Source organism: Oncorhynchus nerka, linkage group LG3 (genome assembly GCF_034236695.1).
Source record: "Oncorhynchus nerka isolate Pitt River linkage group LG3, Oner_Uvic_2.0, whole genome shotgun sequence".
Taxonomy (NCBI): domain Eukaryota; kingdom Metazoa; phylum Chordata; class Actinopteri; order Salmoniformes; family Salmonidae; genus Oncorhynchus; species Oncorhynchus nerka.
In genome coordinates this window covers 17,819,974-17,933,719 of record NC_088398.1, presented here as the reverse complement: position 1 = coordinate 17,933,719, position 113,746 = coordinate 17,819,974, and the positions used below count along the sequence as shown (strand labels likewise).

The following is a 113,746-nucleotide window of genomic DNA, read 5'->3' as shown; positions in this document are numbered from 1 at the left end:
AAGCTATACTATAAAATGTGTATATCAAGGGAGCAATTTTTTGCTAGGGAACGATTTTTCCACAGGCAAACACGTTTATAATAGTGCTGAAGGAATAACATTATAGAAGATAAACATTACATAATTTGTTTACCAGTATACATTTTATGTCAATATAAACATAAACAATGGAGTAGTATGTCCTATTATGATAAGACTACTGTACTTAAGACTACTGTATCAAATTATGAATAATAAGTAATATTCTTCCAAATTAAGGGGTAGGCTATATTGCCTTAGTTGAAATAACTGGAAATCTGGCTGTGGCTTTAAAATAAGTAGTCAGTGTTGTTAACTGCCAATGCTGATGCTCCTCCATTATTTGCGACAGTTTTGAGGAAGTTGGGGGCCAATGTAGCAAGGCAACATTTAGTCCCAACGTATCATGCGGTTGCTCAAGACTTGTCCATCAGGATTGGCATACCTGTTTGAAAGTAACAGCACTAGTCTACGCCTACACCTCAACACCTCCTGTCAAGTACTTTAGTTGCACTTGCTGTCAAGAGCTGGGTGCCCAGGTTGTGTGCATGTCAGCAGTGTAAAAAAGGCTTCCTGCATGCTTCCTGCTCTCCTTCAGCTGGACTGATCTGACAATAATTTGAAGTACAATCGTTTAAGCTAACTTCTGAAAATTGCTTTCACCAGTCCAGTTATTTCACATCAGTGCAGATGAAGGAAATTAGATAAGGAGAAGAAATCACTTCAGAGTATTGATACTTGTCTTTTAAAATGTTCCTTTTGGCAGATGTTACAGCCACATCTTCGGCTGGTGGTGGGGTGTGTTGGGGAGACTTCAGTAAGCACCCCATTTCTGCATCCAAAACCGGACCTATCAGCACCATCTATGTAGAGCCCCTCCCTCCCTCCTATCAGTCTATTTACCGTCCCCACCAATCACAGGACCCCATTGGTAAGACCATTAAATCACTTGTATGGCCATCTTTCCAAATGTCTTGTTGAATGGTCTCCAAAGGCTAATATTTAACTGACCTCCTTTATCAGGAGCCTTGATATGGTAGTTACTGGTTATTATTAGAAGTTACCTCTCTCAATCTCTCTGATAATCCTATTATAAATGGGAGCACTATTTTGGGAACATTGCTCTCACCTCTGCAGCTTGTCAGATCAGTGATTGTTTTGTTGAAGTAAGGAAGAATGTATGCTATTGGGAAGTGCTTCACAGAGCCATACACTGAGTATACAAAACATTAAGAACAACTGCTCTTTTCATGACTCATTTATAAACCATGCGAATGTACAAAATAGACCCCACAAATCACAAATCAAATTTGATTTGTCACGTGCGCCAAATACAACAGGTGGAGGGAGACCTTACAGTGAAATGCTTACTTACAAGCCCTTAACCAACAATGCAGTTTTGAGAAAAAAATGTGTTAAGTATTTACTAAAATAAACTGAAGTAAACATTTTTAAAATAAAATAAAAGGCCTATGTTACCTCATGAGTATGAAACCATCACAGAGAAGGTGAGGAATTTATTATGCAATGGTTCTGGAAATGAAACATGCGTGTGCCAGGTTTCACACAAAAGTTGGCATTTATAAAAACTGAACTTGACATGAAAATGTGCTCACCTTCCCTCAAACTTTAGACCATGCGTAAGCACAGTTTCTAGTGGTTGAAGTACTGCATTGCAAGCAGGCAAGTAGATTAGTATTTTCTGCAAATGGAGAATATGAACAGGTTAAACAGGTTAATAACAAGATACAATAATTTGCCATTAGTGAGAAGAGAGAAAATCTATTTAGTTTGTTTTTGCATTTGAAAATAATTAGAAATAGCCATTTATTTCCAAAGCTATTATTTATTTAATTTCCATGATCATTGCATAATATATTCCTCACCTTTTCTGTGATGTTTACATACTCATGAGGAAGCATAGGCCTACAACAAGGATACCATTCATCCCATCTCTGGTTTAATTGGACCCACTTCATAGTAGTAAATAGATAAGCTATTTCAAGGATTTTGCTCTATGCCATCTGATCTGAAGCGCAGTTTATTAACGGTGGAACAGGCGGTTGGTTGTAGGTTACTTCTGAATACTGTACTTTCACATTTCTCGAGGAGACAATATTGCATTTATACGCAATCCATATTTTCATAACCATTGCAGAATAAATGTGTCACCTTTTCTGGCCATGATGGGTTCATATTCCCGAAGTAGCCATAGCCTACAACAAACTACCACGCGCATCTCTCATTTAATTGACCCTTCGCTAAGCCCCGCCCCAGAAAATTTGGGCAAACATATTTCATCTCTCCCTATCCCAGTGCGCTTTCCCCACATGCTTCAAGATGGCCACCATTGCTCCTGTAACCAAGAAAGCAAAGGTAACTGAACTAAATGACTATTGCGCCCTGGTGGGACGTCTGTCATCAGGAAGTGCTTTGAGAGACTAGTCAAGGATCATATCGCCTTGCTTACCGCCCCAATAGATCCTCACACGATACAATCGCTATCGCCATCGCACTGCACACCGCCTTATCCCATCTGGACAAGAGGAATACCTATACAAGAATGCTGTTCATTGACTATAGCTCAGCATTCAACACCATAGTACCCTCCAAGCTCATCATTAAGCTCAAGGCCCTGGGTCTGAACCCCGCCCTGTGCAACTGGGTCGTGGACTTCCTGACTGGCCGCCCCCGTGTTGATCCTCAACACAGGGTCCCCACAAGGGTGCGTGCTCAGCCTCCTCCTGTACTCACTGTTCACCCATGACTGCGTGGCCACGCACGCCTCCAACACAATCATCAAGTTCATAAAGTTTGCAGACGACACAACAGTAGTAGGCTTGATTACCAGCAATGGCGAGACAGCCTACAGGGAGGTGGTGAGGGCTCTGGGAGTGTGGTGCCAGGAAAATAACCTCTCACTTAACGTCAACAAAACAAAGGAGCTGATCGTGGACTTCAGGAAACGGCAGAGGGAGCACCCCCCTATCCACATTGACGGGACCACAGTGGAGAAGGTGGAAAGCTTCAAGTTCCTCGGCGTACACACCACTGATAAACTGAAATGGTCCACCCACACAGACAGTGTGGTGAAGAAGGCGCAACAGGCTGAAGAAATTTGTCTTGGCACCTAAAACCATCACAAACTTTTACAGATGCACAATCGAGAGGATCCTGTCGGGCTGTATCACCGCCTGGTACGGCAATTGCACCGCCCGCAACCGCAGACCTCTCCAGAGGGTGGTGCGGTCTGCCCAACGCATCACCGGGGGCAAACCTGCCCTCCAGGGTACCTACAGCACCCAATGTCACAATAAGGCCAAAAAGCAACCACAGGTCTGTGTGAGCCGGAATTCTTACTGGTTGGTAGGTGATCAAATACTTATGTCATGAAATAAAATGGTAATGAATTACTTAAAAATCATACAATGTGATTTTCTGGATTTTTGTTTTAGATTCCGTCTCTCACAGTTGAAGTGTACCTATGATAAAAAATGACAGACCTCTACATGCTTTGTAAGTAGGGAAACCTGCAAAATCAGCAGTGTATCAAATACTTGTTCTCCCCACTGTATATGTATTATTTGTATGGCACACGAGACTCCTGTCATCTCAGTGAACCAATCCATTGCGGAGGCCGAGACTCAAAGGCTCTGCATGGTCAATCCGGCATCTGAAGTGGCCTTACAGCATTTACTGTGATGCAGCCTCTGCAGACATCAGGGCTTTCATACTTCATGAGCAGAGCTGTTGTCAAGGAAGTGAGTTTGTGTTTATACAGGACGTTCCGCGCCCAACTATCTTAAACCAATCATGTCAATGCGGAGCTATATGGAGCCCTACGCATTGTTACAAAATTTGAGAGGTGCACAGCGAAGTGAGGCCATACGTAGCCAATGTGATTTATAGGATATTTATTTTTATCAGGATATTTTCTAATTGCAGGCTGCAATGTTTTTATTTGTTGGCTTTATGTAGGCTATTTTTACATAGTTGGCAATGGCAATAGAAGTTAACTTTTAGATTTGTATAATTTTCATTTAGATTTGGATAGAATTTTGATTAACCACATGGCAATGATTTTGAGATATGAATATAAATTAAATTAAACTGTTTCATGAAAATGTGCATATGAAAACCATAACTGGCACGCAGATCGGTATTAGCATTCCACGTGAGAAAGGTTGCCGACTCCTCGTGCAGAGCCTGTTTTGTTACATTGTTTGTTAGCTAACTCAGTCTTATTGACCACCGAACGTTGCGAAGACTAGATAGCTAGCCAGTTAATGTATATATATATATATATATTTGTTTTTATGTACGTTAGCTAGCTAAGTTACCCATGATATGAATACAACTCATCTGCTGTCGACATTAGGAGTCGATTTGAGAGCACTAGTTAGCTCCAAAAGTGGTTAGTAGCCTAACTTTGGCTGACAGTGCATTCAGCAATTGAAGCAATTGTAATGGCAGTCCATTACAACATACCAGGGAGTTTCTTGATTAGCAAGGGGTAGTCAGTGTTTAATTTCATTGTGTATTAAAAACACAGTTTGAGATCATTGTGAGGGGATTTTACCAGTAGAGAGGGGAGTTGGGCTTCGCGGGAAGATTTTGTCCAGGGTTGCAACAGTAACTAAGAGGGGCGGGGTTGAGCAAAGGGCCAATTGGGCCTATTAGATACGCTTTTATTTAAAGTATTGTGCTCAATGGATCAGGAAGGAAACATAGTTTATAACATACAGGTGAACAGACTGTTGATATTTTTTATTGAAGTGTGTATGGCTACCACTGTAAGCAGACAATGGTTCAGAATTTGGGCAGTGTAGCATAAGCATATAGGTTCGAGAAAAAGTCAATGCAAAAAAATCACAATTTGCAATTGTTGTCTTCCATAAACTTTTTGTCTGTCGGATAGACTACGCTTACAGCAAATGTCACTGCAAAAGTTTAACATTCTGCCGTCATCTACAAAGACATTTGATCAAGTTTGCTATTGCTATTTCCTTTAGAAGACTTCCTCGGGTTAATTCTAATACTTCCAAAGTATACAGAATATAAGGGCTCTATTGTCACCATAAAAGGTGAATGGGCATTTTTCAGGCAACATTTTTTGTATAATGTTTTTGATGTACTTTTTACCCCCTTTTCTCCCCAATTGGTAGTTACAGTCTTGTCCAATTGCTGCTACTCCCTTACGGACTCGGGAGAGGCGAAGGTCGAGAGCCATGCGTCCTCCGAAACACGACACTGCCAAGCCACACGGCTTCTTGACACACTGCTCACTTAACACGGAAGCCAGCCACACCAATTTGTTGGAGGAAACACCGTCCAGCTGGCAAAGTCATCTTGCAGGCACCCTAAGTCAGCTTGCAGGCGCCCAAAGTCAGCTCGCAGGCGCCCAAAGTCAGCTCGCAGGCTCCTGGCCCGCTACAAGGAGTCGCTAGAACGCGGTGCAACAAGGAAATCCCGACCGGCCAAACCCTACACTAACCCTGATGACGCTGGGCCAATTGTGCACCGCCTCATGGGTCTCCCAGTCACGGCCTGCTGTGACACAGCCTGGGGTTGAACCCAGGTCTGTAGTGACACCTCAAGCATTGCGATGCAGTTCCTTAGACCACTGCACCACTCGGGAGGCCTTTCAGACAGAATTGTAATGCTTGTTCACGTGCACATTTTCAGGACGGGTCTGATTTATAACAGAAACATGCACCAAGTTTATAAATCCCTATTTTTGTATGTGCTCAGTCTTTTCAGAAATGCCGCACACAGATATTTAGTGTGAAATTTACACAACGGTTATAAATGAGACCCATGTGAAAGCCACGATCCCTTAAATCCACTTCAATTAGTGTAGATGAAGGGGAGGTAAAAAAAAAAAACATTTTATGCCTTGAGACATGGATTGAATGTGTGCCATTCAGAGGGTGAATGGGCAAGACAACAGATTTAAGTGCCTTTGAATGGGGTATGGTAGTATGTGACAGGTGCACCGGTTTGTGTCAAGAACTGCAACACTGCTGGGTTTTTCACACTCAACAGTTTCCCATGTGTATCAAGAATAGTCCAGTACCCAAAGGACATCCAGCCAACTTGATACAACTTTTGGAAGCATTGGAGCGAGCATGGGCCAGCATCCCTGCGGAACGTTTTTGACACCTTATGGAGTCCAAGGAAGGTGTTTCTAATGTTTGGTATGCTCAGTTTATACTTTGTACTTCTCACATCACTGATCACGTCCCTTTTTCTGGCCCTCCACTGAGAGCAGCCGTGGATATGGAGGTGGTCCGACCCCAAGCTCCTATTACGGGGGTCATGAGTCTCTCCCCATCCTCTGTACTGGCTCCAGGGCCTCTGGTTCCCAACCTCCAGCCTGCCTACCAGCACAGACGCCTCCCCTCCGCAGCATCCAGTGAGGCCAGCATGGGTGAGTCAACACACTTAACAGCAGGTGCCGTCTGTTCATTCCCCCCCCCCCTTAAACGGTGTCACACAGGTGCGTAGGTTTTAAAAAGTCATATCATGCAAAAAAAAAAAAGAAGCTAAATCAATGGATAAATACTCACACACTGTTGAAGAGTTTGTAAAAATGTAACAGACGCTAATACCTTCATTGCTTTGTAACGATGACTAACGTGCTGATTTCCTCTCCAGAGCTGGACAGCGGTGTCGACCCAGAGACTGGAGAGAGAGCCCAGAGATGACAACACCACTCTTCCGCTGTTTCTACCTGGCCTGATCCTGGAGATCTGGGTCAGATATATTCAGTGTTGCAGATACAATGAGTGTCTAGAACAGGTCAAGTGGTTTGGAACCTGGCTGTACAGACTATCCCAATGTTGTGAAAGACTTTTCTCATCCCCTTTACATTGGTAGGTGAACAAGCTTTAAAAAGTATCCATCAAGGAATATGAGGGGACGTTTTTTTTATTAGGGTGTATTGAGGCTTCTGGTACAGGGCTGGGAAAGGCACAACTTGAAATGGCATTTCATTGCTCCCTTTTCTCATATTCTGAGCCACTGGCCAGATGAGTCAACAAAGAAGGCTCCCTTCATATAGCTTTGAATGGTCTTCTCAGGTCAGCGCATAGAGACGAAGCCCAGGAATCCATGCACTTGCACGGTCTGTTGACACGTACAGTACCAGTCAAAAGTTTGGACACACCTACTAATACAAGGGTTTTACTATTTTCTACATTGTAGAATAATAGTGAAGACAACTATGACATAACACATCGAATCATGTTGTACCAAAAGTGTTTTTAACAAATCAAAATATCGTCATCCTTTGCCTTGACAGCTTTGCACACTGGAATGCTTTTCGAACAGTCTTGAAGGAGTTCCCACATATGCTGAGCACTTGCTGGCTGCTTTTCCTTCACTCTGCAGTCCAACTTATCCCAAACCATCTCAATTGGGTTGAGGTCAGGTGATTTTGGAGGCCAGGTCATCTGATGCAGCACCCCATCACTCTCCTTCTTGGTCAAATGGCCATCACACAGCTGGAGGTGTGTTGGGTCATTGTCCTGTTGAAAAACAAATGATAGTCCCAAACCAGATGGAATGGCGTATCACTGCAGTATGTGGTGATAACCAGCATGGCAAAGTGGGCTTTGAATTTGAAACAATCACTGAGTGTCACCAGAAAAAGCACCCCCACACCACTTCTTCCAAGCTTCACGGTGGGAACCACACATGCAGAGATCTGTTCACCTACTCTGCGTCACAAAGACACAACATATTTCCACCTTTCTAATGTCCATTGCTCATGTTTCTTGGCCTAAGCCAGTCTCTAATTGTCCTTTAGTAGTTTCTTTGCAGCAATTCGACCATGAAGGCCCGATTCACAGTCTCCTCTGAACAGTTGATGTTCAGATGTGTACTTGAACTCTGAAGAATTTATTTGGGCTGCAATTTCTGAGGCTGGTAACTAATGAACATTTCCTCTGCAGCAGAGGTAACTCTGGGTCTTCCTTTCCTGTGACAGTCCTAATGAGAGCTAGTGTCATCATATGGCTTGGTTTTTGCTACTGCACTTAAAATTTACCATATTGACTGACCTTTATGTATTAAAGTAATGGACGGTCATTTCTCTCTGCTTATTTGAGCAGTTATTGCCATAATATGGATTTATGACCACCCCTACCTAGTCACAACAGATTGGCTCAAACACATTGAAACAAATCCCATAAAATGTTAAAAATAAAACGCTTATTGAAAGTCATTCTAGGGGACTACCCCATGAGGCTGGTTGAGAGAATGCCAAGAGTGTGCAAAGCTGTCAAGGCAAAGGGTAACGATATTTTGATGTACTACATGAGTCAATGTGTTATGTCATAGTTGTCTTCACTATTATTCTACAATGAAATAAAGAAAAACCCTGGAATGAGTAGGTGTCCAAACCTTTGACTGTATTTTTGTAAAGTTAAACAGTAAAAAAAAAAGTAAACCATGACCTGCATGGTTTTATAACTTCCTTAAAGGCCTATTCAACAGTCAGGGATGGGAGTTAACGCCCAGATAAAAATAGAACCTTTTGACATAACCAGAAGTAATATTTTATCTGTACTCAGTTCTTGTTTTTCAATATGATGGTGAATTGCAATGTTTTTCCCCATGCATTTAACTTTAATAAAGCTGAAGACAATATTTTTTTATGGCGGTTGCCATAAAGTAGAACCCGTTTTCACTTTAACAGGGTACTACAGTGCTATAAACATTTACATTTAAGTCATTTAGCAGACGCTCTTATCCAGAGCGACTTACAAATTGGTGCGTTCACCTTAAGACATCCAGTGGAACAGCCACTTTACAATAGTGCATCTAAATCTTTCAAGGGGGGTGAGAAGGATTACTTTATCCTATCCTAGGTATTCCTGAAAGAGGTGGGGTTTCAGGTGTCTCCGGAAGGTGGTGATTGACTCCGCTGTCCTGGCGTCGTGAGGGAGTTTGTTCCACCATTGGGGGGCCAGAGCAGCTAACAGTTTTGACTGGGCTGCGCGGGAACTGTACTTCCTCAGTGGTAGGGAGGCGAGCAGGCCAGAGGTGGATGAAACAGACTTCTTAAAATAAACAATACTCATGGTAGATACTTATTTAATCTGCCATGACAAGAGACAATGAACTGAGTGAGTCAAACAGCATTCGATTAGAATTTTATAGCAAATCAAAAACACATGGCTACAGCGTACGCTTGACTATCGAGACACATACTTGGTTGACAATCCAGGCCAAACAATGTTTTTTGGAAAATAGCATCCCAAAAGAAAACAGTAGGCTGTCCTATGTACACTAGCACAGTCTGTTTGCCCACTGGTCAACCAACCCATTCCTTTCCTCCTCCCCCATCTTCACTCAGCTCCCTGTCCTCCTCCAGCCTGGTCATCACCTTTCTTCTTGATTCCAGACACAATGTCATCAATGCGGAGCAGCAAGATGGCCGTCTGAAAGGCAAGAAGAGACCAAAGTTACATTAGTGGGGTTCATTGAAACCTTTTACTGTTTATTCAAATCATAAAACTACCGTAATTGCTGGACTATTAAGCGCACCTGAATATAAACCGCACCCACTGAATTATTAAAGAATATGTATTTTGTACATAAATAAGCCGCACATGTCTATAAGCCGCAGGTGCCTACAAGTACATTGAAACAAATGAACTTTACACAGCCTTTAAACGAAACACGGCTTGTAACAAAAATTAAACAGTGGCCTACCAAGAAAGTCATTGGTCACTATCTTCCTCCTCCTGTGCACTGAAACCATCTCCTTCGGTGTCGGAGTTGAATAGCCTCAGAATTGCTTCATCCAATGTTGGATCGTTTTTCATTGTCGCTCTCGTCACTTTCATCCGGAGGCAAATACCCCACTGAGCTCATGCTGCCCCTTCAACACGCAGCAGTCCAGCCTTTCGAAACCCGTTGATGATAGTGGATTTTTTGACAATGCTCCACGATGTCAGGACCCACTGGCAGACTTGACCATAAGTTGCTCTTCGCCTGCGGCCCGTTTTAGTGAAGGATTTCTCCCCACTTGTCATCCAAGCCTCCCACTGAACAAGGAGCGCCACCTTAAATGCACGATTTACACTGATGTCGAGTGGCTGCAAATACTTTGGGCCATCTGCTTTTCTTCCCTCTGAAAGCTGTTGTCTTTTTGCACTGAGTCAGTTCCTCACGCTGCTGTTTCCAACGTCTTATCATCGACTCATTAAGGCCAAGCTCCCGTGCAGCAGCTCTATTTCCTTTTCCAACAGCCAGATCGATCGCCTTCAACTTGAAAGCTGCATTATATGCGTTTCTCCGTGTCTTTGCCATGATGAGGGTAACAAAATTACTACCGTAATCAGAATGATGGGAAGTTTGAGCGCGCTCGATTTACGTCACATTATGTGACGGTGCTCAGTTTTTTGGCGGCATGAATCTTGTGAAAGCGGGGAAAATCCATAAATTAGCCGCGTCATTGTATAAACCGCGAGGTTCAAAGCGTGGGAATAAAGTAGCGGCTTATAGTCCAGAAATTACGGTAGACTAAATGTGAGTTTCATTGCATTCACTTTGATGTGAAGGAGATAAGGCACTGGGGAAGCACTCATCCTTTAGAGTAGTAGAAGTGAAAATGTTCTTGCATGGTGTCTGACTGCATTCACAACAGACAAGGTAACACAGAATTCATCCATGCCTTTAAAAAAAATATTGTAAACATTGAAGCATTTGTGGCAGATATATTTGACATTATCACTTTCAACAGCAGCCCATTGGCCCCTCTTACCTCCACAGCAGTCTTGTAAGTCTGGGCCTTCACAGCCAGTGGCTCACAGATGCCTAGCTCCATCATGTCTGCCAAGGTGCCAGTCTCTCCGTTCACACCCCATGATGCACAGGCCTCCAGGGTGTGCTTGGCCTACAGAGGGTAAGATTAATAAAAACGATTCTGCTGTGCCCAACAAAATGACAAAGATGCACATTTTAGAGTAAACACACGCGTACCCTGAGAGAGGTGAGCACGCGAATGGTGGAGGCTCCACAGTTTTGGATGAGTGTACGGGGGATAACCTCCAGGGCCTGGGCCACGGCACGGTAGGGCCACTGCTCCACCCCGGTCAGGGTCTTGGAACGCTCCATCAGCCTCTTGGACACAGCCATCTCCACCGCCCCGCCTCCAGGGAGTAGAGATGGGTCCAGTAGCACGTTACGACACACCTGCATGGCATCCTGCAAGTTACGCTCCACCTCCTGAGGGACAGAGAGACACACAACACTTTGTTTGGATCCACAATGAAGCATTGAGAGTGATAGCACACCATGAGGATCATTCATTCTGTCTGGTTACGGTCTGCCTGACTATGAGCTCCTTCTGCCGTAACGGAGACATCTTGCTATAGTCTTTGTGCATGAGGGGTAACTTGTTACGTACAGCCAGTATCTCTTTGCTGGCTCCTCTCAGCAGGATGGTGCAGGCTTTGGGGTCTTTGCACTCTGTGACGAAGGTGAAGTACTCGTCTCCAATCTTCTTGATCTCAAACAGGCCGGCGCCGGTTCCCACGTCCTCCTCACGCAGCTCGTCTGTACGGCTGGCGATGCGAGCCCCACATGCCCTGAGAAGGAGGATAATGATATCAGCGTTAATGGTCCGTTAACAGACTATTTAAAAGGATTAATAGTCATCATATCTTCAGAATACTGTGTGGAATTGACCTTACCTTGAAATGCGGTTGTTGTCAGTCTTTCTGACACGGCGGATGGCTGTGATGTTGGCCTTCATCAGATAGTGCTGTGCCAGGTCTGGGGAGATGAGTGGAGAGATGAGTTTCTCTGGTCAGTGCAGGGGGAGCTTTGGAGGATTAAGAGCAGTTTGTAGAGAATTTTACATAGTGTGTGTGCGCGCGTAGTACCTGAGATGCCCTTCTCAGTGAAGATGAGGTCTGGCTTGAGGCGGATGATGTCTTCACAGATCGTCTGGATATACTCTTCCTCCATCTGAAGGATCCTGGAAAAGTCTTCCTCACGTGTGATCTCAATGTCAGTCTGCATAGGAACACAACATTTATTGGCTAGTACCTGCTACTGTTATGCTTATACTGCATGTGTGCATGACTGTACACGCGTTTTCAATACCTGGCTCTCGCCCTTCTTGTACTCCAGGGAGCAGTCCAGCAGGATGATGCGGGGGTTCTTGATCATTCTGCGCATGCGGGGGTGAGTGACGTCCTTGTTGACCATCACGCCTTTTAGCACACATGAGTCCTCAATGAAGCCACCAGGCACCTATAACCATAGCAAAACCACGAGGAATCAACCAACCTGGTGTCACTATCCCAATGACCACACCTTTGTCACTGATGTCAATCTTGTAACTGCAAGACATTTAACATATACACGCAAACATTAAAGCTCACCTTCTCCACTTTGGCGTACAGCTTAATGTTGATTTCCTTGCGTCCGTGCTCCTCCAACTCCACAGTGCGCACGGCGTCCAGGGCAATATTACACGCCATGGTAGACCAACGGCTCAAGGCCTTGGTGCAGATGGCAGAGTTGATGATCTTCAGCATCTGCACCCTGTCATTCACATCCACCGGGGTGCTGGGAGGGAACAGAGACAGTCGGTCAATAGAACTGAGTGTAAAAGTTTGCGAGGGAGAATTGTGTGTGTAAGTGAATGCAATTGAGTGTTCATCAGTAAGTGTGTAAGTGTATGCAATCTATACCTGATGTCTTTGAGCATGTCGAGCATGTCGTCCAGGGCGTGTCTGTAGGCACTAATGATGACTGTGGGGTGCATCTGCTGCTCCAAGAACTGCTCTGCTACAGACAGCATCTCTCCAGCTAGAGACAGATCAAAGATTGAAAAAGAATGTTAACCAAGAGCAGTTTTAAAATGTGCACACAGTACGATGCTTAGAGGACGATTGATGATGCATAAGAATCAACATGGGCCATCTGAGTAGGAGTGCCACAACATCCCATCCTAAATAGCCTGAAGCTCAAAAGGGTACATTCACTATGTTGACTGGATCTCAGTCATTTCCATGTCAATCGAGTGAAATGAAATACTTCCACTACCAGGCCACTTACCGAGGATGATGACTGACGTGGTGCCGTCTCCCACCTCCTCATCCTGGGTGCGGCTGATCTCAATCATGGACTTGGCTGCCGGGTGCTGCACTTGGATCTGTGTTTGTTTACAGGAAAAGTAACTTGAACAGACCTGAATTTGTTTACATTCACCATCTTCCAAAGCAGTGCAAGGGTGCTGATGGGAAATGTAGTGCAGTAACCTCACCTCTCGGAGGATGGCGTTGCCATCGTTGGTCATGACAATGCCGCCCATGGGGTCTAGCAGCATCTGTTAATAGATGGGGAACGGTTAAGACAGTTCTATTTTGGCGTCACTTTGGGATTGAAGTATCTAAGGGCCAGGAATTGTGTCTTGGTACAAACCTTCATCATGGCTCTTGGTCCCAGGCATGTTCTGATGACATCTGCTATTGCCTGTAAAATTAGACTTCTTAAGGCTGCAGGAATTTCTCATGTTTCAGCAAACATCAGAAAGAAAATTATGGGGGAAGGGGAAGTCGGAGAGGTGCGTCATCTTTACCTTTGCGGCACCGATGTTCCCTTTCTGAACCTTGCGTCCAGACTCCCTTTTCATATTCTGGCCTGAAGAGAGAAGATAATTGAGGTGGCGACAGTCTCTTAACTTGGCCTAAGCTCAAAATTACTGACCATGATGCTGCGGTTTGTACAGTGCATTTGGCAACTTGACTGAGAAATTGTAGGCCGATAAGTGTATAGTTAGAAGTAGAGGTCGACCAATTAATCGGAATGGCCGATTTCAAGTTTTCACAACAATCGGATACGGTCATTTTGGACGCCGATGTTGCAGATATATATATATTTTTTTACACACCTTTATTTAACTTGTTAGATAAGAACACTTTCTTATTTTCAATGACGGCCTAGGAACGGTGGGTTATATGCAACAGTTTGGGCAGCCTGGCTCATTGCGAACGAATTGGCCAAAATTTTACGTAATTATGACATAACATTGAAGGTTGTGCAATGTAACAGGAATATTTAGACTAATGGATGCCACCCATTAGATACAATACGGAACGGTTCCGTATTTCAATGAAAGAATAAACGTATTGTTTTCAAGATGATAGGTCATTAATATGGTCGAATCTGGAAACTAAGGCTCGCATTTCTGTGTGTTACATAATTAAGTCTATGATTTGATAGAGCAGTCTGACTGAGCGATGGTAGGCACCAGAAGGCTCATAAGCATTCATTCAAACAGCACTTTCATGCGTTTTGTCAGCAGCTCTGCGGTTTATGACTTCAAGCCTATCAACTCCCGAGATTAGGCTGGTGTAACGATGTGATGTGAAATGGCTAGCTAGTTAGCGGGGTGCGCGCTAATAGCATTTCAAACGTCACTCGCTCTGAGACTTGTAGTTGTTCCCCTTTCTCTACATGGGTAACGCTACTTTGAGGGTGGCTGTTGTCGAGCCCAAGTAGGAGCGAGGAGCGGTACGGAAGCTATACTGTTACACTGGCAATACTAAAGTGCCTACAAGAACATCCAATAGTCAAAGGTATATGAAATACAAATGGTATAGATAGAAATAGTCCTATAATAACTACAACCAGAACTTCTTACCTGGGAATATTGTAGACTCATGTTAAAAGGAACCACCAGCTTTCATATGTTCTCATGTTCTGAGCAAGGAATTCAAACGTTAGCTTTCTTACAGGACACATATTGCACTTTTACTTTCTTCTCCCAACACTTTGCTTTTGCATTATTTAAACGAAATTGAACATGTTTCATTATTTATTTGAGGCTAAATGGATTTTTTTATTGATGTATTATATTAAGTTAAAATAAGTGTTCAGTATTGTTGTAATTGTCATTATTACAAATACACACACACTTAAAATATATATATATTTTTTAATCGGCAGATTAATCGGTATCGGCTTTTTTTGTCCTCCAATAATCGGTATCGGTATTTAATTTCTGAATTTACATTTGCAAGATTGTCTGCACCATCGTTAGCTACCGTTTTGCCACAGACCCGAACCAGATACTGAGCCCATCCCCCAAAAACGAGGAGACACCAGAGAAATAGCTCACCCTTTGATCTAGCTGGTAAGGCAGATAGCAAATTAGCATCCATTAAAAATTACCCGAAGGGTTTGTTAACTACGTTAGATGCTGTGCATACCAATTATCAAATAGAACACTAGCAGAACAGCAGCCCTGTTTTTTCCCCAAATTGGATAAAAGTGTGTTGATTGTTCCGCTAACTACGCAGCATGACTGTCACAACTCGATACATCACTGGCTAGCTAGGCCGAACCCCGGGCATCACATCGCATGAATGAAAAAGCTCACAAATGTAGCAAAATACACTGAAAACACTTCTGTATTTAATTAATTGATAAATGTTGTAACTTTGCTTATCACTCACTCAACACGACGATTGGTCTTCCCATCATTTTGGCAGCGTGCGTTGATCAACCGCCTACCAAGTTCTCAAAAGCAGCAAAGGCTTATTTGTTTGTGGCTGGGCTGGTTGGGCAAGAAATGACCAATTAAGGACGAGGAAATTTTGATGAACAGCCGTACAACCCAATCTGCGTGACTACGAAAGAGGAAGTCGCCAGTGGGCGCTATCTTCAAGTTAATATTGTTTTCCTCGTATGATTACCCTATCAAATTAAATCCTATGTCGCAGTACATATATGGACATTATATAGAAACCCAATAAATGACCAGCTCTGTGGTATCAATTATGTGCATGAAGGCTTAAAGCTACCTGTATCTTCAAACGTTTAGCTACATTTACTGGGCTTACCATTTAGTACTCTTCGTCAGTTACACGCGCATGTTTTGCATTTTGGGATATGTAGTCCAGAAAGAAACAAGCCCATTCTGTGACGTCTTTTTTATTTATCAAATAATACCCATGCATTGGACATTGCCTAATCTTCAAGTTGATAACTCTTTTCATGTAAGACATCTCAAATGATTTCAATAGTTAAACAAATTTGATGTAAAACATGAATCTCAAGAGGTGCTAGCTGATGTAACTATACATTATATGAAAAATAAATAATACCAATAAATATCACTAATTTGATAACAAATACACAGATGTCTCTAATAAAACGTACTAATATGTGGATGATGTGCTATATTGTGTATGTAACACAAAACAAAATAGAGTGATATGGAGTGTATTATAGTCAGTAAATATCAAATGGATAAATTCAGTACAATGAGGGGACGTTTCAAACTTTAAGGTTGCCTCTCCTCAATAAGAGCAGGTGAGATGCTTGGCATAAAAGTCCAACTGAAATCTAAGCCTGTCCATAGTGCTTCAGTAATCTTCACCCTATTATCACACAAAAAATGGATGTGTCCGCTAAATCAGTTTCCCAAACTCTGTCCCTTTTACCCCCTTTTCTCCCTCATCGCTGCAACTCCCCAACGGGCTCGGGAGGCGAAGGTCGAATCATGCATCCTCCGAAACATGACCCACCAAAACACACTTCTTAACACCCGCCCGCTTAACCCGGAAGCCAGCCACACCAATTTGTCGGAGGAAACACCGTTCAACTGACAACCGCAATCAGCCTGCAGGCACCCGACCAGCCACAAGGAGTCGCTAGAACACAATGAGCCAAGTAAAGCCCCCCCAGCCAAACCCTCCCATAACCTGGACGACGCTGGGACAATTGTGCGCCGCCCTATGGGACTCCCGATAACGCCCGGTTGTGATATAGCCCGGGATCGAACCCGGGTCTCTAGTGACACCTCAGTGCCTTAGACCGCTGCGCCACTCGGTAGGCCCCTGTATCAGGTATTTTATTCCCTTTTTATCTATTTGCTTAGCAGACAGTTTTTTCTTTGTACCTGTAAGCAACTTCGCAAAAACTGTTGCACATAATTTTTCATTTTCTACATTATCTATAGTCCGAGGTACCTCACTCAGAGTCAAGGACGCTACACTAGTATGCCTTTCTTAGGAATATTAATCGCAACCATCAAGTCACCAGTTTAATGGCAAAGCCTATCTGCACATGTGCTACCTATTACTGTGCTTGCAGATGCTCCATCCTCTCACATTCAGAACATTACTCTTTTGAAGTTCCAAGAAAAAACTGCTGATTGTTTAATTTAGAAGTCCTCTATGTTATGAGCATTCAGTGTTGCTGGTATGGCACAGACAACCAAAGGAGATCTTCTGGTCTGAAACTGTGTGTTGCAATGGGTGGCTCCTTTTTTTCCTCCTCATAGTTCGTCTTCTGCTTCTTTGCCAGTCCACTCATCCCTTGTTTTTTTCTTCTCTCTCTTCATTGCGCTCTCACAAGTCTTCTCTGGCATTGCCCAGGATAAGGGGATGTGTGGCCACCTCCTTCAGATAGTTGAGGAAATCATTCACCTCATGGCCACCCTATTGACATATACGGATGGTTAAAACCGTGAAGAAATGTACCAGAATATTGATTACAGAGCATTAAGTGTTATTTAATCCATGTCCTTTGGAGGAGGAAAAGTGGTGCTGTAGCCTAACCTCGTATTTCCGAGGCTGGTCCTTGTGTCCTGCTGGGACGAAGAAAATAGTGGGGAAACTGGGAAGAAGAACAACAGATGAGATTAAAATAGCAGATTACAGAGTAGTAGACATAGACAGACAAAACGTAGAGGCTCACCCCTGGACATCGTAGGTTGGAGGAACGTCGTTAGCAGTGGCATCCATCTTTGCTATAACAATGTGGGTATTGGCGGACAACTGTAATGAAGAAGGAAATATCAAAATAATGAGCTTCTGGATGATGGTTTGTAACTTTCAAAACCAGCTAAGCAACACTTGCATATGTGAACCTCACCTGTTCCCCAAGCTCTGTGTATTTGGGCTCCAGGCTTTTGCAGTGTCCACACCAGGGTGCATAAAACTCCAGCAGCACGTCCTTTGAAGGGTTGTTCACTAACTCCTCAAAGTTGTCTGCCACCACCACCTGCAGAGGCAAAATGGATTTGTTTAAATAGCTTCCTACCATATTTGAAAGCGACAAACGTTTGTTGGTTCTATTCCGCTCACCTTGACTGGGCCGTCGTTGTTTTCGGGAGCAGCCTCTGACTTGACCTGCCTCTTCAGTTTACCAGCAAAGTAGTCCTCCAAGAACCTCTCCAGGGATTTCCCGTCCCGTCTGCAATGGACGGACAGATGAGCAGTGTGACAGCTGGCCAGACTGCATAAGGGTCTGTGATGGTCATGTGTTATTTAACTCACGTGAACTCCTCCTGCATGCTGTACTTGTGGCCCTCCCTGTTCCTGATGGTGATGAGAGGCAGCTCTCCCCCGTTGGACGGCCCCAGGCCAAACTCCTCCTCCAGCTCTTCCTGGAACTCAGCCCTGTTGGCCACAGCGTAATTCAGCCCCTGAGACTGGAACTGAGTGGCCACTTTCATCACCCTAGGGAGAGAGAAGGGGTAGTGAATGAGTGATAGAGAGAAAAAGAGAGAGGAAGGTATAAGGTAAGAGCAGTTTCTTTCCCCGTGCTGCAGCTCTCACCATCAGGTTCATAGGGACTATGTGACTTTACACCATGCCATCATCATTCTGTAAAACCTATAACCGCACTACACTGCAATTGCACTTTGTACACCTCTGCACAACACTACATATACACACACACACATCACGGTAGCATCCCTCCCTGTGCATAGATTGATAAATTCCTACTGTAAATTGTATATCCTTACTGTAAATCAGTGTATAATGTAGAGTTCTTTGCTTACTTATATTGTATGTAGACTTTGTGCAAATTCCTCTATCTGTATATTGTCTATAGATGGCAGCACCATTTCACTGAGTCAAATTCCAGGTATGTGTATATGTAATTGGCAAATAAAGGTGATTCTGAAAGGAGAGCAGCTCTCACCTGTTCCTCCAGTAGTTGGTGCCCTTGATGTTGCGGAGGTAATCCACGTTGTAGTAGGCCACCAGCAAGTCCCGTCCCCTCATGTTCTCTCTGTTCTCAGCAGTCAGATGGGGGCACAGCCCAAACACATTATCTCTGATGAATTGACGGAGAGAGGCGATCGAGACAGCCTCAGACTTGACCAAGCTGTCCTCAAACTTGCTGTTGAGTCGCGGGGGCCGAAAGAGCACCACCGTGCTGGTTAAGAGAGACACAAGGATTGTGACATCATTATAAGGTACTACTACTTGGCAATAATCTATGATGTCATATCCAACTAATGTGCCCTCATAGTCTAGTGACCAGAGGGCTGAAGGTTCAGAACCCAGGTGGGATTATATGTAAGGGGAACTACAGCACATACTCTGATTCCACGCCGTGTTTGAGGCCCAGGCTCAGGTCTGCAGTGTGGGCAAAGCGGTGGCTGTCTCTCATGGCACTAGACGCCTTCAGAAACTCAGCCATCTGAGAGCTGTCAGCACTTGAGAAAAAACCTAACAGCAGGGAGGGAGAATACAAGTCACTCAAATAATTCACAAAAAAGATACCTTTTTAAAATACAAAAAACTGTATGCAAATGTTTTATTTCAATAGACTAAAGGGTCTCTACTTTGCTGTGATTAATAAAGTGAACTCACCAACCACACTGGCTTCAAAATGGTTGACGAATGCATCTAGGTCTCTCTCATTGTGCAGAGGAACGGAACTGGGACCTGCCTGTTTTTTCATGTAGCTCACAATGCCATCTATGGGAACATGGGACAACATTAGATGAGTCATACATACAATAAACCACAAAACAGAACAGCAATGATTTTAAAGTAGCCACCTGTACTCCTGGGTCCATCATAAGCAGCAAAGTCCTCTCCATTGCGGAAAATTTTGAGTGTGGGGTACCCATTGACCCCAAAACGTCCACACGTCTCAGAGTTCACTGTGCAGTCTACCTGGGGAAAATGACAGAAACCATTTATCAATATACCGTTAAATAGCAGTGCATTCAGAGTGGCGGTATCCAGAAGCAGCCCTGATGTTAAAGCTACTGTGGGAACAAAGATAAAAGAGAAGTGACACAGCTACCATGTACAGTTGACCCCCAAATTTTAAAGCAATACCAATCCTGGGGAACAAAAACTGGTAAAAAAAAAAAAAGAAAGTGTAAAAGGTACACATTTTGAACAAATGGATTTTAACTAAATCTGGATGCAAGGAAATACAATGCATCCTTTGGGGTATCGTGTGTAGACAAACTAGTATACTCACTTTAGCTAAAGGCACTGTCCCTTTTAGTTTTGTTGCTGCAGTTTCATATTCTGGGGCTAGTTGCTGGCAGTGACCACACCTGAAAGAGAGATGAGATGGAGGCGCCATACAAAGAAAAGGAAGAGAATGATCAAATGTCACATGGGAAAAACGCTAGAGGCAATAGTGTGACAGCTGAGCTATCAGGTGGCTCAGAAAAATGTATAAGAGAGACCTAGCCTAGTTATAATCGACTACTCAAATATGTCAGAGCAGAATGCACTGACTCAAGTCATGACTCCAATTATAGCTAACTAGATCCAATTATAGCTAACGTGATTTAGTGTCAGTTCACTCTCAGAAGTGAACTGGTAGTGTAATAGTTAACACGATATATCTAGCTAGAATTAGTATGCACTGTTTATGGCGAAAATAATAATCTAACACTGTTAGTTTGAATTGAGTAGACACATTGAGTCAAGATAGCGAGCTAGAGAGTAAGACAGTTTCATCGGCTAACGTTAGCTGCAGTTCTAAATGCAAATAGTTCATCTACAACAGTGTGCGGTATAATAAATATTAAAATTAGGAATGAATTTCTATTTACTATACATGTTTAGATGGCTGTCGTTCCTTGTATGCTAACGAATTAGCCACAACGCTAGCTATAACACTGCTTACCAAGGCGCGAAGAACTCCACCAACACAGTCTCGTACTCTGCTACCGTGTCATCGAAATCAGAATCCCCGAGCTCGAGCACGTCGCTGGCGGCTACAAAGACGTTCTGCTGAGCCAACGCAAACAGCAAGAGCATGCGAAATGGACCCAACGTACCCATCGCAGCAGAATTAAGTGCTCCCAATAGCGATATACTGTAGCTGATATCCTCTGCTTTTCACTACCTCTCACTGCTCTGCATTCAAGTTCACTGCCGGGTGGGAGTGAGTGTAGTAGAGCTGTGACGTGATCAAGAACATCTGTGTGGGTCTAGATGGGCGCCTTGGAGATTGCACTCTTATAACATTTCTTATAAACGAAAGGGAATTCATCAAAAAGGCAAACGGATAAATTACGTTTATTTTGTATAAAATATATAACTCTTGTACAGGTATTATTACCGTTCATATTTCACATATTGTGCCATACATGCACAACTCGGGGAATTGGAAAAAAAAGTATACAAAACATGTACATTCCTGAACTAAAACCCAATTTTTCAACACTGATACCGATACCGATTATTGGAGGGCCAAAAAAGCCAATACAGATTAATCGGCCGATTTTTAAAAATGTATTTGTAATAATGACAATTACAACAATACTGAATGAACACTTATTTTAACTTAATATAATACATCAATAAAATCAATTTAGCCTCAAATAATGAAACATGTTCAATTTGGTTTAAATAATGAAAAAACAAAGTGTTGGAGAAGAAAGTAAAAGTGCAATATGTGCCATGTAAAAAAGCTAACGTTTAAGTTCCTTGCTCAGAACATGAGAACATGTGAAAGCTGGTGGTTCCTTTTAACATGAGTCTTCAATATTACCAGGTAAGAAGTTTTAGCTTGTAGTTATTATAGGAATTATAGGACTATTTCCCTCTATACCATTTGTATTTCATTAACCTTTGACTATTGAATGTTCTTATAGGCACTTTAGTATTGCCAGTGTAACAGTATAGCTTCCGTCCCTCTCCTCGCTCCTCCCTGGGCTCGAACCAGCAACACAACGAACAACAGCCACCATCAAGATTGGATCCCCCGAGCTGACAAGGTGAAAATCTGTCGTTCTGCCCCTGAACGAAGCAGTTAACCCACCGTTCCTAGGCCGTCATCGAAAATAAGAATGTGTTCTTAACTGACTTGCCTAGTTAAATAAAGGTATATAAAAATATGAAAAATCGGCGCCCAAAAATTTAAATTTCCAATTGTTATGAAAACTTGAAATCAGTCCTAATTAATCGGCCATTCCGATTAATCGGTCGACCTCTAACTTAACCTTTGCCACACTAAGAGACTGTGTACCCTAGTCCCCCAGTAGTGCATTTGAGTGATAAGACAAAGGGTGTATTTATTTCAATAAATTAGTGATGTACAATTACACAGTGCTCACTGTTTAAAATTGGTTATGGTAAACTTGAAAAGCTGCCATCTTTCGAGCTGCTGGTGTTGCTTCCGCTCAGGTGATTCTGATATGAGTTTATTAAGTGTTCATATGCCCTCAATGTTGCCTCCAGATTTCACTAGCCTTGAACTGGTTTCTGGAATAGTTTATATGTGGTATGAATATACTGCAGTCACAAATATCCTCTCTTGCTCCTCTCCTTTGAAGTGTCTGAACTTGGTTCTGTCCTTTTTGGGTTGGTTCTGTCCTGCTCCTTGTCTGTGACTGTCTGCTGTTCAGTGGCCATAGTTTCATCCTCTAAGTTGACCTGGTAGGCAGCGGTGTGGAACAGGCTCAACAGGTCCCGAAACCGCCGAGACACCTGGACAGGAGAGAGGTAAAGTAGTCAGTGGACTAGGGTTCATTTCACAAGCCAAGACATTTCAACAAGTGCATTACTGTTGGATCTTTGTAGTTCGGTTACAAAAAACAACCTTCACCTCATTGAGTGTTTTATCGCCACGTTGGGTGGAAATTGCCTGGAAAGTATTCTGATTGGCACCTTGCTGCTGACAGGTGGTTAGAATGACACGGTCAGCCTCCCTGTAACCCAAAGAGGATTATCACTCTTTAACAAAAACATTTTAAAACATTAAACAAAGATCAAACATTGTCAGGCTTGTCTCTCTCACCTTGTCCAGAGTATGACCTTCTCCCCACTGGCAGTGAGGGAGATGTTTTTGGCACACACAGGGATCAGAAGAGGGGTTGGGACAAGGCTGCAGGGGGTTCTCCATCTCCCCACTAAAGGGTGTTGGGGGGCCATCAGACACCCCCCGAGTCTTCTCCATCCCCCGTACTCCTCTTTGGCGAGGGGCTGTGTTCTCTCCCCCCATCCTTATCCTCCTCGTCATCCTCAATTTTGTCATCCTCCTCTTCCTTCTCCTCAGGGATGGAGAGTGAGCCTTCCTCAGGACCCTCCCATGAAGGAGCTCCTTGCTCTTCTGAAAAGCATAATGGTTGTTTATCTGCAACGTGTAAAAGAGTTTAAAGGGGGGCTGAACTTCCTGATTTGGCTCTAATATTTTTGGCTTGTTCAGAAATGCAGCAGCCATGACTGAAGCCAAACGAGAGTTGTCCAACCGGCCTTTACCACCACAGACCACTTGTATGGCGCTGTGTAGGCGAGCGGTTTGCTGACCAGAGTGCCCTATGGTGGCTGTGGGTTATGTATGGGCAGGCATAAGCTACGGACAACGATTGCATTTTGTCGATGGCAATTTGAATGCACAGAGATAATGGGCCTCAGGATCTCGTCACAGTGTGTTATTTATCCGCCGCCATCACCTCATGTTTCAACATGATAATTCACAGCCCCATGTTGCAAGGATCTGTACACAATTCCTGGCAGCTGAAAATGTTCAATTTCTTCCATGGCCTGCATACTCACCAGACATGTCACCCATTGAGCATATTTGGGATGCTCTGGATCGACGTGTACAACAGCGTGTTCCTGTTCCCGCCAATATCCAGCCACTTCACACAGCCATTGAAGAATGAGACAACATTCCACAGGCCACAATCAACAGCCTGAATAACTCTATGTGAAGGGGATGTGTGGTGCTGCATCAGGCAAATGGTGATCACACCAGATACTAACTGGTTTTCTGATCCACACCCCTACTTTAAAAAAAAGGTATCTATGACCAACAGATGCATATCTGTATTCCCAGTCATGTGAAATCCATAAATTAGGGCCTAAATGTTTTTTCATTTGACCGATTTCCTTATGAACTGTAACTCAGTAAAATCCTTAATTGTTGCACGTTGCATTTATATTTTTGTTCAGTATAGATAACTTGACCAGGTCTTGTGTCTTGAAGTCGTCTAGACTAGCTAGTGCTAGCCAACTTATTTCGCCATTTAACTTCAGCCGGCTGGTGTGCGACTGTGGCAAAATTGGTTTGACATTGATTCGCTTCTCTGGGGCTAGTTAGGGACAGTCAATGAATTACAGAATGGAAATGGGACAATATTTTTACATTGCACATATTTTAGTTGTCTCATTAAATGCGTCCAATATTTGTATATGCAATTCTAAAATGCATAGTTGGTTTATGTTTTTAAGTCATAGACATTTCATATCGTCTGAGATCCCCAAGGATTGGAAAGCTGCCGCAGTCATCCCCCTCTTCAAAGGGGGAGACACCCTGGACCCAAACTGTTACAGACCTATGCCTGGTTCACCAACTACTTTGCAGACAGAATTCAGTGTGTCAAATCAGAGGGCATGCTGTCCGGTCCTCTGGCAGTCTCTATGGGGGTGCCACAGGGTTCAATTCTCGGGCCGACTCTTTTCTCTGTATATATCAATGATGTTGCTCTTGCTGCGGGCGATTCCCTGATCCACCTCTACGCAGACGACACCATTCTGTATACTTCCGGCCCGTCCTTGGACACTGTGCTATCTAACCTCCAAACGAGCTTCAATGCCATACAACACTCCTTCCGTGGCCTCCAACTGCTCTTAAACGCTAGTAAAACCAAATGCATGCTTTTCAACCGTTCGCTGCCTGCACCCGCACGCCCGACTAGCATCACCACCCTGGATGGTTCCGACCTAGAATATGTGGACATCTATAAGTACCTAGGTGTCTGGCTAGACTGTAAACTCTCCTTCCAGACTCATATCAAACATCTCCAATCTAAAATCAAATCTAGAGTTGGCTTTCTATTCCGCAACAAAGCCTCCTTCACTCACGCCGCCAAACTTACCCTAGTAAAACTGACTATCCTACCGATCCTAGACTTCGGCAATGTCATCTACAAAATAGCTTCCAACACTCTACTCAGCAAACTGGATGCAGTTTATCACAGTGCCATCCGTTTTGTTACTAAAGCACCTTATACCACCCACCACTGCGACCTGTATGCTCTAGTCGGCTGGCCCTCGCTACATATTCGTCGCCAGACCCACTGGCTCCAGGTCATCTACAAGTCCATGCTAGGTAAAGCTCTGCCTTATCTCAGTTCACTGGTCACGATGGCAACACCCACCCGTAGCACGCGCTCCAGCAGGTGTATCTCACTCATCATCCCTAAAGCCAACACCTCATTTGGCCGCCTTTCGTTCCAGTTCTCTGCTGCCTGTGACTGGAACGAATTGCAAAAATCGCTTAAGTTGGAGACTTATCTCCCTCACCAATTTCAAACATCTGCTATCTGAGCAGCTAACCGCTCGCTGCAGCTATACATAGTCTATCGGTAAATAGCCCACCCAATTTTACCTACCTCATCCCCATACTGATTTTATTTCTTTACTTTTCTGCTCTTTTGCACACCAACATCTCTACCTGTACATGACCATCTGATCATTTATCACTCCAGTGTTAATCTGCAAAATTGTAATTATTCGCCTACCTCCTCATGCCTTTTGCACACAATGTATATAGACTCTCTTTTTTTTCTACTGTGTTATTGACTTGTTAATCGTTTACTCCATGTGTAACTCTGTTGTCTGTTCACACTGCTGTGCTTTATATTGGCCAGGTCGCAGTTGCAAATGAGAACTTGTTCTCAACTAGCCTACCTGGTTAAATAAAGGTACAAAAATAAATAAAATAAAAACATTTGGCAGCATTGACAAACATTTTGACCATGTACATTGTAATTTACTGATGGTACCCAACTAGCCCCATAGAGATATTGAATGTCAAACCAAATTGACCATAGGTATTAAAATCAGGTCGCGTGCAGCTGCGCTCCGTAACTGATGATTACTTGGGTGCTGCCAGCTGTGGGCAGGATTGAAATAAACCCAACCCAAGGAAAACAGTACCCTTCATTCCGTGACATACAATTATTTCCTATTATCTCGCAAATCTCAGTTTAGGATAAGACTGACTTTATGAGTCTTATTGATGCCACAATGCCGTTTTCAAAACGAGAAGTTGCTTTTTAGGGGCAGTCGCTCATTAACGTTTTGCATTCTATAGGCAACAATTTATTTTAAGCCATATTACTTATGTAGATCGGTTTTTGCTTTTGACCAAATAATGACAACAACCTTAATTCATACAGCATTGGTAGTGCAATTCTTACCAGAATGCAAGTTATCATTTACAATTGCGACCTGGCCAAGATAAAGCAAAGCAGTTCGACACATACAACGACACAGAGTTACACATGGAGTAAAACAAACATACAGTCAATAATACAGTATAAACAAGTCTATATACGATGTGAGCAAATGAGGTGAGATAAGGGAGGTAAAGGCAAAAAAAGGCTATGGTGGCAAAGTAAATACAATATAGCAAGTAAAACACTGGAAAGGTAGATTTGCAATGGAAGAATGTGCAAAGTAGAAATAAAAATAATGGGGTGCAAAGGAGCAAAATTAATTAATTAAATACAGTAGGGAAAGAGGTAGTAGTTTGGGCTAAATTATAGGTGGGCTATGTACAAGTGCAGTAATCTGTGATGAGCTGGTAGGGGAGCTCTGTCTGGCTGAAGTGCTTCAGCCCCAGTACAATGAGTATGGAACAAAAATCCACATTGCGAGTACATATCTAGTCTTTAGTAAAACATTCAACCATGCAAGGAAGAATTTGATGCTTGGTTGTAGCAGTAAAGATGACATAGGCCCTCATAGTTCCAACTATGTCGGTGAACGGTCATTGAATGGGTTTGAGAGAGAGACCCTCTCTTTTCAACACGGGTTAACACACATTTAAGTGTTTATATTCATCTTAATACTGAGCAGGCATCACTGACATAAAATACTCACGTTAGGCATAGCTATTTTTGACCAGGGACTGTGTGTAAATGAGGATTGTTTTTGAACAGGTTGCTGTTGTTTGTGAACATGAGCTCCTGTGGAGTTTGTCTCCCCACACAGGACGTGCTGCATGTGTGTGTGTGCACGTACCTGTCCTCTCCGTGTGTGTAGAAGTTGTTCTTGGTGCACGGAGGGTGCAGTGCGGGGTCCAGGCTGCAGTGGGGCAGGAGCTCTGGATAGAGGAAGACGGAGCAGGTGGTGAGCAGCCAGGCCGTCTTAGCAGGCAGCAGAGGGTATGTACGCACTGCAGGGACAACCAAACACTTACACACAATCAAGCAATTCACAAACCCACCCTCTGATACATAGATAACACAAAACAGCTACACACAGGTTATCGATACCATCTTTAGTACATACAATTCAGATTCTCACGTCTTTACATATGAACCACACACCAGACCTCCCTGTTTATTACCATTGTTAGAGCGTGTTTGAGGCCTGGCAGGGGGGGTTGGAGAAAGAGCGGATGGCGAGACAGAGCTCTCCTGCTCCTGGACCAGAGACAGAGCCCCCTGGAGGTTTCAGGCCCTGAAAATGCTGCTGAAGCCTGGGTCCCGGACTGACCTGATCGCCTCCTCATGCTGGGTAAACGCCTGGAGCTTCTCCTGGGTGGAAGGCACACAGAGACTAGGACTTGAGAAGGGTGTATATAGATAGAGCGAGCGAGCCTCAGTAACTCACCAGGTATTGTTTGGTGGTGGGCCTTGTGGTGCAGGGCCTCCACAGGGCTGCACAGCAGGTTCACCTGGGTCAGCAGCTGTATGTGCTGAACAGAGACAGACAAAACAGGCAAGGAAGGCTCTCTGCTGCTGCAGAACCTCCATCTGCTCCCTCACAGTATGCTGCCTCTGTCAGCATGTTAGCCAGTGGCTCCTGAAACCTGCAGAGGTCAGAGGGCAGGAAGGGGAATAATAATCATATTGATGACATAATAATACATTCCATTTTTACAGCACTTTATTGCATTAATCATCGGAGTGCTTTAAAGCATTCAAAAAGGACAAGCAATTTAGAAAAACATCATTCATGAGATGGAAGGTCCTGAGAGGGTGGGGAAAGTTCATGGCCTGAGTGGTCATCAGAGGAAGATGGTTGTAAGGGGAGAGCAAGAAAATATGGCAGGCAGGCAGCACTGAGTCATCAAGTTGTCTCACTGTCCCTCCCGTCTGTGTGGCTTCTCCTTAGTAGGGATCGGATTAAGTTGAGCTCAGCTACTGCAGTTCATGGACTCCGTAGTAACGTTAGGTGTAGCTAGCTAGCTACGCCTTCACTACTACCAAAATGAAGTACCCATTGGATGAATCTAAGACAGACATGTGGCGCCAGAAAGCACACCACATTTCAATAACAATTTAAGAGTAGCCTTGTAGGGAGGATTCCTCCCTTCGATCCTCATCACTGCAAACCGTCTTGCTTTCAGGCTTATCTCTGACTGGCATTTGAATACGGTCATTTAGCAGATTTATCCCCCAAAATATCAGTATATGTGGCCCATGTGGGAGATGAGACTGAAGAGACTTGACTGGAATTATCCTGAACAAAAATATAAAAACTCAACATTTTACTGAGTTACAGTTCATAGAAGGAAATCAGTCAATTTAAATAAATTAATTCTGCCCTAATCTATGGATTTCACATGACTTGGCAGGGGCACAGCCATGGGTGAGAATAGGCCCACCCACTGGGGAGCCAGGCCCAGCCAATCAGAATACATTGTCCCCCACAAAATGGCTTTATTACAGACAGAAATACTCCTCAGTTTCATCAGTTGTACAGATGGCTGGTCTCAGACGATCCTGCAGGTGAAGAAGCCAGATGTTGAGGTCCTGGGCTGGCATGATTAGACATAGTCTGAGGCAGGTTGGTCGTACTGCCAAATTCTCTAAAACAACGTTGGAGGCAGCTTATGGTAGAGAAATTAACATGCCAATTGCACGCTCCCTCAAAACTTGAGACATCTGTGGCATTGAATTGTGTGGCAAAACTGAACATTTTAGAGTGGCCTTTTATTGTCCCCAGCACAAGATGCACCCGTGTAATGATCATGCTATTTAATTAGCTTCTTGAAATGCCACACCGGTCAGGTGGATGGATTATGTTGGCAAAGGAGAAATGTTCACTAACAGGGATGTAAACAAATTTGTGCAGAAAATTGAGAAATAATTTTTGTGCATATGGAACATTTCTGGGATGTTTTATTTCAGCTCATGAAACATGGGACCAACACTTCACATGTTGCGTTTTTATGTTTGTTCAGTATGTTTGGATTATGCAATATTCTTCTTAAAATGCTCTAGTCTACGCAATGGGATCTGACTGAGGTTCTTTGCGTAGCTATACGTACTTTTGTGCACTGAACTTTTGGAACGTGACGAAAGCTTGGCTCCGCTTGTGTAGACTGAAATCACAGTGGAGACTTAACCCTCTCTACCCACCTCTTATCCTCCTCTACTTTCCCTAATGTTGCTGAGTCATTAGTGGTAGCACTGTCATAGTGCCCTGACTCCATAGTGTGGAAAAACCTGTCTGTCTCTCCCCACGTCATACTGCCTCTGTAACATTTAGAGACACCCATTACAGCCAGGACCAGGACCAGGACACACTGACGCAAACGTGTGTGCGCGTGCGTGGACAGTTGCTGGAAGGAAGTAAAGCTCTCTCTGCTCCTCTCAGTTCAGTGACGTGGCCTGAAAACGGCACGTCGCACACACAGAGATCTCTCAACAGACGTCACAGTTCAAACATCAAAGTGGGCACATGTGCCAACCAGCTACTGAACACCTGGTGCACTGGGAGTGTGTGTGAGACACAAAGTGAATTTGTTAGCGGTGTGTGTCTTCTGTTAATAAGTGTGAGTTGCTGTAGCTCCAATGTGAGTCCTGTGTGTTAGTGTGGATTGTAGCTCTACTGTGAGTCCTGTGTGTTAGTGTGGATTGTAGCTCTACTGTGAGTTCTGTATGTTAGTGTGGATTGTAGCTCTACTGTGAGTTCTGTGTGTTAGTGTGGATTGTAGCTCTACTGTGAGTCCTGTGTGTTAGTGTGGATTGTAGCTCTACTGTGAGTCCTGTGTGTTAAGTGTGGATTGTAGCTCTACTGTGAGTCCTGTGTGTTAGTGTGGATTGTAGCTCTACTGTGAGTCCTGTGTGTTAGTGTGGATTGTAGCTCTACTGTGAGTTCTGTCCACCTCCTGACACTTCTGAGGAAGAGAAAACACCAGAGCATTTCTCTGCCTCCCTACCCAAGCAGATACAGCACCCCTCTGCTGCTCTGTCCCGAAGGGAGGACTTGGTGTGTGTGTGTACGTAATTTCAAGTAATTCCTAGAATGTCATAGATGGATAGGCTCAAACGCATGAGTGGCTGCAGTCACGTATCCTGCAGTTGTTCATAACACATACGACAGATGGCCAATTTGGCCCACCAACCAGCACAAAGTCAACAAGAGGACCATATTTGTAGAAAAAAGGAAGCAAGGGTGAGCTAAACAGTCACACATTCACATCCATTAAGGTCTGGGATATATAGCACTGTTGACTCGAGGAGGACCAGGAAGCAATGGATTATTTGGCTCATAATGCTATTATTATTTTTATTGTCACAAGTACAGTGACAAGAAAGTTATAGCAAATTCTAGTTGCTTCCTCTTGTTGTTTGCTCCACATTAAAAGCTCTATATCATTATTAATATGAGGTACTGGGTTGGTGGACCAACTCAGTGACCTTGTGGTTAGTGTCCACCCTAAGATCGGAATGTTGGGAATTCGATCCCCAGCCAAGTCATACCAAAGACTGTAAAAATGGGGACCAATGAGCTTGTCTGCTTGGCACTCAGCATTAAGGAGATAGATTGGGGGTAAGGCCCTGTGATAGACATCCTGTCCAGGGGGTCTACTTGTACATCAAGTTGCCTCATGCTACAGAAACAGGAGATCTGCTCCTACAAGCTGTTCCGGTTCAAGGCTACTTACTTACTGGGTTGGCGGTACACTTTTTGAAAGCCCTTTCTTTCCCGAGAGAAATAGGGAAAGGGTCAGGGTAGAATCATACCGAATGGCTTGTGGAACGTTGAATGGCGGAGCGCTCAGGGGTGGAGCAGCTTCCTCCCTCTCTTCATCTTCTTTGTGCCCATCGTCATCCTGCCCATTCACTATTAGCTCATCATCCGAGAACTGAAGGGGTAAAAAGAGTGAGATTCAGAAAGAGAGATTTTTTTTTAAAGAAAGAGACTTACAGATATGATCCCATAATCCTCCTCACTGTCTCGAAAAGCGAAGGAGACAAACAGGAGCAGAGCAGTGGGGGAAAGGTCAAAATGAGCAAAACATGACAGAGCAAACAAACAGAGAGCAATTAAACCAGCTACACACACCTCCCGTAAAACATGTACACACACACAGGTTAAATGCAGCTCCATCTGTCTTCTACTGCCTGCTTGACACTTGTCAGTGTTTGGAGGAGTACCAACTTTTTTGTGCATTTCACTAATAAAGTATTTGCTCCTAGAAAAAATGAATCCATAGCCCATTTTTGAGAATGATGTGTTCCTTATTAAGCAACAGCGTAAAATCCCGTTGCATCGGTTTCTAGATGGTTGGACTATTCCATTTCAATAGTACACTGCCCATCCTTGAACCCTCCCTCATTATCCCTTTCTTTGAATCTTAACCGTCATTCTCCATGTCAGATGTCCTGAGGCCCTGCAGCCACTTGCTCCAGTCGCGGTCCTCCAGGGCCAAGCTGTAGTCGTACATGTCAGGCGTGATGTCAGGGGCATGTATCTCCGCCTCCAGCTTGCCCAGAGGCACGTTCCTCAGGGTCCGTTTGGGGCAGGTACGACATGCCACAAGGCTAGACCCTGCACCTCCAGTCACAGGCTGGAAACAGATAGATGGAACCAATGAAGAAAGAGATTCACATTGACTTTGGTCCTGATATGGCTGAATAGTGTCCCGATAAGAGTCCGGGGATTTCCTGGTATAGCTGAATAGTCTGCTAGTATTCATGGGTTGCACATTTCGTCACAATATTGTTTTGAACGTTCTCTTGAGGACTGATGGCCGAATGAACGTTCTACTCAATGCATTGTCAATAGTGGTGATGAAGATTTCATCAAAAGTGCATTACAGTGGCTTGAAAACAGTGACAATTCAAAAGGAGGCAAATAATTAGTAGGAAAACCTTTTGTCATAATTGTGATGTCGCCAGATTGACTTTAGATGCAGTATAACTTTAGCTAGCTAGCCATGATTGAGGGGACAGCACTGAATTTTAGCTGGCTATTTTTGACAAACTTTGCTAGCTAATGGAAACATGGCCCTCTCTCTAAAGTGAGTTTGACGACATTATGGAAAAGTTTTTTTCAACTCATTATTTTCTACTTTAGCACTGTCATCCTATTTCCAAGCCACTGTAGTGTAATTAGCCCCTGTCCAAAATGACTTGGCATCAGTCGGGCACAAATATGGCTGAGGCGTCTGTAGAAAGTTCATAACAATAGCAACGAAGTGACTAAGTGATGGAAGTGCAACCCATTAATAGTTTAGCAGTTTCAATACCTGGAAGGTTTCGGTGCAGATGGGGCTGAGTTCCAGCTCTTCCTCCACTGCGTGAAGCTTCTCCAGGAAGGTTCAGACTTGGGGCCGGGCAGGGCCAGTGGAGGACGGGGGCCCCGTAGGAACAGTCTCCACCCTCAGATGTCTGGGCTGCCTTGGCTTCTAAACATAAACCAAGACCAACATTACAGTAAACTCTTACTCATCCAGTGCACATTGTAAACATTAACTCAGTCAGTTAACTCTGACCCTGTATATAGTAGGTTTACTTACTTATTTCTATTTCTCGTGTGTTTTTGTTATACCTTATGTTTTCTTTAGTATTACATTTTTATTGATTACTGCATTGTTCGGTTGAGAGCTGTCAAGAAAGGCATTTCACTGTACTTGTGACAATAAAAATAAAAATAATAATAGCATTATTTTCCCCCCAATCATTTCAATAACTTTCAAACAAAGGCCAAATGCAGAGGTGCAGTGTGTTACCTGTCTGGGACTGTCAAATCTGTCCTCTTCACACTCAGTGTCCAGGGGTCCTGGGCCGCGCCCCTTGGGCACAGCATGGCGATGAGCCTGTGATGTCCACGTCGCTCCAAAACGACAATGTCACAGGCATGACATTGTAGTCACATAGCACACCCTTTTGACTGATTGAACAGAATTGATTGACTAACGGAGCAAAGATGAAGCTCTTCCTCACCTCCTCTGCAGTCTCATCCTCCTTATCAAGGCAGTACTCTTCATCAGAGGAGTCGTCCTCCTCTTCCAGAGGGATGTCTACAAACTGGGGGGGCTGGGGAGAGGAAGCAGGGAGTGAGATGAGAGGGAAAGAGCGAAACAGAAAGACAAAGCAACAGAGACTACACACAACAGTGAGGAGTAATAAAATATTTGACATGACTCTAGCACTTTGTGTGACAGGGACATACCTTCACTTCAAGGGCCCTTTTGATAGGAGAAATATTCCAGGTGGGGATGCTCTGCAAGGGAAGAGGAAGCCGCTTTAGACTATTGAGATGAATCCAGGAAAAAATATTAAGAGGTCTATTAAATATTAAGCTGCAAGTTGTGTTACTAGAAACCCCCCCCCCCCCTTTTTCTACCCCCTCCTTCAGTCTGGAGCGGGTCATCTTGGGCTCCTGAGGGAAGCAAATAGAAGGTAAAAACAATGAATTCAGGCAGAGAGAGAAACCATTATAAACTTGCAAGTGATATCAGCAACCAATTTCTGAGTTGTACTGTCAGTATAACTTGCTGTAAGTTGACGCTCACAAAAAGGGCTAGGTCCAGCATCTCCTGGATGGCTGTTTTCGTCATGGCCACTACATGCTCGTTGGTTATCACCTCCTGAGGGCAACATTCACAGGTGTCAGTCAAAAATGTTCAACACTAACATTCGTAACTTAACATTAACCCCTCTTTTGACCGGATTGAGACTCCAGGTAATTCACATGGAGGATGGGTGAACGTTGACGGAGGTCAAGTTGTGTTGCTGTGACTTCCTCTCCAGATCCAGCTGCTCAAACTCATCCTCATCGCTGTCACTGGATGAATCTTCCGATGACCTTTTTCCAGCCACGGAGTGTCCCTCTTCCTGCCCATTGTCTAAAGTGCTCTTCCTTTTCGAGCTGCTCTTCCTCGTTGTCAGCCTCTGGCCCCGACAATCCTCTCCATCTTCAGACGGAAGTAAGTAATCAAAACAGAAACCCAATTCTCATACACTAGAAATCTGATTCAGTGTTTCCAAAATGGTGGGTACGTTCACTTCCTATAGAGCAGGTATGAGCAACTCATCATGAGGGACTGCAGTGGCTCACTGGGCTGACTACCAACATCCATACCCACACGCAGTCAGAGCCAGCCCTAGACTTTTGGGGGCCCTACGTGAAATTGTTGGGAGCAAAACCTTTTAGCGGGCCCCCTCTTGACAGTGGAGAGAGCTAATTTCCTGCAATTCCACACATTTTGCCAAGGGGTTTGGAAAGCAAGTTTGCTGCAATTCTACAAATTTTGTCATGGGACGAAGAGAAGATTTAGCAATTTAATAACTAATTTCATGCAAATGTAAAAAAAAAAAATGCCATGGGGCAGAGAGAAAATAACTGCAGCTTTACAGCTAATTCCTCCTCTTCTGCATCGGAGGGGCTGGGATATAGCTGACAAACATCCCCATTCTTAAGCTGGCCTGCAGCAGACACAAAACTAAGATATAACAATGAGATGATCACATTCCCACCACTGAAGCATGTAAAACCAATTAAATGCCCTTGCACACAAACTCCCATATCCCTTCATATTTTAGCAACACACACTGTGTTACTTGTCATCCCTCTCTCTTTTCCATTACCCCTTCATTTTCTCATCCCTCCGTACATGAAGCAATGGTCCTCTGCTTGAACCTGGGAGAGTGTCTCCTTTGTGACAGCCCCATCTGGGACCGTCATCCCAAAGCCCTTTCCCTTAGCAGGGGTGGAAATGGAGATACAGTGCCTTGCGAAAGTATTCGGCCCCCTTGAACTTTGCGACCTTTTGCCACATTTCAGGCTTCAAACATAAGTATATAAAACTGTATTTTTTTGTGAAGAATCAACAACAAGTGGGACACAATCATGACGTGGAACGACATTTATTGGATATTTCAAACTTTTTTAACAAATCAAAAACGGAAAAATTGGGCGGGCAAAATTATTCAGCCCCTTTAATTTCAGTGCAGCAAACTCTCTCCAGAAGTTCAGTGAGGATCTCTGAATGATCCAATGTTGACCTAAATGACTAATGATGATAAATACAATCCACCTGTGTGTAATCAAGTCTCCGTATAAATGCACCTGCACTGTGATAGTCTCAGAGGTCCGTTAAAAGCGCAGAGAGCATCATGAAGAACAAGGAACACACCAGGCAGGTCCGAGATACTGTTGTGAAGAAGTTTAAAGCCGGATTTGGATACAAAAAGATTTCCCAAGCTTTAAACATCCCAAGGAGCACGGTGCAAGCGATAATATTGAAATGGAAGGAGTATCAGACCACTGCAAATCTACCAAGACCTGGCCGTCCCTCTAAACTTTCAGCTCATACAAGGAGAAGACTGATCAGAGATGCAGCCAAGAGGCCCATGATCACTTTGGATGAACTGCAGAGATCTACAGCTGAGGTGGGAGACTCTGTCCATAGGACAACAATCAGTCGTATATTGCACAAATCTGGCCTTTATGGAAGAGTGGCAAGAAGAAAGCCATTTCTTAAAGATATCCATAAAAAGTGTTGTTTAAAGTTTGCCACAAGCCACCTGGGAGACACACCAAACATGTGGAAGAAGGTGCTCTGGTCAGATGAAACCAAAATGGAACTTTTTGGCAACAATGCAAAACGTTATGTTTGGCGTAAAAGCAACACAGCTCATCACCCTGAACACACCATCCCCACTGTCAAACATGGTGGTGGCAGCATCATGGTTTGGGCCTGCTTTTCTTCAGCAGGGACAGGGAAGATGGTTAAAATTGATGGGAAGATGGATGGAGCCAAATACAGGACCATTCTGGAAGAAAACCTGATGGAGTCTGCAAAAGACCTGAGACTGGGACGGAGATTTGTCTTCAAACAAGACAATGATCTAAAACATAAAGCAAAATCTATAATGGAATGGTTCAAAAATAAACATATCCAGGTGTTAGAATGGCCAAGTCAAAGTCCAGACCTGAATCCAATCGAGAATCTGTGGAAAGAACTGAAAACTGCTGTTCACAAATGCTCTCCATCCAACCTCACTGAGCTCGAGCTGTTTTGCAAGGAGGAATGGGAAAAGATTTCAGTCTCTCGATGTGCAAAACTGATAGACATACCCCAAGTGACTTACAGCTGTAATCACAGCAAAAGGTGGCGCTACAAAGTATTAACTTAAGGGGGCTGAATAATTTTACACGCCCAATTTTTCAGTTTTTGATTTGTTAAAAAAGTTTGAAATATCCAATGTCATTCCACTTCATGATTGTGTCCCACTTGTTGTTGATTCTTCACAAAAAAAATACAGTTTTATATCTTTATGTTTGAAGCCTGAAATGTGGCAAAAGGTCGCAAAGTTCAAGGGGGCCGAATACTTTCGCAAGGCACTGTATGTATGTTAACAGAGAGTGCAGAGTGGACTACCATTGGAGATCTGGGGGGCACAGGTTGTCTCATCCCTCTTTAAGGCTTTAGAACTAATGGGCTGTGGTTCTGGGGTGCTCGATTTGCGTTTCTGGGCTTTCATGCTTCGAGGCCTGAAAGAACACAACAGTTTAACGTTACAGTTACATGAGCGGGGGCTAACGTCAACAGACAGTAAAATGTACTTTGTCATAGAATAAAACAATAGGATGAAATATTTGCTGTTGTTACTAGCTAGACAAAATGTATATAGCAGAGTAAAACAGCTAACGTATGGGGTCCCATTTGTGTGCAATTCAAGCTACTATCTAGCTAGCTAGCTGTTATTATCTAGCAGGCTGGTGGTGCCACTTTCTCGGTTGCAGTACAAGTACAACCAAGTCAACACAGCTATAGAAAACGTTTCTTATTAGCTAAAATAATCGTATGATACAAGTCACGCTAATAACCCTGAAGTAGTTGTTTTGGTAGCTAGCTTATGTTGTTTTTTATTAGCTTGCTGACAAACGACGTATATTTGTCAACAAGTAACCTTGTGTGTTTGTGTGTCTCAAAAATGGACGCCCGACTTTTCTATGTCGACAGTACATTGACCTTTCAAATTCAGTAACTTTATTGGTGTCACTTACCCCCAAATCTGCATTTGGTGCAATGAAAAGCTAGCGAGCTAAGTATGTAAATAATTTACAGCGCCCTTTCCCGCGTGTCACAGATAAATCCATCCCCAATTAATTTCCCCATAGTATTAGAGATCCTACCTCAGGTACAGTGGGCCTGCTATCAGCAGTGAAAGGGTAGACTATTCATTTCACGTTGATACAGCAGCCTACAGTAAATGTTTGTGTTATTAATCACACACACAATCTTTCAAGTTGATTCACCAGGTTGTTTTCTAACAGTTGTGGTTTTAATGGATGGAGCAAACATTGACAATTGCACGTACGCACACATATTATTTATTATATTATTTGTCGTGTTTTTTGTAAAAAAAATAATAATAATAAAAATAAACAAACAAAATAACACAAAAAAACTCTATTTATATCATTTATTTAGAGGGATCTGGATAGTCTTGCACCTTGATACCTGAAACAAACCATATGACAGCAAAGCTGCGAGCTACTAGGAATGGACGCTCCCAAAGACTATTATATACGCACCTCCATTATGATGCATCGTTCCAGAATATTTGGAAAAGCACCAACACAGAATATGAATATGGAATAAACATAGCTACGGATCAAACCTAAAATAACTGTTTTATCAACCAACTTTATTTGAAAGCAATTTCTACATGTAAATGCCTGAAATGGAAACTGTGAGTATTATTATTATTTGTATTCTTTACAATAAACAAGTTTAAGCTACTTTTATCCTAAAATGTTAGTCAAAGTGGACAGGTTTTGCCTGTTAAAAAAAAGTGCTTTAAAATACTGGTACTGGGACTGGTCAGTACTGGTCAAAGTTCACCCTCAGCCTTCTAAATCAAGATATTAATGTATTTAGTGTAAATTCAACTTGTTTGTAAACTCCAAATATTCTCTTGTTCTCCAATTTAAAGATATCCATAGCATACAAGTCAGGTAACCCCAGGCTCCAAAGTGACAGAGGCCTAGAGGTCAAGTCTCTGGTATCCAGGGGTAACAGCAAAGCAACACCTCCATCTAAGGGAAAAGCCGCTCACAGGGCTACTGCTGACCTGTACCACCCCCCAAAGTCCCAAAAGGCTAAAGTCCTATATGAGTCCATCATGCTTGTTGACTCCAGCAACCGCAATGAAATCCGGATGATCCTGAGGATGATTGGCTTCCCCCTGACAGAGAAGCAGCTGAATAACATAAACAAACAAGAAATTAAATTATTGGAAGATATCAAAAAGAAAGAAATTAAAAGAAAGGAGCTGGAAAAGAAATGGAGCCAACTGCAGAGGCCTAAATGGATCCTCAAGCTTATCAAGCTGCGACAGGGGACAAAACCCGTCCATGGCAGCAGCGGACTGAAGACAACAGCCAGCCAGAGTGAAGGGGGCTCTGCCCATACATCAGATAAGGCGACAAGCACCAAGGGGCAAAAGAGAACAGCCAGCCAGAGTGAAGGGGGCTCTGCCCGTACATCAGATAAGGCGACAAGCACCAAGGGGCAAAAGAGAACAGCCAGCCAGATGAAAGGAGAAAGCAGCGGTACCTTAGAGGCATCTAGAAGGGGACAGAAGAGAGCAGCCAGCCAGATGAAAGGAGAAAGCAGCTGTACCTTAGAGGCATCTAGAAGGGGACAGAAGAGAGCAGCCAGCCAGATGAAAGGAGAAAGCAGCTGTACCTTAGAGGCATCTAGAAGGGGACAGAAGAGAACAGCCAGCCAGATGGAACAAGTAGAACTCAACTCATTCATACGCTTCTTCAATATCCCTCCCAGCCAGAAGAAGTTGAGAGTCATTGATATTTACTCATATGGATTTGCACCCAGCCACATAGCCGATCACACATATGCACGCAAGAATAGTTCTTAACATAAAGATTGCAACAATATAAAGTTGGTAAAATAAAATGTGACATAACAGTCATCAGTCAGTGTGTTTTGGTTCAATATTCTTAGCAACAACAGCCAGAGAAAGCTACCCTTTGGACATGTAATTGAGTCATGCAACCATCCTAGAGCTATACTGCAGATAAAATCTTCAACACTTGACTTGACTGAAAGCTTTAAAAAAAAGTATATATTTAATTTCTTAATACTATATACATGGGTACTTGCAGCCACATATTTTAATTTCTCCTACTATATATTAGGAGAAAAAAGTATTTCTCCCCAGTCACTAAATACTGTAGCTAGTCTCACTAGAGTCTCTAGACAGATGGATTACCTCCCACAATCTTACAATGTTCCAGCACAGTGCTGGTGCCCTAGCTAGGTCTGGGATTTCCGAGGCTACAAAATATATTTTTTTTATTTATTTAACTAGGCAAGTCAGTTAAGAACAACTTCTTATTTCCAATGACAGCCTAGGAACAGTGGGTTAACTGCCTGTTCAGGGGCAGAACAACAGATTTGTACCTTGTCAGCTCGGGGGTTTGAACTTGCAACCTTCTGGCTACTAGTCCAACACTCTAACCACTAGGCTACCCTGCCTAACCCAGTTATGTTTTGTTTGTGCTCTATAAACCATTAAATCAACACAATTAATGGTTGAATGTTTTGGTAATCTTTTAGCCAGTGGAGGCTCATCAGAGGAGGAAGGGGTTGACCATCCTCCTCAGTGAATTTCATAAAAATGTCAATTGTGAAACATTTCAAAAGTAATACTTTTTAGATAAGACTGTACTAAATATAATCACGTCACCAAATAACTGATTAAAACACACTATTTTGCATATAAGGTCTACAGTAGCCTCAGCACTCTGAGGGTAGCACCATGGAGTAGCTGGAGGATAGCTAGCTTCCATCCTCCTCTGGGTACATTGATATCAATACAAAACCTAGGAAACTCATGGTTCTCACCCCCTTCTATAGACTTACACAGTAATTATGACAACTTCCAGAGGACATCCTCCAGCCTATCAGAGCTCTTGCAGCATGAACTGATATGTTGTCCACCCAATCAAAGGGTCCGAGAATTAATATAGTCCCCAAAGCATAAACTCCAGCTTGCACTGCAGTGTATAAAATGTGGTGAGTAGTTGACTCAAAGAGTGAGAAATACAATAGTTGAACAGTTAAACATTTTATTTCTTCCAAAATGACGGAGAAGCAAGAGAGAAATAGAGAAAGTCATTTTTTTTCAGTTTCAGTTTCACTGACTTAGCTAGCAAATGCAGCTAGCTAGTTTAGCCTACTGAAACACCCTGCTCAAACAGAGGGATGCTTTGTTAGCTATCTGACAATGACTTTCCAACTCAAGACTGGAACTCTTCCAAGTGTAGGGATTACAAGTTTATTGCCACCGGGGCCGCCAATGTAACTTCTTATTGACTGTACACTAACGTTACTGCATGATTGTAGTGGGTTTACTAACGCGTTAATTCTATTAGCTATGCTGACTATGATGTTACTTTAGCTAATATGGTGACAACGATGTAGGCTTTGTGTAGCGGTTTGTCTTGGAAACCCGGGCACATACAGCTGATGTGTTGTGCATTGAAGTCCACAAGCGAAGGGAAGAGAAGGAATGTGTCTGTTATGAGAGTGAATTGTGTTTATGTGTGATCAGTGGTGTATTCCTTCCGCCGATTCTGTTGAAAAAAAAAGTTTAAGCGGAAGCAAATGGAACAAAGCGGGGATAAACAAACATTGTTTGCAGCTGTTGGACTAATGATTACACCCTATATCAGGCAAGAGTGTGCAAGGCGGTATTGAATGTCACTGTCTGTCATCTCAAATTTGTCTCTCAACCTGTGTGCACCTACGTTGTAAACTTCATTCATAGGTTAGGTTGTAGCAACCTCATGATGGGTATAGGGAAAATTTGAGTATCATGTAGTAGCCTAAACATATCTTTCTTATATTGAACTGGGTGAATGAAATATGAATGAGAGTCATCCAATATGCTGTAATAGAAATAAGGCCATGCTCATTGAAATGTTTTTGTCCTCCCTCATCTTAAACGGCACTGACCGCCACTGCTTTTAGCCATAGTATAATAATTGTTTATGACGGTGTCATTGATGATTTGAATGCACAGAGGTGCTTATAAAGTTAACCTCAGTATGGCAAGGGCATCTGTTAGCCAACCCCGTGAGAGGAGTTCAGTTGTTGACTGACTGAAAAAGACAGCTTATTGACGTCAGTAAGTAGGTGATAGTTCCTGAGAACCAATGATGCATGTGGTATACCTGTAATTTAAATATATGGGCACTGCTTTATCTGTCACGTCAGAAGCATATCTCCGAGAAATTGGACACTCCTTCATTACATATCTAGTCTGCAGTCGAATATGGTCCTAAAGTTTTACACTAAATCAATAGCAAAAGATTATCAAGTGTAAAACAATAAGCTACAGTAGGCTAACAGTGAGGTCTACCGGCTTCGTTAACGCCTTCTGGATGTGCGTAAAAGTGGATGTGCGTAAAAGTTGATTTGCGTAAAAGTAATCGGATCCCATTCCGGAAAATCGAAAATGTCAACGCAACTGCGACTCCAACCGACCCAGACGGCTGCAAAGACAAAAAATATATATTTTGAAGACATGGTGAGGACACCTGACCGCATCCCAAAGTTTACCATTCCGCCCCTGGGACAGGCACGATGTCTGCAAACTCCAAGGGACCGGGAAGGATGTGCGCTGCTCTACCCACGTCGCAATACAATTCCACTGTTGCCGCGCTCCACATCTGTCTTCTGTCGAGCACTGAGTCACGTCGGTCCTCTCCAGGAGCATCAATACATGGCAAGATAACATTTGGTGGATCCAACGACACGGGCGGCAATGTCTCTTCCGCATTTACCCAAAATCACTACGCCATATGGCTTCCTGACTCTGGGTGAAAGCCCCTGCGTCCGAAGAAGACAGTCATTGTTTTTTAAAGATGACTTGACACAGTCTTGCATGATCAACGGGACACAATGGGCCAGCACGCCCACGTCAACTAAAAATCATACCCAACGCCCTCTATCAGATTTTTTTTTAAACATCCCTGGCGCGAGGATTGCGCACTCCTTTTCGTACAACGCTGCGTCAACTCACCGTTGCGCCTCACGTCAGTCAGAAAACTATCGACATTCTGAGCATCTCTGTCTGGACACGGATCATTCCGGACCTCTGCCACTGTGTTCCCCGGGGAATGGACAAATAAAGCGACTATTCAAGAACCGTCTGGCTTCAGTTCGGGCAATGTACAAAGTTGTGCACTGGATGAGTAAGTTGCCCTTGATGTGCCAGAAATGAATGTATTACAAATAAAAATGTATTAAAAATAAAAATGTACCTTGTCTATTTCAGTTTTACCCCAATAAATGACAGTTGAAATTAATCAACCAACAAGCAAGATAAATTAAATAGAGTAAAATAAAGTTTAGTACCACATTTCAAAGCTACAATAGAAACAGTTATGTATATTGTCTTCTTCACTCAAGCACTTGATGTTACCAAGACCAAACACATACTTCACAGGCTTCAAGACACATTAAATAACGGCTACAATTACCTTATGATGGATGACAGGTTACAGTTTAAGGCTTATTCTTATACCCACCCGTGGGCTCTGATCTAAGGGAAAGGGTTACATTTGATCCTTGAGAGAGAGAGAGAGAGATTAGTCAGAGATGATTGACTGAGAAAGAGAAAAGAAGGACAGGGACAGGGAGAAAGAACCCTAAACTACAGTATTGCTCATTTTGTCTAGGCTGCCCTGGATTATAGGAGGGTTTAATGAAGTAATCTAAAGATATTTGATAATAGTAAAAGTGGGGATCAGATATAGTTTAAATGAGATTCGGTAAGTGATTAAAAGGTTTGGTGGAGAAAAAGTACCTGTTAAAGACTTATAAAGGTGGCCACTTTTTTTTTTACCCTCCTCTCACACACATGCTCTGAATAGTGAATACACTTACATACACCCCACCACTGATAGGGACACACAGAAATAAAACAGCCACTAATACACTTATACCATATTTACTGATTCAAACCAAAAAACACAAGGTGAAATACATGTCAACAGGCTGATATATGAGGTCTTACAGACAGTATTGATCTGTTCAACACTTCTCAACAGATGAACACTGTTGGCTTGAGACGCAAAAAAACAATACCATTCTCCATGACTCTCAAACTCAAAGGTTACTGTGAACACCAAACCAAAATATGGAACTTTATACACATCTAACCCAGAATTCCTTTAAACTCATCTACCCCAGAATTCATTTTGTCCTTTCGACATGGTTTGTTATTGCAAAGTTATAGAGGTTCTCAGTGTGAACCCTTTTTAAGAGTTCCCTGGTGACCTCTTCATTTTATTCCAGGGGTGTTTTCAGAGTAACAGTTCAGACAAATCCATTCAGGAAATCAGGAGCCAGTGTGTGTCCAGCGGTCAATCCACAATTTTCATAAAGCTATCCTCTGTCAAGAGCCTGTCTTTCCAGCAGAAATGGTTACCGTTCTCCAATTACTGTTGAATACAGGTAACTGCCAAAATAAAAGAAACACCAACATAAAGTCTCTTAATAGGGCGTTGAGCCAGAACAGCTTCAATTTACCTTGGCATAAATTCTACAAGTGTCTGGAACTCTTTTGTAGGGATGCTACATTCTTCCATGAGAAATTCCATCATTTGATGTTTTGTGGTGGAAAACGCACCAGAATATCCCCTAAGTATTCAATTGGATCAAGCTCTGGTGACAGACAGCCATGACATATGGTTTACACCGTTTTCATTCTTATCAAACCATTCAGTGACCACTCATGCCCTGTGGATGGGGGCATTGTCATCCTATGCGTGAGCGTAGCCAAAATAATAGTCTGCCCAGCATTTTGTATATGACCCTAAGCATGATGGGATGTTAATTGCTTAATTAACTCACGAACCACACCTGTGTGGAAGCATGTGCTTTCAATATACTTTGTATCCCCCATTTACTCAAGTGTTTCCATTATTTTGTCTGTTACGTGTAATGTTCAAAATCATGCCACTTTCAATGGGTATGATGTAAGCTCAGCTGCATATTTTTACTAACAACAATAGTGCATTACACTGAATCTGATTAGACAGATTGAGAGGCAATCGTACACTTCAGTGAGAATAATGAAACTGTATACGGTGTTGAAGAAGTAATACGCTTGACTTTATTTTACCAGAGTAAGAGGATGTATCTATCTTAAGTGCATTTCTGTGAATTGCCCTTTAGGCAATAGAAAAATAATCTATTGAGAAATAAACAACATCTGTATTGTACATAATAATAAGACTGATATGACTGTAAACAGACAAATCATATACACTGATGAGACATTAGACACACCCACCCACCCACCCACCCACATATATAAAGCAAGTCATTTTAACTCCAGAGTAGGCTCAGTGATTGTGGTTGGGGTCTGAGGATACATGTCACAAACACTACCGTGGAAATTAATCAAATGATAAATCCCAGACCCAAAGTTTGAACGTCATTTCCATGTCATTTCAACCCCCAAAATGTATGTGATGATGTTGGATCAACGTGGGAAACTGATTGGATTTTCAAAAAAGTCATCAACGTACGGGCATTTAGTCTTTTTTCTGAATCCAATGTTAATTTCACGTTGAATTAGTTGACAACTCAACCAAATTTAAATCAAAACTAGACGTTGAACTGACTTCTGTGCCCAGTGGGATACTATGTACTCATAAAAGACATGAATTCAAAAAACAGTTACATAATGTGACCACCAGGTAGCAATATCCACAATCTCCTGTAAAGGTTTGTTTGTGAACCATTTTTTTTTTTACCGATCTAAAATACCATCAGTGTTGCATCCAAAACCTTCAACATCAAAATATAACTGGAAAAAAATATACACAGAACATCACACACACACTCTCAGAGCATGTAGCTTTCTATATGTTCTTAGAATCTAGATGTTCAAGTGCAGGAGGGCTGAAGTGAAGAAAGTTCTCCACCTCCTCCTTCTTCCACATCTATCTCCCCAATCCCCACCTCATTCATCCACCAGGCCTCTTCATTTGTTTACTTGCTCCAGAACATCAATCAGTGGTTCCCATTATTTGCTCACATTTTCCTCCACCATTTCCTCCTTCATGACCTTCCTCCCTCCTTGGCTTGTCCCCTTAGCTCGTTGACTCGTTGCTCTTGCTCTCTCCCAGTAGCCAGTAGGTGGTCATTTTCCCTTTCCCCTTCATCGCCACATCTCCTCTCAGCTCCAGCTGGAAGCAGTTGAACTCCTGCAGGACGTCACGTGTGGCCGCAGACACATGGATCTTCAGCGCTGTGCGGGAGAGAAGGTGAGGGGAGCAATCCTTAATTAGTCAATGAACTATTATAGAGATATGAAAACCAGCAGAACTATGGAACTTGAGTCCCAGATTTAAAACCCACATGTTGTATGACTACTGTGGCTTACCTTCACCATTGGACTCCAGTCGTGAAGAGGTGTTGACTGTGTCTCCAAACAGACAGTACCGTGGCATCTTCAGCCCCACCACTCCTGCACACACAGGGCCTGAATATAGAGTGCAGTGAATTGGTCAATCACACAACTGAAATTGGTATATCATCACTGTGTCTGTTAGTATGTGAACATCACGTGCCGCTCACCGCTGTGGATGCCAATGCGTAGTTTGAGCTGCTGGTCAGGGCGGTGGCGGATTTTGAAGGTGCGTACAGCGTTGAGCAGAGCCAGGGCCATGCGGGCGATCTCTCGGCCGTGTAGCTTCCCGTTCCTCACCGGCAGGCCAGACACCACCATGTAGGCATCGCCGATGGTCTCCACCTGGGGGCGCCACAGAAAAGGCAGGGGCAGGGATGTCAGTGTGTCCTAATGGAGGATTTCAATAGAGGCTTCATCTCTTCTTTTCCTTTCCTTCATCTGCACATTGATGAGAAATATAATGTTACCTTGTAAACATCAAAGTTGTCAATGATGGCATCAAAACAGGTGTAGAGGTCATTGAGCAGGGTCACAACCTAAAGAGGCAAACATTTTTTAGAGCAGAATGGGAATTGTTGGGTTTTCCTATGGCCTCCCTTGTAAAGTCTATCTTTGTAACTTGTCACACCTGTGTGAGTCGTGTCACAATGTGATTGTACTTTCTTACCTGCATAGGTGTGCTCTCAGCTGATATGGCTGTGAAGCCCACAATGTCACTGAAGTAGATGGTGACTGAATCAAAGGCCTCGGCCTGCACCGTCTCCCCTCTCTTTAGCTGCTCCGCCACTGAACTGCAGGTACAGACAGTAACATTAGGCACTGTGTGTGTGTGTGTATAGTATTGACTCAGTGTGTGTGTGTGTTTGTGTAGCAGAGACTCACTGTGGTAGTATCTGGTAGAGCAGGGCCTCAGCCTTGCGTTTCTCTTCGTGGTAGGCCTGGGTTCTCTCCTCCACCAGCTCCTCCAGGTTGTTAGCATACTGCTCCATACGGGACAGCAGGTTATCCAGGATGTTAGTGCTGCACTCCCTACACACACGCACACACACACACACACACACACACACACACACACACACACACACACACACACACACACACACACACACACACACATATATACAGTACCAGTAAAAAGTTTGGACACACCTTCAAGGGCTTTTCTTTATTTGACTATTTTCTACATAGAATACGTAGAATAATAGTGAAGACATCAAAACTATGAAATAACACATATGGAATCATGTAGTAACCAAAAAAGTGTTAAACAAATCAAAAATCAACATATTTTATATTTGAGATTCTTCAAAGTAGCCACCCTTTGCCTTGATGACAGCTTTGCACACTCTTGGCATTCTCTCAACCAGCTTCATGAGGTAGTCACCTGGAATGCATTTCAGTCAACAGGTTTTCCATTGTTAAAATTTAATTTGTGGAATTTCTTTCCTTCTTAATGTGTTTGAGCCATCAGTTGTGTTGTGACAAGGTAGGGGTGGTATACAGAAGATAGCCCTATTTGGTAAAACACCAAGTCCATATTATGGCAAGAACAGCTCAAATAAGCAAAGAGAAACAACAGTCCATCATTACTTAAGACCCGAAGGTCAGTCAATCCGGAAAATTTCAAGAACTTTGAAAGTTTCTTGAAGTGCAGTCGCAAAAACCATCAAGCGCTCTGATGAAACAGGCTCTCATGAGGACCGCCACAGGAAAGGAAGACCCAGAGTTACCTCTGTTGCAGAGGATAAGTTCATTAGAGTTACCAGCCTCAGAAATTGCAGCCCAAATAAATGCTTCACACAGTTCAAATAACAGACACATCTCAACATCAACTGTTCTGAGGAGACTGCGTGAATCAGGCCTTCATGGTCAAATTGCTGCAAAGAAACCATTACTAAAAGGCACAAATAATAATAAGAAACACAAACAATGAACATTAGACTGGTTGAAATCTGTCCTTTGGTCTGATGATTCCAAATTTACCGCCGTGTCTTTGTGAGAAGCAGAACAAGTGAACGGATGATCTCTGCATGTGTGGCTCCCACCGTGAAGCATGGAGGAGAAGGTGTGATGATGTGGGGGTGCTTTGCTGGTGACAGTGTAAGTGATTTATTTCGAATTCAAGGCACACTTAACCAGCATGGCTACCACAGCATTCTGCAGCAATACGCCATCCCATCTGGTTTGCGCTTAGTGGGACTATCATTTGTTTTTCAACAGTACAATGACTCCTCCAGGCTGTGTAAGGGCTATTTGACCAAGAATGAGAGTGATGGAGTGCTGCATCAGATGACCTGGCCTCCACAATCACCCGATCACAACACAATTGGGATGGTTTGGATGAGCTGGACCACAAATTGAAGGAAAAGCAGCCAACAAGTGCTCAGCATATGTGGGAACTCCTTCAAGACTGTTGGAAAAGCATTCTTCATGAAGCTGGTTGAGAGAATGCCAAAAGTGTACAAAGCTGTCAACAAGGCAAAGGGTGGCTATTTTTAAGAATATAAAGGATATTTTGATTTGTTTAACACTTTTTTTGGTTACTACATGATTCTACAATGTAGAAAATAGTAAAAAAATAAAAAATAAAAAAAAACTTGAATGAGTAGGTGGGTCCAAACTTTTGACAGGCACTGGAGTCATACTCCTTTTTTGGAGTGGAGACGCACAGACATTAATGACATCATGGAACACAAACTCTCCCCACTTCCACACCCTACACCCACCTGTTCTGTTTGCGTAGCAGCAGTTTGATGTGGTTGAACTCTGGCCTCTCGGTGGGCTCCTCTGCCCAGCAGCGCTGCATGAGTTGTCCCAGCTCCTGGCTGTGGATCTGAGGGTTGACAGCAGGCCGCAGGCACGGCCACTCACCCAGAGCCACCCGATCCATGATTTCTAGAGGAAGAAGGGAGAGTGTACAAAACATTACGCTCTTTACATGTCATAGACTGACCAGGTGAATCCCTTATTAACGTCACTTGTTGAATCAAATTCAATCAGTATAGGGAGACAGGTTAAAGAAGGATTTTTAAGCCTTGAAACAATTGAGACATGGATTGTGTATGTGTGCTATTCAGAGGGTGAATGGGAAAGACAAAATATTTTAGTGCCTTTGAACGGGGTATGGTAGTAGGTGCCAGGAGCCTCGGTTTGTGTCAAGGTTTGCAACACTACTGGGTTTTTCACGCTCAACAGTTTCCCATGTGTATCAAGAATGGTACACCACCCAAAAGACATCCAGCCAACTTGACACAACTGTGGGAAGAATTGGAGTCAACATGTGGATTGCTTTCGACACCTTGTAGAGTCCATGCCCCGACAAATTGAGGCTGTTCTGTGGGCAAAAGTGTGTGTGTGTGGGGGGCGTGCCACTCAATATTAGGAAGGTATTCTTAATGTTTTCTATAGTCAGTGTAGACAGCATTCCTATAGATGGTGAAATACACTGCTCAAAAAAATAAAGGGAACACTTAAACAACACAATGTAACTCCAAGTCAATCACACTTCTGTGAAATCAAACTGTCCACTTAGGAAGCAACACTGATTGACAATAAATGTCACATACTGTTGTGCAAATGGAATAGACAACAGGTGGAAATTATAGGCAATTAGCAAGACATCCCCAATAAAGGAGTGGTTCTGCAGGTGGGGACCACAGACCACTTCTCAGTTCCTATGCTTCCTGGCTGATGTTTTGGTCACTTTTGAATGCTGGCGGTGCTTCCACAGACGGGGTCTACAACCCACACAAGTGGCTCAGGTAGTGCAGCTCATCCAGGATGGCACATCAATGCGAGCTGTGGCAAGAAGGTTTGCTGTGTATGTAGGAGGGCAACAACCCAGCAGCAGGACCACTACCTCCACCTTTGTGCAAGGAGGAGCAGGAGGAGCACTGCCAGAGCCCTGCAAAATGACCTCCAGCAGGCCACAAATGTGCATGTGTCTGCTCAAACGGTCAGAAACAGACTCCATGAGGGTGGTATTAGGGCCCAACGTCCACAGGTGGGGGTTGTGCTTACAGCCTAACACCGTGCAGGACGTTTGGCATTTGCCAGAGAACACCAAGATTGGCAAATTCGCCACTGGCACCCTGTGCTCTTCACAGATGAAAGCAGGTTCACACTGAGCACATGTGACAGACGTGACAGTCTGGAGACGCCGTGGAGAACGTTCTGCTGCCTGCAACATCCTCCAGCATGACCGGTTTGGCGGTGGGTCAGTCATGGTGTGGGGTGGCATTTCTTTGGGGGGCCGCACAGCCCTCCATGTGCTCGCCAGAGGTAGCCTGACTGCCATTAGGTACCGAGATGAGATCCTCAGACCCCTTGTGAGACCATATGCTGGTGCGGTTGGCCCTGGGTTCCTCCTAATGCAAGACAATGCTAGACCTCATGTGGCTGGAGTGTGTCAGCAGTTCCTGCAAGAGGAAGGCATTGATGCTATGGACTGGCCCGCCCGTTCCCCAGACATGAATCCAATTGAGCACATCTGGGACATCATGTCTCGCTCCATCCACCAACGTCACGTTGCACCACAGACTGTCCAGGAGTTGGCGGATGCTTTAGTCCAGGTCTTGGAGGAGATCCCTCAGGAGACCATCCGCCACCTCATCAGGAGCATGCCCAGGCGTTGTAGGGAGGTCATACAGGCACGTGGAGGCCACACACACTACTGAGCCTCATTTTGACTTGTTTTAAGGACATTACATCAAAGTTGGATCAGCCTGTAGTGTGGTTTTCCACTTTAATTTTGAGTGTGACTCCAAATCCAGACCTCCATGGGTTGATAAATTTGATTTCCATTGATAGTTTTTGTGTGATTTTGTTGTCAGCACATTCAACTATGTAAAGAAAAAAGTATTTAATAAGAATATTTCATTCATTCAGATCTAGGATGTGTTATTTTAGTGTTCCCTTTATTTTTTTGAGCAGTGTATAATATTTTCTATCTAGTGTCATTCCTTCTGCTTTCATCTTCTCAGAGATTCCAGTCCAATTTCCTTTCCATTGTGTTCATATCTATGCTTTCACAATCTTTCCATTATCTCTCCCTCCCAAATTATTTTATCCTCTCGTTCACACGCAGCCTAGATGGCATGCTCTGGTTCTAATTCAGTTCATTGTTTTTCTGTCACACAACAGCTGCTGTCTCCCAGTACAAAGTGTTACACTCTGATGAGCAAACACAAACACTTGCTTCTCTCTCAGTACACCACTCTTGCAATCAACCACAATCATGTTCAATCTTCTTCAATTTTGCACAATTTCATGCAATTATGGTTTAGGTAAAAAAACTAATTCACTGAGCAGTGGTGGTTGGCAGACATGGGTGCAGCAATGTTTTCTCCTCAACACGTTGTGATGGAGACTTGACTTGGAGCACAACGGCGGCTGTTATTGCTGATCCGTATAGCAAGAAATCCAATCTTCTTCTTTTTTGGGAACTACAATCTGTCCTAACTACAATTTAATCGGAAATCCTGACTGATAATAAAAAATATTCTAAAGAGTCACACACCCCTGCTCAAATGAAAAGGAAATATCTTGTTTGCAGCTATGTACTTACAATCTGATGTTTTATTAAAATTGTGTTGCTTTACTCTAAGCCAGAGACACAGAAAACAGTACAGTGGAAGGTAAACAATTATAATATGTTTGTGTGTTATATAAAGCATGTGACTATGTGTTTGTCCTTAGTACAAAGCAGAGAGGTACAGTAGCTCTCGTCCTCCATATCATTAGAGTAGGCTCTTCAGGGTAAGTGGGTGCAAGAGGGGCTGAGTGAGAAAAAAGAAAACAAGGGGGAAAAAAATCGGTCACTTTTAGGAGCGTGTTCGACAAATTCATGAACTTTCCCTAGTTTAAGTTGCCAAATGGTTGCAATTGCAAAACTGTTCCATGTCTCCATTTTAACGTTGTGGCATATTAGTCAGTAGCTCTGAAATTACCATTTGGTTGTGTCAATATTTGGGGGTCTACACTTCATTTGTTGAATTTGATGTCATGTTTTTTTGTGAGTAGAGTCAAAGAGGAACCTTGAAATATAAAGAATACAGTTCACATGGAGTAAAATGTAACGACATACTGTAGCTTTGTTGAGTCACTGGAGCTGTTATATGTTTTTGATAGGTTTGTGTTTTCTACAAAGCTTTTCCTAAGTAAACAGACTTGCAGGTGCAATGTGCAGAATAACAGCTTTTGTTTTGAGTTGCTCTAATTGCCTTATCGCTCCTCTGCGATAATGCAGTCAGCAAAGACCACAGAAACTTGACGGGAAGGAGGCTTGTTAGGTTTGTTTGTTATGCTTTTGATGGAAGAATCATACAAACACTGTTTATCTTGGACACAATCTGGGGTATAATTTACTCAGCCACAATGCTATTATCTCTTTCTTTTATAATACATATGTGTTTATGTGCAAATAAGTGTGCTTATGACCAAAAGTGTATGAGAGCACAAATGTGACTCGTTTCAGGAAACTAGGAGTATGTCGCACGTCACTACTTTACGGGATACTTTTTTATCATTATACTTTTTTTTATCAAAATGCGTTTTTGGCAGAAATGCCCTCTGGAACAATGAACTTTCATGTGCCTTAATAACAAACTTGTATGCCATCTGTAAATATGAATAAATTACGAGCCTAGTTTGTTTAACCACGGGAAAAAACAGGAACCCTCCAGCTAATAGTAATGGATGGTCTGGACATGCTGAGAGATGAGTTCGGATTGGTCTGCCATGTAGCCTGCTTCTGTCTATAACATGAGCTGCTCAGTATGTGTAGGTAATCCTTTCTACCACAGCTTTTTTGAAAGATATCATGAAGAACTGTAGAGGTGTTGCTACTGCTCTCCACTTTCTGGGGGACGATCGTGCCATGCTGACTCTCTGTGACTCTGAAAATTAATCAGACGAAGAGGAGATCCCTGATATAGATAAAAACATTTGAATTGAACCAGACATTGTAGAGTTTTCTGAAACAGAGATCAACAATGTTGTTGTCATGGAAGAAGTTGAATGCCCGGTGGTAGCAGAGTATGATTGCTAAGGAGATGGAGAAAATTCTAGCGTTTGATTGTAAATATGCAGAGGGAGTCGAAAAGAGAACACAGAAGTCTGTTGTATAAAACACCTGTCTCTGGATTACATCTTCAAACTAAGGGCAACCATGGCATTGGTGACAGAGGGAGAAGGCTTCATCCATGTATACGGGTAAGAAAGTCTAGCTAGATACATTTTCAGATATTATACGTTTCTAATTTAGTCAGAAAGTAATTTTCATTTTACGTTAGAGCGTACTGTTAGCTAGCTAGCTAACATTAGCTGGCTGGCTCACTAGCTAACGTTACCTGTATGATCTGTGTTGTAATATTATTTGTATCTCAGAAATCTATCTGCATTGCTAGTTATAACCTAATGTTAGCTAGCTAGCTAATATTGAACCTAGTTAGTTAGCTTTAGCTACCTGGAGATTCATGCATGGTGCCTAGTTATGACAATCAGTTTGTATTGCTAGTAGTATGGGTTGGGATTATTGCTGTGCTCTTACTTAGTTAGTTGCTGTTTAGCACATGGACTCACATGTGAATCCTTAAAGAGATGGGTGGGGCTAAGGTTTAAGAGGTTGTGAACAATGCTGAATGGGTTTAGACAAAGAAGAGCTCTCTAATAGGTGTACCAAAACATTCAAGAGCCCTTTTCTCAAAAGTGGGGTTACAAGTTTATAAACTTTCAAAGCAGAATTACTTTCCCATTGTTCCTCAACTGTAATGTATTATATACAATTTAATAATTTAATAAAAGTCTCTACTTTTTAATAAACAATTTAATAATTTAATAAAAGTCTCTACTTTTATCCAATGTAAAAAATACAATTTCAAATTTTGCTACATAGGATCAAATCATTCCCAAATGTCTGTCACGAAGAAAGATAGTGTGTATGTGTGTGTTACCTTTGGGGCTGAGCGGCTCTCCCTCCAGATAGAAGGCTCCGTGGCGTAGCGCCACCTCCTGGAGAATGATGCCAAAGCTGTAGACGTCCCCCTTCTGGGTGCCACATAGAGGGGGACTCTCCAACCTCAGCAGCTCTGGGGCCATCCACAGTTTCCCTACAAACATAGATGGACAAATTGACTAAAAGTATAATTAATTTGCCTACAGACACTGATCTAAGGTCAGTTTAGTATTTCACCCTCTTAAGGATTTGATCAGGGTAAGCTAATCCTAAATCTGTGTCTAAAGGGAAATGTCCTGCAGAGCCAGGTGACTCACGGGCATAGTAAGCATGGGCGTCATCTGTGTTGCTCTCGGTGTGGAAGCTGGACAGGCCGTAGTCGGTGATCTTCAACACAAAGCGGTTATCCACCACGCAGTTGGATGACTTCAGGTTGCCGTGGGAGACGATGACACTGTTGTGGAGGAAAGCCATGCCCTGGATAGGAGAAGGGGAGGGAGGTAGGGATAAGGGTTAAAATATAGAAAGAGAAGAGAGAGATAGTCAAATAGAGAGATTAGAGATAAATTAGTTATTCATATTGAGCTTTAGTCTAAAAATGTTTGGCAAAGCATATGGACGTTCACTTGCTGAATGATGCAAATGTGTTTTCTCAAGTCAATTGAAGTTGACACATGGAAAGATAAGCAGGAGAGTGTGTAGAGCAGTGGTTACCTTTACAATGTCATTAATTAACGAGTATCTGAACATCCAGTCCAGTGTGATGCTCTCATTTTCCATGATGTCCTGAAGGATGAAGCACGACCGCGCGCACGCACGCACGCACGCACGCACACACACACACACACACACACACAGCATTTAGACAAGACAAATGTTTCCTAAAGACTTGAATTGGGTCAGTGGACCATCTTATAGTGGAGTTGTGGTGAGGGGTGGCTACCTGTAAGCTACCCCGAGGACAGTACTCTGTGATGATGCAGATGTTGGGGGGGTCGATACAGGCTCCGATGAAGCGGGTCAGGTGCTCATTCTGAATATCACGCATCTGGGGAGGGAAGGAAAGGAAAGGGAGGGAAGGAAAGGAGGACACCATGTGACATTTAGGGACAGCGCTATTCTCTGATGCACATATGCATTCTGGAGTATACACACGTCACACTACAACCTCATGAAGACTCACATGTTTCAGTTCAAACAGCACATTTCTGGTGAGCTCAATGCGTTTTCTGTTGATGTATTTGATGGCCACAATGTTCGCCTGAAAGACAGAGAAAACATTATGCATTCAATTCATTTGACATTAAAAGGTTACTATTTCACGCACACACACACACACGCATACACACACACGCATGCATACACACACACACACACACACACACACACACACACACACACACACACGCACACACGCACACCCTACTTACCTTGTAATAGCCTGTCTTGGCAAACACCTGAAAGTTTCCATCTCCTGTTAATAGGGAGCCGTAGTTGGAGCCTCTCTGTAAATAAAGCGAAAGGTGGGATGGGGTCAGTTTTGTGCAAGACTGTGTGTATTGCGAAATGTGTGTGTTGTTGCAAGCGTGTGTATGAGTGTGGACTCACCAGGGACAGAGTGAGCTTGCTGCCTGCGCTTCGCAGCACTTTCTCCATGTTGCTCATCTGAATATCCTCCCAGGAGACTCTCCACAGCTGAGCCACCAGTTCATTTTCAAGCTTGAGCTTCCTGTGTGTGTGTGTGTGTGTGTGTGTGAAAGACAGAGAGATGATAGATTGCTCTTTTAGATATGTGAACAATGCTATAAACGTAATGACATAAAACTCTTCCCGTAGATTCTAGGCCTTCTGCATACTTGCTGATTGAACTGGCCTGTCTACACTCACCTGTATATGAAGACAGTAATGGTGAGGATGATGATAATGATGAAGAACACCACAATTGTTACCATCTGGTGGATTGTGATGGTTCCTGGAAAAAGAGACAGGAGAAACATTTTTATGGTACTGTTTTCCTTCAATACAGCCACTGCATGACAGTGTAATGTCAGTCATCGTAAGCTATTTTGACTGATTATGACTAGTATAAATTCTGCTACATCATGCAAACATAGACATTTTATGGGGGGTATATACAAAAGTGAGTGAGAGACAGACGGAGTCCACTGACGTGCGAGGCAGGCTGGGTTGTCGTTCTTAAAGCCACAGACGGGCACATCTAAAGGAGCAGCGCCCCCTGGCCACTGGATGTCCATCCCAGGCAAGGCCCTCAGCTTCTTCTGAGAGCCGTTGTACACTGACACAATCTGGCAAGGAACACGGTATAACTTTCTAATGTTAAATATTAAATAATGACAAATAACATACCACACATTGATTGATTTGTTTTAATATATCATTTAAAGCAGTAGGCTGTTCCAGTCGAAGACAACATTCCTTAATAAACATTTTAGAGGATAATAACAGAATAAAGCCAGAAGGCTTATTTCCGTTGTGGTCCTCTTAGACAGTGATATGGCAGGCTGGCAAGATTGACACATTATTCTCAATGCAATGCATTAGCATAGGGTGATAATGGGAGACGACTTTCAATGAGCCACTAATCAGCCCAGAGACTTGACACTCACCCCCCCACACTAGGTGAAAAACATCCACTCTCTTTCCCTGATCACACACGCACATATACATAAACACACACGCATGTACGTTCTCGCCCATCCACACATGTACATACTCTTGATCTCGCTGGATCAGTTGGTCATTAACCTCAGTGGCTTGCCACCAATTAATATTTGTCATTCTGTCATTACATAAGACAAACACATTGGCACTGGGTGGATGAAATGACATATTAAATTATCATATGTATGCTGAAATACGGTTTGTTACAGTTTTTCTCAATTGCTAAAACACAATTTCTGAAACCTTGCTCCATTTCCTGAAAACATTAAACACAAAACCTCATCTTAAAGCACTATTTACGTAACCTCTGACTCCTCTTGCAAAATGAAACATTCGCCTCAAAACAGTTTTACCTGTGTTCAAAATCAAACACTGCTCTCAAATCATAAACAAAGTGATCAAAATTATATACACTCTCAAGCAGTCAGTAAACAATACACCGAAAAATAGAAAACACATTGTTCAAAACATACAATTCTCAGGGAGAAGTACATTTTTAATCTAAAATAATATTCATATTTTTCCGTCATTGTCTTTTGATGAACGAAAACATGTTCTATAGCTCAAAATTGATCAGAAATTACTACTCTGCTTTGCTCTTTGCAATTTTGTTTTCTGTTCTTCCTTCTCCTTGTACCCCTATTTTTACAGTACTGTACCCTGCATCTTGTACCCTGCATCTCACAAACCTGTCCTTTGTCTCTGTGATACTGTAATTCTTGTTCTTTGTTGATATGAACCTGCAACCAGTCAAAATCTATTGAGCAGTCAGTACTGTTAATAAATGGAAAGCACAATATTCGGGGCCATACAATTTGTCCATTGTACAGTATACAGCCTACAATGCACTGTCCTACAGTATCCATTCTCAGACTTTCTCCTTCCCACCTTCAACAACCTGTTTGTTCTCTGAACTGGCTTATATTGGTTGTGTCGCATCATTTGAAACAGGTTAAATCAATTTTGAGTGGTTGTGTTCAATCAATGACATATGTTCTCTATTTGTATTTGATTGTTGCCACTTGTGTTTACCAGTATGGATGACATGTGCATTAGAGTGCAGAATGTGTTTTGAGAATGAGAATGTGTTTAGAGTTTTGCTGAAAAGTCTAAGTGAGATCTGCAAATTGTGTTTTACAATGTGAAATGGTTTAAGGTATTGACAACAGACTGCATAATTAGCTAAATGAGTCCAGGCAACTGAGAACTTTGTTCAGCCAATGGGTTTTAGTCTTTTTGCAATTGAGAAAAACTGTAATACTGTATGCTATAGCTATATATAGTTGTTGCCCCATTTACCCTCACCCTGAGCAGATGGTATATTGTAGTGTTAATGGAGACATGGAGGTCTTTCTATGAACTGTAGAGCTCTTTTCTTCAACATGTTAATGCCTCTGGAGAACATCTAGTTTTATTCTCCAATCTCCAAAACACACAGAGACTGTGTACACAGGCAGGCAGCTTTATGAGCACTGGCAGAATGAAAGAGATGAGGAGCCTTAGTGTATGAGAGACAGAGAGAGAGAGAGAGAGAGAGAGAGAGAGAGAGCGCGAGAGAGAGAGCGAGAGAGAGAGAGAGAGCAAGAGCAAAAGAGAGATGTGTGTGTGTATTCAGTACCTGGAAAACACTGGTGTTGGTGTCAGTCATGTCCCAGAAAGCGAAGTCTGTCTCTCTGTCCCCATTTTCATCTATCTGCACCAGGCCTGTTACACCTGTTGACAGGACCAGAAGGAGAGAGGAGCCAAAGGGAGGGGAGGTAGAGGAGTCGGACAATATTTAAAGGGAGCAAATTAATGTTATCTTACACTAATATCCAGTCCAGGGATGAAAATAATCATCAAAGCGCTCAGCGGGTAACAGTAATTACTACAAATTATTACTGTCATTACGAAACGAGAGCAGATTTACATTTGAGGTTGTCCCTATTAGCTGACATCTGAAAAGAATCTCAGCCATTGAGCAAGTTACAACACCCATAACAACATGTCAAACCTAAAAAATTAACAGCCATAACTATCAAAACAAACATTGGTCATGACAACAATTTCACTTCAAATGATTGTGTTGGAGATACACAGATGCAAACACAAACAGTATAAGTTGGTACACCCCAGGCACACCCAAAAGTATGAGAGATGTGCTATGATATGGGACGGATTATCGGCTAGAGGGACATGCAGAAGATAGGGTAGCATGCACGCATGCACAAACGCATATACTCAAGAACACACACTTTCCCACAGACGTTATTTCCCTACTCACACACACAGACGTGCAGTGGTTAGAGAATGATTAACCTTCTGGTTGTTCTGGGAAAATGACTTTTGGCCAGCATCTGCATGGGGGGATGCATGGTGTTTGGTTGTCTGGGACAGGTTAAGGTGTGGAAGTAAGGGGAGTGGAGTCATGATTTAGTACCTATTTAATAGAACATTATACAATTAACATCGACCAATGAGTCATGTGGGTGCTATGTGGGTGACGTCATCACGACTTCCAGGAATTGGGAGTAGCACTTCTTTGGGGGATGGTCCCTGGATGGTCTGTCTATGTTAAGGCAAACTAGGTATGGGAAGTATATAAAATAATGGAGACACATTTACAATAAAAAAAAGTGGCCTTTAACCATCCCTCTGTCTCTCCAAGTATGCATCCATACATCCATTCATCCATCCATTTTTCTTAGCCTCACAAACCTCGTACTGGTGTCTTTGTCACACACTGAAAGCAGCCTACCACCCTACATCCCACTGCTGGCTTGCTTCTGAATCACCGACCTCTCCCGGCTCCAACGACACAATACCCTCATTAACTAGTCTACTGGTGCCATCATGGGCTGGAGCACGTTCTGCCACGCCCATTGCCTAAAGTCACCACAATCTGCCCCGGGACGTCTTCACGGGGTCTCGGAAGGTACCCCGGACCTCTCCGCCATTCCCACGGAGTTCCAGGATGTCCGCGAAGGTGTTCAGCAAGGCTAGGACCATGTAGCTTCCGCCGCACCGACCCTACGACTGCACCACGCCGTGCTGGGGACATCTGTACTCTCTGTCGGGACCGGAGACCAAGGCTATGGATACCTACATTGGAGACTCCCTAGCTGCTGGATTTATCCGTCCCTCTTCCTCTCCCACCCGTGCAGGGTTCTTCTTTGTGGAGAAAAAGGACAAGATCCTGCACCCGCGTATTGACTACCGGGGACATTACGGTTAAGAACCGTGACCCGCTACCACTCATCTCCTCGGCCTTCGAGCCGCTCCAATGGGCCACTGTGTTTTCCAAGCTGGATTTACAGAACGCCTACCACCTGGTGCGGATACGAGAGGGCGCCCGTCGGACCCTGGCTTTTGTGCGACAGCACTTTTAGTGGCCTACTATGGTTCCTGACGTGACCGCATTCGTCGCCGCTTGCACAGAACAAGACTCCTCGGCAAGCTCCGGCTGGTCTCCTCCAACCTCTGCCTGTCCCCCACCATCCCTGGTCTCACATGTCCCTGGCCATCCTGACCGTGGTGATTCGGTTTTCCAAAGCCGCCCACTTCGTTCCTCTCCTCAAACTACCCTCTGCCAAAGAGACGGCCCAGCTCATGGTGCAGCATGTCTTCTGGATCCATGGACTGCCTGTGGACATGGTCTCCGACCGGGGTCCTCAGTTCTCGTCCCAGTCCTGGAAGGTGTTCTGCACCCTCATTGGGTCGTCGGCCAACCTGTCCTCCGGGTTCCACCCCCAGTCCAACAGCCAGTCAGAGCGGCCAACGAGGACCTCAAAACTACCCCGTGCTGCCTGGTCTCCGCCAACCCCACCACCTGGAGCCAGCAGCTTGTGTGGGTTGAATACGCCCACAACACCTTCCCTGCTCTGCCATGGGCCTATCTCCCTTTGAGTGTTCCCTGGGGTATCAGCCCCCGCTCTTCCCTGAGCAGGAAGAGGAGGTTGGCATACCTTCTGCCCAGATGTTTGTCCACCGCTGTCGTCGTACCTGGAGGAGAGCCCGGTCGGCCCTCCTCATGACCACCTTCAGGTATCGATGACAAGCAGATCTCCATCAGTTTATCGGCCCTTTCCCCATCTCCAAGATCATTAGCCCCTCTGCTGTCCACCTTCTGTTGCCCCGTACCCTTCGTATTCATCCTACATTCCATGTGTCTAGAATTAAGCCTGTGTCTCACAGCCCTTTGTCTTCTATTTCCAGGCCCACCCCTCCCCCCCGTGTCATCGCTGGCCATTCGGTGTACACGGTGAGACGCCTCCTCAGGGTTCGACCACAGGGCAGGGGTTTCCAGTACCTGGTTGACTGGGAAGGTTTTGCCCTGGAGGAGAGGTGCTGGGTCCCCGCTAGAGACATCCTGGACCCATCCCTCATCACCGACTTCCACCGCCGGCACCCCGGTCAACCAGGTATGCGCCCAGGTAGGATGCCAGGTGGCGCCCCGGGGGAAGGTACTGTCACACCCTGATCTGTTTCACCTGTCTTTGTAATTGTCTCTACCCCCTCCAGGTGCAGCCCATCTTCCCCATTATCCCCTGTGTAGTTATACCTGTGTTCTCTGTTTGTCAAGCCAACCAGTGTTTTGTGTCAGCTCCTGCTTTTCCCCAGTCTCTCTTTTCTCATCCCCCTTGTTTTTGACCCTTGTCTGTCCTGACCCTGTACCCACTCGCCTGACCACTCACCCTGCCCCTGACCCTGAGCCTGCCTTCCGTCCTGTACCTTTGCCCCTGTTGCTGTAATAAACATTGTCACTTCAACACGGTCTGCATCTGGGTCTTACCTTGATACCTGATAGTCTTACTCTTTATTAATAAGTATTTAATAATTATTTATCCTTGAATGGAAATGTTGGGGGGTGCTGAATTCAGTGGGCTGCAGTGATGGATGCTCAGTCCACCAGAGCTGTATTAGTCTGGTAGTGCTGCAAAGAACAGAGCAATCAGAGCAGGCATTCAGAGCATGTGGAGAAGAGTGGCACATTGTGAGCTACAGTACAGCTCAGTAGCTTGACAGCTAGTGTGTTAGTTTGGTAAATGGACTGTATTGATGTAACTTCATGAGTGATGCGTATTGGAAGTACAGTATATCAGATGAAGACTGTATTGTCAAAACATGCTGTTTTCAATAATGAAGAAGCAAATTCTATACATCTTCCACTGTCCTCCTAAAATGTCTGAATCTCTCTCACCCATCCAGGCCCATTAGTTAATGGAACAGAAGCTAGAGAGAAAAGCAGCTGTAACCTGATCCTTCCATCTTGACACCCTCCCTCTCTCTATGTATACGGTCTATACTGGCTGCCTCCCTTCATGTACTGTATCCATCTTTGTACCCTATGGAAATTCATATATCATCAACAACAGTAAAACACCTGTATGTCTCATCTTATTCCCCTCACTGTTCAAATCCTTGTAATTACCTAAACTAAAAACGGGAATCGGTTTCCCCACTGCGCCTTTCCAAGTATGTTTGATTTGCACAGCAGTGTGTCCCTGATGGAGGAAGTTAACATCTGATTGAAAGAACATTGCATGACCCGTTCCGTACTGACGGCTAACCTGGTGAAAAGCCTATTCCTAAATCAGGTGTCAACTCCTTCCATCCAAGACTGCACAACGCACATCACTTTCGTCTGGTCCTCTTTTTGTTGAGGTATAACAAGAAGATCTTGCAGTCAAACAAAGATTCCAGAAACATCTTGACAAGGTAGAAAAAAAGGTCAAGTGTCTGAAAGAAAATGTCCATGAAAAAGCCAGAGGTGAGTCCACATTAGTGGCATGTTGTGTTTTTTAGGGTTCTAGCCAATAAATGCACAAGGCAACTGTCAAGGCATTTGAAAAGGGCACACGGATGGAAGACTAGCAACACAATGCAGGTTGTCGCAGTGCGCCCCTAGACATTCATGAAACCTACAATCAAACACTCCTCTGATTCAGGGCAAAAAGTACTGGAAAGTACTTTGACTTTAAATCTGGGGAAAGCACAGCACACTCTTATGAATAACAATAACCGTTAACAAAGTGCACAGTGCAAAGTGCACAGTGGAAGTGTCATGGCACCATTTGATTTTCCACTGAGTCACAGCGTAGTTTATGGATATGTATGGTGCCAACCAGGTGATTACAATCCCTAGCTGCTGTGAAGCCATGACAGCAGCTGCTGATAGAGCTCCAATAGAGCCACATAAACAGCCTATGTTCTTATCTAAAGAGTGAACACATGGGAATAGGTGATATATTGTGTAATTATTATCACTGCTGCTAAACGTGAAGTGGGAGCACTCCTGTCACATACAGTATATGCAAATATTGACCTTATTGTACACTCACTGTAGTGTGATATGATATTGCAGCTCTACATCAGCTAGACCAGGAGGTTAACTTGCAGGCTGTTTTTTGTTCACTCTACTTAGTCGTCTGATGTCTGAAAACACAGGCTTGGAATTTTGGCCTTGCATTGGAGAAGAATGTGATTACGTTTGTCGAAGAATGTATTGGTTAATTAGAAGTATCTTTTGGAATACTTTTAACGCCTTTTAACAAGCACCTCTCCTTGAAATAATTGCATTTACTGTGAGAAATATCTAAGGCATTCTTCTACCCAGGCAGCCGTGAAATAGTCTGAAAACCACCTGCGGCTTATGTCCCTGGATCAAAGTGTGTTCTGCATACATAACAGCCCCTGCCTAACTAACTAAGGATGGCACACACCTGTTGTCATGTCCAAAAATCTACAGCAATCAATGTGTTTAATTTGAACCTTATCATATCAGTCAACAACAGTCATCAAATAAACATAGTTGTTTCATCAAATATATAGGTAATTAAGGATGGAAAGAATGTACTATTCTAGTACTTACTTATGAATAATGTATAGTATTCATTATTCATCTAGACTTATGTGATTTTCTCCTTAGCCTCTGATGGAGAGATAGGGAGTAAGGGAGGGAGAGAAAGAAAGAGAGAGAGAAATAGAGAGCAAGACCTCCAGTTATGAATGACATGAAAGGGTCTCTAACACTAAATGCTATTAGACTAAGATCTGTAGGGTCTCTGTCAATCCTTTTTACAGGCACTCCATTGCCCACTAATAGCATTGACAAGGTTCTCCAGTTACCAAAGATTTCTGGGACAATGGGGGCCTACCATGTACCATGTAGCTGTAGAGTTTTAGTACATATGATTAACAAAAGGGCACAAGCACAAGAGTGCTTCATTCTTTCTCTCTGTTCCTACCCCCCTTTGGCCACCTGTCTGCCTGTCTCCTTTCTACAGTGCACTCTACACTCCAGCCCTGTGCTCCACTGTGGCTCAGATGACAAGGCTTCAGATTCACACAGCTCATTATCAGCTCGACCCAGGCCAGACCTACCGTTGGAAATACCAGCTGCCTAAGTGACCAGGGCCACTGCACAGAAGACAGAGGCAGAGAAAAAGGACAATGAGTGATGGATGGTGGGTAGAGAAAGGGAAAAGAGAAGGAGGTGGAGACAGATGGAAAGAGTGACACGGCCACGGGAGCTCTGGTTTCGCCTGATTAGATTACTATCCTATTTTAGGGATTTCCTCTTTTTTTTCCAGGGGGATTTTTTGCAACATGACAGCCAAAAGAGAAATTAGATCTTTCCATGGCAAAGGACAGAGAGTTTAGATGAGACAGAGAGGTCATGTAGGAGAAGAGGGTAAAATAAGAGTTTGTTCAGGAGGATAAGACACGTTGAGACAGTAAAAATATGACAAGAGATTGACAGAGCAGTGAAGTGAGGAGGAACACCTTGATAAGACAGTGAAAATATGGACAGATTGGTGGAGGAGGAAGGAAAAAGAGGAAGGAAGATCCCGTGGGATGGAATTAGAGAACTGTTCACAGAGGAGAGGATTGAGAGCAGAGGAGAGGAGCGCTAGACCAGGAAATAATGAGACGAAGAAGGTGTGAAGGAATAACTATGAGTAAGGACAGCGACTGATAGAAAAGAAAGGGAGACTGGCATTAACAAGCTGGCATACGCAGCAGGACATCCACCTCTGACACTGTAATATTATTTTCACACATTTTCACAAGTTTACAACGTACAATTACTCATATACTGTAGTTTAACTGCTGAAGTCAAGTTTCAGATGAAAGGTTTGTATTTCACTAGACCAACTTAAAGCTGTCTTCACTTTCGAACAAAATATAACACAGAATATAACTAAAAAGCACTGAATCGGAAGCATAACAATGAACTAAAGCTACCAAACAGCTTACGTTACAGTATGCACTGGTGTGGGCAAAAATAATAAAAGAAGCATTGTCCTCGCATGCAACCAAACAAACCCCTCAGCCTTTCAATGCCTATGTTTGGATGGGCTAACAGAATCAGTGTGAGGAGACTCCACCTGTTCTGGCTGCTGCCCGCTCTGCCCTCCCACTGTCTGTCTGAAGTGTTCATCTCTGTTGTTTGTGTGCTCTGGTCCAACTCATAGTGATTGAGGGGAGAAGGAAGGCATTTGTAAAGAGGGGTCAGCCAAGGAGATTAAAGGAAAAAGAGGGAGCAGGCAGGCAATAATGGAGGACAGATGGAGGGAATAAAAGGGAAATGGGAAAGCAGGGTGAAAGAGGGAAGGAAAAGGAGTGCAGAGCAAACAACCTAGGTACTTACCTGATGAGATGTCCCTGATGACTTATGTCACCTCCTCAAGTATGTGTACTGTTCCAATGATTCAACGTATTTGTTCTTGCCGTTACCTTTGACTTGTTGTCAAGCGCCTTTCACTGTCTCCTGTGACCTCACACATAATCTGACTCTGTAACCGCTTGACTCTGTGACAAACCAAACAAACGTCAGCTCAACAGCCCAACCCTTCAAATTCCCCTCAAGTCCCAATAAACAGAGGTTGCTAGGACTTGGCATCTGTCTTCAGGTCTCTCACAAAGGAATGGGACAGAAGGGGTAATGACAACCTGCTACAAGGTTTGAGACCACCATCTTCTATATCGGCCATTAGTAATGTCAAACACTTGTGAAACCCACAAGTCTGGGAAAACACACGTAACCTCAATGCTTAGTCAGTGAGGTGTGTGTGTTTGGGGGTACTGGCAGAGGAAACACAATGGAGGCCTTCCTCAGAAAGTAAGATGCTGTGTCTAACTCCTCACCCAAAAAATGTGGTAAAAAGAACAATGTATGTCTTATGAACGATAGGTGAGACTTTGTCGACTCCATGTTGAGCATTATACGACCTCGTCAATCACCTAAGTTGCCACTGAGTTGTGTGTGCTGCGTTTTATGGACGTTTTACAAACAGAAGATTGGTAATATACATCAACTTTAGGTGCACAGGAAAAAGGTCAAAAAGGTTACTGGATCCAGATGTATTTTTCATCCTTAAATCTATACTCTCTTAGGTCAGTGATGAATAAAAGGATGATTAAATACTTTAATTTAGAAATGCACATGTTCAGCAAGGGGACAACCTCCTCCAGAATGTATAACACAGGGGGAAAAGTCACAAAGATATTTTGATGTTTTGTGGTCATAAAGATGTTATTTTATGGATTCATTTGCTTTTAAAAGACAATGATGTCACCTGATTGACACAGCTAGTGACATTCCAAGGACTCTGTGATGAATAACTTTTTTTTTTACTGAACTGGACACAATTAAATGAATTTGAATGGATTTGAGGGACATATTCATTTGTGGTGTCCAGGAATGTGTTTGCTCGAAGTCGAACGTGAAGATGAATTTACTTCCGCTACAGACCTTGGCTTGGCTACAAACCAGCTGCCAGCGGAGATGAAAAAGGTTGTTCAATAACAATGTTAGCATGTTTGGTTTCTTTTTGACACTCTTTCTTTCTTTTCCAAGATCTTCAAAAGGCCAAATGACACAACCATGGCCCGCTAATGTATCTTTTCCATTTAATATTTTCCCTGCTTTGAGGAGATCTCTGTTTTTGGCAAAAGTAACAGTCAGTATCTGGTGTGGCCACCAGCTGCATTAAGCACTGTAGTGCATCTCCTCCTCATGGACTGCACCAGATTTGCCAGTTCTTGCTGTGAGATGTTACCCCACTCTTCCAACAAGGTACCTGCAAGTTCCCGGACATTTCTGGGGGGGAATGGCCCTAGCCCTCACCCTCCGATCCAACAGGTCCCAGACGTGCTCAATGGGATTGAGATCCGGGCTCTTCGCTGGCCATGGCAGAACACTGACATTCCTGTCTTGCAGGAAATCACACACAGACGAGCAGTATGGCTGGTGGCATTGTCATGCTGGAGGGTCATATTAGGATGAGCCTGCAGGAAGGGTACCACATGAGGGAGGAGGATGTCTTCCCTGTAATGCACAGTGTTGAGATTGACTGCAATGACAACAAGCTCAGTCCGATGATGCTGTGACACACCGCCCCAGACCATGACGTAACCTCCACCTCCGAATCGATCCCGCTCCAGAGTACAGGCCTCGGTGTAACATTCATTCCTTTGACGATAAATGCAAATCCGACCATCACCCCTGGTGAGACAAAACCGCGACTCATCAATGAAGAGCACTTCTTGCCAATCCTGTCTGGTCCAGCGACGGTGGGTTTGTGCCCTAGGCGACGATGTTGCCGGTGATGTCTGGTGAGGACCTGCCTTACAACAGGCCTACAAGCCCTCAGTCCAGCCTCTCTCAGACCTATTGCGGACAGTCTGAGCACAGATGGAGGAATTGTGCATTCCTGGTGTAACTCGGGCAGTTTTTGTTGTCATCCTGTATCTGTCCCGCAGATGTGTTGTTCAGATGTACCGATCCTGTGCAGGTGCAGGTGTTACACGTGGTCTGCCACTGCAAGGACGATCAGCTGTCCGTCCTGTCTCCCTGTAGCACTGTCTTAGGCGTCTCACAGTACGGACATTGCAATTTATTGCCCTGGCCACATCTGCAGTCCTCATGCCTCCTTGCAGCATGCCTAAGACATGTTCACAAAGATGAGCAGGGACCCTGGGCATATTTATTTTGGTGTTTGTCGTAGCTGAATCAGAATTAGTTGGGTAACATAGATAAGATGTTTTATTTTCAGAATATGCTTGTGAGATACTTGTCATTAGAATGTTTCCCTTTGGACTATAGGGTTGGCAGTTTGCAGTTATCCCTTCTCAGCTAGGCCTTAGTCACTTGGGGCCCAGAGAGGGGAGAGGTCAGACTTGTCTTCAAATGTGAATGTATCTGTTAAACCATGTGATGCTATGCATAATATCAGAAGGGGAGGAGGACAGAATGGAACATTGTCTTCTTATGGGAATGTGTCTGTAACTATTCCTAAACCATGTGAAGGGATGGCGTGAGTAATGGGGAACCAGTTAGTTATCTCCACAATGTCTGTACGCCAGTCACTCCCTCCTTTTCTCATTGGGGGGAGGAGTATGGCAGTGTCTGGAACCCTTGTATGTCCCCTCTGATGTTGCCCTTCTCTAGAACTAGTATATGACCTAGAGGCTCACTCCCCTCCGTGAGTTTGTCCAGGAGGGGGTGTATTTGAGATGGGAGTATCTAGAATTGACAATTGATATATGCCATTGGATGAGGTAATGTTTTGGTACTATGAAGTACCAAGAACGAGATTAGAACCTTGTTTAGGAGACCAAACTAAACAATCATTTATAGCGAAAGCTGTCTGGCTATGGGATACTCCTCTCTCAAGTAAAAGTATTTCTGTGTGAACAGTTCCTATTATCTGTGGTTTGTCATGTTGACTAGGGGGTGGATCTTTGCTATAAAAGATTTCAGTTGCCATTATGTTGACCACTCTCAACTTTTCATTAGAGATACTGAAATGTTGAAAGTCAAATGCTATTGCAAAAGCTTCATTATTATTAAAGCTGAAGTTTAAGTATAACTCTGACTGATGTATGGTTTGCTCTCTCATCATTTGGTAATACAGGAAATTGCCACAACATGTTTTTCAGAGTCAGTAGAAAGGCCTCTTTAGTGTCCTAAGTTTTCAAAGCTGTGACTTTAATTGCCTACCATCTGTAAGCTGTTCGTGTCTTAATGACAATTCCACAGGTGCATGTTCATTAATTGGGAAACAGTTAATGATGGGAAACTATACTGTTTTCCAAGAAGTTCTACAGCACTCTGTAGGACAGCACAGTCATTGATGTAGAGAGGATTATGAAGGAGGCAGTCGCAGGTTTAGAACTACAGAATTTATTTAAGCACCATAGATCAACGCGGGACGAAACCCCAATGCTGTTGTGCTCAAAATATATCTCCATAAACAAAAAGGCACAGGGTGAACCCAAAGTGAAAAATATAAAGTACTCATGAAATAGTAGGAGAGTCCTCTCAGGAAAACAAATAACATTTACAATGACGGACAAAGACAAATGGCAGAGGGAGTATATATACAGTGATAGAGTGGGGATTGGAACCAGATGTGTGTTATGATGACGAGACAAGTCCAGGGTTGATGAGTGAAGGCCGTTTGCCAGCAGTAGGTCCGGCAGCAGCTAGAAGAAGGCCGTCGACGCCGAACGCCTGAGCTGGACAGGAGGGGGAGCCAAACCGAAGGCTGGTGTGACATGCACCATGGTGTAGCTGGAGGACAACTAGTTTCCGTCCTCCTCTGGGTACATTTTACTTCAAATCAAAACCTAGTAGGCTGGTGGTTCTCACCCGCTTACATAGATGTACACAGAAATGACAACTTCCAGAGGACGTCATCCAACCTATCAGAGGTCTTGCAGCATGAACTGACATGTTGTCCACCCAATTAAAGGATCAGATAATGAATCTAGAACTAAAAGTATAAGCTACAGCTAGCTAGCACTGTTGTGCACAAAATGTGGTGAGTAGTTGACTTAAATAGAGAGAAAGACAACAGTTTAAACATTTTGAACAAATTAGTGAGAGAGAGAGAGAGAGCTAGCTATATACAGTGCCTTGCGAAAGTATTCGGCCCCCTTGAACTTTGCGACCTTTTGCCACATTTCAGGCTTCAAACATAAAGATATAAAACTGTATTTTTTTGTGAGGAATCAACAACAAGTGGGACACAATCATGAAGTGGAACGACATTTATTGGATATTTCAAACTTTTTTAACAAATCAAAAACTGAAAAATTGGGCGTGCAAAATGATTCAGCCCCTTTACTTTCAGTGCAGCAAACTCTCTCCAGAAGTTCAGTGAGGATCTCTGAATGATCCAATGTTGACCTAAATGACTAATGATGATAAATACAATTCACCTGTGTGTAATCAAGTCTCCGTATAAATGCACCTGCACTGTGATAGTCTCAGAGGTCCGTTAAAAGCGCAGAGAGCATCATGAAGAACAAGGAACACACCAGGCAGGTCCGAGATACTGTTGTGAAGAAGTTTAAAGCCGGATTTGGATACAAAAAGATTTCCCAAGCTTTAAACATCCCAAGGAGCACTGTGCAAGCGATAATATTGAAATGGAAGGAGTATCAGACCACTGCAAATCTACCAAGACCTGGCCGTCCCTCTAAACTTTCAGCTCATACAAGGAGAAGACTGATCAGAGATGCAGCCAAGAGGCCCATGATCACTCTGGATGAACTGCAGAGATCTACAGCTGAGGTGGGAGACTCTGTCCATAGGACAACAATCAGTCGTATATTGCACAAATCTGGCCTTTATGGAAGAGTGGCAAGAAGAAAGCCATTTCTTAAAGATATCCATAAAAAGGATCGTTTAATGTTTGAAAAGTTTAAAGCCCAATTTTTCAGTTTTTGATTTGTTAAAAAAGTTTGAAATATCCAATAAATGTCGTTCCACTTCATGATTGTGTCCCACTTGTTGTTGATTCTTCATAAAAAAAATACAGTTTTATATATTTATGTTTGAAGCCTGAAATGTGGCAAAAGGTCGCAAAGTTCAAGGGGGCCGAATACTTTCGCAAGGCACTGTATATATATATATTTTTACCTTTCACTTACTTAGCTAGCTAATGCAGCTAGCTAGTTTAGTCTACTCAAACACCCGGCTCAGAGAGGGATGCTATGTTACCTAGCTGGCTATGGCTATCCTACACTGGAACTCTTCCAGGTCAAGGTAAGCTTTTGGTTTTCTTAATTTATTGCCACTGGGGCCCACCGGTGTAACTGCTAAACTGCTTGCTAACTGTACACTGTACTGCATGATTGTAGCAGGTTTACTAAGGCGTTAGTTGTAGTAGCTATGTTTTCTTGACGTTAGCTAATATGGTGACACTGCCGAGTGTTGAAACGCGTAGCGCGTAAAAATCATCTGTCCTCGGTTGCAATACTCACTACCAAGTTGCCTCTGGAAGCAATGTCAGCACAAGAACTGTTTGTTGGGAGCTTAATGAAATGGGTTTCCATGGCCGTGAGCCGCACACAAGCTTAAGATCAGCACGCGCAATACCAAGTGTCGGCTGGAGTGGTGTAAAGCTCGCCACCATTGGACTTTGGAGCAATGGAAACGCTTCTCTGGAGTGATGAATCACGCTTCACCATCGGACAATCTACGGACGAACCTGGGTTTGGCGGATGCCAGGAGAATGCTACCTGCCCCAATGCATAGTGCCAACTGTAAAGTTTGGTGGAGGAGGAATAATGTTCTGGGGCTGTTTTTCATGGTTCAGGCTAGGCCCCTTAGTTCCAGTGAAGGGAAATCAATTTTCTATTTATCTTTTTACCCCCGCTTTCTCCCCAATTTCGTGGTATCCAATTGGTAGTTACAGTCTTGTCTCATCGCTGCAACTCCCGTACGGACTCGGGAGAGGCAAAGGTCGAGAGACGTGCGTCCTTCGAAACACACGCGACCATGTCAGCGTGCACTGCGCCCAGCCCGCCACAGGAGTTGCTAGTGTGCGATGGGACAAGGACATCCATTCCGACCAAACCCTCAACTAAACCGGACGACAGTGAGCCAATTGTGCGCCACCCCATGGGTCTCCCGGTCGCGGCTGGCTGCAACAGAGCCTGGACTCGAACCCAGAATCTCTAGTGCCACAGCTAGCACTGCAATGCAGTGCCTTAGACCACTGCACTACTCGGGAGGCAGTGAAGGGAAATCTTAACACTACAGCATACAATGACATTCTAGATGATTCTGTGCTTCCAACTTTGTGGCAATAGTTTGTGGGAGGCCCTTTCCTTTCAGCATGACAATGCATGCCCCCGTGCACAAAGCAAGGTCCACACAGAAATGGTTTGTCGAGATTTGTGTGGAAGAACTTGACTGGCCTGCACAGAGCCCTGACCTCAACCCCATCAAACACCTTTGGAATAAACTGGAAGACCGACTGCGAGCCAGACCCAGTCGCCAAACATCAGTCCCCAACCTCAATAATGCTCCTGTGGCTGAATGGAACCAATTCTCTGCCACAATGTTCATAATCTATTGGAAAGCCTTCCAAGAACAGTGGAGGTTGTTACAGCAGCAAAGGGAGGTCCAACTCTATATTAATGCCTATGATTTTGTTTTTATGTTTGACAAGTAGTTGTCCACATACTTTTGGTAATGTAGTGTACTTGTCCAGCATGCTGTTGAGAGCCATATGACTTTTTATGGCCTGCAACTAAATCAATATTTTGTCTTGAAGAGCTCTTGAAGAGGTGTACATCTCATTTTAAAGGCACAAAGCACCCAATAGAAGAACCCGATAGAGACCCTCTGTCAATGAGAAGTATTGTTACATCGTGCTGGTTCTCTCTCATTCTGCCACAAATCACTCAATAAATAATCTACCGAGAAATTGCAAGGAAGACATTGAATGTGTTGTTGTTACAGAACTACCTCCTCAAAGGTGGAAACTGACAAGAGATCGTAAGCCAGAGCTCTGAGTTAATCCAGTGACATGAAACATTTTGTTTTCACGCAAATCTTTTGAAATTGTCTGTGACAAAACGCAGACCACTGTAGTTACCAGAGACAGAGCACAGAACTAGTGCTAGACTGAAAACATGTTCACACATGTTCTGAAAAAACACTAGAACCTTCCTGACCCCTGATTCAATTGAATAAAGATCCAGGTTATGAACTGAGGTCCGTAGAGTGGACTGACCGTTGTAGGTGCGGTTCCACATCCTCCTGGTTACGGTTTTCCCCACAGGTCTGTCCTCTGGTGAGGTCATGGTCTCATTCAGGGCGTGGGTGTACAGCATCAAACCGTCGTAGAACCCTCCGGAGATTATGTTCATCTGCAGGGAAGCAAAAGGAAATTGTAGAAGTCATTAAATCTATCATCACCTATTTTTTGAGATGGCTTAGATCAACCATGCCATACATGTATTAATAGTACATCTATATCCCTCATCCTCATCATTTTCTATCATTAGAAAGCTACTGCGTATGTCTAGCTATATTTGTGCCACAGCCATGGATAGCAGAACGTATTCTGCTAACTACTTGTCTCTTCTACAAGCTTCTCTACAGTGTTTGATATATTTCAAGTGAGATATAGGAAAGTGGCATTAACAACTATAATTATTTCCTATCATCTCCGTACCTATTTCTACCCCTTTATTAATTTCACAATTCAGCCTGAGAAACAATTTCCTCTTCCATCTCGTCATCTCTCCAAACAGTGGCCCCAAACCAAAAGAGCTGTCCACGTCAATCACAGAATGGAAAATGAGGACAATAACCCACTCAGACAATTCACTCAGTTCAGTTGCATCAATTGGAAACGTACAGACACAATGTCCAGACAGGGTGAATGAGGACCAGGTAGACCAGGGCAGAGCTCTCATGCTCTGTGCCTCTCTCTCATCCTCCAGACTCAGACCTGTCTATTTATTACATTAACTGCACTTAGCTGTCTGTTACAAGTGATTCATCGGCTTGTGAGGGGTGCCAGACAGCCCTGTCTGAAACCAGGACCAATGGCGAGTCTCCCTTCCTCCCGGGGATGGAATAGAAGCCCTGACGTACAATTCTGGATTTGTGTGCATCGAACGGGGAGGGCAGTTAGATGACGTGGCCTGTCAAGCTCTTTATTTTGCTTCCCCTCCTGAAGTGTAAATTGTCAATGACACGAAAGCACACACATGCATGCAAGGACACACACCTCCATCTGGAGTCAGAGATGAACGATGGATTCGAAGGCAGTCAATCTACCATATTGAGGATACATGGATGTATCGTGCCAATCTTTGTGAGTGTGTGTGTGTGCGCATACATGTGTCTCTCTCTCATCTCCTAAACAAGACACCAATGATTTAGCTGCAGAAGTGTGTAGAATATCATCATTGTGCACCTTTGTAGGGAACATAATAAGAAGATAAGCTCCACTAACTAAATTAGCTTTTTCTTCCAAAATAAATTGAATCAATCGTCCAGGCATTGCACGTGAGCCAATTATGTATAAGCCTACTTATTGCAGCCTCTCCATCTTTCTACGCACAAACACACTCTAAGATGTGCAAACACCAATGAACTAGTACTACTGCTGAATGAACTAATACTACTGCTAAATGAACTAGTACTACTGCTAAATGATCTAGTACTACTGATAGTTCTTTGTATGTGTTGCTTTGCCTGTCAGATGTGGCTCAATCAAATGTTTCATAATGAGATGTTCTCTATAATATGATAGCCCTACACTGAGTGTACAAAACATAAGGAACACCTTCCTAATATTGAGTTGCACCCCTTTTGCCCTCAGAACAGCATCAATTTGTCGGGCATGGACTCTACAAGGTGTCGAAAATGTTCCACAGGGATGCTGGCCCTTGTTGACTCCCAATGCTCCCCAAAGTTGTGTCAAGTTGGCTGGATGTCCTTTGGGTGGTGGACCTTTCTTGATACACACGGGAAAATGTTGAGCGTGAAAAACCCAGCAGCATTGCAGTTCTTGACACACTCAAACCGGTGCACCCGGCAACTAATACCATACCCTGTTCAAAGGCACTTACATATTTTGTCTTGCCCATTCATCCACTGAATGTCACACATACACAATCCATGTCTCAGTTGTCTCAAGGCTTAAAAATTCTTCTTTAAACTGTCTCCTCCCCTTCATTTACACTGATTGAAGTGAATTGAACAAGTGACATCAATAAGGGATCATAGCTTTTACCTAGATTCACCTGGTCAGTCTATGTCAAGTTCATAATGTCTTGTATTCTCAGTGTATAGATTATTATACAGAGCTTTATTCTGTGTAGTAGGTCTAAGTCTTCATGCCTTAGCATGTCTTCTCCTTCATATTGCCTCAAGTCTGCCATGTTGAGATCAAGTTGTCTTTTTTTAACAAATACTCCTTTTGATCTCAACACTCTCTCTGTCTGTGTGTGTGCAGACACTCCTCCTTTTTCACTTGCTCTTCATCTGCTTTGTTCTCTCTGCATGTTTTTCTCTCCTATTTCCTGCTTATAACCTTTTCTCTCTCCTTTCAGTTATTGTCCTCTTGATCACCCACTTTCTTCCTGCAAGAGAGCACCCCCCCACCACACACACACACACACACACACACACACACACAAACACTTCAGCCTCTTACCAGTGAGTCCTCCACCGTAAAGTTGAACATTCTCTTGGCATCTGTCTTCAGGTCCCTCACAAAATCTTTATATTCAGGGTTCTGTGGTTCTCTATAGGTCAGGATTTTCACACTCTGAGACAGACACAAAGATTTTTTTTATTGTGATTCATAAGACAAAGGTTTCACTGAATTATATAGAATCATACCATATGATGGGGTCAGAAAATCAGGTTATCAATTTCTGCTAATGAATGAATGAACCACAGGTGTGAGAAACACCATTTCTGTGGTAGAAATTAACAGTATGTTCCTCTTTCCCAGGCCTGTCGCTTTTATAAACATGCAACTGTTATTATAGCCTAGTCGCTCTATTCTATGTTGTCAATGTGACCAGTCATCCAGTACACATCCTCCAAAACACCTTATAACATTATTCAAACCATCTCATCTCCCATTCCTACAGTCTGTGTAGATACAGGTCCAACCTAATTCAAGCAGAAAACTAAGGTCTGAGAAGGCTAACATGTAAAAACACAGCAGTGAGAGAAGTGTTCATACGTATGGGTTATGGCATTGGTTCCCAGACCATTAGGACCGACTTAAAATCTGTGTCAATCTAAACGAAATGACCACGACCCACCAGAAGGGCCGTATGTTGTGCACCACTGATGTACACAATGTGCATCAGTTACATTTTCAAAACTCAGGCCCTATGTTTTGCTCTTTCAGGCTTTGTGAGATGAGACTGATATCAACACATTGATGGGATGTCACGAAATATATAGTTATGTTGCCTCTCTCCCCCTCGATGGAGAGTCTGTTACTCACTAGGGAATTGAGAAGAAAATTAAAGTACTTCACATTGAGAGAATGTAAAATCAACAAGATTAGATTTGTCATCTCATCTGCCTGGCAGCATATTTAACAACAATGACAACTATGGGGAAACATAGGGACATCAACATATGATTGCTTCAGGGCCTGCTGTGTAAGTCAGTGGAGAATACAGCAGATACCTGTTTCCAAGGTAATGATGGGAATGAGATGAGGAATGAGATGATACACTCGACTCTGATCCGAGGCTTACCTGGAAGGCCTCCTTGGCGACAAGGTCGTCTTGGTCCCCTCTGGCCCACGGTTGAGCATTCTGGGAGTCCAGGCTGTGTCCAAACATGTCAATGTAGAAGAAAACAAACTCCTCCTGAGGAAGGCCTGCCCGCCGGAAGTGAACCATCAGCTGCCTGAATGTGTCCGGAGAGCAACACACAAACACCACTACGGGGGCACAGAGAGAGAGAAAGGGTTATAAAAGGGTTATAAAAAGAAGAGAGTAAAGACAATAGGAGTGTAATGAGTTATTGCACATCTGGTCAAATATATTTTTTTCTTGCAAAATACACAACAACCCACAAAAATCCTGACTTTAAATTATAGACCTGTCTAATTAAGAATAATATTGTAAATGAATGCGAAATGTAACAAATTCTGAAGCAAAAGCATGGAAGGTAATACAGTGGGGCAAAAAAGTATTTAGTCAGCCACCAATTGTGCAAGTTCTCCCACTTATTAAAAAGATGAGAGAGGCCTATAATTTTCATCATAGGTACACTTCAACTATGACAGATAAAATGAGAAAAAAATGAGAAAAAATCACATTGTAGGATTTTTTATGAATTTATTTGCAAATTATGGTGGAAAATAAGTATTTGGTCAATAACAAAAATGTATCTCAATACTTTGTTATATACCCTTTGTTGGCAATGACAGAGGTCAAACGTTTTCTGTAAGTCTTCACAAGGTTTTCACACACTGTTGCTGGTATTTTGGCCCATTCCACCATGCAGATCTCCTCTAGAGCAGTGATGTTTTGGGGCTGTTGCTGGGCAACACGGACTTTCAACTCCCTCCAAAGATGTTCTATGGGGTTGAGATCTGGAGACTGGCTAGGCCACTCCAGGACTTTTAAATGCTTCTTACGAAGCCACTCCAAACTTCAGACGGGCCTGGACATGTACTGGCTTAAGCAGGGGGACACGTCTGGCAATGCAGGATTTGAGTCCCTGGCGGCGTAGTGTGTTACTGATGGTAGGCTTTGTTACTTTGGTCCCAGCTCACTGCAGGTCATTCACTAGGTCCCCCCGTGTGGTTCTGGGATTTCTGCTCACTGTTCTTGTGATCATTTTGACCCCACGGGGTGAGATCTTGCGTGGAGCCCCAGATCGAGGGAGATTATCAGTGGTCTTGTATGTCTTCCATTTCCTAATAATTGCTCCCACAGTTGATTTCTTCAAACCAAGCTGCCTGGTGCAGGTCTACAATTTTGTTTCTGGTGTCCTTTGACAGCTCTTTGGTCTTGGCCATAGTGGAGCTTGGAGTGTGACTGTTTGAGGTTGTGGACAGGTGTCTTTTATACTGATAGACAGAGGAGCCTCTTAAAGAAGAGGTTACAGGTCTGTGAGAGCCAGAAATCTTGCTTGTTTGTAGGTGACCAAATACTTATTTTCCACCATAATGTGCAAATAATAATGTGCAAATAAATTCATAAAAAATCCTACAATGTGATTTTCTGGATTGTTTTTCTCATTTTGTCTGTCATAGTTGAAGTGTACCTATGATGAAAAGTACAGGCCTCTCTCATCTTTTTAGGTGGGAGAACTTGCACAATTGGCTGACTAAATACTTTTTTGCCCCACTGTATATCACTTTTCTTTCAAGTGTATTCAACAAGCATCCTAAAAAGCATCCTTTAACCAGAGCATATAGTTGTAGGATCTTGATTTGATCACTCTTTTGGTGATGAGAATTTTCCTGCGCAGCAGAAAACTTGTAGTGTATTCAAGGTATCAACCCCTACAAAAATGTTTTCCAATAATTATAATACACATAATAATTCACATTTCCTGTTACTGCAGGGTTATTTGCCTGCTGTAGCAAACTGGATCAAATTAAGATCCTGCATCTGTAACAATGTGACAGGTCTTCAATGTAGTTCATCCTGCAGGCCAATGTTGTGTGAGCAGAATGAGAAAAGCAAAAACACATGTCTAGCTAAATTGATAAGGTTAAGAATCTCTTAATTGTATTTGAAATGCTTTATTAGTTACTCTGGTTAGCCTAGTCACACTTATCATCTAACAGCAGGAAAATAATCCGGTAGCAACAGGAAATGTTAATTATTATGTGGATTATAATTCATGGACATTTTTGTAGTCGATACATTTATCGTAAAGGAAAATCAAGCCTGAAATTTCAAAGTGGAAATTACAAACTTTAGAATCCTTGTTAAAGCTCAAATACACTACAAGTTCAACATTTCCTGCAACAGGGTGATCAAATTACGATCTTACATGATGAGAAAATAATACACTAAACGCTTCAAATAACTGAATACATTTTTTAATTGGTGAATTCTAAACCAGCAGACATTGCAATCCTTGGGACCAGGAGTTGTGCACCAAGGGCTTATTGTGTCAACCACCCATTTATCATACATCAATATCCTAATCGGATTGACCCAATATAATGAGAGCATAGATGGCCATCTATTTATTTTCCTTACACAACAACCACATGACATTCAGATAAACAGACAAACAAACAGACAAACAAGACAGACCAACACCTAATAGGCACTTCAAATCACACTTTTTCAAAGACACACACACTTCTTCAAGACTGTTGGAAAAGCATTCCAGGTGAAGCTGGTTGAGAGAATGCCAAGTGTGCAAAGCCGTCATCAAGGCACATGAGGGCAACTTTGAAGAATCTCAAATATAAAAGATATTTTGATTTGTTTAACACTTTTGTGGTTACTAAATTATTCCATATGTGCTATTTCATAGTTTTGATGTCTTCACTATTATTCTACAATGTAGAAAATAGTAAAAATAAACAAGAAACCTTGAATTAGTAGGAGTGTCCAAACTTTTGATTGGTATTGTATGTGAATGAGATATTTTTGTATTTCATTTTCAATAAGTTTGCTTAAATTTCACAAAACGTGTTCACTTTGTCATTATGGGGTATTTATTGTGTGTAGATGGGTGAGAGATTTTATTATTTTTTATTCATGATAAATTCAGGCTTTAACACAACAAAATATGGAAAAAATCAAGGGGTATGAATACTTTCTGAAATCTTTCGGTAAATAGGGGTAATGAGAGAAAGGAAGGGGGACAGTCAATGTTAGCCCGCAGGCTAATTGTGCTGGGGTATAGTAGTGCCTGTGGCGGTGTGTCCAAGACAGTGATCTGAAACAGGGCTCTATTAGCTCTATGATCAGCTCTGCTCCCATCCAGAGGTTAACTGTCTCGGTCAGACCCTTCATTAGCCTGTGTAATTACTGCAGGCTGCCAAGTACCTGGCACTGCCATGGCAGCACATGGTAAGTGTGTGTGGATGTCAAACCGCGTTCAGCATTCTCTGTGCGCCATTGTGTTAGTTTTGCCTGGTCCAAAAACAACCCTTAATAAGCTCTATACCCCATAAGCAGGTTGTGCTGCTGTGATCCTGTGTGGCCTGTTCTAGTACAGGTAGGTCTAGGCTTATCTAGTCTAATCTATTCTAACTTGTCATAGTGTATTGAGTCAATCACCACCTTCCGGAGACACCTGAAACCCCACCTCTTTAAGGAATACCTAGGATAGGATAAAGTAATCCTTCTCACCCCCCCCCCCCCCCCCCTTAAAAGACTTAGATGCACTATTGTAAAGTGGCTGTTCCACTGGATGTCATAAGGTGAAAGCACCAATTTGTAAGTCGCTCTGGATAAGAGCGTCTGCTAAATGACTTAAATGTAATGTAAATGTATTGTGTTCTGGGCTGGTCAGGTCTGATGGGTTATTGTGTTATGGTCTACTTAGGGTCTTGTCAATTGACGGACTGGCTATCTGGAGCACTGGGAGTTTTCCCGGTGGGCCGCTTGATAATTGGGGCCGATGCAAATCAAAATATAAATAACCCCAACCCCCGCTTAAATAAAAATAACCAAGTGCTCTGTGTCTGACTGGCCCAGGCGAGTGGGCTGCCGGCCCACTGCAGTTGGGTATTACATCTGTCAGCCTCTCTCTCCCAGCCAATTACTTTTGGTCCAGTCCATTTTAACTTTACCTGAGCCTCGCCCCTTTCTCATCTATGTTAAGTGGTGACATTTGGATAAATAGTGCCGTGGAGCAAGATGGCCAAACAAAAAGAGAAAAACATAAAGGTGATGCTAAAAAGCGGAGAGAGAAGAGGTTGAAGTTCCTTGAGGCTGATGCAGCCAAATGTTTTAAAATGACAAATTATTAATTTGGCGCCGTTACCAGTCAATCATCTCAGCCTAGTGAGCCTGAAGGCACTGGCAGCAGAGAAAAGAGAGAGCAGCCCATTGAGCCTAGCGATACCAGTTCAACTGTTAGTCAAGGTTTGCAGCTGAAGCGGTAAAACAGAAGACAATAGGGATAAGATAAGCAATGTTTGGGTTTCGATAGTTGGCTATTTAGCTATATCGGGTGCCTCTTGTTGAAACAAGTGTTCGTCAATGTCACTTTTCGTGAACCGACCAATCACAGCCTGGATGGGGCGGGACATTAAAAAAAGGTTGACGTGCAACTGAAAACTTTCAAAATGTTGAACTCATTGATATGCATGAATGGTTAAGATTATTGACAAGTTAGTACTTAGCATTAACAAATTAGAGACTAACCACCAATGAAATGTAGATCATTTTTCTTGCACAAGGATTTAATGATGGAACAAAACCTACAAAAATTATAAATATTGGTTGTGTATTTCTTAAATTGCTGTATTGTCCAATTGGAATTAATATTATACTAGTGGTATATAGTATACTATTACATGAAATTATGAATATACTAACATTATGTAATTAATATTAATATTATACTAACATTATACTATTATATCAACATTATACTTTTTATTTAACATTAAAATATTATACTAATATACTAATTTATACTAATTACTCATCCAGGTTGAGGATAGTGCATCTGCAGTGGACAGATGTAGATTGAGCCAGAGCCAGGATGCCACTGCCACCCCAATTTTGGATTATTTTAAGAGGCCGATGTCAGGGGACCTAGATATGTTTTTTAGTTTCCACCCCCAACAAAAGTGTGAAAAGTCTGTGGTGCAGAAGGTTTTATTTTGTAAAGATGGGATCAACTGGAAGTGGCTGTCATACAGTGAAGAGAACCATGCTTTATTCTGCTTAATTTGTATGGCATTTGCAAAGCCCTTCATGAATGGAATGTCAGACTGGAAGCATATCCATCAGAGAGAGAAAGAACATTATGCATAGAGATTATGCTGAGGCCAACTTTCTATGGTCCTCCAAAGGTAACATTGAGAGCCTGTTCATCGGCAGTCAGATGTCTTCTCATAGAGAGCAAGTGAACAGAATAGGGCAAGTGCTAGAGCGCATTATAGATGTTGTTAAAGTCCTAGGCAAGAGGGATCTGAGCTACAGAGGCATGCAGTCTGAAGCAGCTTATACGCTAGATGACAGCAGCATTGAGCATGGCAACTTTTTAGAGATGATCCTTCGGCTGAGAAAGTACGACCTGTGTATGAAAGAGCATCTCACTGCGGGCATAGAGAAAAGCAAAACACTGCATGAGTCTGGGTCAAGAGGGGGCAGAGGCTCTCTAATGACTCTATTGTCAAAGACTACCATCGATAACGTCATTACCACCATCCTACACACAATACAGGCCACCATAGTAAGTGAAATCCAGGAAGCTGGCATGTTTTCAGTCCATATTGACACTACGCAGGACATTACAACACAAGATCAATGCTCTGTCATAGTCAGATATGTGACGAACGTCATCCAAGAGAGTCTTGTGGCTGTGGTGAAATGTGAGGCATCCACTGGACAATACTTTGTCCAGGTACTGAGTGAAGTACTGGAAAACATGAAGCTTGACATCAGCAAGTGCATTGGCAATTCCACTGATGGAGCCTCCAGTTTGCAAGGCCAGTATAAAGGCTTCTCTGCCTTGCTCTCTGAAAAGTCCACCAATCAAGTGCATGTGTGGTTCTTTGCACACATTTTGAACCTTGTTTTGGCAGGCAGAACAGAGTGTCTTGGCAAGTGGGTCACTTTTTTATCTCGTTAACAACATACAGTAGCTGTGTTCTTCCGTGAATCCTACCAGAGGATGAACATTTGGTGCGAAGGAGAGCAAGGATTGGAGAGTGTAAGGAATTGCTATTTCGTATGCAGGTGACTAACTTACTGCTAATTACATGGCTACAACTCACAGTAAAGCCTGTGGGGTCCCCTACAGGATAGCTCCCACATTACACACATAATCTCCCTTTTTTAACCGAACACTGTGTGCCCGAAGAAGATCCTACGATGACGGACAGACAACTGAGCCAATGGCGGAAGACTACAGACTACAACCAGCTGAACCAATCCGGAGATCCGATCTTCCTAGGGTCAACCTACTTTCTGTGACGTATATAAGAGCTGTGCTGACTGTTTACGCTCTCTCTGCCTGCCGTTCCACACGAACTAACGGAAGAGCCGTAATTACGTTGTACTACATATTTTCACTCTGAATAAACTGTTTACTTGTCATAAAATTTACCACTTAGTCTGAATCGATCCTTGACCGGCTCACCCATCTACATATCCAATTGCTAACAGAAATGGTACGCAGAGGATGGTTAACTAACGGTCCAGTCGAAGCGAGCAGATTGGATGTGAGAGAGGGGTGAGCGCGTGGAGAGGAAGATCCGAGAAGGACGGGTGATTTGATTTTCGGGGGGTGGACAACAATTCTACTCAACTCGGGAAACTGATCTAAAGGTGCACCATAAATAAGGTAAGCAAAACCTGTTAAATCAAACGTTGCATATTGTCGTATAGTCTGCCTAAATTTTGATCAGTATTTCCGAGTAAGTATGAATTCTTGTGTAAATTTATCATTTGCTGACGAGTCGAAAAGAACAGTGTAGTGAAGATATGTAGAAACAAGCCAGCGACGGCTGGTGTGATATGAATCACTGATGAGTTATCAGTCACAGTCTGATAGCTTTCAATGATGAGAGATCAATTAAAGGCCTAAAAAGTTCCAATAGGGGTCGGACATATATAAATTCAGTTCCGATAGGGGTTGGACATGCGCATCAATGCTGATAGGGGTTAGCACGATAGGGGTCGGGAATAGAGATCAGTCAGAAACCTAACGCCGAGGGGGAGAAATTGCAATTTTGTCCCGTGTACCGGTAGAGGCTAGTCTGAGAAATTCACTGATAAGAGTCGGGAATAGAGATCAGTCAGAAACCTAACGCCGAGGGGGAGAAATTGAAATTTTGTCCCGTGTACCGGTAGAGGCGAGTCTGAGAAATTCACTGATAAGAGTCGGGAATAGAGATCAGTAAACCTAACGCCGAGGGGAGAAATTGCAATTTTGTCCCGGGAACCGGTCGAGGCTAGACTGATAAGAGATTCGCCGATAGGGGTCGGCTTTCAGGGGTCAGAGAGATAACGTGTATTAATTCTGATAGGGGTTCAATTCGATAGGGATCAGTAGGGGATAGAATTGGATTCTAGAGTTGAATTCTATCCAGTAAATCCGCTTAGCTCGGTCTGATAGGGGTCGAATTAATAGAGGTCAGAGATATAACCTGTAATTGTATGTTTTGTCTTGTTTTGTCTATTTGTAACTGTTTATATGAAAATGCAAGGTGGTTGTAATGGTTTCCATTAAGATTGTTGGTGGTTACATAGAGAGAAAGAGGCAGAAAAGAAAAAATCACGTAGGGGTCAGATACGAAGGGAGCGAGATTGATGAGAATCCTGATTGAGGGAAAACTTTGGGCGTTTAGGTTGGTGCTGTTTTCTGTTGTTCAGATGCCGGAGTAACAAATGCAGATAACTGAAAATTGGGTCTATTTGCGGAGAATCTCAGTTCCATAAGCATTGGTGGTTCAGTGGTAGAATTCTCGCCTGCCACGTGGGAGGCTGGGTTTCGGTTCCCAGCTGAGGTGTAAAGAATAGTTATATATGTCTTGAGTTTTTGGTTGTAATTGAACTGGTTGTTTTGCAGAGAAAGTTATAGTCACTAGTATTGGTATAAGATATAAACTGAACGTTTTAAATAGTTTGTTTGGTTCAAATTGAAAGACTAATTCATTCAACTTAATATAAGAACGGAGATTTTGATGCAAGGCGATGTCTGTTCACTAAATGATTTGTTGGGAATAATACATTGGGAAAAGAGTCGTAATTAAAATGCTAATTCAAAGACGAGACAGTAACTTAAATCAAATTAATTCTGAATAATAACGAGGGAACAATTACGATAGATTTGTGTCCATCGAAATGTTTTTATAAGATTAGCGAATTGAGAGATGTTGATTGATGTTGTAAACTCTAAATCAGGATTCAACAGATGTGATAAATTAGGTTTGGTTTATCGAACCCGAAATACTGTTGTTGCAGAAGGCCAACCATTATTTACAATGAGTTGAAAATCGTTGCGAAATGAGTCAAGATTGAGCGCTTGTTGATGACATCACTCGCGAGGTTTCCGTCGCCACGGAAATTATGTCTTGACTGGGGGTGACAGAGAAAATGGTTAGTGTCCTTTAAAAGGAGTATGTAAATCGTCAGGAAAGATGCTAAAAACTAGCAGCTGATTCGCTGGGTGGGTATCATTGATTTGTGGCGTTTATTTGGACTGTAATTGGGCCGTGAGAGAGAGGGATTGGATGTCTGAGTCATAAAACATCGTGATGGTGGATTCTGATGGTTGTTGATTCTTGGTTTGATCGTTTGAATAGCACCAGTGAATTTGAGCACTGTTTCCATTATGTGGAATGGTGTCAGTGTATTAATGGTGAAAAGCAACCTCTATGGTAAAACATAATTGTACATGTTTCGGTAAACTAGCGAGGTTGAATTTGGTTATTTGAACATTTCCCTTGATACGTAGACATACGTGACAGGGGCAAGTTGTGTTTCCTTGAGGAACACGCAGACGGTGTTTTGTTTTATTGAGATGTAAATGTGAGTTGAAGGAGCCAAGGGAAAATACGTTATTTTTATTAAATATCAGGGATTATAATCTTGGAGAATGAGGCCATAAACGACCAAATTGGAAAGGCCTGGAAGATTTGATTAATCATTAAGGTTTGCAAATATATACACATAAAACATTTGATAGGACTATTTGTTTTGGTGCAAAGGTATTTTAAAGAGACACGCTTAAATATGGAACTTTATGAGTTTTTATTTTATGAGTTTTAAATTACACAAGTGAATTTGGATTTTAAGGATAAAGGGTTCTTTAATATGTCTAATGTGGTGTAGAACTTGACTGTAAAAGGGCGGGTTGACTCATGGACCTTATCATGACTGTCTTCTAGGGTCTGATCAGCCTTAGGGGAGAGTCATTGGTATAATGAATGTGGTCATATTGAGATACTAGTTTTAAGGTAAATTCATTATAAAGGAGTTTAGAATAGGAGGTTAGGATAGGATATATATTAAGCCAATAGGGCAGGGAATTAAATAGAAAAATAAGTTTCAGTTCTTCGGGGTGATAAATTACTGTAGATAAGGAATTCTGCACTCTGCAACATATATTAAATTCATGTTATTGTCAGATAGAATACTGAGGGTCCTTGAAGGAAGGATTTTGATATGATAAGCATTTGTTTTGATTTTTTTTTGACCATTAGGGGTTAAAAAAATAAAATAAAAATAGTATTAAATTTAACAGGTTTATAGGACATCTGTGATGATTTAGGATTATTGTTAGGTTGATTAAGGAAATGTAAGGACTTTAGAGATTGACACTCATAGACATGATTTTGGATAAAGTCAAACAGTTAGAAGCTTAGTGGTATTTGAGAAATATGAGAGAAAAGGTTTAAATTGGTAAATATATATTTAAGAAAATATATAAGTAGCGCAGATAGTTCTTAAGTAGATAAGAAACTTGACAGGGAATTGGTACTGGATTGACGCCCAAGGGAGAATTGGACATGTGGAAAACTAAAAGGGGCTCCTTCATGATGTCAGACATAAGGATAATATACTAATCTTACCTAAGTCAGTATTTAGAGTAGGTAAGGTTGATACCTGGGCAGAGTCAGGTATCAAAAGGGGGATGGGTAAATTGTGGTCTAGGATAGGATGGGGCTTATTGGATAAGAAACTAAAAAAAATAATAAAAAAATATGTAAGCTAACAATTGGGCATAGAAGTTAAACATATAATCAGATAAAACATATGAGAAATTGTTTGTTAACCAAGCCTGTATGTCCAGGATTTTATGCATTACAGGTGAACTACAGGTGAAGTCACTCAATCCAGTCCCAGAGGCTTGGGGACCATAGAAGACCCCTGGTGACAGCTAGCTGAAAGAGCTACCCAGATTCATATCGCACGGCGGAAGGGTAAGACACTTTTTTCACTGTCGGACAATAAACAGAGTTCGGGAGAAGAACTGGAATTAACAGAATTCCGGGGCCAACTCTCGAATGAAGTAACCCTACCTGTCCTATCACCCCTGTTTTTGTTCATAGAAGTGAAGATGTGTCTGGCTCTGGCTAAGTGATGTGTATTTTGTTCCAAAATAAGCATAAGAGATCCCTAGATCTGGGTAGATAAGAAGTTAGAATAGAGATTACACGGTAACCGACTTCGGACAGTTCTAGGATTGGAGAAGAGGGTATCCTTATAGCATGGAGGATCCCACAAGGGTGGATAGGTTTTCCATGATATGGGGAAACCTGGGAGCAATGTTGAACTTTGTAAAGGTGATGAAATCCTACTAACCATCAAAACTATTAAGCTCTCTGATGCAGGCACTCACACCCTCGGACTACAAAGGACGAGGACAGACATGATGGGTGTGTTTTCTATCAGGGTACTGCCAAGACCAGAGGTAACCGGACACACTCCTCTACCACCACTGTGTTAAAAATACCATTCAGGTAATTAATGTTAGAGACTATTCGGCTATTGATCAATTAGAAACTGAGACTGGTTTTGATAGTAGGGACAATTTGTGGCTGTCTTATAAGAGGTACACAGCTAAAACCCTGAGAAGAAAGGACTGTATTATTTGAAGTTATGCTAGACCTGTTCTGGCTACACACCCATTTGCTGTAGGAGAAGGAGGGGGGTGGTTGTGTATTTTGAGAAGTTTTTACCAGGTTAAGCCCAATTCAACCCTCTGTTCCTCTTTGAGCCTTGTGTTTCCTGCAGTACCTCCTCATCGGGCCTCTTGGGGTGTTGAGGCATATGGGGGCAATTACGAGTGCATCACGGGTACAGGTAATGGCATTGATTATGGGAGATTGCCTGAAGCTGATTGCAGGAGTAACATAACCATTAATTCCACTTGGACAGTTACAGGCCTAAACCAAACTAGTGGTCTGGCTGATGTATGTTGGATGAGTGGAGCCAAAAGAGTGCTGAGACCCATTCTTAGAGGAGAATGGCAAGGTACGTGTGGTCTGACCAGTTTGATAATTCCACTGACCATTGTTGATGTTGTTGCTGAACAGCTGCTGAGTTCTGTAACCAGGGGACCTGAAAACATTCCATCCCATGGGAGACAGATGTAGTAGTGCTCCATGGACAGAGGATGTAGTTGACATACACACTAACCTGTTGGGAGTGCCAGTGGGGATTCCTCATGAGTTTCAGGCCTTGGGTAGGAATGATGGACTCTGGCACTTACTACCTACTATGGGTCCAGCCATGGTGGATGCTAGACAGACTGCATGGATTAATTATATCTACTATAATCAACAGCGTTTTGTGAATTACTCCCGTGATGCACTCACTAGTATGTCTGAACAGCTTGAGGCCACATTTGGGGTTTCCAGACAGAATAGACTTGCCTTGAATATGCTTCTTGCCAGTCAGGGGGACGTCTGCAAGATGTTCGGTAAACAATGTTGCACGTATATTCCTAATACCAGTCCAGATGATAGTTTTTAAACTTCACAATCTAAGGCGGGCTTGATGCACTGTCTGCTAAGATGAGGTCCACGGGGGGTGGAGGAGTCTGTTCTCTTGGCCTGGTTTGGTAAGTGCACTGGTATGATGGTTACTGGATTTCTGACCCTAATTCTTGTATTATTTGTTATTGATGTGATGTGCTGCTTGCATCATACCGTGTTTTGAGAAGTCTGTTACAGATGTGGTGAGGGCTTCAGGCATATGCCTTTGCTTGATGCTCCAGTTGGCGATGCTGATACGGACGCATGCTTTCAGGGGAGGATGGGACTGGTACCACCTGGTACAGGATAGAAGTAGCTGAGAGGACCAGATGGTTTCTAATAATTCTTTACTCTGTTTTCCATGACCAAAGTTTTATCCTACATCTTACATGTCAATAACAATAAAGTTTTATCCTGTTTTTGATAAGTGACACCATTGTGGGTGACAAGGGGGAAACAAAGGCATATATCACTTGTTGTTAATAATAAACTTTTTATTATTTTTATGAAATGCTATGACTGCTGAAATAAAGGATAATGAGTGACACCCTAGAAGGAAGGGCGGCAGGGTAGCCTAGTGGTTAGAGCGTGGGGTTGCGAGAACAAGCGGTCTTTTTGGTTAGATAACAGGAGCCAGGTGCGAGATAACGGTATGGAGCATGAGACCCATCTTTCAGTTTTTGCAGCAATTTTGGGAGGGGGATCCAGTTGCTTTTATTGATTAAGCTTCTCCATTGTATGTCGTGTCCCATCTGGGATGGGAAGAGGGGGAAATTATTTTTCTTTGTGGGCCATTTCCGGATAGACATACCTAGTTTAGGATATTTTTCCTTTTTGGATTATGTCTTCGTTTTTGCTTGGAGTAATGTATCTGGACTATATCACATCTCTTAGGAGATGTGAAGAGAGGGTATCAGAAACTTTTCCTGCTGGAAAAAGTTGGCTAATGTGGACAATAATTTTTACTTTTATTTTGAGCTGTTCTCCGCTCTGTTAAATGAGGGTTGTAAGTTCCTAGGTGGCTGGTAGCCAACTTAGTACATAGTGGGATTGAATGGAGAACATGATGGTAATACATAAATATCTATTTCTGTTTAATACCGTGCCTTATTTCATAGTCCTTTGGGAGAAGTTTCTCTTTGTGTCTGGATCCAGTTAGGTTGTGTCACGTCTCTGGTGAGACGTGAAGAGAGGGTTTTGTAAGGAATTGCTATTTCGTATGCAGGTGACTAACTTACTGCTAATTACATGGCTACAACTCACAGTAAAGCCTGTGGGGTCCCCTACAGGATAGCTCCCACATTACACACATAATCTCCCTTTTTTTAACCGAACACTGTGTGCCCGAAGAAGATCCTACGATGACGGACAGACAACTGAGCCAATGGCGGAAGACTACAGACTACAACCAGCTGAACCAATCCGGAGATCCGATCTTCCTAGGGTCAACCTACTTTCTGTGACGTATATAAGAGCTGTGCTGACTGTTTACGCTCTCTCTGCCTGCCGTTCCACACGAACTAACGGAAGAGCCGTAATTACGTTGTACTACATATTTTCACTCTGAATAAACTGTTTACTTGTCATAAAATTTACCACTTAGTCTGAATCGATCCTTGACCGGCTCACCCATCTACATATCCAATTGCTAACAAGAGACACACTGGTGGGATAAAGACAGTGCCTTAGAGAAGGTCTTTGGAGGTTTTGGAAATCCAGATGAGGGACTCTATGTTGATGTCCTTCTCACTTTTTCAACCATACAAAATCAGAAAAACATCAACACTACTGCATGTGTCACAGCACAAGGATACATTGAGGGGTTGCTGAAGTATGAAACAATACTTACAGCTCAGATATTTCTCAGAATATTTCAGGTCACCTCATCAGTCTCAAAACATCTTCAAACAAGTGGACATTGTGTCTGCGCATCGTATGTGTCATGCCCTGATCTGTTTCACCTGTCTTTGTGCTTGTCTCCACCCCCTCCAGGTGTCGCTTATTATCCCCTGTGTATTTATCCCTGTGTTTCCTGTCTCTCTGCGCCATTTCGTCTTGTTTGTCAAGTCAACCACCGTTTTCTCAGCTCCTGCTTTTCCCGGTCTCTCTTTTCTCGCCCTCCTGGTTTTGACTCTTGCCGGTCCTGACTCTGAGCCCGCCTGCCTGACCACTCTGACTGCCCCTGACCTCAAGGCTGCCTATCGCCTGGTACTGTTTGGACTGACCTGGTTTATGAACTCTCGCCTGCAACCGACCTGCCTTTTGCCTACCCCTTTTGCTATAATAAATATCGGAGCTCAACCTTCTGCATCCTGTGTCTGCATTTGGGTCTTGCCTGGTGTCCTTATAGTACAAACTGGCCATGACAGACCCAGCAGACTTTGACCAGCTCTGTCACATTGTCTCCCTGCAGGGAGCCACCAATGGGAGGCATGACGATTGGGAGGCGGGACCTTTTGGAAGGGCTTCGTTCCCTGACGGAACGCCTACAAGGGTTTCTACACCTGTTTCTATATGTGCTTCTACACCTGCATTGCTTGCTGTTTGGAGTTTTAGGCTGGGTTTCTGTACAGCACTTTGTGACATCAGCGGATGTAAGAAGGGCTTTATAAATACATTTGATTGATTGATTGATTGGTTTAAGGCCATAATGGATCAAATTCGTGAAGCAGTTCATAGGCAGCACGCCACATCTGAGACCTCCCAACCACCCAGTAACCGTTCAACTAGTTGTGGATTGGTTCAATCTACCCCGGCTCCCCGAGAACCTTGCTTACCTCCCCCTGAGCGTTATGCAGGTGATCCTGGTACCTGCCGGGCATTCCTTTCCCAGTGCTCCCTCATTTTCGAACTCCAGCCCTCTGTGTTCATGTCAGACCGATCGAAGATAGCGTATTTAATCACGCTAATGTCAGGAAGGGCACTCTCCTGGGCGACGGCTGTGTGGGAGGAACAATCCGCTTTGTGCCATAGCCTGGAGAAATTTAAGGGAGAGATGAGGAGGGTTTTTCATTCTCTGGTGCCTGGGAGGAAGGCGGCTTGAAAACTACTGCATGTACGTCAGAACTCCTGCAGTGTGGCAGACTACGCATTAGATTTTCGCACATTGGCTGCTGAGACTTCCTGGAATCCGGAGGCTCTGTTCGACACCTTCCTCCACGGACTGTCGGAGGGGATAAAGGATGAGCTCGCAGCTTGGGAAATACCACTGGACCTTGATTCCCTCATCGCCTTTTCAAGTAGGATTGATGGGCACCTATGAGAACTCCGGTGTGAGAGGAGGTCGGGCCTCGGGAACACTCGTTCATCTGTTGATGCTGGCGCACGCCCTAAGGAATCCGGAAATCCCCGAAGTGTGTATTTCCGAGGAAAGCCGAAAACACCAGAGGTTCCTCGAGAATCATCGGCAAATCATCGGCGACGGGTGAGTTGGATACTCTAGAGCCCATGCAACTGGGAAGAGCTAGATTATCGGTTGGGAAACGCTCGCGTAGGCTGAGTTCTAACTGTTGTCTGTACTGTGGAGGTGTGGGACATTATATAGTCACCTACCCTGTTAAGAACCATTTTCTCTAGTGGGTACAAGTACTGGGAGTCCCCTAATTCCCATCACCCATACACCATTTTTTGTGATTCTGCTGTGGGGAGACCAGTCTAAGACCAGTCTAACCAGTATCTGAATGGGCACTGTGCTATGGGTGACTCTTCCAATTGAGCAATGACTCTGGTGCTGATGAAAGTGTTATGGATGCTACCATGGCTTCTGAATGAGGTTTTCCCACTCAAACTCAATCTGTCCCCATGAATGCAAGGGCACTGGACGGTCCCTCAATTAGAAGAGTCACCCATAGCACAGTGCCTGTTGTTTCAGGAAACCACAGTGAGACCATACAGTTCCTCCTCATCAATTCAGCACATGTTCCTGTTGTTCTGTGATTTTCTTGGCTCCAAAAACACAACCCTGTTATTGACTGGACCATGAGCTCCATCCTGGGTTGGAGCCCGTTTTGTCATTCCCATTGTCTTAAAGCGGCACAGCCGTCCCCGAGAAGTCCTCCTCAGGGCATAAGCAAAGCCTCAGATGTCTCTGCCGTTCCCACTGAGTACCATGACCTCCTAGAGGTATTTAGTAAGGCACGTGCTACTTCTCTTCCCCCGCACCGTCCTTATGATTGTGCCATTGATCTCCTCCCCGGCACCACACCACCTCGTGGTCGGCTATATTCTTTATCCGGGCCAGAGAACAAGGCCATGGAGGAGTACATTGAGGATTCTCTGGCTACTGGAGGCATGCGTCCGTCTGCATCTCCTGCCGGTGCAGGGTTTTTCTTTGTGGAGAAGAAGGACAAGACCCTGCATCCGTGCATTGACTACCGGGGTCTTAATGATGACTCCTCTGTTCAGCTTTCGAACCTCTCCAGGGGGCCACCATTTTTTACAAGCTGAACCTTCGGAATGCCTACCACCTGGTTCGGATATGCGAAGGAGATGAGTGGAAGACAGCATTTAACACAGCCAGTGGACATTATGAGTACCAGGTCATGCCGTTTGGACTCACCAACGCCCCCGCCGTCTTCCAGGCCCTGGTAAACAATGTGCTCCGGGACATGCAAAATTGTTTTGTGTTCATCTACATTGACGACATCCTGTTTTTTTCCCGGTCTGCCCAAGAACACGTACTCCATGTCAGACACGTCCTTCAGTGCCTCCTGGAGAACCAGTTGTTAGTGAAAGCCAGGAAGTTTGAGTTCCACCGCTCTACAATCTCCTTTCTGGGATATGTCATCGCTGGTGGAAATGTCCAAATAGACCAAGAAAAGTTGAATGCTGTGGTAGATTGGCCTCAACCTACGTCCAGAGTGCAGTTACAACGTTTCCTGGGGTTCACTAACTTCTACCACAGTTTCATTCGGGGCTACATCACCCTGGCGGCCTCCCTCCCTGCACTCACCTCTCCCAAAGTACCATTCACATGGTCGCCAGCTGTTGACAGAGCCTTTGTGGACCCGAAGCATTGGTTCACCACAGCACCCATCCTCGTCCATCCGGACCTGTCCCATCAATTTGTGGTGGAGGTTGATGCTTCTGATGTTGGAGTGGGGGCCATCCTATCCCAACGATCTGCCCAGGACCAAAAGCTCCATCCCTGTGCCTTCCTGTCCCATCGTCTCAGTCCCGCAGAAAGGAACTACGACGTAGGCAACTGAGAACTTCTGGCGGTCAAGATGGCGCTGGAAGAGTGGAGGCACTAGCTGGAAGGAGCAGAACAGCCATTTTTGGTTTGGACCTACCATAAAAATGTGGAATATCTCCGTACAGACAAGCGCCTTAACTCAAAGCAGGCCCGGTGGGCTTTGTTATTTACAAGATTCAACTTCACCATTTCCTACGGCCCAATGTCCAAAAATGTGAAGCCTGACTCCCTCTCCCACCTATACAGTTCCTCTGCCACACCCTCAGTCTCTGAAACCATTCTCCCTACCTCATGCCTTGTCGCTTCTATGGGTTGGGGTAGGGAAACCTTGGTTCCCAAGGCACAACGTTCCCAGCCTGAACCTGAAGGGAGCCCGGCTAACCGGTTGTTTGTCCCAGACTCAGTCTGGTCCCGGGTCCTGGAATGGGCTAATTCATCCAGGCTGACCTGTCATCCAGGTGCCTGTTGAACCCTAGCCTTCCTCCGACAATGTTTCTGGTGGCCCACAATGGTTCCTGACGTCTCTGCCTTTGTCGCCGCATTCACTGTGTGTGCTCAGAACAAGACTCCACGGCAAGCTCCTTCTGGCCTCCTTCAGCCACTACCTGTTCCTCATCATCCCTGGTCCCATATCTCTCTGGACTTTGTCACTGGGCTTCCTCCGTCTGATGGCAACACCGTCATTCTGACGGTAGTGGATCGCTTCTCCAAGGCCACCCATTTCATCCCTCTCCCCAAACTACCCTCTGCCAAGGAGACGGCCCAGCTCATGGTGCAGCACGTCTTCCGGGTCCATGGACTCCAGGTGGACATTGTCTCCGACTAGGGCCCTCAGTTCTCGTCTCAGTTCTGGAAGGCGTTCCCTAATCTAAAGGCCAGTCAGAGCGAGCTAACCAGGATCTGGAAATCACCCTAAGATGCCTGGTTTCAACAAACCCCACTACCTGAGTATGCCCCGAACACCCTTCCCTGTTCAGCCACAGGACTTCCCAGAACAAGAGCAGGAAGTCAACGTACCCTCGGCCCAGATATTCGTCCACTGCTGTCGACGTACCTGGAGAAGAGCTCGGGCGGCACTTCTCAAGACCAATTCCAGGTATGGTCAACAAGCAGATCACTGCGGGACTCCAGCTCCCCGCTACCGCATTGGGCAGGGGGTATGGCTTTCCACACAGGACCTGCCCCTTCGGGTGGAGTCCCGCAGACTGCCCCTCCGTTTCATTGGTCCTTTTCCCATCTCTAGAGTCCTTAGTTCCACTGCTCTCCGTCTCTTGTTATCCCCATACCCTCCGTATTCACCCTACTGCCCATGTATCTAGGATTAAGCCTGTGCCTCACAGCCCTTTGTTTTCTGTCTCCAGGCCCACCCCTCCTCCCCGTGTCATCGATGGCCATCCAGCATACACGGTAAAATGCCTGCTGGGTGTTCACCCACGGCGCAGGGGTATCCAGTAACTGGTTGACTGGGAGGGTTATGGCCCGGAGTAGAGGTGCTGGGTTCCTGGATCCAGCCTTCATCGCCGACTTTCACCGCCAACACCCCGGTCAACCAGGTATGCGCCCACGTAGGATGCAAGATGGCGCCCCTAAAGGGGGCGGTACTGTCACACCCTGATCTGTTTCACCTGTCCTTGTGCTTGTCTCCACTCCCTCCAGGTGTCGCTTATTAACCTGGTGTATTTATCTGTGTGTTTCCTATCTCTCTGTACCAGTTTGTCTTGTTTGTCAAGTCAAACAGCGTTTTTGTGTCTCAGCTCCTGCTTTTCCAGGTCTCTCTTTTCTCGCCCTCCTTGGTTTTGACCCTTGCCTGTCCTCACTCTGAGCCCTCCTGCCTGACCACTCTGCCTGCCCCTGACCTCGAGTCTGCCTATCGCCTGGTACTGTTTGGACTGACCTGGTTTATGAACTCTCAACCATCTGCCTCCTGTGTCTGCATTTGGGTCTCACCTGGTGTCCTGATAGTATGGTTGTGTCTACAGAGGAGCAGCTGAAAGGAATGGCAAGAGATTTTGAAAAAGTCAAGGCAGCTGCAGACACATTTGTTCAGTGGGCAAACAGGAAGTCGCAGAAACAGGATGAGGAAACAGAGCTGGAGTTAGAGACCACTCTGCCAACGAAAAGGGCTCGAAATAAGAAAACCATGCCTGGAGAGATGGCACAATATGAGACATTTATTGGGGCAGAGAGTGCATACAGGATTGGTGTCCATCTGCGATTTCTGAGTAATGGCACTGTGTATGCCAACATGGCTCTTCTGGACTCTAAAAACTTTAGTCAACTAACATCCAGTGCCAGTAGCCTTCCACAGACAGCCCTTCAAGAACTAAGCAAATGTTTGATCAAATTTGACAGCAGAGCAACGGTGGCCAATTTACAGAGTGAGCTCATTAGTCTGGCAGAACAGTGGACTAGGCTAAAACAATCGGGATTTGAAGAATACACAATCAGGACTATGGAGGATCATGGACCTGAAGGAAATTAAGACGAGGTGGAGATGGTGAACAAGAGCTGTTCATCTTGCAAGGACTGTCCAGTGTGTTGCTACCGTATTCTTAGTCAATACAACTTATTGACGATGCATACCACATCCAGGGTCTTGCTTACAAGTTCCTACTTACCCTGTCAGTAACCCAGGTAGCTTGTGAGCGGAGCTTCTCTACTCTGAAATTCATCAAGAGTAGGCTCAGGAGCAATCTATCTCAACAGCACCTGGAGGCTTTTATGCTCATGGCTACTGAGAGAGATGTTTTAATGGCCCTGGACAGTAACCTGGTTATAGATGGCATTGATGAGAGAAGTAAGCTGCTGTAGAAATTGCTCATTTAAGGAGGTAGGAAATATGTTTACTTTAATTTTATTCTATGACTTGCCTACTCACCAGTCTTTTCACCAACACATTTCTTCCTGTATTATTTATTTTACTGGTCAGATGGTTCCAGAGATTCTTGCCACCTTGCTGCCAATATGTGCTCCTTCTAGCCAGCCCTCTCCTAAGAGCAACACGTTCCCCTTATTCTGTTTTACATATATTTTACTAAAATTATTGTTATAAATATTGTTCAGTAATCTTGTTTACATAAAGTGTGGCGTATCACTGGGGGGGTTTTGGTGGGCTGGTCTGAGTCAAAAAGTCCAGGGCCATTTTTCATTTCTATTCCGTCCCTGGTCTTATCTAGTTTATTGTGGTCTGGTCTGGCACCGTGTGGCGTGGAAGTCTCCAGGGGCGTGATGACATTCCTGTAGCACGCACTTCCTGTCCTGGCGGCTCTATTGTTTCAGGGTTTAATGGCCCTGGTCAGGAAGTGAGCAGTGGAACCAAACCAACAAACCTAAGGAGTCTAAAAGGGATCTCCCGGGTCGCCCTGGGCTCAGGAGACTTACAAAGGTATAAGGAGGGTCTAAGTGCCCTCCTCCTGGTGAGACTCCATCCTCATCCGGATCCCCTCCAAACAATGGCGCCACACTCAACTTTTAGTGGCACCAAGATATATAACATTTGGTGCAAGACAAGCTGATGACAACATGAGTGGATGGAAATAAACCAGGATAGCATAACGGCTAGAGGAGTGTAGAGCGGTACAAGGGGGCAAAGCCCAGGCCTGACCCCTGATCCCGGCACCGGGCGGAGCAAACACTGTGACTTTACATACCTTTCATGCCTGATAAGTGCACAGTCACACACACTTCCACTCTCATCTTCAGGCAGTCTGACACTTCCTTTGAACTTCCAACCTCAGGAAGAACTGATGGTGTAGTGGTTTCACTGTGGACAGCCAGCTCATACCATGACGACTGGGTGAGAGCAAGAGTGAGGCGGAGATAGCAAATAGAATGTCTGTCACACGTCACCGCACCATCCAGTCTGATTTGTTTACCTTCACACAAGGTTAGCAGAAGGTGACATTGAGAGATAAGGGGGGTGTTAGAAGGAGAGGGAAGGTGATGAAAGGAAGGAATAAGAACAGTTCTTACTTTTTCCATTTCTTTCTCTCCCTCCACCTTAATTTATTTTTCTTAACTTAATTCAGAGTCTACAACCGCAGAGTAGTGACAGGCTGATGGACCATTATTATATATTTACAAACTTTTGAAGATGTTTTATTTACAAACTTTAATTGGCCGTTATCGAGTCACAGATGTCTGTTTGCCGCTTTGAATTCTGTAGCCCTCTTTACTCTGTCTCTCACAACCACACACACAACTTCTTCCTTTCCTAGAAATTGGTGAGTGATAACATAATCAATCCCTCTGTGTCAGTGTAATCTCCAAAAACATTCCAGAGAAACAAAGACACTTGATTAAATCTTTGAATTACTGTGAAGTAGGACCTGTCAACTTCCTCCTGAACACACGACAATTCCGCAGTCAAGACAGCAGACTTCCCTGGTTCTTGATTAACCATTACATTATCTAATTGCATTACAATTACAAATTGCAATATGCAGACAGTGGAAGTGAATCCCAATTAATATTTTTATGCGGAATATTACTTAGAAACATTGCTGCTTGGCATACCTATTGGGATCTTTGGATGAAAGCAGGAAGACCAGTGTATGGGCACCCGAAGCTGGCACATTAAATGAGAATCATGTAACAGTATGTACCAGTAAGTACCAGTATGTCACTGTGTACTTCACTCCAAACGACCGCTCTATGTGTCCATGCAGTCACCATCCCACTGGACAAAAACTGGTTGAATCAACGTTGTTTTCACGTCATTTCAACAAACAACTTTGCAAAAAGTCATCAACTTAAAAGTATTTTGGGAATGTTTGTCTTTTTTTCACCCAATTCTTCACCCAAATCCAATGACATGGTTCAAATTTTGGTTCATTTCTTGTTAGTTGACAATCCAATCAAATGTAAATCAAAATACTTTGAGCAACACTTGTGCCCAGTGGGATATCTATAAGTGAACACTATTGAGATATTATACTTCTGTTAGACTGTGGCTACTTCACTTGCCATCATAGCCACAGCACACGAAACAAACCCAATACGGCTTTCTTGAAAGGTGAGATGAAATCAGCAAGAGCCTCTTGTATCGCAGCTTAGGCCTGCAGGGATCTGACCAAGCTGACAAGGTACAAATCTGTTGTTCTGCCCCTGAACAAGGCAGTTATTAACCCACTGTTCCTAGGCCGTCATTGAAAATAAGAATTTGTTCTTAACTGACTTGCCTAGTTAAATAAAGGTTAAAAAAAGATATATATATATATAAAAAAAATATCCCTAACATTTCAACATAGAGGTAAACTACTGTACTCTCTAAATGAATTGTGAGTGCTGAAAATGGTAGAAGACAGTCTAAACAGGGTCAGCTTTCAAAATGTAAAATGCTCTATGCTAATTGAGAGATACAAGAGTCTTGAATTTAGTCCTGTGCTATCTCTCTCAGAACAAATGTTGAAGATTGTGTTGTTTTTTATGACACATCAAGTTCTGACATCATGATTTTCCTCAGCAGGAGATGTACTCAGAGAGTCTGCGTGCATGTGCATGTGTGTGCGTGTGTTCATGTTAGACACCCTGGGAGTTAATCGTCCCAAAATGTGGTAGAGAAGTCTGTGGATTTGTCCCAGGCATGGAACTACCAGCCATGACTAAACTACAATCCAGTGTCTAGTTTAGAGCAATTATTTTCTAAACACTCTTAGAAAAAGGGTTCCAAAAGAGTTCTTTGGCTGTCCCCATAGGATAACCTTTTCTTGGTTCCATATAGAAACCTTTCTGGTTTCAAAGATATTCTACCTGGAACCAAAAGGGTTCTTCAAAAGGTTATTCTATTGGGACAACAGAAGAACGCTTTTAGGTTCTAGATAGCACCTTAATTTCAAGAGTGTACATCCAACATAATACAGAAAACATCCAATTATACAATGTCAAAATATAAAAAGCTTTGTTAGATGTTAAACTAGGATGGGAGTGCGTTCAAAGCTGAACCATTACGGCAGAAGCAGCCTCCGTCCCTCCCAGGACTCCAGACTCCACCTGTGATGAACAGCAGGCCTCACGAAGATAACTCAATGTGTGTGTTGACTCATCTGTGTGTAATCATGCAAACCAACAAATCTAAAACCAACCACAACCATCACCACTACCATCTCCCCCTAGCTCGAAGGCAAACTTATAGGCCTACATGTCTGACTCCCCTCCTTCTCCTTGCCTCTCCAGGATTCCAGGATATTAATTTTTAACTAATGCCAGATGGACTGGGCCGAGGGGGCTGAGGGGGAGGAAAGGGAAAGGCAAGGCTGGGTACGGCCTTGTGGGTAGTTTAGTTCAGCATGGCCACCTTCTGCCTCAGCAACCATAGCGACAGGAGGAGGCGAGCTAGAAGAGATGGAAGCTCCAGGGTCTTGCGTCACCCCTTTTGGGAAGTCCAAGCTATGGGGTGAAGGGGTCATGTCGAGGCAAGGGTGATGTCAACAACCCCACAGAGTTACAGGTCCCTCTTAACACTGGGATAACAAGCTCAACTGCCAAAACTCATCAACATTTTCTACAATCTCTACAAAGATCTGCCACCATGAAAGGTAATTGAAAAATCACCCCCTCCCTTTCGCAAGTAGTGTGATGTTCTTAACAGTGTATAGACATTTCTTTATAGACAGGTAATCCCATTGGGATGAATTGAGTGCTCCTATCTCGTCAAGCAATTGGGTGCTGTACATTTCCTCAACTAATGATTAACAACCCAAGCGTTGCTTTTGGATATGCAGTGTATAGCTTTTCTACTCGCATACTGTACTCTCACTAACTTATAGAAGTTATGTAATCACTGGGCATGTGGGTGTGTGTAGTGAGAAGGAAAATATATTTTCTTTGATCGTCTTTCTTTGGAAGTGATTATCTTTACTGTATGGCTTTGACAGTAGATAGAGTTTCTCATCAATAAGATGAATGGGACTGATACTGAACCACCTGTGAAGCTACACCATCCTTGATTAAAACAGCCCGTTCCAAAATATAACTGATTAGCATACCAAGGTGAGGGTGGGGGTGAGGAGAGCAAAGAGAAAGGCAAAATGAAGGTGGAGAAGAGAAGGGGTGGCAAGGGGAGAGCTGTGTCCACATGGGTCCATCATCTAAGTAATACATTTAAGTGATATATTTGCTAACATCAAAGTCCAAATGAAAAATCACTTTCACACTTTTTCTAAGTCACCCCAGAAATGTTAAATTCAGGTCAGGAATGTGTGTGAATATACAGTTAAAGTCGGAAGTTTACATACACTTATGTTGGAGTCATTAAAACTGTTTTTTCAACCGCTCCACAAATTTCTTGTTAACAAACTATAGTTTTGGCAAGTCGGTTAGCTACTTTGTGCATGACACAAGTCATTTTTCCAACAATTGTTTACAGACAGATTATTTCACTTATAATTCACTGTATCATAATTCCAGTAGGTCAGAAGTTTACTGTGACTTTAAACAGCTTAGAAAATTCCAGAAATTATGTCATAGCTTTAGAAGCGTCTGATAGTCTAATTGACATCATTTGAGTCAATTGGAGGTGTACCTGTGGATGTATTTCAAGGCCTACCTTCAAACACAGTGTCTCTTTGCTTGACATCATGGGAAGATCAAAAGAAATCAGCCAAGACCTCAGAAAAAAAATTGTGGACCTCCACAAGTCTGCTTCATCCTTGGGAGCAATTTCCAAATGCCTGAAGGTACCACGTTCATCTGTACAAACAATAGTACGCAAGTATAAACACCATCAGACCACGCAGCCGTCATACCGCTCAGAAAGGAGACGTGTTCTGTCTCCTCAAGATGAACGTACTTTGGTGTGAAAAGTGCAAATCAATCCCAGAACAACAGCAAAGGACATTGTGAAGATGCTGGAGGAAACAGGTACAAAAGTATCTATATCCACAGTAAAACGAGTCCTATATTGACATAACCTGAAAGGCTGCTCAGCAAGGAAGAAGCCACTGCTCCAAAACCGCCATAAAAAAGCCAGACTACGGTTTGCAACTGCACATGGGGACAAATCGTAAATGCCCTCTGGTCTGATGAATTAAAAATAGAACTGTTTGGCCATAATAACCATTGTTATGTGTGGAGGAAAAAGGGGGAAGCTTGCAAGCCGAAGAACACCATCCCAACCGTGAAGCACGGGGGTGACAGCATCATGTTGTGGGAGTGCTTTGCTAAATAAAAGCTGAAATAAATCATTCTCTCCACTATTATTTTGACATTTCACATTCTTAAAATAAAGTGGTGATCCTAACTGGCCTAAAACAGGGAAGTTTTACTAGGATTAAATGTCAGGAATTGTGAAAAACTGAGTTTAAATGTATTTGGCTAAGGGGTATGTAAACTTCTGACTTCAACTGTAGGTTAGAACCAATCTGGTCTTTCATAATGCAAAATATTGTGAAAAAATGTTACGACATTGATACATTTCTTGTGTTCTGTCCAACCATTTCATCAAAGTTGATAAAAAATGCAGACTTTGCCAAATGTTTTTGGCTGTTGCTCTTTTTGTGTGCAGTCAATTGGGTTGCTTGATAGCGACGGCAGACACACACACACACACACACAATGTGGGGAAGATTACTACTCCAGATGTTAAAAACAGCTAACCAAACAGAGCTGTCCTGAAATAAACGCTGCTCCTTCCACACACAGCATTCATTTATTGATTAGTCTATGTAGGCTTACCTCTTCAGAGGAGAACTACTCCTACTGTAGCCTATGTGAAATGGCGTTTAATTAGTGATGCTACGAGCTCTGAAACCTTGAAGTAGTTGTTTTGCTTGTCCTGTAAGGGCCCACGGCTTTTGTGGAGCGATAGGTAACGATGCTTCCTGGGTGACAATTGTCGATGTGTTCATAGGGTCCATGGTTCGAGCCCAGGTTGGGATAAGCAGAGGAACGGAAGCTACACTGTTACACAACTAATACAGAGACAGCGATTTGTTATTCCCAGAAAAACTTTTTCTGACAGGAAATAACATTTACAGGTTCATTTTAAGGAATTAACACCAAAATAATTGACAAGAAGTGCAGTCAACTGTGTGAATCCACTCATAAAATATGTATGAACAGTGGACTGGAGGAAATCCTTCACAAGATTAAACTCTTCCTTTCTTTATAAGATTATCTCATAAAAACATCATGATCAATTATTGCAATTATGGTCATGGTTATTGCATCTGATAAATGCTGTGCTCGTGAAAGGACTTGGTGAAACAAAAGGCAGATTTTTTGTTGTTGTTGACATTTCAGAAAATGGCCCCTTATTAAATTTCACACACCATGTGCACCCACCCAGTCCACCGTGCTTAGCTCTTCTGCAAGTTATATGATGAGTTACCAATGTTGAGTTATTTAAACCCTTAAACTTGATCAATATTCAATACACCACCATCTCCATCCTGCTCCCTGCAGTGCAGCAGTGGTAGGTTGGTAAGGATCCTATTTTGAAAGGAGTTGGAACAAGGGATCAAAGTGCTTAATCAGCAAATGGGCTTTCCTAGCACATTTGTAGTGATCCTATAAAATCAGTTTTTTTTTTTTTGCCCATTTTGTTTTCCCTATTTTCAGGTTTTCGTTTTCAAAATATTGTTTTTGTTATACAAAAACAACAACTCCTCATGAGGGGCCGCCGGTTGCTCACGGGTCTGCACACCCACATCCATGTGTAACAAGTTGAGATAGCTCGCCGCTAAACTAATTTAGAAATCTAAAATAACTTTAGTTGACATGGGCTAATTGACTGACTATCAGTGACGGACAAATAGGGTTGCAAAGGGTCGGAAACTTTTCGGTACATTTCTGGAAATGTTCCATGGGAGCCCTGGAATTTGGGGAATTTTGATTAAATTCATCAAAAAAGTTAGCTTATAACAGTAAACCTTTTTTGTGGGATAGACAAGGCAATTCTAGGTCTTGTGGCATATTTTTTGTTAAACTATCCCCAATTCAATGGAATTGCAACCCAGTGCATTCTTCCATCACATGTACAGCTGATTCTCAAGATCCTGCACATTAATGAGATGCTATTGAGCCCACACTACTACACTGTCTGAGCCAAGGACTACATGCTTTTTGGTAAGTTTTGATTACAATACTGGGTGGGGTGAATATATTTTATATGACATACATTCTTTTTTTGTTAACTAGTGAATAGTATCCTACAGCAAAGTGTGTTTAAATAATTTCTAACTTGTTAACAATTTCTGCTAGTTGTTTTGCTACCATGTGTGTTTTCGCTTGCAAATTGAGGAGTGTTAATTCACCTGTTTACATATATGTTTCATTTTAAAACATTTATCTTACAAAGGAGTTGTTTAATCTAACTGCTTAACTATTTTTGTTTGTTTTACTCATTTTTTTCTAATCTTTACGGGAAAATGTGTGGAGACATTTCACTGCAGCTAACTTAGAATGAAAAGCTGTGTACATTTTCAAATACTTTGCCAAATCATATGAGAAGAATGCAATGAAGATGCAGAATCATCTGGCCAAGTGCATAAAGTTCCCTCAGCGTTCACAACAAGCAACCTCTGACAAAAGTCCCTCTACTTCTATTCGAGGTGAAAATGATGAATCAGACACCTTATCCATAGCAACAGCTCATGGTCCTCCTGGAATCAGAAGTATTTTTGACTCAATGGAAGAATGAGCTGTGTACGCAACTGGTTCACCTCTGATGCTCACAGGAAATGTGTATTGGAAGAGATATCTGAATGTTCTTCGCCCAGCATACACTCCTCCAACCAGACATGCTTTATCTTCTCATTTGCTGGATGCAGAGTTCAACAGAGCTCAAGTGAAGGTCAAGCAAATCATAGAGAAAGCAGACTGTATTGCAATCATCTCTGATGGGTGGTTGAATGTTCGTGGGCAAGGAATAATTAACTACATCATCTCCACCCCTCAACCAGTATTCTACAAGAGCACAAACACAAGGGACAACAGACACACGGGTCTCTACATTGCAGATTACATTTTCATTTTTGGGTGTAGACACACACACACAAGGAGATATGAGAGACCACACTTTCAGTCTTTTCTCCTGGATTATTGTTAAGGCCCCTGAAGCAATAATGAAAACAGTCCAAAACAATACAAGCCATGTTCTTTTTCAGTAAAAGGGGCAATTGGGTGAAGCAACAGTTGTTGAGACAATGAATGCACCCAAACAACAGACTGAGGTCCCTGCAGCACGCAAACCGTCTCTGGTGTCATTTCCTCATCATAATGGTGTGCGTATTTATTTATTGCTCCCTTGGGATGGCGGCAGGGGGTGGTGAGGTGGGGGAACATATTGTGAAAGGCTTCCTCTCTCTTGATGAGTGCTGAGGAAAAGGTCACAGCACTGCTGGTGAGTGTGACAGATGTGTGTCTATGTGTTACGGTGGGCTGGGTAGGTTGTTACATTATCTTTTCGCACCACACACACATTATTTTTTTGCACATTGAGCACTCCTGACCCTCACTCTCTCCAACCATAGCGTGAGATCGGTGTTGGTGTTGTTGCGGTATTACTTGTCTCTGAGCTGAGAAGAGCAATGCATAAAATCTGAATATAAAGCAGGTCTGTCTGATCCTCAAACCATCTTCTGTTCTGAAACAAACTGACAACCACCACAACAACATGTAAATCAACTGCTGATTGTGTGCTCTGACAGAATAGAGTTACAATCAGGAACATAATCAGGAAGTATTTTTGTACTCTCATATACTGTGTAGGCTAACCCAAATGTTCCACTTGCTACTTTTCTTAAGTCATATTTCCACTATAAATCGTCCATGAATATTCTTTTAAATGGAGTTGTACAAATGGCTGTTTCAAGCATTGGAGATTTGCTGATAAATAAATGGGAGTTTAGTTTATTTTGATTCCTAACTGGGCCATGGCAGAGGTTATATTCAGGAAACAGCCTTTTTACCAAATTATTATTTATATTTTACACCGGTCCCAATCTAATGAAACATTGCATCCCCTACGATGGCTTTTTCCCAGGCAGGTGTATGAGCAATAAAAAACATATGTCTACGAAGGTTTTTGGGTTAAACATTTCCCGACTGTTAATGCTAAATAGACACTTTAAAATGGGAATCAGTAGTTTAAAAAATAAAGTAATCTCTGTTTCGGTACAAATCTGAGGGATGGGCCTGGAGAAATGTAACCACTCTCAAATTCATAGACAGAGCTATGGATGCCAGGACTGACCATCCATGATATTAAAATAATAGATTTAACCATGTTTTGCAGCTATATAGTTTATATTTACTTTGTTTACAAACACTGGAGAAAAACAAGCTTGTATTTTGGGTTCTGAAGGGGTATGGCAGTTGGACTAAGCTCATGAGGCATTTATAAGTTATATTCTTCAATAATCAATGGGTACATATAATTAATTTATAATTCCAAACATGGATGTAGCAACTGCAGATTGCCCCTTTAACCTAAATACATAAAACAACTCATAAGTTCTGCGCACACAGGTCAACTGCACTCCATCAAAATGCATGGCTTAGTGTGGCCATTCTACCAGATCTCAGTTAAAAAACCTTAACTAAAAGCCATAATCAATCACACCATGATGCCTGTGAATTTGGAATAAGCCAAAGACAACAGTCTTCTGGCGCTCCATAAAGTACACATTTGGATCCATGTAACCAAAACAACGAAGTTCACAGTGTGAAAACAAAAAGAAACATGGTAAGTCACGCATGCTTTCTTGTTGAACAGAAATACTCATATTTAGTACTTGTTCCAGGACATGGATTACCTCTGTTTTGTTTGAACAAATCCCTAATTTGACTAAGTCCATAATTTGCTCACCTCTGGTTAGATATGATGAACTGCAGACCAACAAAAAGCAAAGGGCCAGGGTAATTAGCCCAATGACAGAGTCTGTTTAGCAGGAAATACCTACAGATCTGATATGTTGACTGCAGCTCCCTTATAATGTCGCAGGGCTCTTGACCTCTGTTAATATATGTCTTCTCTGGAGATGTTTTTATACCCGTGTGGGAACGGGAGAGGGAAGCTCATAGAGAACCAATCGAGAGGCTTATCTATCTATTTGTTGACTCACTTGACTTTGCAAAGAAAGTGATAGATTGGAGTAGCAATGGATTATATTTGCTTTGTACTCACTGTGTCCATTTCCTCAAAGGCAGCAGAAGGGTAAACTGAACCAAAATACAGTGAAAACAATTTGAGGCGTTTCATAAAACTGCTGTATCATCTAATGACGCCGATCTTATTATCTCTGTCTGTCCTGAGGACAGGCCATTTGCAGCAGTGAGTTGTCTGATCTGCACAGCATCGATTGAGCTCATAATTCTTGCTCAGGCTGCCAGGGCATCCATGCCCTGCAGCAATGATCAAAAGCTAATATCCACGCTTAACAAGCCCTGCTGCTAAGAATCATTCAGAGGGCAGGAGCCATCACATATCATAGGTAATAAGTGAAACACATACACACACACAATCTTAAATATGAAAACAAGCACATACAGTTTAGCTATTTCTGTACAGTTGTGTCAACAAAGAAATCTATGTCATGAGGGCTTAGGCTGAATAAATAACATGCTCCAAGAAGGTTCTTTTCAGGTTGTTCTTAGGCTGACAAGCCTAACCATAATGAAATAAGTTCCAGACAGAAATTAAAACGAAAAGACACCGTGCCAACCCACTGAACATTAACAGATTTGCTCTCACAATATGTAGTATACAAAGCTGTGAATAAAGTGTAGTGAATATAGGGGACCCACCTCGGCCATCTTGCTTGATGTTGTGGAGCAGGTCAGAGTAGTTGACTGGTCCAGTGTTCTCCTCAAACACCAGGTCCAACGAGGTGATGTTGTTCAAGTGCAGCTCTGTGTAGAGGCCCTCCACAGCGAAGTAGCATGGTCGGTCGTCCTTCTTGTTGTCACTGAACATGAGCAGCACCTGCTCCTTCCACTCAAAGTGCTTGCAGATATGGAGGCCGAACTTGCCCAGCTTCTTGTGCGTGGGGCCCGTGTTGGTGATGGACGGGTACATGTTGATTCCGTTGAAGCCCACGGCTGGGGCGCCCGCAGTTACCATGGGGATGTCCCAGTGGGTGGTGAAGAGGCCCACTGGGGAGGAGGTGTAGTCACAGCCCGGCCCAATGAAAGCCCAGGGGTCGTGGGCGAACTTGAGGTCAACAGCCATGAGTGGGGCGATGGACTCAGAGCAGATGCCCTCCTCGTTCTCGCTGTTCTCAAACACGTAACCCAGGTGGTGGCCAGGGAGGAGCGCTGGGTCAGTGTTGATGGTGTCAATGGCTCGTTCCAGAGCCGGACCCACACGGGGCCAGGCCCAGGGGTAGGCAGTGTTTCTCTGTGGTAGGATGATGGCCAGCGTGATGTTCCGGTGCTGCCGATGGTCCCGGTGCTCTCTGGGGCGTCGGTGTGAATCACGGTGCCGGGAGGACCTGCCAGACTGGACCCACTGGAGACAGGCACCCAGCAGCAGAAGAAAAACCAGCAACAGTTTCTCTCCCTGCATCCTCATCCTGTTAGGCTGTTGAATAATGTCCTTGTGAATTATTTATCCTGTTGAGCTTAAGAGGGAGACATAGGGAGACTATTGTACACACACACACACAAAAGGCTCAGTTTGGAGTCTCTTCACGTCTGTTCAACTCTGTTCAAAGAGCTGTTTTTCTTCGTCACAGCTGAATTCCCTCAAACTATTTTTCTTCATGTCACGTTTGAGTGGCCTTTGCACTACCATGTTATAGAACATCTGTGAGAGGGTGACTCCCTTATACCAGACTGGAGTTACTGAGTTACTGGGCAGTTCTCATCCCTCAAATCAGATATATACTCAGGAGTTGAGAATATAAACGGAATAATTAACCATGCATCAAAGAATGTCAAGGTGTGTGACAAAACACTTGTCACAGCTCCCTTTAGTAAGTTATGGTGGAGGTGAACTTTCCTAGACAACTACATGGTTGTTAATTGCCTCTATCAAACTGGTAGACCATTAAGCTTGCACCTGACAGGATATGCAGTGATTTAATTGTTTAACTGCACTCGTTGAGATTTGTTTGGCATCAAAGCCCGGTACACCAACAAATACCTAAACAATGGAGCAATAATCGAAAGTGCTTTGCATGGCATTTTCAAATGCATGTAGGCTAGATAGAGCAGTGTTCAATCTGAGGGCAATTACTTTTATTCTTTTGAAGCTATAGGCTAACGTTACATCTTGTTTATAAAGTATTTTATCAAAAACAAAAACAATTGAGTCCTAGGGCGCTTAGGGTTATGATAAACTCATGTCTGAAATCAGATAAAGGATTTTTCTAGTAGATAACAAACATTTAGAACTTCTAAATGTATACATAACAAAACCTTAAAACGTTATAAGGAGGGTATACCTGTTTGTTTGTTTTCCAGCTAACGTTATTAGCCTTATATTAGGCCTAAAGATTTGTTCTCACATCATAGCCTAAGGTTACACTCAAAAGTCATTTTGGGGTACATGTGGCGCACTGTCTGGCTGTAGGCGATATAATTTAACATGGATTAAAATGTGTTGCAGCTACAAAAACATATTTGACATTTGCCTAAATACAATACAATTACCTTAAATTGAGTTTACTCCCTCCATGTCAAGCTCCGGTTTATGCCGACGTCTTGGCATCTGTGACTGTCAGTGACTGAGGTGAAATATCAGCTGGGAGGCTCGAGCTGCGTGTGGGCAGAGGAGTTGATGGGTAAGCGAAACCCGCGAAAAGGCAACGCGTGGTTCACAAAAGCGGGGGATATCGGCCAAAAAAAAACATCAATGAAGTTTTTCCTTTTAGTGCGCACAAAAAAACCAGAAGAAAATAAATAGGAGAATCAACAGAATGAATGCACAGCCACAGTCAGTAATTTGAGAGGTACTAGCTCCCACCTCTTATTACCAAAGAAAACAGACTGGACCAAGTTGGCGTTGGCTTTCCTGATTCAATTATTTTAGGCTAAGCAAAGACAGTCCTTGATTATTTGCTGTGTCAGACAAAGTAGCATATCTCTGCAGAAAAATGTGCCTGTTGTTTCATAGTTGTAGCATGAGAACATTTTGCCTCAATTAGAAAATATTCCAGGGAAAGGCTAGCAAAGTACCAGCACTGCTCAGCACCTTTAGCTGTGTTCCAGGTCCACAACTCAGGGAAGCTGATTATATGCCTGCATGGGTCAGCTGTTGAACTCCAGGGTCAGGAAATCACACGGCATCAACTGCCGTCACACACCAAGAAAATCCTCTACAGCCACAGGTCAAAGAAACACGCACACACACACTCTGCCTCCATTCGTCTGGTCTGAGGGTGTGTCCGGCTCCTCACACAGCTGTATATCCATGTGTCTGTGTGTGTATGTTTGGTTTCATGCCAATATCCCTTGTACTCTGTATATTTCAGTGTTACGCTGGATAGCTTGAGGCTATCCATATGAGGCAGCCTTGGCCAGTCGGAGTAGAGACTGACTGCCTGGCGCTGGAACAGTGTGTATGTGCTTGTATGAAAGTGTGTGTGTTCACCTCGTGGCGGCGTCTTACTCATTCATGCACAGGGGTAGGCTTTCGTTTCCACTGGAGCGGGAGGGAAGGAGAGAGAATGCGAGAAATGGGGAGTGGATCTATACAAATATTTATTCTCAAGCAATTGGCACAATGGTAAATAATTCTACCACAGATGAGCTGTATTTAAAAGCATGTCCAACAGTCTATGTTGAGAGAAATGTTACCAGTTGTTGAGTGCATGCATCTTTCTCATAAAATATCGGGGGTTGAACATGTATATCAGGTTACACACACACAGTAGGTTTACATGGACAGTAATAATACTATATTGAACTGATTATGGCAGTAGGCAGATTATGCAATAGTCATTTAAACACATTACTCTGTTTATCTTAATCGGCGTAAAATCAAAACCTAAGCATACACCAATTAAAACACCAGCAATCTTTCGAATTATGTAGGCCGAAACACCGACGTTCCAGCTGTGTATTTGATCTGCGGATGTGCTAGCACCAACCGAGAGAGCCTCTCTCTTTGAAATGAGTTCGAAACAACTGAATGTATGCGTTTAGTAGTTTTCACAAACAAACGTTATATGCCCGAACTCAGAATCAAAAATGCTTTCCAAAAATAGCACAGTCACAATGGTAGAACATTTATTTTGATTGCCGATCTTCTGCATTTCTCAGAGTGTCATCAGGTAGCCTGGTTTCAGATGTGTCCATGTAAATAGGATTATTAGGGAAAATCGTTCTTCTTGCAAAGCATATAGGTTAATTAACCTAACGTTTTAATCGAACTGTTATATTAATCTGACTATCCACAATAATGTCATTATTGTGTGCAGGTAACCATACTCATATAGTGAGCGAATATTTTTTTCTGATTCAATTGTTTGTGACATGTGAAGGCAATGGTCAGGGCCGCCAACTACTGCATTTGGGGCTACGGGCAACGACCCCCAGGGGCCCACAGAGAGGGTCAGGAAATCAGATAACTTCCTGCATTTCAACACATATTGCCATGGTGCAGAGATATGTTTCTGTTTTAAAGCACTTTTTCTGTAATTCTACCCCGTTGCCACGGGGCAGGGGGAAAATTAGCTGTTTTACAGCTCATCTCATGCTTTTGTTTACATTTTGCCTTTAGGCTGAGGCAAAATGTTGCAATTTTAAAGCTAATTTCCTGCAATGCTACACATTTTTCAAGCATATGCTATCTGGGGGCCCCTGACACTGGAGGCCGGGCCCCCCGGGGTATCTATTCGTGGTCAAACTGCCACTGAGCTGAATCCCTCACCTTGGGATCATTACGGCTATTAGCTTTAAAACTGAAACATGTTCTCTCAGCCTCAGGGAGCCTAGCAGGTTAAGACATTGGGCCACTCGCTGGTTCCAATCCCTGAGCCGGTAAAGTGGTGCTGTTCTGCCGCTGAGCAAGGCAGTTAACTGCTCCATGGGTGCCGATGAAGTGGATGTCGATTAAGAACGCCCCTCGCACCTCTCTGATTCAGATGGGTTGGGTTAAATGCAGAAGACACATTTCGGTTAAATGCATTCACTTGTGCAACTGACTACCTATCCCCCTTTTCCTATTTTGTGCATGTCGTCATAACTCTTACTCGTGTAAAATGTATGATTGTCATATCTTTTCAAAAATGCTTTCCACCCATCTTCATTATGTCAAGACAGAATCGTTGCTTTGTGACTGACTGACAACCTACTGCCATTTCTTCATCATCAGGCATATGTAATAGCAGAGAGACATTTCTTGAGACTTGGCGTGGGAAGATTTTAATAGTCATTGCCTTCCGATATTATATTTAAAATAAAGCTAGGGCACCATACATTATAAGCAAGCTGTGTAGGTGAAGCAAAATGCTTGAGTGAAAAATGCATTCTGTACATTTCCATGTGAATGCCATGAACATTGTGGCCCCCTTAATCCTTCCTCTGTTCCCTGAAGAGTTGTAGAATCCTACAGTCTTTTCCTCACCCTAATGTCTTCCTTCCCCCTCACATTTTTGTGGTATTCTTTCTCTAGGGCTTATCTTTCCTCTCACCCAACAGCAGTTTACAGAGCAATAAACTCAACAAATCCATTTGACAAATAAAAAAATAATTATAGGAGAAAAACAAGGAAGGGAGACGCCCCTCGTAAATCACATTTGCCAGTGAACTGGCTTTCAACCAATCGGTTTATCTCCCTTGTGGCCAATGTGGTAAACCGTGGGGTGTTGGGTTGAGCGTGCAGAGATTAACACAGAGACAGGGAGGTTCTAGTCAGCAAATACGATTTTACTAGGCAATAAAATATTCATAACAATGAAATCACATAGATTTGGCTTGGTCCTTTTCTTAGCTTCTGCTATGTGTCGGTCTCTCTGTTATCCCCGCGGTGTGCCACAGTGCTCCTTTTATGGCCTCCATGGCTCCCTAATTACCTCTGCTTGGAGCCATACGTGTCAGGGTGCCCAACCCGTGTACTCCCAGCAGAGGGAGCCAAGTCCCCTTTTTCCCTCCAAACATAACAATGGTCATTATGGCCAAACAGTTCTATTTTTGTTTCATCAGACCAGAGGACATTTACGATTTGTCCCCAAGTGCAGTTGCAAACCGTAGTCTGGCTTTTTATGGCGGTTTTGGAGCAGTGGCTTTTTCCTTGCTGAGTGGCCTTTCAGGTTATGTCGATATAGGACTCATTTTACTGTGGATATAGGTACTTTTGTACCTGTTTCCTCCAGCATCTTCACAATGTTCTTTGTCCTTTGCACTTTTCGCACTAAAGTACGTTCATCTTGCTCAGCAGCGGGATAATTTTTTTTTTTACCTTGTCAGCTCAGGGATTCGATCCAACAACCTTCCAGTTACTGGCTCAACGCTCTAACCACTAGGCTACCTGCCGCCCCTAGGTGCACTTTGTGCTGGGGATAATGAAAGGCCACTAAAATGTGCAGTTTTGTCAGTCAACACAATGCCACAGATGTCTCAAGTTTTGGCATGCTGACTGCACGAATTGAATGTTAATTTCTCCATCGTCGTTTTAGAGAACTTAGCAGTATGTCCAACCAGCCTCAAAACCACAGACCACGTGTAACCACGCCAGCTCAGGACCTTCAAATGCAGCTTCTTCACCTGCGGGATCGTCTGAGACCATCCACCCGGACAGCTGATGAAACTGAGGAGTATTTCTGTCTGTAATAAAGCCCCTTTGTGGGGAAAAACTCCGTCTGATTGGCTGGGCCTGGCTCCCAAGTGGGTGGGCCTATGTATGTTGCATATTGTGTTAATATTTTTGTTCAGTATAGTTCCACTTTGACATTATGGGTTATTGTGTGTAGGCCAGTGACAAACAATCTCTATTTAATCCATTTTCATTTCAGGCTGTAACACAAAATGTGGAAAAAGTCAAAGGGTGTGAATGATTTCTGAAGGCACTGTATTTTGTGCTAGCACAGACTAGCAGATGCTTCTATATATCCTTTTCACTTGCTTGATCACTGAATATTTCATATTTAACCATGACCTTTACATCAAACCCAACGGGTAACAAGAAAACCATGTCTTGTTCCACTACAGACTAGGGAAATCATGTTGCTCTGGCACTGTGCCACCATAGCATTGGATTTTATTTCCTCTGTCTATCTTAGCACGTTTCCATCCACAATTTTTATGTGAGTAAAGTCATATTGAACAAAAAAAATCCCGACAGCTTTGATGGAAACAGGAAGTTTCGGTACAAATGAAGTATGCAAGAAATGATGGTGGAAACTCCTTTATGCGCAAATATTGAATAATACTCATGATATTGAAGCAAACTTAGAGTCACTCAATGATATGGCGGTTGGTCTATGACTTTGTAAACTATGCCATTTATTAAGCTAAAGATTAAATACATTCTGATGAACTTCACAGGGTGGTGAAAGTGGACGATGATGTGCTTGATGCTCCTTTCCAACAAATATCGAGGGTCTTGACATGAACGGTGCTTGACTGCCATTTGA

General features: G+C 43.3%; 3 protein-coding genes, 1 non-coding gene and 1 pseudogene across 6 annotated transcripts; all 5 read right to left on the bottom strand.

Moving 5' to 3' along the window:
* Window positions 1-9,160: 9,160 nt before the first annotated feature.
* On the bottom strand, window positions 9,161-15,607 carry LOC115103161 (T-complex protein 1 subunit gamma-like). Of its 2 annotated transcripts, XM_029623893.2 has the most exons (15): window positions 15,501-15,597; window positions 14,687-14,745; window positions 13,622-13,683; window positions 13,465-13,515; window positions 13,307-13,369; window positions 13,099-13,195; window positions 12,732-12,849; window positions 12,420-12,606; window positions 12,139-12,288; window positions 11,916-12,048; window positions 11,724-11,805; window positions 11,438-11,618; window positions 11,011-11,256; window positions 10,793-10,924; window positions 9,161-9,464 (listed from the first exon to the last, which is right to left on the bottom strand). In XM_029623893.2, exons 3-15 carry the CDS (start codon window positions 13,673-13,675, stop codon window positions 9,372-9,374), a joined length of 1,587 nt encoding a protein of 528 aa, XP_029479753.1. In that variant the 5' UTR covers window positions 13,676-13,683; window positions 14,687-14,745; window positions 15,501-15,597; the 3' UTR covers window positions 9,161-9,371. The 2 variants fall into 2 exon arrangements, with proteins under 2 accessions (XP_029479753.1, XP_029479743.1); XM_029623883.2 differs by lacking the exon at window positions 14,687-14,745 and having other exon boundaries at window positions 15,501-15,607.
* On the bottom strand, window positions 10,566-10,702 carry LOC115116908 (small nucleolar RNA SNORA15). Its single transcript, XR_003861619.1, has one exon. It is a non-coding gene; the product is annotated as a small nucleolar RNA SNORA15 (small nucleolar RNA).
* A 355-nt stretch (window positions 15,608-15,962) lies between the features above and the next one.
* LOC115103155 (protein disulfide-isomerase A3-like) lies at window positions 15,963-21,242 on the bottom strand. The gene is made up of 12 exons (XM_029623872.2): window positions 20,944-21,242; window positions 20,284-20,362; window positions 19,850-19,967; window positions 19,659-19,766; window positions 19,385-19,514; window positions 18,982-19,218; window positions 18,330-18,512; window positions 18,138-18,246; window positions 17,926-18,054; window positions 17,749-17,828; window positions 17,610-17,667; window positions 15,963-17,489 (listed from the first exon to the last, which is right to left on the bottom strand). Exons 1-12 carry the CDS (start codon window positions 21,099-21,101, stop codon window positions 17,400-17,402), a joined length of 1,479 nt encoding a protein of 492 aa, XP_029479732.1. The 5' UTR covers window positions 21,102-21,242; the 3' UTR covers window positions 15,963-17,399.
* An 80-nt stretch (window positions 21,243-21,322) lies between these two features.
* LOC115103143 (GON-4-like protein) lies at window positions 21,323-37,639 on the bottom strand (annotated as a pseudogene).
* Window positions 37,640-44,870: 7,231 nt separating this feature from the next.
* Window positions 44,871-109,718, bottom strand: LOC115103122 (atrial natriuretic peptide receptor 1-like). Of its 2 annotated transcripts, XM_029623782.2 has the most exons (22): window positions 108,822-109,718; window positions 106,974-107,748; window positions 76,143-76,330; window positions 75,074-75,187; window positions 72,635-72,770; window positions 58,237-58,331; window positions 56,107-56,242; window positions 55,824-55,908; window positions 55,545-55,665; window positions 55,367-55,441; window positions 55,120-55,197; window positions 54,880-54,984; window positions 54,651-54,722; window positions 54,254-54,413; window positions 53,935-54,090; window positions 48,709-48,877; window positions 46,865-47,011; window positions 46,650-46,773; window positions 46,450-46,518; window positions 46,150-46,324; window positions 45,956-46,054; window positions 44,871-45,820 (listed from the first exon to the last, which is right to left on the bottom strand). In XM_029623782.2, exons 2-22 carry the CDS (start codon window positions 107,737-107,739, stop codon window positions 45,663-45,665), a joined length of 3,228 nt encoding a protein of 1,075 aa, XP_029479642.1. In that variant the 5' UTR covers window positions 107,740-107,748; window positions 108,822-109,718; the 3' UTR covers window positions 44,871-45,662. The 2 variants fall into 2 exon arrangements, with proteins under 2 accessions (XP_029479642.1, XP_064865114.1); XM_065009042.1 differs by lacking the exon at window positions 108,822-109,718 and having other exon boundaries at window positions 106,974-107,903.
* Window positions 109,719-113,746: the final 4,028 nt, after the last annotated feature.

Excerpts from the sequence above, each read along its gene's own strand:
- LOC115103161 (XM_029623883.2), bottom strand. The coding sequence starts at position 15,528 with ATGATGGGAAGACCAATCGTCGTGTTGA. Across the intron at positions 12,850-13,098 it reads CACGTCAGTCATCATCCTCG|CTGGAGAGATGCTGTCTGTA; the intron begins GTAAGTGGCCTG and ends ATCTGTCTCTAG. Across the intron at positions 12,049-12,138 it reads ACAAGAAGGGCGAGAGCCAG|ACTGACATTGAGATCACACG; the intron begins GTATTGAAAACG and ends GTTCCTATGCAG.
- LOC115103122 (XM_029623782.2), bottom strand. The coding sequence starts at position 107,739 with ATGAGGATGCAGGGAGAGAAACTGTTGCTGGTTTTTCTTCTGCTGCTG. Across the intron at positions 72,771-75,073 it reads TTACGGTGGAGGACTCACTG|ATGAACATAATCTCCGGAGG; the intron begins GTAAGAGGCTGA and ends GCTTCCCTGCAG. Across the intron at positions 54,414-54,650 it reads TAATTAATGACATTGTAAAG|GGCATGGCTTTCCTCCACAA; the intron begins GTAACCACTGCT and ends TCTCCTATCCAG.
- LOC115103155 (XM_029623872.2), bottom strand. The coding sequence starts at position 21,101 with ATGGGTACGTTGGGTCCATTTCGCATGCTCTTGCTGTTTGCGTTGGCT. Across the intron at positions 19,968-20,283 it reads GGACAGTGCCTTTAGCTAAA|GTAGACTGCACAGTGAACTC; the intron begins GTGAGTATACTA and ends CATTTTCCCCAG. Across the intron at positions 19,767-19,849 it reads TGATGGACCCAGGAGTACAG|ATGGCATTGTGAGCTACATG; the intron begins GTGGCTACTTTA and ends ATGTTCCCATAG.